The sequence below is a fragment of the Lepisma saccharinum genome, chromosome 18, assembly GCF_977018435.1.
Source record: "Lepisma saccharinum chromosome 18, izLepSacc3.1, whole genome shotgun sequence".
Taxonomy (NCBI): domain Eukaryota; kingdom Metazoa; phylum Arthropoda; class Insecta; order Zygentoma; family Lepismatidae; genus Lepisma; species Lepisma saccharinum.
Window position 1 is genome coordinate 39738132 of NC_139246.1, and position 137203 is coordinate 39875334.

Genomic DNA, 137203 nt, shown 5'->3' on the forward strand with positions numbered 1-137203 from the left:
CGTCCTGGCATCCTAATCAGTAGTATAAAAGTATATACTACTGGGACGAGAAATGATGAGCCCCGCTCAGGCAGATTTGCTTACACTTAAAACTAGCTCAAGATGTGCATATGAGCTTATTGCTCAAGTGTGGTACTCTGTCTAATCCAAGATTTTTGTGAAAATGCCCTCTGGAATTTCCCGTGAAATGATGAGCCCCCTCAGATTGATTTGCCTACACTTACAAAAGCTACATCTGTGAGATTGTTGTCCATAAGCTTGTTAAAAATAAGCCCCTCTTGATATTGTTTTGACTACACCTAAAACTAAGCCAAAAATGCTCATAAGAGCCACCCACACCCACCCACACCCACCCACACCCACACATATTTACTTCCGGTCCACTTCCGGTTTAAGTTCAGAGAATTAATATGTTACCTGGAATATGCTCAATATTTTAATTGGACACCAGGCCCAACTTGCATATCTAGTACTAAGACAATGTAATATGCAGAGGCTTTCTAGAATTGCTCTGTGACTCTCTCATTTCTTACATCATAAACATATGATTTTTCACCTATAAGAATAACACTACATATGGTGTCATCAGGGAGTGTATCGTGGAATTCACAGATAATTTTAATGTTTGTCCTGTCATTAACCACAACTTGTTTCCTTTTTTAAGTGTTGATGACAAACATGGGTCTCTGTGCTTTGAATTCATCTGGTGTGTAATACATGTCAGTATTGCCAGTAGTGACCCTTTTGTATGCTGTAAATGCTTCATAAATTTGAGGAAATCATCCTTGGACATGTCTAAATTATAATTTTCTCTAGGAAATACCTCATTTCTGCCATTTTTAAGATATATGTTCTTGATGTTGCAGCTATCAAATTTACTTGACTTTTTTTCCTGATTATTGTGTCTTCCAGTCTGAAACAGTACCACCACAAAATCTGGCATGTCATATTGTATACTGGAGAATGAATTTGTAGCATCAAACTCATAATAGGTACCAGTGGCAGGCTTCTGTACACATTGATATGTATAAAATTGTAAAGGCACCTGTGGATTTTTTAGGATATCTGCTTTGTATTTAAGAGCATAACTGGCTTCATATTCAACTACTGGAATTCTTAGCTCCATAGTCTGAATAATGCATTTGTCCTCATCAGGTAGGGTATTAGGCAGAGCTTCCCCTGTAGAGTTTAATGTACTGTACCTCATCAAAGCATTATTATCATTGGCAGCTCTTCTAAATGTGATTCTTAAACCACCCTTCCACATAATATCTTTGTAATCTGAAAAGAATCCTGGCAACAGGCGCATAGGAAACAATACAGTGTGGCTTTTGGATAATATTTTATCACCAGCCTCAAATCCACCTATTTTGTAGTAAGAAGCCTCGGTTTTGGATAATTTTAGTGTGGCCAAAGCTGTAGAGGTAATGCCAGGGTAATCTACTCTGTTTATAACAACACCATGTTTTCTGATCTCAATTTCAGAGAACAGATGCAGCACAATATTATCTTCCAATATTATATTTGAATTTGCCGGATAATCTGTACCATCGAGCTTTACAACATCAAATTTGATGTATAGATCTGCTCTGTGGGGGTGTATAAAGCCATCTCCTACATCAAGATCAACCTCAATCTCTGTGTTGGGTTGATTTAAATTTGCAAAAGTCCTCCTGTTTGGGGGGAATGATTGTAGCTCATAACTCTCAATATTTTCCATTTTTTTGTATGTATTTTTATTTAAATATTAATTTCTATGATAGCAGTTGTAGTGGCTCCAGCAATATCAACTAATTCTTCTTTTTCATTAGTGACCATCAACTCAATGTAATCTATTCTATTATGACACACAGGAAAATATAATGTTGGTGATGGAGTATAGATGATTGGCTCCATAAATTCAGAGTTAGGTTTGAATGTTGCAATGATGCCAGTTTGTTTTTGAGTGCCTATGCCATTTGATTTGGTGATCATACCCTCGGCCACATTACAGTGAATATTCAGAGTCTCTATGGCTAAGAATTTAGGTATATTAATAGCAGTGTGTTTAATGGCTGGTTCAAGTTTTGTGTTGTTCTCAAAGCCTAACAGCTCTCCTATAGTACCCAGATCTACTGTGTCTGTAGCAGACACAATTTCTACTCGGTGAGTGACAGAATTTTGAGTTAAAACTATACCTCCGGGTAACTGAGCATTTAAAGTAGATAGATTATATTGCCCTGGAGTGATAACAATTTTTTGATCACCAACTGCAATTGTGTTGTTGTGGTGTGTAATATTAGGGATCAAGTACATGCCATAAAATGCTCTGAGAGCTATTGTTTTGGGATACACTATATCATCATGTAATCTAAGTTTCAATATTGAATTTTGGCTGGTGAGATGGAATACCCCCATGATGTTTCAGATACCACAGGGCTTTTTGAAAATTTTCAATTGATGGTTTATTTATTTGAGACAGATATCTAAGAACAGATAAACACAGATGTCCACAATTAACATCTTTGAAATTTTGAACACGGGCATTATTGTAATAAAAATTAGTTGATTTTAGATATTTTACTAAATTTTCAGGTGGAATACCTCCAAATGAATCAAACACAAATGCCTCATCTTTTAAATATTTAAGTAACAGATCCAGTGAGTACCCTGATTTTTGTACTTATCCAAATTAAATATGCCACACTCTTTGTTGAGTGGTTGTTCTGGCAAAGAATCAGACATGTACACACCTCTAAAATTTTTGATGCCCAGTGGCTTGATTAAAGCTTCAATATCTTGGTTTGTAAGCGGCTCTTGTTTCTTAAACTTATTCATGGCTCTCTTAACACCTTTGCCTTGTTTTTCCATAGCTAGATTATGGCGCTTCATTTCATCTAATTCTGCCTTATTCTTCTTGGCATCTATTACTGATTTTGCTATAGCAGCTGATCCCCCAGCCAAGCTCCCAACAGCACCAAGTGCTGCTAAGATGGCCGGGATAGTAAATATGAAGCCACCCACATGTGATTTTTTCCTGGATTGCTGTAATTTTTTTAATTGGGGGGTGCTAAGTAACAATTTCATACCATGGCCCTTGGCAAGACAAGAGCTTTTTTTCTTGCGCTGCTTTTTGGTTAAAAGGCTATCAATAGTTTTAAGAGATTTAAGACCTGCATAAGGTATCTGATACATAACACCCTTGGCCTTCATGCTAGGTTTATTATATATATATTCACAACCCCCACCCCAGTTTTTGTTTGGTGTTCATAGCTATGGTGGTCCCCAATGCTGCTATTCTTTCACTTAAAGAAGCATCTTTGCTTACAAATCTACCAAATGCAGCCTCTTCTAATTTCTTGTCTGCAACTTGTCTCTTGTCAAGATCAGAATGTATGTTGTATACTATGTCATGGTCTCTACAAGCAGCATCTAGGGGATTAACACCAGGATCATCTCTGTTTAATCTATGGTCCAATTTTGTGCCTGGACCACAATACTGATAGCCTGGAATGTGTAGTTCAAATGGCAGCTTGTTTATGATGTCATTAACCAACCCCCGACCCTCAGAGATATTCCAAAATTTAGGTGGTAGAGTATTAATAATTTTTATAAGATATCCAATCCCCTTAGTGTCATTCACTATAAAATTAGACAATTTGGTGCTTATCATGTCCATAATTCCAACCTTTTCATTGTAAAAATTGTGGTTGCCAGCATTTTCTTCCCCAGCTATGACCAGCAACCTATCTACAAGTTTCCTGACATCATCAACCCACACAAATTCTTTAGGCAGGGTGTTGTATTGTTTGATTCCACTACCTGTCTTGATCTGTGACCATATGGGTTTGATTAAGTTGTTGTATTTTACTCCACTGCTAGACTTGACTCTTTTTTGTGTGGGATCATTGTTCTGGTATAGAGCATCTGATTTTATTAATATTTCTTTGTAATGCTCATAATCTTGATCTGTATAGCTGCCAGGTCTCTTCCTAGTCATCAGTTCCCACAATCCAGGTGTTCCAGGGTACTTAACAAAACCACCTCTTTCTCCAAGATGAGATTCTGAATATACAATCAGATCATCTCCCATAAATGTTACTCTGAAATTGCCAATTCTATGTATGATGCTACCATCACGCTCTGTGTCAGCATATAAGCCAAAGACCTCATCTTTGTTGTCTTTAGGTGTGCTTAAATATTTTTGAGCAAGAAGACCCAATTCAATAGGATCCTGAGTAGCTTCAATTCTTCGAGGAGCAACAGGACTAGGTGTATGAATACTAGAAAGTGGGGTGATTGGATAATCTAATATGTTCCTTGCAGCTACAGGTACAAGCTCTGTGATCAAATTTTGATTTTGCTCTGTAACAGTTTTGATATTTTCACCTAATTCACTAATAGCATCAATAATAGGCTGTTCTGTTTGCTTGTGTTGCTCATAGATTCCTCGGTTCTCTGATTTCCATCCCTTAAATCTTTTTACAAGATAATCTCTTAATTTAAGATCATCAATGATTGGCCTTTTCATGGTTATTTATATATGTTTCAATGTCTAGAAAATTGTTGATTTTATTTCTGTATTTGCCACTATTGGGTTTTCTTGTCATATCAATTGTGACAAACCCATAACTGTTTTGATTCCAGCACCTACTGCAAAACTTGGAAAAATCATTGTAGCTCAAGTCCCCACCTACATATTCATAATGTATGTGTTTGAGGTTGGTATGATCTTGATGAAACACACATATAAAATTGCTATTGTCTCGGATCAGCTTCTTCGGAATTTTAGAAAAAGTCTGTGCCAGGCAGAAGCAATCTATGTTTTTGTGTCGGCCCTGTGTAAAGAAATTTCTAACCTTGTTTTGATTATCCAGTATAATGTCATCAAACACAACAACAGAGTTATCAAGACATTCATGTAGTGGCTTAACATCTGGTTCAAAAGTGGCTATATCCAGTCCATCATATAGCTTCATCAGCTGCTGATATTTTAATTGTTCTAAGCTCTTAGAGAAAACATACAAGTGCCTGTTTTTCCAGTCTAACCAGTTGAGTGCCAATAAAAAATTATTAATCATTAGTGTAGTTTTACCACAAGCCGATGGGCCAACAATAAGACATCTAATATTATCAGGCAGCAGCTTTCCATTTCTCTTAATCTGCTGTTCAGGCTCTTGCAGTCTTTTTATAACATCCCAGGTGTTCATAGTATCACTTTGTCTGCCTCGATCCAGCTGTGTTCTGGGAGTCCTAGCCATTCATTTGACAAGTATCTTGTTGCCTTTTCTGCGGATGATTTTCTCTATCAGATATGTGTCAGGCTGCTTAGTTTTGCTGAGTTCTTCTTCATAAAACCTGCCTTTGAGAATTTCTCGTTGGTGGTCTTTTATTATATATGTGTATCGGGTCCCAGGTTTAACTTGAACCACTGTAAATAATTCAGTGCTCCAGTTTCTGGTAAAGCCTCTTTTGAATATGTGCTTATATTTGCTGATTCTTACTTGATCACCTACCTTGAATTTGGCTTTTCTTGTTGTTGGCTGGTATCTAGGATAATAAACAGTACTGACCAATTTTTGCTCATCAGATGAAGTTACCTCAGAGGGCTTCATGTTGATTGTGGAATGGACCGAGTTGTTATATTTATGTAGAAGTTCTGGAAGAATATTAAGCCATTTATAATTACCTTGAAGTGTAAATTGTTTATGCATATGATTTTTTAGGGTTTTGTTGAATCTCTCTACAATAGAGGCCTTGAGATCACTGTAACTCGAATAATGTTGTATTGACTGGCTTTTAATAAATTGTTGGAACACAGAATTATAGAATTCTTTGCCATTATCTGTTTGCAAATAGCGCGGTGATCTTCCACTCTGATTGATGATTGTCCTGAAGGCTTCTGTAACACATTTTCCAGTCTTGGATTTGAGTGGCACAGCCCAGGCAAATTTTGAAAATGTATCTATGACAGTGAGTAGATACTTGTAGCCCTTGTTGATCTTGTCTAAGTTTTTCAGCTGTCCACTTGCCATCTCAACCAAGTCGCACAAGTCTTATAATTATGTCTGGCTTGTCTGTGTAATTCATCAACAATAATTTGTCTAGACATAGTATGTAAACAAGAATATTGCAACTATAGGGTGTTCAGCAGCTGATACTACAGGATTTTCTAAATACAGTTTGTCTCCTACTTGTATATTAAATTCCAGAGAGCCATCATCTTCAGCACAAGATGTTTCTAATGTATTGGGGTCTGTAAAATCCTCTAACTCTACACTGGTGATTTTTGCTTTGTTATCAGCATTTGTTATTGATAAGGTAGGGTAGTGGTGTGCCTGTGGTTGAAGCCAATATTTGATCTTGATTGGTCTAAGTGTGCCCCCAACAAAAAACTGGTAATAAAATTGTGCAGGGGACAGCATATATATTTTGCCGCCTGGTGTAAATGGTGAATCATATTCTTTGTTGGGGATACTGTACAATTCAAGAATTACTGTATGTTTAGGATTCTCGATTAGGCCAGTTATTTATTTCTCTGCTGTAAGCAATCTACTTGTTACAGATTCAAGATGCTCATTGATAGTCCTAACAACATCATCATGGCCTGGCTTGATCTTTATGTCCACAACAAGTTTCATGTATTGTTGCACAATTTCTTGAAGCTGGGTGGCAAAAACAGACAATGCATTTGCTTGGTTGGATTCCATGTTTCCTAGCTGTTGCTTGATATTAGCTAAAATTTGCTGTAAATTTTCAACAACTGCCAATTTTGAATTTTGAGCAGTAAGATCATGGACTTGTCTTCTGATATCCTCAAACAGGGCATGCAGTTCATTAATATGTTGATTAGTTGGTAGAGTGGCCACTGTCTGAGTAAGTTGTTTGATCTCTGTCTGGATATTCTTGATATCTTCTGATTTCAATATGCGATTCACTACTCTGTTTATATTTTTAAGTTCCTGTGATGTAGGCAGATTTGATACAGTATTCTGCAAAGATTCAAGTGCCAATTTCACATCATTTAATTCAGAAGCATCAACCACACCACGCATAGCATCTTGAAGCAGGGTTATTTCTGCCTGAGTTGGCGTTGATTGTTGTAAAATTTCAAGCTTTGTTTGGATATCATCGATCAAGTGATGAAAATGAGATAGCTCAGATTCAGTGTTGAGGATTTCAAGTTTTGTGATCTGTTGCTGGACACTGACAAGGGTGTCTACAATACCAGGCAAGCGGGATTCTAGAGATTCTTGTACATTCGTCAAATCACTTTGCACTTCTGCTATTGTACCCTCAAGATGGGTTATGGTACTTTGAATTTTTCCAAAATCTTAATATGTTTCAAGTTGCAGCTTAATGTTGGCAACACTCCGAGTTATTGCACTCAAAGCATCAGAAGATGGCAAGTTGTTCATAAAATTTTCAAGTGTCTCAATTTTTTCTTTAACCTCGGCTATGGCATTGTTTAGAGGGCCCAGATTAGGAATCTCCAGTGATTGAATCTGTTCTTTTAGAGTAGAAATCACTAGATCAAAATCTTCTTGTGATTTTATGCTTTTGACAATTGTTTGGAGCTGTGTCTGGACATTATTTATCTGCTCTTCCAATTGTTGTTTCAATTGCTCAGAGTTGGTGGCCTGGGTCTTAAATTTGGCTTGAAGAGCTGCTACAGCCTCCTCTAAATTTTGGAAGTTATCCAATGTAGCCAAGTCAGTATATTTTTGAAGCAGCAATTTGAGTTCTGAGTCAATTTTAAGAAGAGCGTCCATGCATTGTGATTGTAAATTTGTAATTTCTAGTTGAAGACTGGCATTGATTGTGGTTTGTAAAGCTTGTAAATCACTTCTTAATTTTTTGACTCTGACATCAAGCATCAGAATCTCATCACTGTGATCTTCATGCCTTGTATGGCCAAATATATCATTAGGCATTTTTGTTTTAGTGGTTATTTATTAGTGAATATCTAATTCTTAATTCTATAAAAAAAGGTATAAGCTTGTCATAGGATCCCGGGACCTCAATATATAAGCAGTCACCAGCAGAAGCAGTATATACAGTGCCAGAAATCATGTTTGAGTGCTTTATCCTGTAAATATTTTTGCCTATTGAAACCTTGACATTACCCTCGGGGGTTGTAATAAATTGTAATTGACCACCTACAGGTAATTGGTAATGATTTAAATTATTGTTAAATATGTACAATATTTTACCTGTTTCATCATCAACATCTGTAAGTATGTTGTTCAGATGAATAATTAACAAACCACTTAGTTTAGATATTACAGATTGTATATCAGAAGAGGGTGCTGGTGTTGGCAGGTCCATAATAGCCTGTTTTTTGAACCCAAATAAGTTCATAGGCATGTTTATTTATTTCAAATTATGCTCTGTAATTGGGCATTGATTACCACTTTTCAAATCACAATGACCCCATGGTAGAGTGTGTATGCCACATGATAAAATGCATCTCTTATCATCATGTGGGTCCAGAGCCACTTTTCTTACATTTGTAGTCAACAAGTGATCCACACCCTGAATTCTGGATTCTGATGTTCTTATTAAACTCTGGGTTTTGAGACAATTTTTGTAATCTTTAAATTCAAGCTCTTTGTCAACAGTTACTCTGCCAATGCCCTTGGCCTTTTTGGCAACAGCACCACTACATGTTTCAAAACTGTACATCTTGGCCCTTAACCCAGCAAATGCCACAATAACATCACCAAGTGTCTCATCTTTTAACTTGCCAGGCACCTTTTTGTTGTGGTGTTGAATCTTTGTATGTTCACTGGTATCAAAATATTCAAGCAATGCAGGCTGTGACATATCTTGATAAACATCTTCTGTCTGAATATCAAGAATAAAACTATCTGTGTCCATGTACATCAGTTTTACACGATCATCATAAAAAGGCATCAATACATCATAATAGAGCTTTAGCATGTGTAATTTGGCCAATTCCAATATCACAGTCCCCACGTAAATAGGCTTATCAAACTTAATATTTGTTTTTTTTCATGTTGAAAAGTGCCATATTCTCATCATAAATTCTTCTATAATTGAAACTAGGCTTTGTAATCAATTTTTTGCTCAGGCTGGGGTCAGTAATTAATTTAACATCAGTATGTTTTCTGACATTTTCTATGGTTTTGCCATACACTGAATTTACCATCAATTTAAACAAGGTCTTATCAAATTGGCTCATTGCAGATGTTCGAAGCTCTGTGTTTGTATCAATATATGGCTTCAACCATCTTGAGTGCCTGAACCTTAAGACTTTGCCAACTTTGGTCACTTGAACACCATGATTCATTAGGAACAGGAGGTTTTTGTAATATATGACATAATCCTGTTTTGGCTCCAGAGTCATCATCAATTTCTTTTGTTTAGAGCCAGGCGAGCATTCAACCTCAGGAATTGGGGGCAGATCAGAAAATGTGTTGTGTAAATGATCAGGAATTGTCAGATCAACTTCTAAGAACAGACCATAGTTACTGTCATCAAAATCCTGAAGATCTTCAATATTGAAATCTTCAACCCACTCAAGCCCTGCATATGGCAATTTATCCATCATAGCATAACCATACAAGCTGTTGGCATCCACATAAAGTATAAAATTTGATGGCAGGGCTGGATCATAATTGAGAATATACTTGTTATTTGATCTGGCATATCTCTGAGAACATTGCACCATGCCTCCTCTTATACATTGCTCCATAAACAGATACATGTCCTGATCCTGGATCAGATCCAATTGCATTTTAGTGTTTAAAAACATTGCAGACCATGCTAGGCCTGGTGCACTGTAAAAATACATTGGATCCAGCTTATAATTTTCCATGGAAGATTTTCTAAATGCCTGAAGTATATCAGCTAAGAGAGTGACATCAAGTTTCAAGTATGCCTTGTGATAATCACCAAGTGTCTGGCATTTTAAATTGTTCCACATCAACTGGGCATGGTGATAATCTTCATCAGTGATTCCAGATGCTCTGAGTTTGCTGTAGAACTCTTGTTGTGGTGGCAGAGAACACTCATCAAATTTAGAAAAATCTGTAACATAGTCATATGGATATACACCCTTTCGCCTAATTAATTTCAGGTCCTGATTTGGAAACAAAGCACATGTGATTTTGAATTGATCATCAGATAATTGACTGGTCAGTGTAGCCAGGCTAGCAGACAGAATTCTGTAGGAATCAAGAAATCTTAAGTGAATGGAAACACCATTAACACTGATTATTTTGCTAATAGCTATATATTTCTCATCATTTTCTGCTAAAATATTTAAATTCTGCTTGTCAAACCCCTCGTACCTGATCAAATGATGAAAATCATAATTGGATGCACCATGGCAAAATATCGGGACAAATTTTGGTCTCTGGATCTTAATATTACAGCTATTACACAGGGCCATTAAGAATTTACCATCTGTATGAGAATGGTGTTTCACCTTGTATATTTGTATCTGAAAATTCAGAATCACATACCGGGCATTTTTCTGCATTGTTGAAATTTTGAATCTGATCCTCTGTTAAAGGCAACATAGGTTTTGATTTTAATAAGATATTAGATGCTATGTCATGGCATTCATTTTTTATTCTATGTGCAAATTCTTTGATGGCATGTAGTCCCATGTATAAATATTCTTTACTAACAACACCATCCTGTACAATCACATAATAAAAACTAGAAGGTTCATGTAATTGGTATGGTGTAATTGAAGATTCATCAGGATCTGGGCTGCATAATGCAAGGGGTTTGAGGTTTGATTCAAAATCACAGACTATATATGCTGGGTGTTCCAACAAGGCTTCAAATTTTTTGAATCTGGCATTTTCACTTGGACTAGGCATCACCATATGAACAGGTTTATGATTGCCACAGTATTTTAAATGTTCAATTAACTTGTTTTTAGCAATTTCTGCATTCACTTTACAAACCCCATTTATTATTTTTTTACCATCAAATACAGTTAAACATCTTCTGCACAACTTGTATATTCTATGAGTTTTGTCTAGTTGTTTTCTGACTAAAGCTTCAAGACTGTGTATCAAAGTGTAATGGTGTGTGCCATCCCCTTCAATTAAGAGCAGATCGATCGGAACAGCAGAATCATCATCAAGTGTACTGATTCTGAGAGGTGCTATCAAGCAATTGCCACGGCCAGTAGAACAAATAAATACATTAATAGATAATTGTTTACCATTGATATCCCTGGCCTTTTTTCAAATTTATCAATATTCTGAATAGACATTGGATATTCTAAGCCCTCCATTGCTTCATCAAAATTGTGTTCTTATTGTTTATAATAACTTATTCTCTCAGGATTCCTTAAAACTGGAAACAAAGCAGCTAAAATACACCACAGAAAGCATTTCTCATCATTATTTTTTATGTTAACCACAGCTTGTTTGTTTTTAATATTGTCAGATAATGTCAAATATGTGGAACCTTGTAATGGGCTGAATTCAGAAATATTAACATAGAGCTTGTGTGGAGTTCCGCATAGGCTCCATCCTGACTCTTTTGCTGCAAATTCAGAGTGTTTAATATTCAATTGATCTATCAAACTGCTTATTATTTTGTCTGAATTTGTATTTGAATATATAGCTACAGTTTCTGTTATGTGGGGCTGTGTAAATTTTGTGCCATTTGTTTTCTTATATTGTGTAAACAATTTGAGGGACAGCTTATAAGAGCCATTTTGTGTATTTAGAATTGCCTGCACATCTGGATTTATACTCTTCAAAAAATTCTTAATGTCACATCTTGGCTCTGATATAAAACGGTGATCCCTAAGTTGGCCAGCAAAACTGCTATGGATGGGTTCATAGCGTGGCTGCTTTGCTGCTCTAGCATTAACAGGTGTTTCATGCTTCCTTTTCAGACCAGATGAAGATGGTTGTGGGGCAATGTTGATGACTGTGCAGAACAAGTATCTATATGTTTATATGTGAAGTATTCCATGCTATATTTTCTATGGCATTTTGGGCATATTTTTGTGGGAGTTCTGCATTTGCCTGGATCACAATTCTTTTGGTGCCTAGCCCAATTAGGGCTGGATATATTCTTATTGCATTGATTACAATATTTTTGATTTGGCATTTTTGTTTTTGGTTTATTATATAAAATTTCTTGGGATTCAAATCAAAATTCTAAGCTTAATAAAAAATATCAGTTGGGTTCAGCAGTGTGCTTTGTATATTTAGTGTGTGTGTGTGTGTGTGTGTATGTGTGTTAATATTTTTGGCTTTGGTATTTATATAAAATTTCTTGGGGTTCAAATCAAAACTCTATACTTAATACACCTATAACAGGTTGTATAAAGCTGATAGCCTACATGCACAAAGGTAGAATAAGTACAGAAGCACTGCCCTAGCACAAATGCATGTCTACACAGGCATGTCCTAGAAAAACAATAACCTAATACCATGTGTCATGTATAACAAATTGGGGCAGCTATAAAACCTTTGTTCAATATATTACAAATATGTTTGATATGAATAATAAAAAAATCTCTATATTAAATCAAATAAACCTATAATTCAATTTATACAAATCTGTTATATTTTTGTGTTTAAAAAATATGAGGAGCACTGCAACAACACATCTGTACTCTTCAACAACTCTCACAATACTGGCTGATATGTAATGCAAAATCTCTTTATATAGCCTAAGCACGGACCGCATTGAAAACATCTGAAACAATAAGCCAATCAGAATATAACACATCATCACATTATGTCATACCCAACCAATCAGAAAACAACACATGCCTAATAATTTATTGCATAATATTGGGTAATAATTTGTTGCAAAACATGATGCAATAGAAATAAACCAGAAATAGGCCACAAGTGGGCCACAAGTGGACCGGAAGTAAACCGGAAGTGGACCGGAAGTAAACAGGAAGTGGACCGGAAGTGGACCGGAAGTAAATATGTGTGGTGTGGTGGGTGTGGGTGGCTCTTATGAGCATTTTTGGCTTAGTTTTAGGTGTAGTCAAAACAATATCAAGAGGGGCTTATTTTTAACAAGCTTATGGACAACAATCTCACAGATGTAGCTTTTGTAAGTGTAGGCAAATCAATCTGAGGGGGCTCATCATTTCACGGGAAATTCCCGAGGGCATTTTCACAAAAATCTTGGATTAGACAGAGTACCACACTTGAGCAATAAGCTCATATGCACATCTTGAGCTAGTTTTAAGTGTAAGCAAATCTGCCTGAGCGGGGCTCATCATTTCTCGTCCCAGTAGTATATACTTTTATGCTACTCTAATCCCTTTCGGAATTTCTCTTTGTTCGTACTCAAATATGTTTTGACTTTCTAAAAAACATTATATTATTTTTTGTACCAGTCTCTCAAATATCCTTCCTATAACTGACGTCAAAGCTATAGGTCTATATGATTTATCTACTTGAGGGTCCCTGCCTGTTTTAAAAATTGGAATAATCAACTGTTTGGACCAATTTTCTGGTACTTTTCCATTTTTTAAGAACTTGTCAAAAATTGCGCACATCGCTCTTAACGCTATATCTGGTAGGTGATTAATCATTGAGAATATGTAATACCTTCCATCCCTGGAGCAGAATTCCTCTTTTCAAATTGGAGCTGTAAAATCCTTTCGCTGAACGTTGTCTTTATGTGTAACTGTATAATTAATTTTGGGCCTCCCCGATGGCGCAATGGTAGAGTTGTCGCCTTGTAAGCAAGGGGTCCCGGGTTCGTTTCCCGGTGGAGGCACATAGTGGTTCGGATCCCACTTTAAACTGTATATCCAATCCCAATTGGCCTTACTGTGCATAAAGTTGACTTAAAACAACAAATCAATCCAATCCAATATAATTATTTTGGTGCTTCAATTACTTTACCTAATTCTGAAGGTATAAAGTTTTGAATGAATTCAGTCTTCCATTGTAAAGTTAGTAGTATAAGTTGATTGTTTCACCGAACAACCTTGTCCAAGTTTATTTGATATCATATCTTCTGGTAGATTTAGCTAATTTCTAGGTGTAGCAAAATGCCCAACCCTACTACGAATTCTAAAATCTTTGTACTAGGGTTTAACATAGTACAGGGCAAAGGGGGAGCTAACTCATCCGGAAGAGCGAAAGTCTTTTACGCCTATATTTTTACAGTTGTGTGTGTGTGTGTGCCTTGAAGTATTTTATGCTCTATTTTGCGCATGCGTGTGTGTGTGTTTCAAAGTTTTTCATGATCCTCTGAGATAGAGGAAGTTTATTTGTTTCTACAGACAAGTTTTGTTTGATACCACAGAGGCTCATGGAATTCACACACAATCTTGATATTAGTTCTATCATTGACTACCACTTGTTTTCTCTTTGATGTGTTAATAACAAACACTGGTCTGTGTACCTTGAATTCATTAGGAGTGTAGTATACATCTATGCTTCCTTCAGTTACTCTCTTGTAAGCAGTGAAAGCCTCATATAATTTAAGAAAGTCATCTTGTGCTATGTCCAGATTATAATTTTCACGAGGGAAAATCTTATTACGGCCATCTTTAAGAAAAATATTTTTAATCTTGCAATCATCAAATTTGCTAGACTCTTTCTCTTGACTGTTCTTTCTCCCAGTCTGGAACAACACAATTACAAAATCTGACATACCATACTGTATACTACTGAATTGATTAGTGGCGTCAAATTCATAATGTCCACCAGAGGCTGGTTTTTGAACACACTGGTAAGTGTAAAATCCAATAGGAACTTTTGGATTTTTTTAGAATATCTGCTTTGTATTTAAGAGCATAATTATATTCATATTCTACAACTGGTATTCTTAGCTCCATCGTCTTGATGATACACGTGGCTGTTTCAGGAGGGGTGTTGGGTAATGTTGTACCATCAGGATTTAAAGTACTATAACGCATTAGTGCATTATTGTTATTAGCTGGCCTGCGAAAAGTAATTCTCAAACCACCTTTCCATATGATGTCCTTGTAGTCTGAGAAGACACCTGGCAGCAGACGGATGGGAAATAGTCCTGTGTGGTTTTTTGTCAGAATTTTGGTTCCTGATTCAAATCCCCCTGCCTGGTAATATGTTGCATCTACTTTGGAATATTCAAGTGTTCCTATGGCAGCAGAAGTAATGCCAGGATAGTCTATTCTATCTAGCACAGTACCATGTTTTCTAATTTCTACTTGAGAGAACAAGTGTGGTACAAAATTATCTATTAGTTTTATGTTTTCACCAGGGGGAAATGTTTCATTATTTTCATGTTTTACTATTTCAAATTTAATATACATGTCAGCCCTATGAGGATGTACAAAACTGTCACCCACGTACACATCAAATTCAATTTCATTATTGAGTTTACTGAGATTAGCAAATGTACGACGATTGGGAGGAAAAGATTGTAATTCATAATTTTCAATATGCTCCATGTTAATGGTTATTTTATATATTAATTTCTATGATTGCTGTTGTAGAAGCACCTGCAAAATCTACTACTTCACCTTTTTCATTGTTACCACCAACTCTATGTGGTCTATACGATTGTGAGATACTGGAAAATAGATAGGTGAAGAGGGTAAGTAGATGATAGGCTCCCTGAACTCAGAAATTTGTTTGAAAATTGCTATTATTCCAGTTTGTTTGTGACTATCCATGCTGCCATCAGAATTGGTAACCATTCCTTCTGCCACATTACAATGGATGTTCAAAGTCTCTATGGCCAAGAATTTAGGAATATTGCCTCCTATGTGTTTAATGGCGGGCTCAAGTTTTGTATTATTCTCAAAACCTAGTAGTTTACCAAGTGCACTTAGATCAACTGTTTCAGTTGCAGAAACTAATTCCACCCTGTGTGACACAGAATTTTGTGATAGTAACACACCTCTAGCAGATGAGATTGTAATATTGACAGATTATACTGACCAGGAATAATAATGTTTTTTTCATTTCCCACTGCAACCCTATTATAGGTAGCCACAATTTACATCCTCAAAACCCTGGATACGCTCGTCACTATAATAAAGATTCGAAGTATTAAGATAACTAATTAAGCCTGATGGTGGTATTCCACCAAAACAATCAAAAACAAAAGCTATGTTATCTTGTTTGTAATAACAAATCCAGTGGGCGCCTTGATTTTTGAAACGATCTAAATTTACTACACCACACTCTATTTTATATGGTTCTTAAAGGATAAGGAATCTGACATGAAAACACCTCTGAAGTATTTAGCTTTCAGTAACTTAATCATATTTTCAATATCATAGTTGGATAATGGTCCTATTTTTTTATATATTTTCTCAAAGCATTAATAGCCTTGCCTTTCTTCTCCATTGCCATATTATGACGTTTTGGCTCATCTAGTTCAGTTTGTTCTTCTTTGCGTCAATTACCGTTTTTGCTATAGCTGCTCTACCTCCTGCTAGACTCCGCACAGCATCCAGAGCTGCTAAAATAGCTGGGATACTGAATATGAAACCACCAGTTCTTTTTCCTAGAACTCTACAATCTTTTCAACTGAGGTGTACTAAGTGTTAATTTCATTCCATCACCTCTACTCAAACAAGATTATTTCTTCTCCTGTTGTTGCTTAGTGAGGAGATTGTCTGAAGATCTTAGAGATTTTAGATCTGAATAAGGTACTTGGTATACAATACCTTTAGGTTACATCATAATGGGTATTTATATATATATTTAGAATTATAGTCCCCACTCTGATTTTTGTTTTGTATTCATGACAATGGTTGTAGCTAATCCTGCTATTTTTTTTACCTAATGAAGCATCTTTGCTGATTAGTCTTCCAAATGCTACTTATTCCAATTTTTGATCACCCTTATGACGAACACTAAGGTCATTGTGAGTATTGTAGGCAATGTCATGGTCTTTACAAGGTGTATCAAAAGGATTAATTCCTTTGTCTCCTTTCTCCAGTCTTTGTTCTAGTTTAGTCCCTGGACCACAGTATTGGTAAACAGGTAAGTGCATTTCGAAAAGAACTTTGTTAATAATGTCATTAATTAAACTCTGACCATTCCAGAATTTGGGAGGTAGAGTATTAGTAATTTTAATTAGGTATCCTATGCCTTTACTGTCATTTACAATAAAATTGGCTAATTTAGTACTAATCATATCCAAAATGCCTATTTTTTCATTATAGAAATTATTATTGCCAGCATTTTCTTCTCCTGCTATGACCAACAATCTATCTATGAGTTTTCTCACATCATCCACCCACACAAACTCTTTGGGTTGAGTATTGTACTGTTTAATGCCACTACCAGTTTTAAGTTGGTTCCATATAGGTTTAATCAATTTTTTGTATTTGTCTCCACTGATAGATTTAACTCTATTCTGACTAGCATCATTGATTTGGTATAGAGCATCAGACAGTATTAACATTTCTGAGTAACTCTGGTAGTCTTCATCTGTATAATCTCTAGGATATTTCTTGGTGATGAGTTCCCACAGTCCCACAGTGCCAGGATATCTGGACCAACTATTTGCCCCATCCAAATTGACTTTTACGTCATCCCCTTGAAATGTAACTCTACATTTTCCAATTTTCCAGACTACACCCTCATTAGGCTCCATGGTTAGATATAATCCAAACACTTCATCTTTGTCAAATTTCCCAGTACTCAGGAAATCTCTTGCCAAGTGACCTAACTCATTTTTTTCTGAATCTCCTATGGTCTTAGTAGGTGGTTGTTGGAGTACTAGAGGAGTATGAATACTACATAATGGTGTAAGAGGAAAATCTGCATAATTTCTAGCAGCAAGAGGCACTAGCTCATTTATGAGATTCTTATTTTGTTCTGTGACACCCTTAATTTCTTTACCAAGACCACTGATAGCATCAATAATTGGTTGATCTTGACGTTTGTATTGTTCATAGTATCCCCTATTCTCAGATTTCCAGCCTTTAAATCTTTTAGCCAGACTGTCACGTAAATTAAAATTGTCTTCAAGTTTACGTTTTGTCATTTTTGATCATAGGTTATTTATAACGTCACAACGTATTTTATAATGACTCAACATTTATAAAATTGTTAATTTTGTTTCTATATTTCCCATTGTTTGGGTTTTGAGTCATATCAATTGTGGCAAATCCAAAATCATCTTTGTTCCAGCAGGAAGAACGGAATTTTGAAAATTGACTGTAGTTTAAATCTCCTCCCGCATAGTCATTATATACATGTTTAAGATTAGTGTGGTACTGACGAAACAGAAAAACTAGATTTGTATTATCACGAAGTAACTGTTTGGGAATCTTAGAATAAATCTGAGCCAGATAGAAACAGTTTATTCCCCTGTGACGACCGTGAGTAAAAAAAATTACGTACTTCATTTTGATTTTCTAAAATTACATAATCAAAAACAACAACTGAGTTTTCAAGACAATGGTCAAGTGGTTTTATTTAAATTTAGCTATGTCCAGTCCTTCATACAGTTTCATAAGCTGCTGGTATTTGGGTTGTTCCAAACTTTTTGAGAAAACATACAAGTGCCTGTTCTTCCAGTCTAACCAAGTGAGGGCAAGCAAAAAATTATCTACAAGTAGTGTAGTTTTCCACAACCAGATGGACCTACAATGAGACACCTAATATTGTCAGGTAGCAACTCACTATTTTTCTTTCTAGTTTCTAGTAAATCAGGCAAACGTCTTACCACATTCCATGTTGTTGTCATAGAATTATTTGGTCTGTGTTAATACAACTTTTTTCTGGAAGATCCAGCCATTTCACTAATAACCTTTTGTTTTTTCTACGTTTTACTTTCTCAATAAGATATGTATCTGGGTATTCAGTTTTGCTAAGTTATTCTTCATAAAATCTTCCTTTCAATATTTCATTCCAATTGTCTTTTATTTCATATGTATACCTGTTCCGTGGTAAGACTTCAGTGGTCTGTGTAGTTCATTAACTATATCTTGCCTAGACATTGTGTCTGGTAAGAGAATATTACATAAAACGGATTATCCTCAGGGTACAATTGTTTAACTTCAAATAATAATTGGTCACCAGTTTCAACATCAAAATCAGACAATTGTTTATCTTCATGTATTTTATATTTATTGGTAGTATTATCCCAAGATGCTATTGGTATTTGAAGTGCCCTGAATACTCCATCTTTTCTTTGTATAGTGAAAAGTGGCACCTCAAATTGTTTTCCCTTTTTCAAATATCCAAACGTCAGAAATTGAATAGTACCATTGAGGAAAAATTCATGAGTGTGAGTAAGGATATAATTTGTAAATATTACCAGCCTTAACATATGTCAAGTGCCCTCTAGTATTTGCAATACTTTGAAGTCTGACAATCTCAACAGAGAATAACTGACTAGATTCTACTTCATCCAATCTACTCAACAATGGTTCCAAGTGTTCTCCTATAGTACGAACAATCTCATCATAGCTAGGATTAATTTTCACATCAACATACAGTTGTTTAAATTGTTAATTTAAATCATGAAGCTGTGTGTTTAAACTTGATAAGGCTGATTCTTGATTTGTTTCTATAGTCCAAATTTGAAGCTTAATATTTGAAGTAATTTGCTGTAAACTCTCCACAAGCCTCAATTTGGAGCTTTGGCTAGAAAGATCATGTACTTGGTTTCTGATTTCCATAAATAATGAGTGAAGTTCACTGACAATTTGGTTGGTGAGCAAAGTGGCAATAATTTCTTGAATTTGTGCAATTTCCACCTGAAAGTTTTTAATATCTTCAGATTTGAGTTTTCTATTTACTGATCTTTTCACAGCTCTTACTTCCTGAGAAGTAGCTAAGCTAGCTACAATATTCTGAAGTATTGTCAAAGCTTTTTTCACAGCATCTAATTCAGTGGCATTAGTTACAGTACTTAAGGCATTTTGGAGTTGTGTTATGTCATTTTGTGTAGGTGTTGATTGTTGAAGTGTTTCTAATTTGTTTTGTATGTCATCTATCAAATGATGAAAATGAGATAATTCAGATTCAGTGTTCAGATTTTCCAACTTAGTAATTTGTTGTTGGACTATACTCAGAGTTTCAGTAATGCCAGGTAATTTTGATTCCAGTATTTCTTTAGCTCATTTTTCATTGTTGCCAAAGTATCCTCAATGTGGGCTATGGTACTTTAAATTTTCCCAAAATCCTCTTAAGTCTCAAGCGGGAGTTTGATGTTAGTAACATTACGAGCAATGGCATTAAGTTCACTGGAGGAGGGTAGATTATTTACAAAAATTTTCCAATATTTGAAGTTTGGCTTGGACTTCAGTTATGGCAGTATGCAGCTCATCTGTTTGTAGTTCAATTTTTATATTTTCCAATTGAGGAATCTCAAATGATTGAAACTGCTCACGCAAATCAGCAATTATACTATCATAATCTTCTTGAGTTTTAATACTTTGGATTAGAGCTTGTAGCTCTGTACGAATACTGTTTGTTTGATTATTTAATTGTTGTTTCAGTTGTTCTACATTAGTAGTCTGAGCTTGTCTGAATTTCTCAACCTCATTTTTTAATTTGCATACACTTTCTTCTAAGTTTGAAGATTGTCTCTTGAAGCTAAATTAGTGTATTTTTGCAGTAAGGATTTGAGTTCAGCATCAATTTTGAGAATAGGATCCAGACACTGAGACTGGAGGCTAGTTATCTCAGATTGGAGACTAGAGTTGAGAGTTTCTTGTAATGTTCGTAGATCAGTACGTAATTTTTTGACTCTAATATCAAGTACAAGAATTTCATCAATGTGATCATTGTGTTTTGCATGATCAAAAATATCATTAGGCATTTTGGTAATGGTTATTTATTATAGGATAAGTAATTTTCAACTCCAGAAACAGAGGTATAAATTAATCAAATCTCCCAGAAACTCTATACACAAAGAATAATTTGCAGATATATCATGTGTGGTGACAGTATTCATTTTATAATATTTAATACGATAGATATTACTCCCAGAAAATATTCTTATCTCAACCTTGTTCTCAGGATTTATGATGCATTGCAGTTTCCCACCAATGGGGAGTTTGTAATAATTTAGATTTTTATTAGAAATATAAAATATTTTTACGAGTATCATCATTATATTCTGTTAGGATACTGTTCAAGTGAATAATTAGTAGTCCATTTAGTTAAGACAAGAAATTAGTAAAATTTGGTGAGACTATCTGAACAGGCAATTCCATAGCTTGTTTTCTAAATCCAAATAGATTCATAGTTATTTTTATTGGCAAATATTACTTTGGTTGTCATCTCCTAGGCAATAGTGACCCCATGGTAATGTATGTATTTCACATGAGAGAATCTGTCTCTTGTCAGCATCTGAATCCAGGGCAATTTTTATTATTTTATTTGTAGTTAATATATGATCAATACTTTGAATTCTTTTTTCTTCCCTTAGTTTGGGAGACTAAGTTTTGAGAGAGTTGTCATAATCATCAAAGGAGAGTTTATTCTCTACAATGGTTCTACTTCTTAGCTATTTTTTAATAATATCTTTTTCTGATCTAATTGCATATATCTTTGTTCGCAATCCAATAAATTCCTTAATAATATCATTACTTTATTCTTCTTTTAGTTTGCCAGGCACCTTTTTGTTGTGAGAAGGAATGTCAAAATTAGGAGGGTATGAAGATGTGTCAAAATAATCAACCAACTTAGAATGTTTTATATCTTCATACAGATTAGGTGCTGTCTTGATATGATATATAAAACTATCTGTGTACATATAGAGAACAGAAGAGTCATCTTTATAAAAAGGCTTTATTGTATCATAGTGAAGTTGCAACATGTGGAGTTCGACATATCGAGAACTGCAGCTCCCACATAGAAAGGTTTATTAAATTTGAGCCATGGCTTTTCCATTTGAAAAACTGACAAATCGGCATGATATATTGTTCTCCATTTAAATTTTGGATCTGCCACTAATTTATTACACTATTTTTTAATCAGAGACTAGTCTTACATCTACATGCTTCCTAATATTCTCCATGGTCTTACCATAGACAACATTATTCATTAATTTATAGATATCCTTATCTAAACCTGAAGTAGCAAGTGTTCTCTGTTGTGTGTTAGTTTCAATATAAGGCCTCAACCACTCTGAATGCTTGAATCTGAGGACTCTTCGAATTTGCACTATATGAACCATTTTCTCTATTAAAAATTTGAGATTCTTATAGTGTAAGACATATCTTTCTTTAGGGTCAAAAGTCATCAGAAGCTTTTTTCTTTTGATTTAGGTGGACACTTGAACTCAGGGACTGGTGGCAAATCAGAAAACAGATTATGCAACTCATGAGGGAAATCAAAATCCACCTCAGCAAAGAAACCATGCTCAGTGTCATCAAAATTTTCTGTCTATTGATGAAGGGTCTATCCACTGAAAATCACCATAGGGAAGTTTCTGCATCAATGAATAACCATATAAATTATTCACATCAACATAGAATATATAGCTAGAGGGTAACGGTAAAAAAGGTAAAGTGCTCCCCTGTGCATAGCACCACGCCATGAAGGCGTATAGGGGGTGTGGGGGTAACGCCCCACACTTTCTTGATCCGGTCGTGAGTGGGGGTGATGTGATCAGCATCACGCCCCTGACCGCCTTTACCCCCCAGGGTTTCCCCCATATAGCTAGAGGGTACATTTGGATATATTCTTTTGTCATATGTATATTGTTGGCTCTTGCATATCTTTGTGTGCATTGTACTATGCCCCACGTATAGCTTTTTCTATAAAAAGAAACATGTCCTCATCTGAAATTAGCTCCAACTCAATTATTGTTTTTTGCAACATAGCTGGCTAAGATAACCCTGGCAGACTGTAAAAATGTGCAGGGTCCAATTCATAAATATTCATAGACAATTTTCTAAAAGAATGAATTATGTCAGCAAGAATTGTCAAATCTCATTTGAGATAAGCGTCATGGTAAACTCCCAGTGTCTTACACCCTAATTTCTTCCACATGAATTGTGCATGATGGTAATCTTTATCTGTAATATTTTTTTCTCGGAGTTGGCTGTAGAACTCTTTGAGAGGAGGAAGAGTTTCATTATAAAACTTAGTATGGTCAGTTACATATTCATACGGATAGACCAATTTTTGTGTAATATGTTCTATGCCCAAGCCAGGAAAACTATTAGTGGTAATTTAGAACTGTTCATCAGATAATTTGTTGGTAAGAGCATCCAGGCCAGCAGAGAGAAATCTCATCCACCAGGAATTTTTACTGTTTTACTAAGACTAATGTATCTTCCTTGATTTTCTGCTAGAACATCTATATGCTCTTTATCATAATTTAGATGCCTAATTAAATAGTGGAAAGCATAGCCACTGCCATTATGAAAGAATATGGGACAAATTAGTCTCTCTGTATTTTGAGATTACAGCTATTACACAAAATCCCCATTTTTTCCCCTGTGAAATGGTCATGATGATGAATTTTCTTATTTTCATTTGTAAAATATGACTTACACTGTTGGCAAATCTCAGTATCATCATATAATTGTTTTTAGCAGCAGATAATAGTACTCTTGGTTTTGACACAGATAATATTTTACCAATTTTCCTTACTTCTTCTTTTATTTTTTTTGAAAACTCGTTTGACAGCATTAGGCCCTCTGTATACATAAGGCTCATTAGATTTTATTGAATTTTCCCACACAACTATGTAACCATAACTACAGTAATCATGGAGTTGATAAGGTGTAGTGGAAGATATTTCAGGATCAGGATCTGAATAGTTGAATGGTTTCAGTAATGCCTCAAAATCTGCTATTTTTATAGCTGCATGCACCAACAAGGCCTTGTATTGTTTGAATTTCTCAACTTCTTTTGGTTTGGGCATAATAATACGTACAGGCTTGTTCTCACCACAGTATTCTTTGTGTTCTTTATGTTTCTGGATAGCGATTTCTTGATTATTATATTTGACATAGCTCTGTTGTTTACGATTATCAAATGTAGTCAAACACCTACGACAAATTTTGATTTGCCCAGGATATGTATTTATTTGACTTCTAACCAAACGAGAAAGATTGCGATTAAGACAGTGATGGAAATTCTTGTCATCTGAAATAAGTAACAAATCAATCTCAGTAGCATTATCATTATTGATGGTATTTATTCTGAGAGGATACAAAATTATTTTCTGTATAGGCATAGACATTAATTGCTAAGAGTCATTTTGCTTGTTTTTCAAATTTTCTTATATCAGATATAGCAACAGGATATTGGATACCTGACATAATATGTTTATACTCTGTCTCATACTGTATATAATGATGAACTAGCTCGGGTTTGTTTTTCCAATGAATTGGGCAAACGTTTGCCAAGACACGCCACAGAAAACACTTGTTATCTTTATTTTTTATATTGACCACTGCTTTTTTGTTCTGAATATCTACTGGAAGAAGAACATAAGTAGAAGCAGAGAGAGGTGGAAATTGACTTATTTTAAGTTTTAGTTTGCGAGGAGTCCACATAATTTTCAACTAGATATTTTAGCCTCAAATTCACAATATCATGTTTTGTAAGTAATGTGTCCATAAGCTGGGTATTTTTTTTCTTCAAAATTATCTATATCACTCAAATATAGAGGCTGAGTCTTTGAACAATGGTGATATATACGATGTGTTTCATCAGGTTTCTCATATACAGAGGATAGAGTAGTATTAAACTTGATAGATTTATTTTTAAGTTCATTTCTCTGGAGTTTTATTATTGAAGATTTTATGTTCTTCAAGAAATTGGTAATAGCACAGTGTGGCTCTGATTGTAAAGGGTAATCATTGAGACGACCACCAAAAGCTGCTACACTAGGTATAGTCAAAAATCTACTTTGTTTTGATTCAGGACCATCAGTTAGAGCTATATCTGATTTTCTTCTTCTTGGCTGGTTGATGGTTGAAATTCACAAATCTTCTTATGTCTGCTCATATTAGGTATGCTAATAAGATTTCCACAATAAGGACAGGGTAGAGTTGGTAATTTATGATCTTTTGGTTGACCAGTACCAAGTGTTTTGACAAATTTGTTTTGGATATGAATTTACCACAAATGTGGCACTCAGTTTTACAAGCACGATTAACCATTGTTTTTATTTGGTATTTATATATAATTTTTTTCTGGATATATCACAACTCTAGAGGGTGTCAATATTTCAATCTCAGTTGGAGATAATATATTTAGCACAAATATGTTTAAAAAATTGAATAGAAAATAGTCTATGCTTAACTATATCAAGAATAGTAAATTATTTTGTGTATTGTATTTATATAGATTTTGCTGGAGACACAAGATTATGCTTAAGTGTATAAAAAATTGTAAAATATTTTGGGTATTGTATTTATATAGATTTTGCTGGAGACACAAGATTATGCTTAAGTCTATCAAAATAGTAAAATATTTTGGGTATTTATATAGATTTTGCTGGAGACACAAGATTATGCTTAATGTATCAAAAATTGTAAAATATTTTGGGTACTGTATTTATATAGATTTTGCTGGAGACACAAGATTATGATTAAGTGTATCAAAATAGTAAAATATTTTGAGTATTGTATTTATATAGATTTTGCTGGAGACACAAGATTATGCTTAAGTGTATCAAAAATTGTAAAATATTTTGGGTACTAGTAGAAATTACATAAACAGCACAATTATAACTGAACAATTATATCACAATTGCTCATGCAAAAAACTTACTACAACAACTCTCAGTAACAACTACGTTTTAACAACTGATGAAAAAACATTTCTCAAACAAGAGTAGTCACCTGCTTGGAGCATATCCACAAATACAGTCTCAACCAATCAACAGAGTGTCACATGACCCTGAGGGTAGAATTTCCAAGCTGGATATTCAAGATTGTTAGTCACCTTAGTACAAGGATTTTTTTTAGTATTAGGCATTTTGCTACACCTAGAATTTATTTATTTTATTTACTTATTTATTTACTCAGAGTTTCAGATACAGTCTTATTTGGCCATTTTACACTGAAACATCATAAAGTAGAAACAAAAAATAACAAAAGATAAAAACAATAACAAGATGGGATAGATTTACATGTTCTTACATGTTCTTGTATATTACTGACTTACATGTCAGTAATATACAAAAATTTCGTTCTGGAAGGAAAATATCTACATTCAGGGGAAGTTTGTTGTAGATTTCTGGGAGCCTGTAAAACAAGGAGCGTTGTAGAAGGGATAGCCTAGTGGTTGGGTTGTGGAAGAGTTGCAGGTTGCGCGTTAGCTTTTGGGGTACCCTAAGTGTGAATTCACTGATTAGGAGATCTGTTATGAGTTTGCCATTTATTATCTTGTTTAAAAATTTCATGTCAGCTAGATCACGACGAAAGGATGGAGTGTGAATATTCAGAGCAGCCATGGTGTCTGATTTGGATACATGTCGAAAGGAAGGTATTCTATGGCAAACAATTGCAAGAAAGAAACTGAGAACAGAATCTATTCTGGTGAGATTGGTTTTTGAGGCCATCGCCCAAATTGGGGAACAGTATTCGAGGATGGGCGAGATGAAAGATTTAAAGAATAAAGCAAGAGATGATGGGTTTTGAATTTCGCTAAATCTGTATAGAAGACTGAGAAGGCGCATGGCTTTTTTAGTGGTAGCAATAATATGATAATTAAAAGTGAGTTTTTCATCCATGATAATACCTAGGTCCTTTTGGGTGGAAACGTTTTGGATTGGATTGTTTTCAATAGTATAAGTAGACACCAGTTTGTTCTTTTTTAGGGAATAAGTAAGGAAGGAGCATTTCTGAGGGTTTAGTTCTAAATTCCACTGACGACACCACTTAACAAGTTCTGTGAGAGCATTTTGAAGAATCATCATGTCATGATGCGATGAGATCTCCTTACAGAGTTTACAATCATCCGCAAACAAAAGTCGATTGATAGGGAGGGAGGACAGTTTTTCAGGGAGGTCATCCATGTACAGAAGGAATAGGAGCGGCCCTAAGACACTCCCCTGGGGAACTACAGACAAAACGGGAACAAAGTTAGAAGAGGTACCTGAAAGAACAACACGTTGTTCACGCTCATGGAGGTAGTCCTGGAGTAAAGAGAGAAATTTGCCATGGATGTTAAATCTGGATGATAATTCATGAAGAAGAAATTTATGATTAATTTTGTCAAAGGCTTTCGAAATGTCCAAATATATAGTGTCAAGTTGGGAGTTATTATCAATAGCTCTGGCAGCATGCGAAAGTAAGACGGAAGGATTTGTTAGGCAAGAGCTGCTTGGAAGGAAACCATGTTATAAAAAAGGTAAAGTGTTCCCCTGTGCATAGCACCACGCCATGAAGGCGTATAGGGGGTGTGGGGGTAACGCCCCACACTTTCTTGATCCGGTCGTGAGTGGGGGTGATGTTATGCTGTGTTGATATATGGTGACGTGAACTGAAGTAACCTGTTTTTGATGATTTTTTCACAAATAATTGATAGTGGCGATAGAAGTGAGATTGGTCTATAGGATTTTACACATTTTTTATCTCTAGTTTTGTGAATGGGCACAATGTTGGCCAGTTTGATGTTTTTCGGAAACACACCCTTAGAGAAACATTTGTTGAGTAAGGCAGACAGAGGAAGAGCCAAGGAGTCGGCAGTTTTACGAAGGAATATTGTGGGGATTTCATCTGGACCTAGGGACCGGTGGAGGGGCAATGAAGCGAGAAGGTATTTTACTTCCTCGGGGGATGTTTTGATTGAAGATAGTGTGTGTTAGGACAGACAGCATTTAATTTAGCTAAATCCACCAGAAGATATGAAAATAAAGCTTAATTTTGGTCAAAATAGGATATGGTATCAAACAAAACTTGTCTGCAGAAACAAATGAACTTCCCCTACCTCAGAGGCTCGGTATCGAATAACCTTGGACAAGGTTGTTCGGTGAAACAATCAACTTATACTACTAAAGTTGGAGTGCGAGGAGTTTTAAGCGACCGAAATTTTTTCCATACATATCCTAGTTTCATACCTGGATGTAAATTTTCATAAAAATTTATTCATAATTTTCTCTTTGCTTTTATACACATCCTCTTTGACTTGGCGATAGGGCATATGAATGCTATCAATTGTTAAAATTCTTTCGTTTTCTTCATGACAAGAAGCCAGGTAAAAATAACAGGGGACACTTGTCCTCAGATCCATATCAGCTTCCCATGTAAAATCTGCACAATACGTTTCTGAACTTAATGTTAAGTCTATAGAAATGCAATTATTCCCATTTCATGGCATATGGGTAGGAGATCCATCATTTACTATAATTAACTGTTCCACCTCCATCCATTCAACAACAGTTCGAACCAGCTTATCTGCTGCCTGTAGACCCAACAATCAAAATCTCAAGTAATGATTAATGGAGTCTTGAATGTAAATCGAGCTTAAGTAATTGGTTGTTGTCTTCTTCACTTTCAAAACATTATGTGTATGTGTTCTTTCACCATCAATATCAACGTACTCATGTTTGTATTGTTGAGTACTATCCAAATTCACGTTATATCTCTTAAAGCGTTCTTCTAGTATTAGTATCAACATATTCATGTTTCTATTGTTCAGAACCATCCAAATGCACATTATGTCTCTTTATGTGTTCATCCACCATTAGTATCAACACATTCATGTTCATATTGTTGAGTACCATCCAAATGCACATTATATCTCTTTATGTGTTCCTCCACCATGAGTAACAACATTTTCATGTTTATATTGTTGAGTACCATCCAAATGCTCTTTCTATCTCTTTATGTGTTCTTCCATCATGGGTATCAACATATTCATGGTTTTGTTATTGGATAATATTCAAATGCACTTTATATCTATTTATGTGTTCCTCCACCATGAGTATCAACATATTCATGCTTATATTGTTGATTGATTGATAGATTTAGTTTATTTTACTTCGCGTTTTGTGCCTCTTGGCTAATTTGCGAAGATGATGATGAGTGATGAAATGATGAAATTGATGAATGGACATTCACAAACAACCAAGCCCGACCGGGATTCGAACCCTTGGCGTCGCAGCGCGATGTGCTAACCACTCGGCCACAGGGTCGGGCTTATATTGTTGAGTACCAATCAAATGCTCTTTCTATCTCTTTATGTGTTCTTCCACCATGGCTATCAACATATTCATGCTTATATTGTTGAGTACCATCCAAATGCTCTTTCTATCTCTTTATGTGTTATCCCACCATAAGTATCATCTTATTCATGTTTATATTGTTCAGTACCATTTAAATGATCCCAATATCTCGCCCTAGAACCCGTTTGGTATTTATTATGTACCGCTTTTCACATTTTCAATCAAATGATCTCTGACAATTTAGTGGGTCTAGCTTCTTGTGTTGAGTAAGGCATGATTCGAGGGATGATGGTGTTTATATATCGTTTGACATGGCATCGTTTGGTATTTATCGGGGCGAAAATATACCTTCTTTCGGTTCTCTAGCAACCTTCGTTTCCATGGTCAACAACAACCGTCACAAACATGACAGTGTAACAGGGACGGCGACAGGGGTGGGCACGGGTGGGCAAGCGCCCACCCAAAAATTCGTGTGCCCACCCGATTGCCCACCCAATCAAATTCAATAAGTACATATACTTGGGGATATGTGAATGACTCAATAAATAAGTGTATTCTGGTGTTCATAAAATGTATATTTTACTTGTGAATATTATCTATGCCAGAAATATTCACATATTTTCAACCCATAAAAAGCCAATTTTGCCATTAGAAAGTGAAAGAGCTATTGAAAAAAAACTGTGATCAAATTAATACTTCTATGATTAAAAGCAGCTAGTAGGCTTAGGAGGCTCAACATTATGCAGGGTATGATCAAGATTAGATCAGAATTTCGGTGAACTTGAGGACTGCAGCTCCAGGTCTTCACTGGGAAAGACTTCTTTGAAAAGTACCACATAATTTAAAAAATTAGGTACTTCGGATGTACTAAGGAATACAATAACAAACCACACCATGTAACTTGGCGAGAAGTTATAACTAAAACTGTGTAGAGGGGATTGGAGTGAGGTCTTGGTGCTGTAAGCTCCGGGCCTCCACATACGTACATAAATCGCGGCCTGAGTATGATTAACATAATCTCCAAATAAATAAATAAAAAACATCATCTTAGCGTTACTTCCTCCAGCAACACAATAAATGATTTAGATTTTTTAATTATTATTATTAGAATAATTTAATCAAGAAGATTAGATGGGAAGGTCATGTGACACGAATGGCAGAGGAAAGAATAGTTTACAGGATTCTTGTTGGGAAACCTGATGGTAAGATACCAGTAGGAAGGCCAACACGAAGATGGAGGGATAACGTTGAGATGGACCTAAAGGAAATTAGCTCTGCATTGAAATTACAGAAGTGTCCCTTTCTTTATTTCATTACAATTTTTATATAACTGTCATCTTCAAATACCAAAATGGTATGTGAAATATCAACTTTATATTCGTTCTATTAATATGAAGGAATCACAATAATCACTACAATACCGAACTGAATAAATTTTGATAAACCAGTTATGTATGGAAAAAGCTGCATAATTATTCAATTGCTATTGAGTGGCTTATCATATTTAGAAATCCTCGTTCGACACACAAATTTTGCCACATGAATCACCTGAAAATATCGACAGAATCTGTAGAGACAGCTGAAGTATGAGTTTGTTTTTTTAGCCCACTTTTATGCTCAGATATGCTAATCGGGACTAAACCTACAGTTTAACGTGTAGACCGAACCAGTGTGCATTTTGCTTCAACCAGAGGGGGGGGAGTCGAAAACAGGACCTCTTCATTATAATGCGACAACGTTATGCCATTGGAGAAAAAGTATACAGAAAGAACTCGCAACAAACGTGTCATTTTACCACCACAGAAGATGCGTCTATTTTAAGAGCGTGTATTGCCTGAGACAAATATTTGAGACTTTTGAAAAACAACGCCATTGTTCACGGAATTAGCTGCCTTGATCTACTAATGAACACTGTGCAATGTGTCTCATTAGTAGAAACTACCACCTAAACTTTCAAAGTGGTTATGTACTAATGAAACTCCATTTTTGGAAGAGTAAGTTGTGGATGATTTGTCTTATTTTAAGTCATCTTTCAGCTAATTTTGATAATGACGACGATAAGGTTCAATGGTGATTAGATGGAATTGACGAAGGGGCAAAAACAAACACACGCCGACACTCAAAATACAAACCCCCATAAATTATTACTTCGACTGTGGTTCCAGGCACCAAGGACTCGTTGCCCTGCAAGAATAAAGTTTGCAGGGTATGCTGTACAGGACAGAGGTTGACATTCTAATGTGTTCGAAATGGTCATGCCATACAACCCAAGTCATTTATGAAAAGTAGGTGGATTATTCCTGGTACGGTGATCAACTTCGATGAATTCCTTGTGCCTAAATCATTTTGTAACCTCAAAAAATATGTTCATGTAACCATACATGTATTGCTTCTCCCGCATGAGTAACATGGCTTAGTTCAGAAAACGTCACTTCATTTCTCGTGAAATTCTAGCGTGATTTTATATATCACATCATCCCCCTTTCCTTTGAAATCCCCCCTTTGAATTCAATATGGCGGTCAACAATATGCCGGACTTGCGCTTGACACACACGGTTAGGGATCTCCCTGTGCCTAACCTATTTCTTTCATGACCAATTATACCCAGGATAACTCCCTTACATTTTGTAGGGGGGTGTTAAGGGAAATTTGACTCGTCATAGTTCATGTAATGAGGGTTTTATCAGTCACATAGTTACACATATTATTTTGTATCTTCTGATCCCATTGCAGTCCCAGAATCATATTTTGATATGTTTTAGAGTATCGCATGAGGGACCAAATATATTTTTTTCATGATTTTTGGTGATGACATGTTTTGAGATATTCAAGGTCAAAGGCGAAGATCACGTGACAAAATTATATTTTATCCAAAGGTAGGCTTGTTATATATCACTGGAAAGCATGTTCAATTTCCTGTACAATAAGCTTTATTTGAGCTTCCTAGGCGAAATAGGGGCGGAGTTACAGCACATTTAGTACAGCTAAGCGGGCTCAAAAAGAGCAATTTATGCGAACTTTGACCTTGAATAATTTAACAATTACAAGACAAACGAAACTAAAAATTCCCATAGTTACTAAGTTCCATGCATAGTTTCAACTCCCCAAATTTCATGAAAATCGGAGATGGTCAGGTTGAGGGCTGTGTTGATTTCGCATGGAATGACTCATATACGTGTTATGTGCACATATATGTGGTCTTACATTTATACTAGTAGTCCAATTAAGCCGGTTCTGGAACCGAAAATGAGGCTCGGTGAGGCTCGCCTTAATGGATTTCTCTCGTAAGGCATGAGCCTCATTTTCTCGCAGTGTTGCCAGCTGCTTACTCGAAAAAATCACCAAGGTTTTTTTTGGGTCTAACGTAGCCTAAAGCAAGGAGCTGGCAACCTTGCTTGAGGTTTGCCTTAATGGTTTGTTTTTGTAAGGCATGAGCTTTATTTTCTCGCAGTGTTGCCAATATTTTACTCGAAAAAATCACCAAGGTTTCTTTTTTGGGTCTAACCTAGCCTAACGCAAGAAGCTGGCAACCTTGCTTGAGGCTTGTTTTACAGTGCATAAAGCAAGGAGCTGGCAATCTTGCTTGAGGCTTGCCTTACAGTGCATAAAGCAAAGTTGCCAACCTACTGGTACTTTTGCCATAGCCTTTTACAAAAAAGAGAGAGGAGAGAGAGAGAGGAGAGAGAGAGAGGAGAGAGAGAGAGGAGAGAGAGAGAGGAGAGAGAGAGAGAGGGAAGAGTTAAACAACCGACAGCTGCCAACACCCAACCTAACCTAACCTAACCTAACCTAACCTAACCTAACCTAACCTAACCTAACCTAACCTAACCTAACCTAACTAGGTCTAACCTAGCCTAAAGCAAGGAGCTGGCAATTTTACTTAAGACTTGGTTTACAGTGCATAAAGCAAGGTTGCCAACCTACTGGTATTTTTGCCATAATCTTTTACAAAAAAGAGAGAGGAGAGAGAGAGGGAAGAGTTAAACAACCGACAGCTGCCAACATTTACCTACAGCTTTTTTTTTCTTGGTCTAACCTAAAGTGCATAAAGCAATTTTTGCCAACCTACATATAATAAACAAGGAGAGCCGGCACTGCCGTAAAAGAGAGAAAAATGGGTGGATGGCAATATAGTATGTGCGTGCGTGTGTGCGTATAATATGTTGCATTATTAACTAGAGTGTGTTGGCAATTTACTTACAGCTAAAAAAAAATAGAGATGCCAACTTTGCTGTAAGATGAAGAGAGAGAGAGATTTATGGCTGGCAACAGTAATGAGCGATGTCCTCTTATTGCAAATTTTTTCCAAGTCCCAAAAAAAAAGAGAGAGGCTAATGTTTATATATCGTGATTTTTGTAAACCTCTCTCGGGGGAACGATGTGCCACACACGCGCGCGCGCTTATGTATTGTAACACAAACAAACAAACAAAATAATAATTGTTGTTTTTTAGAATACCTGGCCCCTAACCCCGCCAGGGTGCGTGGTGCCCAACCCAAAAAGGTTCTAACGGCTGCGGTTATCTACAACCGCACCTCTGTAGGGTTTCACGTGTTTTTTTTTCCCCCAAACTTCCATGAAACCCTACAGAGGACCTCCGTAATGCATGCAACGTGTACTAACGACTCTAGTGTTATTTTGATGTTGTAATATTTTTGGATATAGAGTTTTATTGTGAGATATAGATAAAAATAATTATGTTTATTATAATATTTTCTTGATGAAGATGGAGAATATGTGTGTGTGTGTTACAAATAAAGTTGCATGCTTATTTTTTTAGTGTGTTTGTATGTGTTTTTGATGTTTCGACAGCATCTGAAACGATAAAAAAAGAAATTTTATTGTTAATTTTCACGTGTAAAAAACAACAACAAATTTTTTTGTGCAAATTTTCTGATTGTCTCGTGCTATAGTGCAAAAAAGATATTGTAACTGATAACTAATGAAATTGACATTTGTAACTGATCTGAACTAGTGAAATTCGTATTGTGCTATTGTAACTGATTGTGCTAGTACAAAAAATTTCTTATTTGTGCAAGAAAAGATGTTAAAAAACTTGTTAAAACTGCTCTGTGACCCTCTCGTTCTTCACGTCGTAGGCGAAGGACTTCTCTGCAATCAGGATGACACTGCATAGGGTATCCTCGGGCAAGGCATCGTGGAACTCGCAGACGACCTTGATGTTGGTTCGATCGTTGACCACAACCTTCTTTCTCTTAGATGTGTTGATGACGGTCATGGGTCTCCGTGCTTTGAACTCGCTGGGCGTGTAGTACATGTCCACGCTTCCCTCGGTCACGCGTTTGTAAGCTGAGAACGCTTCGTAAAGTTTGAGGTAATCGTTTTTGGTCACGTCGAGGTTGTAATTCTCGCGCGGGAACACTTCGTTCCTACCGTTCTTCAGATAAACGTTCTTGATCTTGCAGTCGTCGAACTTGCTGGAATCTTTTTCCTGATTCTTGTCCCTCCCGGTCTGAAAAAGCACTACGACGAAATCTGGCATGTCGAACTGTATGTTGTTGAACTGCGTCGTCACGTCGAATTCCATGTGACTTCCCGACGCCATCTTCTGCACGCACTGGTAACCGTGAAAGTGAATCGGCACCTGCGGACTTTTCAAGATCTCCGCTTTGTACTTGAGGGCGTAGTTCGTTTCGTATTCCACCACCGGCATTCTCAATTCCATGCTCCGGATGACGCACTTGGCTGCTTCGGGTAAAGTGTTGGCTATCGGCGTGGTGCCGTCCGGACCCAAAGTAGCGTATCGCATCAGTACGTCGTTGTCGTTGGCCGCTCTTCGAAACGTAACCCTCAGTCCTCCCTTCCACATGATCTCCTTGTAGTCCGAGAAGAAACCAGGCAGCAGACGCATGGGAAAGAGCACCGTGTGACTTCTCGTCGATATTTTGGTCCCGGCTTCGAATCCCCCGGCCTGGTAGTACGCTGCGTCCGTTTTGGATAATTTCAACGTTCCCACTGCCGTCGACGTGATGCCTGGATAATCTATTCTGTCGATGACGGTGTTGTGTTTCCTCACCTCCACCTGCAAGAACAGGTGAGGCACGAAGTTGTCCACGAGTATCAAGTTTGCTGCTGCGGGAAACGCATCTCCGCTTTCCTTCTTCACCACGTCGAATTGAAGGTAGAGGTCCGCTCTGTGAGGATGAATGAACCCGTCGCCTACGTCCACGTCGTATTCGATCTCCCTGTTCGCTTCGTTCAGATTGGCGAACGTGCGACGGTTGGGAGGGAAAGATTGCAATTCGTAACTTTCGATTTGCTCCATTTTACATGTATGGTTATTTATTATACGTTGATCTCCACGATGGCCGTCGTAGTGGCACCTGCGAAATCCACCACGTCCCCTTTCTCGTTCGTCACCACCAACTCTATGTCGTCTATGCGGTTGCGACATACTGGAAAATAGATCGGTGAAGAGGGTGTGTAGATGATCGGTTCCATGAACTCGGAACTTGGTTTGAAAGTGGCTATGATTCCCGTCTGCTTGTGACTTCCTAACAATCCGTCCGAAGATTTCGTGATCATGCCTTCCGCCACGTTGCAGTGTACGTTCAGAGTCTCTATGGCTAGAAATTTAGGAATGTTTGTTGCCGTGTGCTTGATGCCAGCTTCGAGTTTTGTGTTGTTCTCGAAACCTAAAAGTTCTCCTATGGTGCCCAGGTCCACGGTCTCCGTCGCCGACAGGATTTCCACTCTGTGCGTGACCGAATTTTGAGAAAGGTACGTGCCTTTGGGTAACTGAGCTTGCAAAGTGGAAAAATTGTATTGTCCTGGCGTGACGACGATGTGTTCGCTTCCGACGCTAATTTTGTTGTTGTGCTGCGTAACATTAGGTATGAGGTACATGCTGTAGAATGCACGCAGAGCCACGGATTTAGGATAGACGACGTCGTCGTGCAGCGTGAGTTTCAAGATTGAAGATTCGCTCGTGAGATGGAACACGCCCATCCTAGTGATGCTGTTTGAGGTTCCACAATGCTTTCTGGAAATCCTCGATCGTAGGGTTATTTATTTTAGAGAGAAACGCGAGCACGGAGAGGCAGAGATGACCGCAGTTCACGTCTCCGAAATTTTGAATGCGTTCGTCGTTGTAGTATATAGAGGTTTTGTTCGTTTTCAGATAATAAACTAAATTTGTAGGTGGAACACCTCCGAAAGAATCGAAAACGAATGCTTTATCATCGTTTTTGTGGTAACATATCCAATGCGTGCCTGGATTTTCTTGACCGTCCAAGTTGACTACTCCGCATTCTCTTCTTTTGACGCTTGAAGGTAACGAGTCGGACATGAAAACTCCTCTGAAGTGTTTGATTTGTAACGGTTCGATCAGAGATTCAATGTCTCGGTTGGTGAGTGCTTCTGTTTCTTTTTTTTTAAACTTTTTCATCACGCCCTTCCCCTTCTTCTCCATGGCCAGGTTGTGACGTTTCTGTTCTTCCAATTCCGCCTTGTTCTTCTTCGAGTCGATGACGGTTTTCGCGATGGCGGCACTTCCGCCGGCCAAACTTCCAACGGCCCCCAATGCTGCCAGGATGGCCGGGATGCTGAATATGAAACCTCCGATCTTTTGCTGTTTCCGCGAACGCTGCAATCTTTTCAATTGAGGTGTGCTGAGCAGCAATTTCATTCCGTGTCCTTTCGACAGGCAAGAACGTTTCTTCTCGCGTTGTTTCTTGGTGAGTAACCCATCGAGGGCACCTAGATTTTTCAGATTGGAGTATGGTATCTGGTACACGACACCCTTGGGCTTCATGTTGATGCTCTATGTGTTATTTTCACGGTATGTTATTTATATATATATTCTGAGATTTTTTTGTGTAGTTTTTTTACGGCATGTTATTTATATATTTTCAAGGCCTCGCAGTCGTTACGCAAATTCTATTACGTGCTTCGTTTTCTTGCCAAGAAGTTCCTTTGTCCCCTTGTACACGATTCGAGTTTTGTTCTCGATTAAAATAGATAGGTTCTCGTCGGATAACATGTTAGCGTATCGATCTGGTAAAAATAGACTGTATTGTGCGTTGAGCAACAGGCGTACCTTGGGACCATACTGGGTAGAAACGATTGAACCGGAAGTTATCGTGTAAGGTTTGTCGACTTCCAATTCCTGAATTTTTACATACTCGACTGACAAATTTAGCATTTGTTTAATGCTTGGAGATCACTTATTTTTTCAGTCGTCATATCAAAAAATTTCAAAGTGTTAGAGAGAAATTTAATTGTTTTTTCACGATGTATGTTATTTATATATCAAGTTTTTTTGACATGTATATATATTATTATTTTTTTAACAGAGGAAGAAAGTCCGTGCTTCGGAAAACGCGATGATGTGCGTAATAATATCTTCCGTCTCCTGCATAGACTTGTACCAATCATCAGTATATCGTCTTCTTCCCTGCCTTGCCTCGTGCAATTCATCGAACCTATCGTTTAATTTCTCCCCTGCGGCCAAAAGCAGAATGTTGAGATCACCGCACCTCAGGCCACTGATCTCCCGAAGACGGTCCTTGAGAACTATTTCACACGGAATTCGAAATGCCGGCGTCGTTCTTGCTATGATCACAAGTTTATTAACATCTCCGTTAACTACCTTTTTGAATATTTTAGATAGTAGTTCGTGCGGCAAATCAGTTATGCGAGACATGTTGTTATTATTATTATTTTTTACTCTATGTTATTAGTAGTAGATAAAAAATATGCCTTTGACGACAACTTTGATTTCTTGACCAAACGACCACAAAAAGTTGAAAAACTCACTTTCTCTTCCTGTTTCGCGCCTTATTTAGTGCGCTGACGATATTTCACGGGCGCAAAAAGGCAGTGATGAGTGAAAGATGAGCTCTCATCCCCTCATCCTTCTCATCTTTCTCATTCTCTTTTTATTCTCTCATCTTCCTCTCATCCTCCTCTCATCCTCCCATCTTTCTCTTATACTCTCATTTCTTTATTTTCTTATTTTCTTATTTTTTGAAAGATGAGTGCATCTTATCGTAATTTTCCAAGTCTGGGACCAAATGTTTATATATCGTGACCTACGTAAACCTTTTTTCTCATTCTCTCATTCTCTCATTCTCTTATTTTTTGAAGGATGAGTGCACTTTATCGTAATTTTCCAAGTTTGGGACCAAATGTTTATATATCGTGATCTTCGTAAACCTCTCTTCTCATCCTCTTATTCTCTTATTTTCTCATTCTCTCATTCTCTCATTCTCTCTACCTTTAGAATATTGTCGTCAACATTAGAGATGAAGTTGGAGTGCTAGAATCAACGGGGCCAAATGTTTATATATCGTGATCTTCGTAAACCTCTCTCTTGGGGGAACGATGTGGCATATACACACGCGCGCGCTCTCATCCTCTCATCTTCTCATCTTCTCATCTTCTTATTTTTTGAAAGATGAGTGCACCTTATCGTAATTTTCCAAGTCCGGGACCCAAATGTTTATATATATCGTGACCTTCGTAAACCTCTCTCTCGGGGGAAGAATGTGGCATATACACACGCACGCACGCACGCGCGCGCATATGTATTGTAACACAAACAAACAAACAAAATAATAATTGTTGTTTTTAGGATGCCTGGCCCCTATAACCTCGCCAGGGGTGCGTGGTAACGGCGAAATCATCACGAGTTTAGATTTGTACTGCGAATGTTGTCAAAAATTTAATCAATGTTGTTTATTCTCGATGCTAGAATCTTACATAGATTATTCTCTAAAACGAAAATCGATAATCCTATGCCAAGCCCCCAAGCTATTCAGGCAATTTCTAATGTTCGCGTGGATAGCGATGCTCGGTAGAATTTTTCCTGTCCCTGTGGAGAAATTGTGTTTCGTCGCTCAATGTAACATTTTCATCACGGACCAAACTATCCACAGCAACCCCTCCCCGAACCCATTCACCTTACATCCTCTTTCGCCCGAAGAGATTATATTTTTTTTTCAGCTTTCCCACGGTTCTGAATAAAGAATCTATTACATCCCCGATAACAATAGAATCAGAAGCGGATGCGGCGGAAGCAAACACAGCAGCATCTTCCGCTTTTTGAGTTTTGTGCTGGGAATCGTTTGTTTCACACACCACACCCTGACGGGGCGTGGAATAGAGGCCGAGGGGAAATAATCGACAATACATGCATGGGTGGAACTATCAACGTCCCGTTTATTGTTATTTGTCCCCTACAGGATATTGTGCACATCACAAAAATATTTTGTTGAAAAAATATGGCATGAATGAATTAGTTAACAAGGGTTTTATTTGCTAGGATATTGACCATAGCCCTCATTGTGTTTTCACCAAAGAGAGTCGCGTGGAGTAGGGAGGAGAGAAGGAGAAAAAAAAGAGGAGTTCCTATATAACGTACTAGTTTCTTCTTTTGTACATCATTATCATAGTGAACGTCAATCGTGGCAGTTCAGTATTTTTTAATTTGTTTATCTGACAGTATACATATATATCATCGTGGAAGTTTTTAGTGAGCTACAAGTTTTTATTTTGAAGTTTTTCTATCTCTCTTGAAGGGTGAACGTCAATCGTGACAGTTCAGTATTCTTAATTGTTTGTCTGGCAGTATACATATATATCATCGTGGAAGTTTTAGTGAGCTACAAGTTTTTATTTTGAAGTCTCTCTCCACCTCTCTTGAAAGGTAAGTTTTTATTTTCATGATATATTAATATTTTTGTTTTGCGTCTGACACACACATATTCAGAGGAGCCATAAAAAATTGACACACACTTACATGTCCCATATTTTTAACCTCCTACAACAGTGCACACACACATACATACATACATACTGTTCGCCTCTAATATATATGTGGAAGGAAAAAAATGTCGAGCATTTTTTCAATTTTTTTTCTTCTGTTTCAGTGCGCTTTCCACTAGCACTACCACAACCCCCCCAAAAAAATTTCTCTGTATATATATAAATAACAGAGAGAAAAAATGGAACCGCAACCAGGTCCCTCCGGTTTTTGCGGGAAAGTGGCATGTCGCAACTGTGGAAAGTTGATTTCTAAACCTAATATTGCTAGGCATTTGAAAAAATGTCGTCTACCGAAACATGATGACGCCCCCCCGGCAAAGAAACCTCGCATTGATGAGCATGAAGGCGGTGCTTTGAATAAAAGTGCACGCATCATAACATATAAATCTGGAAGCGATGAAAAGTGTGACTCGAGCATCTTCCTCAACAATGTGAAATCCCTGGTAGTCGATAAATTACGTGATTGCCTCGTCAATGTTGCAATTAAAATTCATCTCGTCTTGACCCTGCTGTATGAGAAAGTTGTCTCGTCCGAGTCAAGTACTTTTAGCTTTTACGTAGGGTGTGAAGCCTTACACGATGACAATAACGAGGATCTTGACGAGATAGTGACACGGCTATTTGATCACCTGACACAAAAACAAGAAGAGTTTGAAGGTAGAGGAAGTGGATGGAGTCTTTGCGGTCGCAGCCACATGTTAGAACTTCGAGTCTGCAATTTCAAACCATTACGCAGCGCTCAAAAAAAACAAAAAACAAAAAAAAAGCAAAATGCAGTGTTGAACATACAAAGTAATGATCAGAAGAGTTTCCTATGGTCTGTCATCGCCGCATTACACCCAGCTAATAATGTTCACCCCGAACGCCTGTCCAATTACAGAGGATACGAGGGAAGATACGAGAATATGATGAGAGGAATTTCCTATCCTGTGCCCCTGAATAAGATCAATCAATTTTTAAAAAACTATAGAGAGGGAAAAAAAGAATATATCGATATTTCTGTTTTTGGGGTTGACGATTCCGGCAATATTCGTGTCTTAAGACCTGCTAGAAGCCAGAATAATGTAATTCGACTCTTGCTTGTAGATGGCCGTTACAGTTTAATTCGGAATTTCTCACGATTAGTAGGAAGACAGATCACCAAGGATCACGATAAGATCGAAATTTGCGATCGATGCTTCAGAATTTTTCGCGGGGGTAAGAAGATGAAAGAACAGCACAAGTGTTTTGGCTCTGTGAATGCAGAACCCGAAGATGTCATGCCGGAACCCGGAACCAAGATGAAATTTCAGAAACACCAGGCTCTTCTCCACCATCCCGTCGTCCTTTATGCTGACTTTGAAAGCTTCCAAGTTCCCATGACGTCTTGCAACCCTGATCCCTCTACCTCAAGCACGACCCAAATTTTTCAACACGAGCCTTGCAGTTTCTCCATCTACGGAGAAAAATTGAATGATGTCATCTTGTATTGCGGACCCGATGCGGCAAAACATTTTGTTGAGAAGATAGCGGAATGCGCGAGAGAACTTGCACCCGGCCTGAAAGGCTCTTACGTTTCTCCACCTGCTCTCACAACAGAACAACAACAGAGACATGACGCGGCGACAAGATGCGAGGAGTGTAACCAGGCTTTCACCCCCGAAAATTACAAGGTCGTCCACCATAACCACCAGAATGGATTATTTCTAAGCACCATCTGTAATTCGTGCAATCTTAAAATTAAGGAGTCGCATTTTGTTGCCGTGTTTCTGCACTACACGGAGAAGTACGACACACATCTCTTCGTCAAAGAGCTCCACAACATAACTTCTCGAATCAGCATCATTCCGAGAACGAGCGAGAAGTATATTACAGTGAGAGTGTGGATCCCTCTCGAAGAAGGAGGAAGCGTGGAAGTGCGAATCCTGGACTCGTACAATTTCCTGTCCTCCAGCCTCGCAAGCCTTGCAGCTCAACTTGGCGACGAAGATATTGTGGCCACCAAACAAAAATGTTTTTCGGGGAGAGATGAGAATTTGAATCTGTTGCGCCGCAAGGGCGTCTACCCCTACGAGTACGTCAACGATTTCGAGAAATTTGACGAGACGGAACTTCCACCCCGGGAGGTATTTTATTCTTGTCTCACGGAGGACGTCTGTTCCGAAGAGGACTACGAACACGCTCGTAGTGTATGGACGGCATTCAATTGCCAAACTTTTCGCGATTATCACGATCTCTATCTCAAATTGGACGTGACTCTCCTCATGGACATTTTCGAATCGTTTCGTAAGAGATGCATCGCGATATACAAGTTGGATCCTGCGTATTTCTTCACCACGCCGGGATTGACTTGGGAATCGATGATGAAATACACCAACGTGGAACTGGGACTTATTGCAGAGAAGGAACAGTATGCTTTCATGGAGAGTGCGATACGCGGTGGCATCGTCCAATGTCCCCGACGCCATGCTCAGGCAAACAATCCTCATACGCCTGGTTACGATGCATCGAAGCCTAACACCTACATCGTCTACTGGGATGTCAACAACCTGTACGGCCACTCCATGTCCCAGTGTCTTCCCATCAGCGACTACGCGTGGATGACCGAAGAGGAACTCTCCTGCGAAGATTTTCTCAACTGGAGGGAAGATAATGAATGGGGTTGTTTCTTGGAAGTGGATCTCGATTATCCCGAAACGCTTCACGAGAAACATCACGGATTGGCCCTGGCCCCCACCAAGGAGAAGCCACCTGGAGGATCGGAGCCAAAACTCATACTAAGCATGGAGAACAAGCGGAATTACGTTCTGCACTACCGACTCCTCCAATTTTACATAAGTCACGGCTTGCAGTTGAAGAAAGTTCATAGAGGATTGAAGTTCCGACAGAGCAAGTGGCTCGAACCCTACATAGCCGAGAACACGCGCCGCAGAGCGCAATCGACATCGCCTGCAGACAAGGATCTGTACAAACTGTTCAATAACGCCATCTACGGCAAGACGATGGAGAACGTGCGTAATTACATCGACGCAACGTTGGTCACGGACGAAAAGAAATTTGAGAAGATCGTCGCGTCACCCTACTTCAAAAACTTCACTATTTTCGACGAGAATCTAGTATTCGTTGAGAGGAACAAGAAGCAAGTGATGCTCAACAAGCCGATTGCCATAGGTGCCACCGTCCTTGAACTATCAAAATTGCACATGTACCAATCGTACTACGATCAGTTTCAACCTTTTTATGGAGATAACATCCAAATATGTTACATTGATACGGATAGCTTCATTTTTCTAATCCAAACACCAAGCCTCGAACATGATCTGACTAAGATGAAGCATCTGTTTGATTTTAGCAACTTACCATCAGGCCATCACTTGCATTCGACAGAAAACAAAATGACGATTGGAAAGTTCAAAGATGAAGCGGCTGGTAATTACAGCAGGGAATTTGCGGGGCTTCGTGCCAAAATGTACTGTGTAAAGATTACAGAAGAAAAAGAGATCAAGAAGGCGAAGGGGGTGGGAAAAATAAGTACCAGCAAATTTAGCATGCAAGACTACAAAGAATGCCTTTTTCATGGTAAAAGGCAACTCAGCACCGATCATCGCATTGCAAGTAAATTGCATGATTTGTACACGACGCGCGTAACCAAAGTAGCATTGGATGCAACGGACAACAAGTTACGTGTTCTCGATTGTCAAATCCACACGCGAGAGTGGGGGCACTACAATAAAAGCGATAAATGTGACGTGTGTTAACCGTAACCTCATAGCCATGAAGTCCGCTGTGTCTTTGCTATTCTTCTTCAAAAACAGACGGAGGAAAAGAATGAAAGGGGAGCCCTCGGGCGATGAAAAATAAGAGTTGAATTTAATGAGCCTCGGTTTGGAGCGGGCTTAACAACATAATAACAGGTTGCAACTTTTCATCGCCCGAGGGCTCCCTCTTTTATTCTTTTCCCCCGTCTGTTTTTGAAGAATAGCAAAAAAGCACAATGTGTTAAATAACTAACAAGGACAATGAATCTCTTTGGTTTTCGCAAACAAAGCAACATGGACACTGCATCACCAAATTCCAATAACCTCTTACCTTCCGTGTTATCTAAACTCAATGGTCTACTAATTGTACATCTTAATAGTATATGGACGGAAATAAATAACGATGTGGGCAAGATGTTTTATGTTTTTAATAACAATTTACATTTCTATGAAATTCCGATCGACGGGAAACTTCAAATCACCGTGAATCCGGAGAACACAGGCGAAATCAAAATTTCTACCGGCAAGAACATTTTTCGAATGAAGCACGACAAGATACTTTCTAACATGTCGTACGATGTGTCTGCAGGAGATTATCTTTACGTGGAACTCCTCGGAGACTACGACAAACTTATTCCTCTCTTCGTAGAATTACGAATCGTCTATCCTATTATAAATAACCGTTAACCAAAAATGCCTAACGATATTTTCGGCAACACCAAGCGTGTAGACCATGCAGAAGAGATTCTCATGTTGGACGTTCGTGTTAAGAAGTTGAGGACTGATTTGATCGCTTTGCAGGAGACCTTAAACAAAAGTTTAGAGTCTGAGATCGCTACGCTCCAAACGCAATGTCTCGATCCCATTCTGAAAATCGATTCCGAACTGAAAACACTGATAAAAAATTATGTCGACGTACCTTCTTACGACAACATTCAAAATATACAGTTGAGCATGGATTCGCTTCAAAATGATTTGGCCAAATTACAGCAATTTCAATCGAAAAATGAAGATTTGGAAAAATTGAAACTCGAAATCGAAGAGCGAACTTCCGCAATAGAAAAGAATTTCTCTGAACTTCAAACCGTCGTGAATGATATTGATGTAGAACGCTTGCAGGTTGTTGTTTCCAAATTACAAGAAGAATTCACCGGCACGTTGGAAGAAATCAAATCCAAGTTGCAGACTTTGGAAGATACAATGACGAACCTACCATCGTCGGACGAACTGCAGGTCATCGGTAAAAGCGTCGCGAACATAAAAATTCAACTGGAGGCTTATCAAGATTTCGAACACATTCAAACCACCATCGCTACGCTTCAGGCGTCCTTGGAATTGATCAACGAAGAAATTAAAAATATTCACGCTGAAGCAAGTGTGTTGACGAGTATTCAGGACACGTTAAGCACGGTTCAGCAGAAGATCCAATATTTGGAAAACTTGAACGTCGAATCCAATCTTACTCATTTTCATCACGTACTGGACAACATACAGGGTGACTTGGAATCGTTACGAACGAGCGTGCCTTCGAGCGAAGATTTGGAAAAATTGAAAACGGCGGTGACGGCACTATCCGATTCGAGTGACATCAAAAGTTCGTTGAGCGATCTCGAGAGTAAAGTGGCCAATCTCCCCACCTCCAAAGAATTACACGCTTTGAAAAGGAACATATCACGTATGCTGAAACGATTGGAAACGGAAACGGCGAACGTGGAACAGATTCGAGACGAACTTGCTTCGCTGGTGTCGACGCTGCCCACTTCGCAGAGCGTCGCCGACCTTCACACGCAGTTTACAGAGATGCGAATCATCGTGAACGATCTTACCGAGAAGAGCTCGAAATTGAATCAAATTGAGAACCTTCAGAACATTGTGGTCAATATCAGAGATCAAGTTGGAGTGCTGGAATCCACGCAGGAATCGACGCTGGCTTCTTTCGGTGCCAAGTTGCAAGAACTCAACGAAAGCTACAAGCAGTTGAACGTGGAAGTGAAAATCAAACCGTCATTTTCTACCGTAACGGATACCATAGTCGAGCATTTGGTGCCCGTACAAAACACACTGGGTCAGCTTCACAGCAACCTCGTTAGCATCGATACTAAATTCGCTAAACTGCATTCTCTGCAAGCCATCGAAATCAACAGCGTTCCCAATCAACAGAGAATCTCCACCTTCGTCGAAGGTAACAAACTGTACATGCTACATCCTTATCATCCGTACTACAAGTTTCTCCTTGATGGCACGATTCAGATAAACGAATTTTCGTACTGGTCTCACGGCAGAAAAGCTAGCGTTCCCACCATGACTTTGATATCGAATCGTGGTGTCCAGAAAGCAGGAAACATTCCTCTGGCGCGTTGGAACGAAACGCGCAACATATATGAAATACACGAAGACGAAGACCTTACCGTTTTCGACGTGAGTGCCGGCGATAAGCTGATCATTCAAAACACGAGCGAAGTGCCACCCTCTTTGAATCCCATCACGCTTGTGCTTCTTTTGAAACGTAATCTCTAAAAATAATAAAAAATGTCTAGGCAAGCCATCGTCCAAGAATTGCATAAACCTGCACGCCGCAACTACGAACGTTTGGCTGTGGTAACCAAGGGAATCGACGACCTCTGGGAAAGCGACCTCGTCGAAATGAGTAGCGGCAAGTTAAAAAACGTGCATAAATTGAACAATGGCAACAAGTACCTCCTCACCGTCATAGACACATTTTCGAAATTCGCATGGGCTCTACCTTTGAAGGCGAAAACAGGAACGTGCGTCACGGAAGCATTCAAGACAATTTTTCGCGAAAGCGGCGGCAGACGACCTCGGTTTCTGCACACGGACAAAGGAAGGAATTTTACAATGCCGTATTCCAAAAGTTTATTCGGAAACACAACGTTCATCATTACTCGACCTTCAGTGACGTCAAGGCCAGCATCGTGGAAAGATTCAATCGCACTCTGAAATCGCGCATGTGGTCACGCTTCACGCTTCAGGGAAGCTACAAGTGGGTCATTATTCTTCCGGAACTTGTTAACGACTATAATCACACACGGCACGCAACGATAGGCATGAAGCCAGCTGACGTTACCAAGTCTGACGAGCAACGTTTAATTTCTAGCGTTTACTGTCCAAAGTACACGCCCACGACAAAAAAGCTAAATACAAAATTGGAGAACAGGTGAGGGTCAGTAAATTGAAGCGAACGTTCGACAGGGGTTTCACACGAAACTGGAGCACTGAACTTTTTACCGTGGTTCGAGTTCTACCCGGGAACCGTCACACGCATATAATAAAAGACAGTGGCGGTGAAATTTTATTGGGGCGCTTCTACGAGGAGGAACTCTCTAAAACTAAATACCCCGACACATACCTTATCGAAAAAGTTTTGCGCAAGAGAGGCAACAAATTTTTGGTGAAATGGCTGGGACTTCCGGAAACAAGTTGGATCGATTCAAACGAAGTGATTCTATGAGTACGTGGAATGTTGTGAAACGTTTACCTAATTCGGAAAGTGGAAGGAAGAAAAAAAACGGTGAATTGCTCCCCGACAGCATCCGCTGTCTGATCGTAGGACCTTCGGGGTGTGGAAAAACGACACTGCTCGTGGACAATTTTCTCCTTGCACCGAATTGGCTAGATTGGAAGAACAGGCACCTGTACGTGTTCTCGAAAAGTTTAGAGCAATCCAAATACCAGCAACTGATGAAACTGTACGATGGTCTGGACATTGCAACGTTCGCCTCGGAAATAAAACCACTCGACGATTGTCGTGAAAATTCAGTCGTTGTGTTCGACGATGCCATCCTGGAAAATCAAAATGAAATTCGCAACTTTTTCACGCAAGGTCGTCACAAAGGAATGGACTGCTTCTACCTAGCTCAAACGTTTTCCAAAATTCCAAAACAGTTAGTACGCGACAACGCTAATTTCATATGTTTGTTTCGTCAAGATCACACCAACCTCAAGCACGCGTACGATGACTACGTAGGCGGAGACATGAACTACAATCAATTTTCGGAAGGCTGCTGCTCTACTTGCTGGAACGGTGACGATTTCGGATTCGCTACGATTGACATGACGAGGAAACCCAACAACGGAAAATACAGAAACAAAATCAACAACTTTCTAAACGTTGCAACGTTGTGAGAAACGACGTGTATAAATAACGTCATGACGAAACGAAAAATCGAAGACGAAAATCTCAAGCTTCGCGATTACCTTGCGAAACGCTTCAAAGGTTGGAAATCCGAGAATCGTGGATTCTACGAAGAGAAGAAACGTCAGGATCAACCTGTGATCGATGCCATCAGCGGTCTAGGTAAAGAAATTAAAAGTGTCACGGAACAAAATAAAAATTTGATTAATGAACTCGTACCGCTCGCAGCTAAAAGTTACGCTGTACCCACACCTATTTCAAGCATTCCTTCGACGCCGTTCGAACTGAAGGATGCACCGGCACGACGTCGAGCTATAGGTAGCACGTCCTCGTCTTCGGATAAAATCGAGTTGGGGCCTTTGGCACGAGACTACCTGAGCACGGGGAAATTCGACAAGGATGAAGTGTTCGGATTGTATCCCAGCATGGAAACCAGCGAAGGCGGCGGTGTGGTGTGGAAGATTGGGAAATCGAAGGTGACCTTCGAAGGCAACGACATTAAAGTCAATTTAGGCGACAAGGATAGTTGGACCAGGTATCCGGGTACGGTGGGACTGTGGGAACTCGTCGCCAAAAAGCAGCCGAAAGATTACACCGACGAAGATTACCAGAGTTACAAGGAAATTCTGATCATGACGGATGCCTTGTACCAGAACAACGACGCCTCGCAGAATAGGGTGAAATCGAGCAGCGGCGAGAAGTACAGGAATCTCATCAAACCGATTTGGAACCAGGTGAAAACAGGCAGCGGCGTCAAACGCTACAACACGTTACCCAAAGAATTCGTTTGGGTGGACGACGTTAGGAAACTCGTGGACCGATTGTTGGTGATAGCCGGCGAAGAGAATGCAGGCAACCGTAATTTCTACAACGAGAAGGTTGGCATCGTGGACATGATCAGCACGAAACTTTCCAACTTCATCGTGAACGACGACAAGGGCATAGGTTACCTGATCAAAATCATCAACACGCTGCCTCCGAAATTTTGGAACGTGGCCGAAGGAAAGGGGCTTGTGAACGACATCATCAACAAGTTACCTTTCGAGATGCATCTACCTGGCTACCAGTACTGCGGACCGGGTACCAAACTCGAGAAAAGATTGGAGAGAGGAGACAAGGGTGTGAATCCGTTGGACGCGGCATGCAAAGATCACGACATTGCTTACAACACCACGCAGACGGATCTGGACGCACGTCACGAAGCAGACAGAAAGTTAGAGCACGCAGCTTTCGAAAGATTCGTGAGCAGAGACGCATCGCTGGGTGAACGGGTCGCCGCACTGGGTACCACCATTGCCATGAACACGAAACAAAAATTGGGGTGGGGTATATAAATAACATACAGTAAAAAATCAACATGTCTCGTATAACTGATTTGCCACCCGAGCTACTATCTAAAATATTCAAAAAGATAGTTAACGGAGATGTTAATAAACTTGTAATCATAACAAAAACGACGCCGGAATTTCGCATCCCTTGTGAAATGGTTCTCAAGGAACATCTTCGGGAGATCAGTGGCCTGAGGTGCGGTGATCTCAACATTCTGCTTTTGGCCGCAGGGGAGAAATTAAACGATAGGTTCGATGAATTGCACGAGGCAAGGCAGGGAAGAAGACGATATACTGATGATTGGTACAAGTCTATGCAGGAGACGGAAGATATTATTACGCACATCATCGCGTTTTCCGAAGCACGGACTTTCTTCCTCTGTTAAAAAAATAATAATATATATACATGTCAAAAAAACTTGATATATAAATAACATACATCGTGAAAAAACAATTAAATTTCTCTCTAACACTTTGAAATTTTTTGATATGACGACTGAAAAAATAAGTGATCTCCAAGCATTAAACAAATGCTAAATTTGTCAGTCGAGTATGTAAAAATTCAGGAATTGGAAGTCGACAAACCTTACACGATAACTTCCGGTTCAATCGTTTCTACCCAGTATGGTCCCAAGGTACGCCTGTTGCTCAACGCACAATACAGTCTATTTTTACCAGATCGATACGCTAACATGTTATCCGACGAGAACCTATCTATTTTAATCGAGAACAAAACTCGAATCGTGTACAAGGGGACAAAGGAACTTCTTGGCAAGAAAACGAAGCACGTAATAGAATTTGCGTAACGACTGCGAGGCCTTGAAAATATATAAATAACATGCCGTAAAAAAACTACACAAAAAAATCTCAGAATATATATATAAATAACATACCGTGAAAATAACACATAGAGCATCAACATGAAGCCCAAGGGTGTCGTGTACCAGATACCATACTCCAATCTGAAAAATCTAGGTGCCCTCGATGGGTTACTCACCAAGAAACAACGCGAGAAGAAACGTTCTTGCCTGTCGAAAGGACACGGAATGAAATTGCTGCTCAGCACACCTCAATTGAAAAGATTGCAGCGTTCGCGGAAACAGCAAAAGATCGGAGGTTTCATATTCAGCATCCCGGCCATCCTGGCAGCATTGGGGGCCGTTGGAAGTTTGGCTGGCGGAAGTGCCGCCATCGCGAAAACCGTCATCGACTCGAAGAAGAACAAGGCGGAATTGGAAGAACAGAAACGTCACAACCTGGCCATGGAGAAGAAGGGGAAGGGCGTGATGAAAAAGTTTAAAAAAAAGAAACAGAAGCACTCACCAACCGAGACATTGAATCTCTGATCGGGCCGTTACAAATCAAACACTTCAGAGGAGTTTTTATGTCCGACTCGTTACCTTCAAGCGTGAAAAGAAGAGAATGCGGAGTAGTCAACTTGGACGGTCAAGAAAATCCAGGCACGCATTGGATATGTTACCACAAAAATGATGATAAAGCATTCGTTTTCGATTCTTTCGGAGGTGTTCCACCTACAAATTTAATTCATTATCTGAAGACAAACAAAACCTCTATATACTACAACGACGAACGCATTCAAGATTTCGGAGACGTGAACTGCGGTCATCTCTGCCTCTCCGTGCTCGCCTTTCTCTCTAAAATAAATAACCCTACGATCGAGGATTTCCAGAAAACACTGTGGAAGCTAAAACAGCATCACTAGGATGGGCGTGTTCCATCTCACGAGCGAATCTTCAATCTTGAAACTCACGCTGCACGACGACATCGTCTATCCTAAATCCATAGCTCTGCATGCATTCTACAGCATGTACCTCATACCCAATGTTACGCAGCACAACAACAAAATTAGCGTAGGAAGCGAACACATCGTCGTCACACCAGGCCAATACAATCTTTCTACTTTGCAAGCTCAGTTACCCAAAGGCACGTATCTTTCTCAAAATTCGGTCACGCACAGAGTGGAAATCCTATCCGCGACGGAGACTGTGGACCTGGGCACCATTGGAGAACTTTTAGGTTTCGAGAACAACACCAAACTCGAGGCTGGCATTAAGCACACGGCAGTCAATATTCCTAAATTCTTGGCCATAGAGACTCTGAACGTACACTGTAACGTGGCGGAAGGCATGATCACGAAATCCTCGGACGGATTACTGGGAAGTCACAAGCAGACGGGAATCATAGCCACTTTCAAACCCAGTTCCGAGTTCATGGAACCGATCATCTACACGCCCTCTTCACCGATCTATTTTCCAGTATGTCGCAACCGCATAGACGACATAGAGTTGGTGGTGACGAACGAGAAAGGAGACGTGGTGGATTTCGCAGGTGCCACTACGACGGCCATCGTGGAGATCAACGTATAATAAATAACCATACATGTAAAATGGAGCAAATCGAAAGTTACGAATTGCAATCTTTCCCTCCCAACCGTCGCACGTTCGCCAATCTGAACGAAGCGAACAGGGAGATCGAATACGACGTGGACGTAGGCGATGGGTTCATTCATCCTCACAGAGCGGACCTCTACCTTCAATTCGACGTGGTGAAGAAGGAAAGCGGAGACGCGTTTCCCGCAGCAGCAAACTTGATACTCGTGGACAACTTCGTGCCTCACCTGTTCTCGCAGGTGGAGGTGAGGAAACACAACACCGTCATCGACAGAATAGATTATCCAGGCATCACGTCGACGGCAGTGGGAACGTTGAAATTATCCAAAACAGACGCAGCGTACTACCAGGCCGGGGGATTCGAAGCCGGGACCAAAATATCGACGAAAAGTCACACGGCGCTCTTTCCCATGCGTCTGCTGCCTGGTTTCTTCTCCGATTACAAGGAGATCATGTGGAAGGGAGGACTGCGCGTCACGTTTCGAAGAGCGGCCAACGACAACGACGCATTGATGCGATACGCTACTTTGGGTCCGGACGGCACCACGCCGCTGCCCAACACTTTACCCGAAGCGGCCAAGTGCGTCATCCGGAGCATGGAATTGAGAATGCCGGTGGTGGAATACGAAACAAACTACGCCCTCAAGTACAAAGCGGAGATCTTGAAAAGTCCCCAGGTGTTGATTCACTTTCACGGTTACCAGTGCGTGCAGAAGATGGCGTCGGGAAGTCACATGGAATTCGACGTGACGACGCAGTTCAACAACATACAGTTCGACATGCCAGATTTCGTCGTTATGCTTTTTCAAACCAGGCGCGATAACAACCAGGAGAAAGATTCCAGCAAGTTCGACGACTGCAAGATCAAGAACGTTTATCTGAAGAACGGACGCAACGAAGTGTTCCCGCGCGAGAATTACAACCTCGACATGACCAAAGATGATTATCTCAAACTTTACGAAGCTTTTTCGGCTTACAAACGCGTGACCGAGGGAAGCGTGGACATGTACTACACGCCCAGCGAGTTCAAAACACGGAGACCCATGACCGTCATCAACACATCTAAGAGAAAGAAGATTGTGGTCAGCGATCGAACCAACATCAAGGTCGTCTGCGAGTTCCACGATGCCTTGCCCGAGGATACCCTATGCAGTGTCATCCTGATTGCAGAGAAGTCCTTCGCCTACGACGTGAAGAACGAGAGGGTCACAGAGCAGTTTTAACAAGTTTTTATCATCTATTTTCTTGCACAATAAGAAATTTTTTGGACTAGCACAATCAGTTACAATGGCACAATACGAATTTCACTAGTTCAGATCAGTTACAATGTCACAATACGAATTTCACTAGTTCAGATCAGTTACAATGTCAATTTCATTAGTTATCACTTACAATATCTTTTTGCACTATAGCACGAGAGACAATCAGAAAATTTGCACAAAAAAATTTGTTGTTGTTTTTACACGTGAAAATTAACAATAAAATTTCTTTTTTATCGTTTCAGATGCTGTCGAAACATCAAAAACACATAAACACACACACTAGAAAAAAAAGCATGCAACTTTATTTGTAACACACACATACATTCTCCATCTTCATCAAGAAAATATTAATAATAAACATAATTATTTTTATCTATATCTCACAATAAAACTCTATATCCAAAAATATCACAACATCAAATAACACTAGAGTCGTTAGTACACGTTGCATGCATTACGGAGGTCCTCTGTAGGGTTTCATGGAAGTTTGGGGGGAAAAAAAAACACGTGAAACTCTATAGAGGTGCGGTAATCTATAACCGCAGCCGTTAGAAAACCTTTTACTTTTTTGGTTGGGCACCACGCACCCTGGCGAGGTTATAGGGGCCAGGCATCCTAAAAACAACAATTATTATTTTGTTTGTTTGTTTGTGTTACAATACATATGCGCGCGCGTGCGTGCGTGCGTGTGTATATGCCACATTCTTCCCCCGAGAGAGAGGTTTACGAAGGTCACGATATATATAAACATTTGGGTCCCGGACTTGGAAAATTACGATAAGGTGCACTCATCTTTCAAAAAATAAGAAGATGAGAAGATGAGAAGATGAGAGGATGAGAGCGCGCGCGTGTGTATATGCCACATCGTTCCCCCAAGAGAGAGGTTTACGAAGATCACGATATATAAACATTTGGCCCCGTTGATTCTAGCACTCCAACTTCATCTCTAATGTTGACGACAATATTCTAAAGGTAGAGAGAATGAGAGAATGAGAGAATGAGAAAATAAGAGAATAAGAGGATGAGAAGAGAGGTTTACGAAGATCACGATATATAAACATTTGGTCCCAAACTTGGAAAATTACGATAAAGTGCACTCATCCTTCAAAAAATAAGAGAATGAGAGAATGAGAGAATGAGAAAAAAGGTTTACGTAGGTCACGATATATAAACATTTGGTCCCAGACTTGGAAAATTACGATAAGATGCACTCATCTTTCAAAAAATAAGAAAATAAGAAAATAAAAAAATGAGAGGATAAGAGAAAGATGGGAGGATGAGAGGAGGATGAGAGGAAGATGAGAGAATAAAAAGAGAATGAGAAAGATGAGAAGGATGAGGGGATGAGAGCTCATCTTTCACTCATCACTGCCTTTTTGCGCCCGTGAAATATCGTCAGCGCACTAAATAAGGCGCGAAACAGGAAGAGAAAGTGAGTTTTTCAACTTTTTGTGGTCGTTTGGTCAAGAAATCAAAGTTGTCGTCAAAGGCATATTTTTTATCTACTGTTATTTATATACCCCACCCCAATTTTTGTTTCGTGTTCATGGCGATGGTGGTGCCTAGTGCGGCGACCCGTTCACATAACGATGCGTCTCTGCTCACGAACCTTTCGAAAGCTGCGTGCTCTAACTTTCTGTCTGCTTCGTGACGTGCATCCAGATCCGTCTGCGTGGTGTTGTAGGCGATGTCGTGATCTTTGCATGCGGCGTCCAACGGATTCACACCCTTGTCTCCTCTCTCCAATCTTTTCTCGAGTTTGGTACCCGGTACGCAGTACTGGTAGCCAGGTAAATGCATCTCGAAAGGTAACTTGTTGATGATGTCGTTCACGAGTCCCTTTCCTTCGGCCACGTTCCAGAATTTCGGAGGCAGCGTGTTGATGATTTTGATCAGGTAACCTATGCCCTTGTCGTCGTTCACGATGAAGTTGGAAAGTTTCGTGCTGATCATGTCCACGATGCCAACCTTCTCGTTGTAGAAATTACGGTTGCCTGCATTCTCTTCGCCGGCTATCACCAACAATCGGTCCACGAGTTTCCTAACATCGTCCACCCAAACGAATTCTTTGGGTAACGTGTTGTAGCGTTTGACGCCGCTGCCTGTTTTGACCTGGTTCCAAATCGGTTTGATGAGATTCCTGTACTTCTCGCCGCTGCTCGATTTCACCCTATTCTGCGAGGCGTCGTTGTTCTGGTACAAGGCATCCGTCATGATCAGAATTTCCTTGTAACTTTGGTAATCTTCGTCGGTGTAATCTTTCGGCTGCTTTTTGGCGACGAGTTCCCACAGTCCCACCGTACCGGGATACCTGTTCCAACTATCCTTGTCGCCTAAATTGACTTTAATGTCGTTGCCTTCGAAGGTCACCTTCGATTTCCCAATCTTCCACACCACACCGCCGCCTTCGTTGGTTTCCATGCTAGGATACAATCCGAACACTTCATCCTTGTCGAATTTCCCCGTGCTCAGGTAGTCTCGTGCCAAAGGTCACAACTCGATTTTATCCGAAGACGTGCTGCCTATGGCTCGACGTCGTGCCGGTGCATCCTTCAGTTCGAACGGCGTCGAAGGAATGCTCGAAATGGGCGTGGGTACGGCATAACTTTTAGCTGCGAGCGGTACGAGTTCATTAATCAAATTTTTATTTTGTTCCGTGACACTTTTAATTTCTTTACCTAGACTGCTGATGGCATCGATCACAGGTTGATCCTGACGTTTCTTCTCTTCGTAGAATCCGCGATTCTCGGATTTCCAACCTTTGAAGCGTTTCGCGAGGTAATCGCGAAGCTTGAGATTTTCGTCTTCGATTTTTCGTTTCGTCATGACGTTATTTATACACGTCGTTTCTCACAACGTTGCAACGTTTAGAAAGTCGTTGATTTTGTTTCTGTATTTTCCGTCGTTGGGTTTCCTCGTCATGTCGATCGTCGCCAATCCGAAATCGTCACCGTTCCAGCAAGTAGAGCAGCAGCGTTCCGAAAATTGATTGTAGTTCATGTCTCCGCCTACGTAGTCATCGTACGCGTGCTTGAGGTTGGTGTGATCTTGACGAAACAAACATATGAAATTAGCGTTGTCGCGTACTAACTGTTTTGGAATTTTGGAAAACGTTTGAGCTAGGTAAAAACAATCCATTCCTTTGTGACGACCTTGTGTGAAAAAGTTGCGAATTTCATTTTGATTTTCCAGGATGGCGTCGTCGAACACAACGACTGAATTTTCACGACAATCGTCGAGTGGTTTTATTTCCGAGGCAAACGTTGCAATGTCCAGACCATCGTACAGTTTAATCAGTTGCTGGTATTTGGATTGCTCCAAACTTTTCGAGAACACGTACAGGTGCCTGTTCTTCCAATCTAAACAATTCGGTGCGAGGAGAAAATTGTCCACGAGCAGTGTCGTTTTCCCACACCCCGATGGACCTACGATCAGACAGCGGATGCTGTCGGGAAGCAACTTGCCGTTCTTTTTTTTTCTCGTTTGACTTTCAGGATCCGGTAGACGCTTCACCACGTTCCACGTACTTACAAGATCACTTCGTTCGCGTCGATCCAACTCTTTTCCGGAAGTCCCAGCCATTTGACCAAAAGTTTGTCACCTTTCCTACGCAATACTTTCTCGATGAGGTACGTGTCGGGGTGTTTCGTTTTAGAGAGTTCCTCTTCGTAAAATCTTCCTTTCAAAATCTCGCCGCTACTATCTTTTATTATATACGTGTGTCGGTTTCCAGGTAAAACTCGAACCACCGTAAAGAGTTCCGTGCTCCAATTTTTTGTGAATCCCTTCTCGAAGGTGCGTTTGAATTTGCTGATCCTCACCTGGTCTCCAATTTTGTATTTAGCTTTTTTTGTCGTGGGTGTGTACTTTGGACAGTAAACTGTAGAAATTAAACGCTGCTCGTCAGACTTGGTAACGTCAACTGGCTTCATGACTATCGTTCTGTGCACCGTATCATTATAGGTGTCGACGAGTTCCGGCAGGATGTCGACCCATTTGTAATTTCCCCGAAGCGTGAATCGTTTCCACATGTGTGTTTTCAAGGTTCGATTGAATCTTTCCACGATGCTGGCTTTGATGTGACTGAAGCTCGAATAATGTCGAATCTTGTGTTTTTGAATAAATTTTTGGAATACGGCGTTGTAAAATTCCTTCCCCTTGTCTGTTTGCAGAAACCGTGGTCGTCTGCCACCGCTTTCGCGAAAAATTGTCTTGAATGCTTCCGTGACACACGATCCCGTTTTCGCCTTCAAAGGTAGAGCCCATGCGAATTTCGAAAATGTGTCTATGACGGTGAGAAGGTACTTGTTGCCCTTGTTCAATTTATGTACGTTTTTCAAATTGCCGCTACTCATCTCCACGAGGTCACTTTGCCAGAGGTCGTCGATGCCCTTGGTTACCACAGCCAAACGTTCGTAGTTACGGCGTGCAGGTTTATGCAATTCTTCGACGATGGCTTGCCTAGACATTTTTTTTAGAGATTACGTTTCAAGAGAAGCACAAGCGTGATGGGATTCAAAGAGGGTGGCACTTCGCTCGTGTTTTGAATGATCAGCTTATCGCCGGCACTCACGTCGAAAACGGTAAGATCTTCGTCTTCGTGTATTTCATATATGTTGCGCGTTTCGTTCCAACGTGCCAGAGGAATGTTTCCTGCTTTCTGGACACCACGATTCGATATCAAAGTCATGGTGGGAACGCTAGCTTTTCTGCCGTGAGACCAGTACGAAAATTCGTTTATCTGAATCGTGCCATCGAGGAGAAACTTGTAGTACGGATGATAAGGATGTAACATGTACAGTTTGTTACCTTCGACGAACGTGGAGATTCTCTGTTGATTGGGTACGCTGTTGATTTCGATGGCTTGCAGAGAATGCAGTTTAGCAAATTTAGTGTCGACGCCGAGCAGATTACTGTGAACTTGTCCGAGTTTATTTTCGATGGGCAGCAAATGCTCGACTATGGTATCCGTTACGACAGAAAACGACGGTTTGATTTTCACTTCCACGTTCAACTGCTTGTAGTTTTCGTTGAGTTCTTGCAACTTGGCGCCGAAAGAGGCCAGCGTCGATTCCTGCGTGGATTCCAGCACTCCAACTTGATCTCTGATGTTGACGACAATGCTCTGAAGGTTCTCGACTTGATTCAATTTCGAGCTCTTCTCGGTAAGATCGTTCACGATGCTTCGCATCTCTGTAAACTGCGTGTGAAGGTCGGCGACGCTCTGCGAAGTGGGCAGCGTCGACACCAACGAAGTAATTTCGTCTCGAATCTGTTCCACGTTCGCCGTTTCCGTTTCTAGTCGTTTCAGCATACGTGATATGTTTCTTTTCAAAGCGTGCAATTCTTTGGAGGTGGGGAGATTGGCCACCCTACTCTCGAGATCGCTCAATGAACTTTTGATGTCGCTCGAATCGGATAGTGCCGTCACCGGCGTTTTCAATTTTTCCAAATCTTCGCTCGAAGGCACGCTCGTCCGTAACGATTCCAAGTCACCCTGTATGTTGTCGAGTACGTGATGAAAATGAGCGAGATTCGTTTCGACGTTCAAATTTTCTAAATATTCGATCTTCTGCTGAACCGTGCTCAACGTGTCTTGAATGCTCGTCAACGCTCTCGCTTCAGCGTGAATATTTTTAATTTCTTCGTTGATCAATTCCAAGGACGCCTGAAGCGTAGCGATGGTGGTTTGAATGTGTTCGAAATCTTGATAGGCCTCCAATTGAATTTTTATGTTCGCGACGCTTTTACCGATGACCTGCAGTTCGTCCGACGATGGTAGGTTCGTCATTGTATCTTCCAAAGTCTGCAACTTGGATTTAATTTCTTCCAACGTGCTGGTGAATTCTTCTTGTAATTTGGAAACGACGACATGTAAGCGTTCTGCGTCTATATCGTTCACGACGGTTTGAAGTTCAGAGAAATTATTTTCTATTGCGGAAGTTCGTTCTTCGATTTCGAGTTTCAATTTTTCCAAATCTTCATTTTTCGATTGAAATTGCTGTAATTTGGCCAAATCATTTTGAAGCGAATCCACGCTCAACTGTATATTTTGAACGTTGTCGTAAGAAGGTACATCGACATAATTTTTTATCAGCGCCTTCAGTTCGGAATCGATTTTCAGAATGGGGCCGAGACATTGCGTTTGGAGCGTAGCGATCTCAGACTCTAAACTTTTGTTTAAGGTCTCCTGCAAAGCAATCAAATCGGTCCTCAACTTCTTAACTCGAATGTCCAACATGAGAATCTCTTCTGCGTGGTCTACACGCTTGGTGTTGCCGAAAATGTCGTTAGGCATTTTTGGTTAACGGTTATTTATAATAGGATAGACGATTCGTAATTCTACGAAGAGAGGAATAAGTTTGTCGTAATCTCCGAGGAGTTCAATGTAAAAATAATCTCCTGCAGACACATCGTACGTAATGTTAGAAAGCATCTTGTCGTGCTTGATTCGAAAAATGTTCTTGCCGGTAGAAATTTTGATTTCGCCTACGTTTTCCGGATTCACAGTGATTTGAAGTTTCCCGTCGATCGGAATTTCGTAGAAATGTAAATTGTTATTAAAAACATAAACATCTTGCCCACATCGTCATTCAGTTTCGTCCAAATGCTGTTGAGGTGAATGATCAACAGACCGTTGAGTTTAGGTAACACGGAAGGTAAGACTTCATGATCTGGTATGGTTTCCATAATGATCTGTTTTTTGAAACCGAACAAATTCATAGGCATGCTGGTTATTTAAGAATACGGTCAAAGTTTTTTTGTAATGACAGTCAAAATGTTTTTTTTTGTTGTGTTTTGTTTTTATGAATCTTCTGTTGAAGATGGACATATGTTGCAGGTTTTGCTTTCTGCTAAGCGATAGTGCCCCCACGGCAATGTGTGAATACCACACTCGAGGACGCACCTCTTATCGTCGTTGGGATCCAGCGCAATTTTTCTAACTTTGTTTGTGGTCAACACATGGTCGACGCTCTGGATGCGCTGTTCTTCTCTTAGAACCGACGACCTGGTCTTGAGGCAATCGACGAAGTCCTCGAATGTAAGATGCTCCCGAACCACCTGTCTGCCGACACCCTTGGCCTTCTTGGTAACGCTGCCCTCGGCTTTGATGGCATAGGCCTTGGCACGAGGACCTGCAAACTCGAGAATTACATCACCGTCCTTCTCGTCTTTGAGTTTGCCAGGCACCTTTTTGTTGCGGGGCAGGATACCGTACTTGTTTTGCTGGGCATAGCCCGAGGTGTCGAAAAGGTTAACCAAAGATGGAACTGTGGCTATATCCCCGTACGCGTCGGGTGAGCGAACGTGGTACACCAAGCTGTCCGTGTCCGTGTAGAGTAGGCTAATATTGTCGTTATAGTGCTGGCGTAGTATCCCATAATATGTTTGAAACATGTGCAGCTTGCTCAGGTCTAATACTGAGGCGCCAACATAAATTGGCTTGTTGAGCTTCACCTCGCTCTTCCTCATATGCACCAGAGCAAGCTGTTCGTTATAAATGGTCCTCGATTTGAATAACGGGTTTGCTACGAGCCTGCGACATTGTGTTTTGTTTGATATTAGCCTCACATCTACACGATTCCGCACATTCTCCATGGTTTTCCCGAACACCGCATTGTTCATAAGCTTGAAGAAATCCTTATCAAGCTCGGACGTGGCTACGGTGCGGTGTTTGGTGTTGACTTCAATATATGGACGCAACCACGGAGAATGCTCGAACTTGAGGATGTGGTGAACTGCGTGGACCGCGACCCCTCGCCGCATCAACCACCGGAGATTCTGGTAGTGCAGGACGTAATTCTTCTTGGGCTCGAAATCCATGATGAGCTTCTTCTGGTTGGAATCGGGTGGACACTTGAACTCGGGTGCAGGCGGAAGATCGCTGAACAAATCCTGCAGCTTCTCGGAGAACTCAAGGTCCACCTCGGCGAAGAACCCATGTTCCGAATCGTCGAAGCTTTCGATGTCGAAGTTGGAAGGGTCAGCCCACTCGAAGCCTCTAAAGGGGAGTGGCTGCATCATGGAGTGTCCATAGAGGTTATTAACGTCCGTGTACATAATGTAGCTGGACGGATGTGAGGGGTCGTAACCGGTGGACATGTGGTGATTGTTGGCGCGCGAGTGTCGCTGCGACACCTGGACCATTCCACCCCGCACGGCACGTTCCACAAACAGCACCATGTTCACGTCCGAAAGAAGCTCCAGCTCGATCTTCGTCACCAGAAACATGGCTGACCACGCCAGTCCGGGGAGACTGTAGAAGTAGGCAGGGTCCAGCTGGTAGATGGTCTTCGCAGTCGCACGGAACGTCTGGAACACGTCGGCGAGGAGCGTCACATCAAGTCTGAGGTAGGCGTCGTGGTAGTCCCCGAGAGTTCGACAGCCCAGCTCGCGCCACATGGACTGGGCGTGGTGATATTCCTCGTCGGTGATGTTCGAGCCTCGCAGCTTGCTGTAGAAGTTTGCTCGAGGAGGTAGCGACGTCTCTGCGAACTTGGAAGGGTCTGTGATGTATTCGTAGGGATAGACCCCCTTACGCTTGAAGAGGCCGGCGTCCAAGTTCGGAAAGTTTCCGGAGGTAATGAGCATTTGCTCGTCGCTAAGCTTCCCTGCGAGAGCATCGAGGCTGGCCGGGAGGAACCTCAGGGAGTCGAGGAAGCGAAGCTCGACGGTAGAGTGTGATCCTGGGATTCGCACCCACTTGCTCAAGCTAATGTAACGCTCCTCGTTCTGCGCCAGGACGTTGATTCGCATGTCGTCGTACCCAAGATGCTTGACGAGGTGGTGGAAGTCGTACCCCGAGCCATTATGAAAAAACACAGGGATAAATCGCGGGTCCCGAGCCATGAGGTTGCATCCGTTGCACCAAGGACCAACATACCTACCGTTAAAGTGATCATGGTGTTGGACTTTACGGTTGTTGGTGGTGTACTCCTTGACGCAGACAGGGCAAGCGATGGCCTCGTCGTGTCTACGTTGATCGTCGGGAGACAGTGGGAGCATAGACTTGGGGGCCAACAGTACCTTCCCTATCTCGCTGGCTTCCACAACCATCCTCTCGAGGAAGTGTTTGGCTGCGTCGGGACCGCGATACACGTAGGGCTCGGGGGCGATGTGCTGGTCACGTCGCACCACAACGTATGCGAAGCTGGATGCCTCGTGGAGTTGGTAAGGGGTGGTGGAGGAAACTTCGGGATCTGGATCGCAAGTGGACAGGGGTTTGAGGAAGGCCTCGAAATCCGCGATGATGATAGCGGGATGCTCCACCATGGCACCGTGCATGTGGAAACGCTCCACGGTGCCAGGTTTGGGCAAGACTGCCACACCAGGCTCGTTGTTACTACAGTAGAACTTGTGGCGAGCGAGCTTCTCGACAGCGATGTTGGAACCTTTGATGTGCTGATAATCCTGCTGTTTTTGATTGTCAAAAGTTGACAAGCACCTGCGACAAACTTCTATGTGGTGTTCGTGTTTGCTTGTTTGGCTCGACACCAACCGGGAGAGGGAACGGATGAGGGTGTAGTGGTGATGGGTCTCGTCCTTGATAAGTAGGAGATGGATTTCCTGCGCACCATCAACGTTTACGTCGCTCACCCTGATGGGGTACACCGCATTTTCGTCAGTGAGACCGTAAACGTTGATGGCCAACCGCGCACGAACCTCAAACTTTCGAATGTCCGAAAGCGCCACCGGGTAGTCGATCCCAGCCATAGCATCTTCCAGCTCTGACTCGTAGGGTAGGTAGTGGTTAACTCGGCGTGGTTGGTTTTTCCTGTTGACAGGGTGCAATGCTGCAAGCACCGACCATACGAAGCACTTGGCGTCACTGTTCTGAATGTTCAGGACGGCCTTCTTTGCCGCAATAGTAGGTGGTAAGGGGACGTAGCTGGAGGCGGAGAGAGGCACGAACTTACAAAGTTTGACGCACAGTTCGTGAGGCTCGCCACACAGCGAACCCCCCGAGCCTTTAGCTTGATGTTCTTCTTGTTTTGCCACCACCTCTTCGGCAAACTTGTTGTAGATGATCTTGAGGTTGTCAACATCCGCCAGATGCAGCGTCTTCGCCTTGCTGTTGTGGCAGAAGCTGTAAATTTCATCGGACGGCTTCTTGTACTGGCAACGTAGCGATGCGTAGAATTTGGTGGAGTGCGTTGCAAGCGCATCACCGAGGATGGAAATAATCTCTGCTCGCTTCTCCTCCAAAAAGCTACGCACGTCGCATGAGCCCTCCGAAGTGATGACAAAATCTTCTAACAAATGCTGGAAAACAGACTGGTTAGCTTTCGCCACAGGCTTGACACGTTTGGCGGATGGTGTATTGATGGAGGCTGCTTCTGCCTTCCTCTTGGTGGAGGTCGAAGGCTGGGCCCCAGATGTATTTTTGCTTAGACAAGTAAGCTTATGCTTCTTGGCATACGCAATTGTGAAGCGTTTATTGCATCCGGAACACAGTTCGGTGGCAGCCAAATGCTTGCCTGGCACGCAGGTGCGACAATGTCTTGCAAAATGTTTGCTTGATATGGTTATCTTGCACACAGGGCAACTTTTCATGGAGCGCATTTTTTTGGGGGTATGTTTATTTATATGTGATCTGTTGGTGGTAGAGTGTTTACAAAAAAACCCTGTAAAAAAAATTTAAAAAAATATATAAGAAAAATATGATTGTAGATAGAAAAAAGCGCAATAAATATTGTATGCATGTGTAATTCTATTTAGTTTATTTTTTGCTAGACACGAATCTTCTTCACATTTTATTGCTCATTAGTATATTTTTCTACCAATCTAGTAGCGGTATGAAACTATGAAAATGTACTTGTTTATATATATTCTATTGTTTCGGCTGATATAATAGCAAATATATATATATATAGCTATTTTGAAATTCTAAAACTTTCAGGTATACTTATTTTTACATGCAAACATACATCATAAAAAATTACAAAATCGTATTTTTTTTTTCCATACACATTTTTTTATTTTCAGAAAACAAAGTTATTTTCGATTTTTTTAAATCAAACAATAAACATTATTTGTGTTTATAGTATTTGTCGGGCAATAGCAGATAAAACAAGAATGGGTTTTCTACGACCCCCAGTTTACGAGTTACAAAACAACTTAGAAATCACATCTTGAAATTTAAATTTAAAATAACTCGAAAACAGTAAGCACTAATCATTATGTTTCCAATAGGTTGTAGAGTACATTCAATTTTTTATCAAATGTCATTAAAATTTTCGAAATAGGGTAAAAACTAAGCCAGCAAATCAAGTTTCTCAAAAAATAAAAAAATTGTCTATATTTTCGAAACTTGAGGGGGTGGAATCGATTTTATTTGCTAGTCGTATAGTTTTCGTCAAATCCTATCCAACAAACCTAAAATCATCATCCTAGGTCAATTAGGAACCAAGAAAATCAATGTCTTGGAAAACATCTTAAGACAAATATCTTAAGAAAATTTTCTTGACAGACCGGAAGTAACATCTTGACAGACCGGAAGTCGACTTTCTTAAAGAATAAGACAAATATCTTAAGATGTTTTTCCAAGACATTGATTTTCTTGGTTCCTATGGGGCCTAGAATCACGCAACTTTGGATTATGTATATACCGTTGTTTTTTCCTACATATTCACTAGGGCTCGAAAGTGCGGTAGTTGTGTTGTTGCCTTGTAATCAAGAGGTCCTAGGTTCGAACCCGATAAAAGTACATAGTGGTTCGGGTCCTATTTTAAAAAACTGTAGGCCTAGTCCCGATTAGTTTTACTGTGCATATGTGAATATAGGAAAGTACAATGCAAAGTCAGCAATGTGTGATGTGGTCAGCACCAAATATTTTAATTTTATATGTATATTTAAGTTTCATGCATAAACATGACAGTTTTCCTATATGCTTTTATGGTATGGTGCTATGCACGGAGGAGCACTTTATTTAAGCATATATAACTTCTCTTTCCATCTCTCAATCTATTCATATTTGACACAGTCATTGCAAGTCGGCCATTTTGTTTACGTAGCAATTAGGCTTAAAAAAACTTTGGCCGTGTCCGGATTGGCAAGCGCTCCGTCCAGTTCTCACTCCCGTTGCTCTCGCGTGCCGTCGAAGTCACGTCCAAGTCGTCCGAATCTGCATGTCCCCTTGTAGTACGGTTGTCACTTTTCCCGCCAGGTGTCAGCTCGAACTTCACCCACCGCGCTCTGGGGCGCAGGCGCATCGTACGGAAGCAGAAGGCAGACGCCAAACAAACATGACAATGATTTCCACCTATTTACTACTCATATTAAAAATGTAACACGCTATTTCATCATTTACAATTTTTCTGCATTCAATATTATCGATAAAATATTAAAGTATAACTGAGTTTTACATCCTCTAATCAGTAAATATTGTCTGTACAAAATAAAAATAAGAATATGGTTGCCAAGCGTAGTGTCACAGGGAGTTCAAGCGTGCATTTGTTGCTCCTCTCTGCTCCCCCCACCCTCCGACTCCACGTTTGCCGCGAATTCGGACAACGGAGGTTGGCTGAGTTCCCGGATGGAACGGTGCTCTAGGTGACATCTGCTGTCGATTCGGACGCGGCCTTTGACACGCTCATTGCAAGTCGGCCATTTTGTTTACGTAGCAATTACGTTAAAAAACTTTAAACCACATTATTGTTATTTTTTTGTGAATGCTTGTTGTGATAAAAAAACATAATTAAATATATTTTATTTAATTTTATGTTTAATATCTTTTCTGTGTATAAAACTAAATAATAATAAAATTCGAAACACTATGTACCTCCACTAAATATCAAACGCACAAAAAAAAAAAAAGCTAACACACGCAAAATTATACTGGTCTGCCAGACGCCAGAGCCTCGTTACTCTACAGTCCAGGGTGTACTACGCAGAAGTGAGGTTAACTGTTGGGCGTCTTACACCCCACATATTGCTATTTTGCATATGCGGGGGTGTATATAGTAATATGTAATAAATATATATATAAAAAAAGCAAGAAAAAAAAAGAGATACATGCAACACACTTAAAACTTGTATACTTTCTCTCTCTTCTTTTTGCGTGCAACACTACCTATTTATATAACACAAAGCCAACTCATCCAAGCTAACAAACAAATTTACTCACGTTAGTTAATTTCAATCACAATAATCACAATCACAATGTTCTTCTTGCAGCTCACAATATTCTCCTTGCAGCTCACAGAGTAGAATGATGCTTTATTAGTCAGAATAGAGGAAGCTCGCTTGTGTGATCTCCCGTTACATGTCCGCCTCCTGCCCCACTCCCCCTAGTTGTTATAAAATGGTGACGGAAGTGTGTACATGTTTCTTTTCTCCCCGTCTTTTTTTTTTTTGGTTTATGAATAGAAGCAGGAAACTTGGTTCTGGCAGCATTAGTGATGGGTAATGTAAAAGTCTGTGACGGTCTAATGTTAATGCCCTCAAGCTTCTAGTTTTATTAGTCGAGGAGTAATATGCAGGTTAACAACGTGGACTAGTAGAAATCTGCTCTGTCGGCATGAAAATCCATCATTATTGTTAGCATTTAAAAAAAAACAGGAAGTACATCCGCCACTGTGAATAGCCAGAAATGCTGCCCCTTCCAGTCATCCATCTCTCTTACAATAGCATGTGTGTGTGTGTGTGCGTGTGTGTGTGTGACACATCGTTCCCCCGAGAGAGGTTTACAAAGGTCACGATATACAAACATTGACCCCCGGGAGTTGGAAAATTGCGATATGGCGCATTCGCTCACCACCGTTGCCAGCCATAAATCTCTCTCTCTTTTCATCTTACAGCAACGTTGGCATCTCTATTTTTTTTTAGCTGTAAGTAAATTGCCAACACACTCTAGTTAATAATGCTACATATTATACGCACACACGCACGCACATACTATATTGCCATCCACCCATCTTTCTCTCTTTTACGGCAGTACATATTTGTTGCCGGCTCTCCTTGTTTAGTATATGTAGGTTGGCAAAAATTGCTTTATGCACTGTAAGGCAGGCCTCAAGCAAAATTGCCAGCTCCTTGCTTTAGGCTAGGTTAGACCAAAAAAGCTGTAGGTAGGCTGTCGGTTGTTTAACTCTCCCCTCTCTCTCTCCTCTCTCTTTTTTGTAAAAGATTATGGCAAAAATACCAGTAGGTTGGCAACCTTGCTTTATGCACTGTAAACCAAGTCTTAAGTAAAATTGCCAGCTCCTTGCTTTAGGCTAGGTTAGACCTAGTTAGGTTAGGTTAGGTTAGGTTAGGTTAGGTTAGGGTAGGTTAGGTTAGGTTAGGTTAGGTTAGGTTAGGGTGTTGGCAGCTGTCGGTTGTTTAACTCTTCCCTCTCTCTCTCTCCTCTCTCTCTCTCCTCTCTCTCTCTCCTCTCTCTCTCTCCTCTCTCTTTTTTGTAAAAGGCTATGGCAAAAATACCAGTAGGTTGGCAACTTTGCTTTATGCACTGTAAGGCAAGCCTCAAGCAAGATTGCCAGCTCCTTGCTTTATGCACTGTAAAACAAGTCTCAAGCAAGGTTGCCAGCTTCTTGCGTTAGGCTAGGTTAGACCCAAAAAAATCACCAAGGTTTTTTTTTTGGGTAAAATATTGGCAACACTGCGAGAAAATAAAGCTCATGCCTTACAAAAACAAACCATTAAGGCAAACCTCAAGCAAGATTGCCAGCTCCTTGCTTTAGGCTACGTTAGACCCAAAAAAAAACCTTGGTGATTTTTTCGAGTAAGCAGCTGGCAACACTGCGAGAAAATGAGGCTCATGCCTTACGAGAGAAATCCATTAAGGCGAGCCTCACCGAGCCTCACTTTCGGTTCCAGAACCGGCTTAATTGGACTACTTATACTGCCCACCCTAATCTATCAATATGGAACTTCTGCCCACCCGGTCGAAAATTTCTGGCGCCGCCCCTGCAGTGTAACCATCTCCACACATTTCATTAAAACAGCCATGATGTAGCTATTTTCGTACAAAGTTGTATGCAACTGTTTTTTATGCATTCACTGCACTGAATCTTCTTATGTAGATGTCACTCTCTTCTGATGCACGTTTTCTAATGTGGAATTGATTCATCTGCGTTATTGTTATTCTAGGGATTAAGTATATAAATCGAATTTCGCCCCTGGAAACGGACGTTGTGAGGAACGTCAAAGAATTGTATTTTTACCCTTAAAAAATGGGGTGTGAGTGACTGATTTAAAATTTTCTCGATGTTTCCAGACAATTTCATGCGGCTTCTTAATGGAACATTTTTTGCCTCCGGGGCTTCCTTCATGGAGAACATAGGTGTCAATGAGTCAGTGGGATTGAGTCTTTATGTATGTTGGACTCGCGCATTTCGACGTGGCTTTTGGGTAAGTATTGCGCGCTTGCAGACGTGACCACTCTCATGTTAGAGATGAGATGAGGTTCCTCAATGCTCTTAATGTCTTTGAAAATATCAGCATAGTATTGGAGGAAGCGAAACAAGTGAGTACGTTCGCTTATCTGAAAAGTTTAGAACGATACGTTATGTGTATATGTGCTCTAGTTTTGTACAAATATTAAAAATATTTTTTTTATTTTCTTAATAATAAACGGGAAAGTAGGCTACTGTCCGTTTTAAAATAGTTAGTTAGATGTTTTATCCGAACCTATTCAATATCGACACCAAGTTGGAAAAAACAGTATTTACTACATTTCTACATTTTTTAAAAAATAATTAAGAAATAAATGCTTTCCGTTACCTTGCCTGTGCAATATATTCTAACACTCATATTTTGAAATACGAAAATTCAAGTATCACTCACTTACCATAGTTTCCTGGGTGAAAATAATCTTTGTGTAAGTTCCCTAGCAACGTCCGATTCCATGGTCAACAATAAACATGGAAAACACGACAGTGTTACATCTCTAAACATTTAATTAAAACAGCAACAATGCAGCCATTTTTGTACTGATTAGTAAGTGGCATGGATTGAATCTTCTTATGTAGATGTCACTCTTCTCTGATGCACGTTTTCTATTTTCAAATTGAATCAATTTGCGTTGTTCTTAATTTCGAGGATAGTGCCTGGAAATAGAGATGGCTAGGGATGTGAAAAAGGAACATTTCACCATTAAAAAGTAGTAAGTGAGAGATTATTTAAATTTCTCGGTCTTTTGGGAGAATTTAGCAGGGGGATCTTAATATATTATTTTCCTCCTTATCTACCGGAGCCTTTTTCATGTAACGTAACCTCCTTGCCGCCCGAGCCGATTTTCAGCAAAATGCAGAGTTTTATAAAAATAACTGTAGATCGGACGCTAAGAAAAAAATGGTGATTTCGCCCCCACCCCGACAAAAAGTACAAAACATAGTAATAATATACATGGAAATAATCACGGGAGTGTTAGGAACAAGAAAATAATTTCACTATTATCATAAGATCAATAGAACACGACTTGTACCCCCAAAAGGACATGACTGCGCGCCACTGACTTAAGTCTCGAATTTCAACAAAATGCATAGTTACCTTCAAACAACTGCAGATCGGACGCTAATTGCCGTAGACAGGCAAATGATATATCGTTTTACTCTGAATGAACCACACATTCGGACTATATAAAATTTATGCACATTCGGCATATATATGGAGGGAGGGGGATGAACCTGAAAATTCAATATTTTTTTTTTTAAAAATAGGGGATTTCGCCTTCCCCCAAACAAAAAGTACAAGACATTGTAGCAATACACATGGATATAATCGCTAGAGTTTTAGCCCCTCCCTTGTGGCGACACGGGGAAAATTTCTTGTGACCTTGGGTACCGAGAAGCAAACGTTTCACCTGTCTAGTTTCCAGTGGTGGAAGAAAATAATTGCTAACAAATCCGGCTTTTGTTTGTCGGAATTGTGAGGAAGCCGCACAAGAAAAGCCGCCATTTTCCAGCCTTTTTGTCCGACACCAAGAATATCTTAACTTATATTCTACTTTATTCCTCATGTTCATGTTACATTGTGAATTTTTATATTAATGCATTTGCTTTATTAGAGGAAATAAACGACTTCACCAGGAAAAAATTGCAACACAGATGTTTTTGTACCAGATTGTGCGCAATGGTAAGAGAATAATATATTAAAAATCAGGCATCCAAATGTTTGGGGGAATTCCGCCATATTGAAAAATGGAGGCAAAAATTCACCTTAAAAATTTTAAATAAGCAATATAATATATAAAAGCAACGCATTCTACACAACAGGTGAAGATAATCAAAATGGAAGAGCAGGAAATTTGCTAAATTATGGTTTTTGATTGATAGAGCTACCATAAATTTTAATTGAATTAGAACGATTCAAATATTTTCTTCAATTTTTAGAATTAGCACACCATATAGCAATCCTTCCCTCATCAATAAGGATTCTGGGATGAACACATCAATATTATTTTCTTTATGAAAATGCATATTTTTCATGAAATTGTTAGCTTCATTCCTGATGTAAAAATAAATATTTTCTCTGTATAAGCCACTTGGATGGATATATCCGACCCTTATATCTTTCTGTCTCAATTCATTTCCTATTTTCATAGAGTTACATTTCCTTTCTGCACCTTTTGTACTAGTCATTATTACTAAATATGGCCCATTATGTGTATCATAATACATTTTACACTTATCTACATTATTTTCTCTTCGACCTTCTCCAAACTTGTTTACTTTATCTCTATTAACTAACCTGTCCATCCTTACCGCTTTTGCTGGAACTTGATCATCTTCAGGAGATCTGACTCTTTTAGCTTGTTTCCTAGTTGTTTCTATATAATGTTTTCTTCTATAACAATTTCATTGTCTTCTACAAAATTCGTTATAATTTCTACTTGATTATTAAGTTCCATATAACCTATGGCATCCGCCATGACCTTAACAAGAACTGCCTTACGCAAATCACATTAATGTGTATATTTCCTTTTTCCGTAGTTCAAACTTCAACTTAAATAAGTATATGGGTTTAACTCAATTCAAGTCAGAAAATTCTCTCTTTAAAAACAGTACTCACTGAATTAACAACTATTAATATTACCACAATATTACACAAATAGCTCAGTTTCCATCAACCACAGGCTATCCATCCCAATCATTTATATAGCTGTATTGGTCGAATCATTTTCTTCTTTAAGCTGCCTTGAATAACAGTCGAACATATTGCCTTTCTTCTTCTTCTTCTACTTCCTACTTCAGCTGGCCAGTGTGCTCCTCAATTCGGATTGGTAGTTCTATGGTATTAACGATGGATTTAGAGAAGATTTCTAATTCTGTCGGGAACTGAATTAGAGAAAGCTCTCACACGATCGTTAAGTAACGAAGCTAGAAGTCGATGGCGAAGTGAGGACGTGACTAACTACCGTGTGAGACAGGCCTTACAGGCCTTAAGTTACAGCAATTATTCTTATTATTACTATTATTTGAAGTAGGGTTATATTTAAGCTTACAGTCTATTTTACACTGATTATTTAACTATAAAAACAGCTTTTTATCAGTATACAGTAATGCAAATTGTATATTAAGGAAGTCTTACAGTACCGGACACCCTACGTTTATTGGCAATCATTTGAAAATGAGTAGGCCGAATATAAGTTGAAAACAAGAGTATGGTACTTCCAGACATTCTTTATTAACTTTGTACAGCAAGTGCAAGAGATTGTTGCGTGTCATCGTGTTTGGCTCTGTTTACGTACGAGGAAGTTAATGACGTCAGCGAGTATGTCGCCTGCTATTAGTTGAAATTCGTCCAGTTGCGATTCGCATGTACATTTATGAAAAACGCGCGAGGGGACCTGTAACCAATATAATTGTTCAATTGAATTCAGGCGTGGAAAATCATTGTCATAGGCACATCATATCTGGTGTGGGATCCCCTAAAGCACTCTGATAAGAAATCAAATAACAGCTTTGTTGCAAGTGTCACATTAAGTCAGTGTAGAACCAGTCTAAGCGGAACTATATTCTACGCGGACGTATATTGTTTGATTTGTGAAAAGTCCCTGTAAAGTTACTTTCCTCAGAGCAAAAGGAACTAAATCATAATAATTTTATATTGCAACACACACTTTTGTTTCTGGTTGTACCATGCCGTTCTCTATTGTTCTACCTCGTATGAGATTAATAAACATTGATAGATGAATAACGTTATAATCGCAGATTTAATTGCTAAAGAAGTAAACAAGACATAGTTTATAATGAAGTAGATGCGATCTCAGAATTACTGCAACACTTGTAATTCAAGTTATCACTCATTTCCATTCTTATTTCGTTACGAATGGTCAGCGTTTATGAGCAGTGCACAATTACAATCGAACATACTTCCGTTTTTGTAATAATTTTTCAGTTCATCTAATATTTCCGCGCGTTATTATAACTGATGTTATTGGTGTAAAATTGTTAGTGTGAAACGAAAGTTGCAGCCATTTTAAAAGCATGATTGTTAAGCACAATGGTATCGTGTTGATCTGATTCTTCATGCTCTTCCACATTAACGCTGGACTGTTCTGTTCTGTGTACATCGAGAGTTTTCGTACAATGTGGAACAGTTGAAGGAAGAATGATTTGTAAACTGGCTGCCATCTTTGTGGTTATAGCAGCAACGATTGACTATATTTCTGCGGAGATACGTTTAGCCACTAAGGTAAAGTTACTAACAGCAGCTTTATGTACCCAAAGTTCATATTTACATAATTGAGATTTATTTTCTTGTTATTTCAGATATTTACTGTGTACGTAAGACCTATATTGGATTACAGTACAACAACTTGGAATTTGGCAATGTACTAATATGAAAATCATGCTTGAAAATGTACAGAAAAGATTTATTTCATTTTTGTACTTTAAATTCAGACTTTTTAGATTTTATTATGGATATTATAATTTGTTAAATAAACTTAATATCTCGTGCCTCTTGGATAGAAGAAATGCTAATGATTACAATTTTATTTACAAATTAATCAATGGAAAACTTGATATTCACTACTTATTATTTAAAGTTAAGCACTCAGAAATAACAGATCTCCAATTTCTGCCATTTCTCGTTTTAGAAATAATACATATTTTAATCTTCTTGTATCACAATACCATCATCATAATCCGATGTAGAATAATGACCTTTTTAATTAAAATAACATGTGTAATTTGACTACTAACATGTGTTTTAGTATAAGTGTGTGTATTGTAATTAAAAATAATTATCTAAATTTAACGTAAATGTGATTTTTATGTACTACACTCGTTTATTTTTTATTGTGTATATTGTGTTAATGTCATTTATGTAGGGTGTCTCATAAGTAATAGCGCAAACTGACACAGGTGAAAGTACACGATAATAGAAGCAAAAAGGTCTCAGTAAACATGGTTCTGCAAACGAGCCGTTTTCGAGATAATTGCGAATGTGTGACTACAAGCCGCCACTGACTTCATTGTTTGTAAACGTCGTCCTCGTTGGTAAAATGCTAATAATGTGTGCGTATGTGTGGTTACAAGCCGCCATTGATTGCATTTTGTAAACACAAAGTGCTTTACTCCTTGCGCGGTACGAGGTTTGCTCTTTGTTTACAAAACAGAACATTTCCGAGAGGTGGCGTTGGAATCAAACAGGATGGATACAATCAGTACAGAGAATTGTACAGTGTCTCTCAAAAGTTTTAGGACAACGATATTTTAAACTAGGCAACCCAATTTACACAAGGCGTTGGTGGGTTGCGTAAAGTTAGGCTCAATTTCAGGGTTGCCACATGCACAATAGATATTTATAAAATACGCGAAAGAAATAAAAACAAGCAATATTGTATAAAATTATTAAAAATATCACTATTATATCGCAAGTGACAAAATACTTTCTGAAAGAAAAAAAATAGGTTTTCTAGTATTACATCGCTGATGAGTCTACAGAAAGGAAAAGAGGTGAGAGAAAACGAAAGGTGACAAAGGAGAGGAGAAAGAGAAAGCGAAAGGAGAAGAAGTAGTTGTATTTACGGTGGGATAAACCCACGAAAGTATGAACCCCCCTCAAGCAGGTTTGGCTATACTTAAAACAAGCTCAACATGCCTACATGAGCTTTTTGCTTAAGTGTGGAACTCTGCTTAATCCAAGATTTTTGTAAAAAATGCTCTTCGGAAAGTATGAACCCCCTCAGATTGATTTGTACATACTTGCAAAAGTTGCATCAGCCAGATTCTTGTCCATAAACTTGTCAAAAATTGACCACACCAGAAATTAAGCAAAAACCCATACATACACACACATATTTACTTCTGGTTTAAGTTTAATTGGATACCAGGTTCAATTTGCTTATCTAATATTAAAACAATGCAATATGCAGAGCCCTCTAGAATTGCTCCGTGTTTGCATGTTTCCCCACTCTGTGTCAGTGTGTGTAATTCCCGAGACGGTAGTATTGATTTTTGTTTTGCACGTTTCTCCCCAGCGCCAATACTTACAGAAATTCCCGAGTATTGTGTCAGCCAGTATTGTGAGCGTGGTTGAGGAGAGCAGATGTGTTTTTACAGTACTTCTCATACTTACTGGTTTAAATATTCATATTGAACAATATAAAATCTGATATTTGTTGTAATCCACTCATATTTAGAGTCAAGCTTATATTTGTTCTGTGTGAATGAATATTTATTCTTTTTTCCACTTGTGGGCTATTGGCTTTACAACCTGTCATAAGATAGGCATAGAGATTAGATTTGAATCCCAGGAAATTTTATATAAATACCAAAGCCAAAAATATTAAGTGTATATACACATACACACATATACATACATACAAATCACACAGCTGAACCCAATTGATATTTTTATCCAGTATAAAGTTTTGAATTGAATCCCAGGAAATTGTATATAATAAACAACAGCAAAAATGCCAAATCAAAAATATTGTAATCAATGCAATAAAAATATATCCAGCCCCAATTGGGCCAAGCACCAAAAAATTTGTAACCCGGACAAATACAGAACTCCCACAAAAATTTGCCCCAAATGCAATAGAAAATACAGCATGCAATACTTCACATATACACATAAAGATACTTGCTCTGCACAATCATCAACACAACCATCCACATCTGGTCTGAAAAGGAAGCATGAAGCACCTGTTAATGCTGGACCTGCAAAGCAGCCACGCTATGAACCTATCCATAGCAGTTTTAATGCCCAACTTTGGGATTATCGGTTTGTATCAGAGCCAAGATGTGGCATTAAGAATTTTTTGAACAGTAAAAAACCTGATATACAGGCAATTCTAAATGCACAAAATGGCTCTTATAAGCTGTCCCTCAAATTGTATACTCAATATAAGAAACCAAATGGCACAAAATTTACACAGCCCCACATAACAGAAACTGTACCGGTATATTCAAATGCAAATTCAGACACAATAATAAGCAGATTGATGGATCAACTGAACATGAAACACTCTGAATTTGCGGCAAAAGAGTCTGGATGGAGCCTATGTGGTTCATCACACAAGTTATATGTTAATATTTCTGAATTCAGCCCATTAAAAGGTTCTACATATCTGCCATTACCTGCCAATATCAAAAACAAAAGAGCCGTGGTCAATATTGAAAATACCGACCAGAAATGCTTTTTGTGGTGTATATTAGCTGCTTTGTATCCAGTTTCAAGGCATCCAGAGAGAATAAGTTATTATAAACAATATGAACACAATTTCGATGAGGCAATGGAGGGTTTGGAATATCCAATGTCTGTTCAGAATATTGATAAATTTGAAAAAAGGGCCAGGCACATCAATGGCAAACAATTATCTATTAATGTATTTATTTGTTCCACGGGCAATTGCCCGATAGCACCTCTCAGAATCAGTACACTTGATGATGAATCTGCTGTTCCGATTGATCTGCTCTTAATTGAAGGGGATGATACATACCATTACACTCTGATACATAATCTTGAAGCTTTAGTGAGAACACAACTAGACAAATATAAAAAAATATTTAAGTTGTGCAGAAGATGCTTAACTGTATTTGATGGTCAAAAAATGGTGAAGGGGGTTCGGGAAGAGAGTGCAGAAATTGCAAAAAACAAGTTAATTGAGCATCTGAAATACTGTGGGAACCATAAGCCTGTTCATATGGTGATGCCCAATCCAAGTGAAAATTGCAAATTCAAAAAGTTTGAAGCCTCGTTGGAACACCCAGCATATATTGTCTGTGATTTTGAATCGAACCTCAAACCTCTTGCATTCTGTAGCCCAGATCCAGAAGAATCTGCAATTACACCATACCAGCAACATGAACCTTCCAGCTTTTGTTGTGTGGTTATACGGGATGGTGTTGTTATTAAAGAATATTCATACGTGGGAGAAGATGCCATCAAAATATTTGCACATAGAATAGAAAATGAGTGCCGTGACATAGCATCTAACATCTTATTAAAATCAAAACCTATGTTGCCTTTAACAGAGAAACAGATTGAGGATTTCAACAATGCAGAAAAATACCCGGTATGTGATTCTGAATTTTCAGATACAAATATCAAGGTGAAACACCATTCTCATACAGATGGTCGATATAAACAGGCCCTGTGTAATAGCTGCAATATTCAGATCAAGAGACCAAGATTTGTCCCCATATTTTGCCATGGAGCATCCAATTATGATTTCCATCATCTGATCAGGTACGAGGGGTTTGACAAGCAGAATTTAAATATTTTAGCTGAAAATGATGAGAAATATATATCTATTAGCAAGATAATTAAAGTTAATGGTGTTCCTATTCACATAAGATTTCTTGATTCTTACAGATTTTTACCTGCTAGCCTGGCTACACTGGCAAATCAATTATCTGATGATCAATTCAAAATCACACGTGCCTCGTTTCCAAATCTGGACCTGAAATTAATTAGGCGGAAGGGTGTATATCCATATGACTATGTTACAGATTTTTCTAAATTTGATGAGTGTTCTCTGCCACCACAAGAAGAGTTTTACAGCAGAATCAGAGGATCTGGAATCACTGATGAAGATTATCACCATGCCCACTTGGTGTGGAACAATTTAAAATGCAAGACATTTGGTGATTATCACATGGCATATTTGAAATTTGATGTCACCCTCTCAGCTGATATAATGCAGGCATTCAGAAAATCTTCGATGCAAAATTATAGACTGGACCCAGTGTATTTTTACAGTGCCCCGGGCCTAGCATGGGCCGCAACGTTTTTGAACACTAAAATGCAATTGGATCTGATCCACGATCAAGATAAGTATCTGTTTATGGAGAAATGTATAAGAGGGGGGATGGTGCAATGTTCCCAGAGATATGCCAGAGCAAATAACAAGTATATTCCCGATTATGACCCAGCACGGCCATCAAATTATATACTCTATGTAGATGCCAACAGCCTCTATGGTCATGCCATGATGCAAAAACTGCCATATGCAAAGCTTGAGTGGGTTGAAAATTTCAATATTGAAGATCTTCAGGATTTTGATGACAGTGACTATGGCCTCTTCTTAGAGGCTGATCTGACAATTCCTGATGATTTGCACAATAAATTTTCTGATCTGCCCCCAATTCCCGAGGTTCAGTGCTCACCTGGCTCTAAACAGAAGAAGCTCATGATGACTCTGGAGCCGAAACAGGGTTATGTCATATATTACAAAAACCTCCAGTTCCTGATGAAACATGGTGTCCAAGTGACCAAAGTTGGCAAAGTTTTGAGGTTCAGGCACTCAGAATGGTTGAAACCATACATTGATACAAATACAGAGCTTCGAACATCTGCAAAGAGCCAATTTGATAAGGGCTTGTTTAAATTGATGGTCAATTCTGTATATGGCAAAACTATTGAAAATGTCAGAAAACATACCGATGTTAAAATAATTACTGACCCCAGCCTGAGCAAAAAATTGGTTGCAAAGCCCAACTTCAATTACAGAAGAATTTATGATGAGCACATGGCACTTTTCAACATGAAGAAAACAAAGATTAAGTTTGATAAACCTATTTATGTAGGGGCTGAGATATTGGAATTGGCCAAATTACATATGTTAATATTGTATTATGAGGTGTTGAAACCTTTTTATGGTGATCGTGTAAAACTGATGTACATGGATACGGATAGTTTTATTCTTGATATTCAAACAGAAGATGTTTATCAAGATATGTCACAGCCTGAATTGTTTCAATATTTTGATACCAGTGAACATACAAGAATTCAACCCCACAACAAAAAGGTGCCTGGCAAGTTAAAAGATGAGACACTTGGTGATGTTATTGTGGCATTTGCTGGGTTAAGTGCCAAGGTGTATAGTTTTAAAACATGTAGTGCTGTTGTCAAAAAGGCCAAGGGCATTGGCAAAGTGACTGTTGAAAAAGACCTCCAATTTGAAGATTATGAAAATTGCCTCAAATCCCAGAGTTCAATCAGAACATCAGAAAATAGAATTCAGAGTGAGGATCACTTGCTGACTAGCAATATTGTAAGAAAAGTGGCCCTGGACCCACATGATGATAAGAGATGCATTTTATCATGTGGCATACATACTTTACCTTGGGGGCATTGTGATTTGAAAAATGGCAAACAATGCACAAGCACAGAGCATGATTTGAAATAAATAAACATGCCTATGAACTTATTTGGGTTCAAAAAACAGGCTATTATGGAGCTGCCAACACCACAACCCTCTTCTGATATGCTGTCTAAACTGAGTGGCTTGTTAATTATTCATCTGAACAGCATACTTACAGATGTTGATGAAGAAACAGGTAAAACATTGTACATATTTAACAATAATTTAAATCATTACCAATTACCTGTAGGTGGTCAATTGCAATTTATTACAACCCCTGAGGGTGATGTCAAGATTTCAGTAGGGAGAAATATTTATAGAATCAAGCACTCAAACATGGTTTCTGGCACTGTATATACTGTTTCTGCTGGTGACTGCTTATATATTGAGGTCCCTGGATCTTATGACAAGCTTATACCCTTTTTTATAGAATTAAGAATCAGATACTCTATAATAAATAACCACTAAACAAAAATGCCTAATGATATATTTGGCCATACAAGACATGAAGATCACAGTGATGAGATTCTGATGCTTGATGTCAGAGTCAAGAAATTAAGAAGTGATTTACAAGCTTTACAGACCACACTCAATGCCAGTCTTCAATTAGAAATTACAAATTTACAATCACAATGCATGGACCCTCTTCTTAAAATTGATTCTGAACTCAAATTGTTGCTTCAGAAATATACTGATCTGGCAACATTAGATAATTTTCAAAGTTTAGAAGAAGCTGTAGCAGCTCTTCAAGCCAAATTTAAGACCCAGGCTAACAACTCTGAGCAATTGAAACAACAATTGGAAGAGCAGATAAATAATGTCCAGACACAGCTCCAAACAATTGTCAAAAGCATAAAATCACAAGAAGATTTTGATCTAGTGATTTCCACTCTAAAAGAACAGATTCAGTCACTCCAGATACCTAATCTGGACCCTCTAAACAATGCCATAGCCGAGGTTAAAGAAAAAATTGAGACACTTGAAAATTTTATGAACAATTTGCCATCTTCTGATGCTTTGAATGCAATAACTCGGAGTGTTGCAAATATTAAGCTGCAACTTGTAACATATGAAGATTTTGGAAAAATTCAAAGTACCATAACCCATCTTGAGGGTACAATAGCAGCAGTGCAAAATGATTTGGCAAATGTACTAGAATCCCGATTGCCTGGAATTGTAGACACACTTGTCAGTGTCCAGCAACAGATCACAAAGCTTGAAAACCTCAACACTGAATCTGAATTGTCTCATTTTCATCACTTGATTGATGATATCCAAACAAAACTTGAAATTTTACAACAATCCACACCCACTCAGGCAGATATAGCCCTGCTCCAAAATGCTATGCAAAATGTGGCTGATGCTTCTGAATTAAACAATGTGAAATTGGCACTTGAATCTTTGCAAAATACAGTATCAAATCTTCCCACATCACAGGAACTTAAAAATATTAAGAGGGCAGTGAATCGCATATTGAAATCAGAAGATATCAAGAATATCCAGACAGAGATCAAACATCTCACTCAGACAGTGGCCACTCTTCCAACCAATCAACATATTAATGAACTGCATGCCCTGTTTGAGGATATCAGAAGACAGGTCCATGATCTTACTGCTCAAAATTCAAAATTGGCAGTTATTGAAAATTTGCAACAAATTGTAGCTAATATCAAGCAACAGCTAGGGACCATGGAATCCAATCAAGCAAATGCTCTGTCTGTTTTTGCCACCCAGCTTCAAGAAATTGTGCAACAATACAAGAAACTTGTTGTGGACATAAAGATCAAGCCAGGCCATGATGATGTTGTTAGGACCATCAATGAGCACCTTGAATCTGTAACAAGCAGATTGCTCACAGCAGAAAAAGAAATAACAGGCATAATCGAGAATCCAAAACATACAGTAATTCTTGAATTGTACAGCATCCCCAACAAAGAATATGATTCACCATTTACACCAGGTGGCAAAATATATATGCTGTCCCCTGCACAATTTTATTACCAATTTTTTGTTGGGGGCACATTGAGACCAATCAAGATCAAATATTGGCATCATCCACAGGCACACCACTACCCCACCTTATCAATAACAAATGCTGACAACAAACCAAAAATCACCAGTGTAGAGTTAGAGGATTTTACAGATCCCAATACATTAGAAACAGCTTATGTTGAAGATGATGGCTCTCTGGAATTTAAAATACAAATAGGGGACAAATTATATTTAGAAAATCCTGTAGTATCAGCTGCTGAACACCCCATAGTTGCAATATTCTTGTTTACATATTATGTCTAGACAAATTATTGTTGATGAACTACACAGACAAGCCAGACATAATTATAAGAGACTCCCAGTAGTCACAAAGGGCATAGATGATTTATGGCAGAGCGACTTGATTGAGTTGTCAAGTGGACAGTTGAAAAACTTGGACAAAATCAACAGGGGCTACAAGTATCTACTCACTGTAATAGACACATTTTCAAAATTTGCCTGGGCTGTGCCACTCAAATCCAAGACTGGAAAATGTGTTACAGAAGCCTTCAGGACAATCATCAATCAGAGTGGAAGATCACCGCGCTATTTGCAAACAGATAATGGCAAAGAATTTTATAATTCTGTGTTCCAACAATTTATTAAAAGCCAGTCAATAAAACATTACTCGAGTTACAGTGATCTCAAAGCCTCAATTGTAGAGAGATTCAACAGAACCCTAAAAAATCTTATGTATAAACAATTTACCCTCCAAGGTAATTATAAATGGATTAATATTCTTCCAGAACTTCTACATAAATATAACAACTCGGTCCATTCCACAATCAACATGAAACCCTCTGAAGTAACTTCATCTGATGAGCAAAAATTGATCAGGACTGTTTATTATCCTAGATACCAGCCAACAACAAGAAAGGCCAAATACAGGGTGGGCGATCAAGTAAGAATCAGAAAATATAAGCACTTATTCAAAAGAGGCTTTACAAGAAACTGGAGCACTGAATTATTTACAGTGGTTCAAGTTAAACCCGGGACCCTTAACACATATATAATAAAAGATCACCGAGGAGAAATTCTCAAAGGCAGGTTCTATGAACAAGAACTCAGCAAAACTAAACAGCCTGACACATATCTCATAGAAAAAATCATCCGCAGAAAAGGCAACAAGTTACTTGTCAAATGGCTGGGTCATCCGGAAAACAGCTGGATCGATGCAGACAAAGTGATAATATGAGCACCTGGGATGTTATAAAAAGGCTGCCAGAACCTGAACAACAGAATAAGAGAAATGGCAAGTTGCTGCCTGAAAATATTAGATGTCTTATTGTTGGGCCATCTGCTTGTGGTAAAACTACACTAATGGTTGATAATTTTTTATTGGCACCCAACTGGTTAGACTGGAAAAACAGGCACTTGTATGTTTTCTCTAAGAGCTTGGAACAATGAAAATATCAGCAGCTGATGAAGCTATATGATGGATTGGATATTGCCACTTTTGAATCAGATGTTAAGCCACTTCATGAATGTCTCGATAATTCTGTTGTTGTGTTTGATGACATTATACTGGATAATCAAAACAAGGTTAGAAATTTCTTTACACAGGGCCGGCACAAAAACATTGATTGCTTCTACCTGGCACAGACTTTTTCAAAAATACCGAAGCAGCTGATCCGAGACAACAGCAATTTTATATGCGTGTTTCATCAAGATCATACCAACCTCAAACACATACATGATGAATATGTAGGTGGGGACCTGAGCTACAATGATTTTTCCAAGTTTTGCAGCAGGTGCTGGAGCCAGGACAGTTATGGGTTTGTCACAATTGATATGACAAGAACACCCAATAGTGGCAAATACAGAAATAAAATCAACGATTTTCTAGACGTTGAGACATAAATAAATAAACATGAAAAGGCCAATAATTGATGATCTTAAATTAAGAGATTATCTTGTAAAAAGATTTAAGGGATGGAAATCAGAGAACCGTGGAATTTATGAAAAACACAAACAAACAGAACAGCCTGTCATTGATGCTATTAATAATTTAGGTAAGAATATCAAAACTGTTACAGAGCAGAATCAAAATTTGATCACAGAGCTTGTACCTGTAGCTGCAAGGAACATATTAGATTATCCATTCACCCCACTTTCCAGTATTCATACACCTAGTCCTGTTGCTCCTAGAAGAATTGAAGCTACTCAGGATCCTATTGAATTGGGTCTTCTTGCTCAAAAATATTTAACCACACCTAAAGACAACAAAGATGAGGTGTTTGGCTTATATGCTGACACAGAGCTTGATGGTAGCATCATACATAGAATTGGCAATTTCAGAGTAACTTTTATGGGGGATGATCTGATTGTTTATTCAGAATCTCGTCTCGGAGAAAAAGGTGCTTTTGTTAAGTACCCCGGAACACCTGGGTTGTGGGAACTGATGACTAGGAAAAAGCCTGGCAGCTATACAGATCAAGATTATGAACATTACAAAGAAATATTAATAAAATCAGATGCCCTATACCAGAACAATGATCCCACACAAAAAAGAGTCAAGTCTAGCAGTGGGGCAAAATACAACAATTTAATCAAGCCCATATGGTCACAGATCAAGACTGGCAGTGGAATCAAACAATACAACACCCTGCCTAAAGAATTTGTGTGGGTTGATGATGTCAGGAAACTTGTAGATAGGTTATTGGTGATAGCTGGGGAGGAAAATGCTGGGAACCACAATTTTTACAATGAAAAGGTTGGAATTATGGACATGATAAGCACAAAATTGTCTAATTTTATAGTGAATGACCCTAAGGGGATTGGATATCTCATAAAAATTATTAATACTCTACCACCTAAATTTTGGAATATTTCTGAGGGTCGGGGGCTTGTTAATGACATTATAAACAAGCTGCCATTTGAACTACACATTCCAGGCTATCAGTATTGTGGTCCAGGCACAAAATTGGATCATAGATTAAACAGAGGTGATCCTGGTGTAAATCCCCTAGATGCTGCTTGTAGAGACCATGACATAGCATACAACACACATTCTGATCTTGACAAGAGACATGTTGCAGACAAGAAATTAGAAGAGGCTGCATTTGGTAGATTTGTAAGCAAAGATGCTTCTTTGAGTGAAAAAATAGCAGCATTGGGAACCACCATAGCTATGAACACCAAACAAAAACTGGGGTGGGGGCTGTGAATATGTATATAATAAACCTACAATGAAGGCCAAGGGTGTTATGTATCAAATACCTTATGCAGGTCTCAAATCTCTTAAAACTATTGACAGTCTTTTAACCAAAAAGCAGTGCAAGAAAAAAAAATTCTTGTATTGCCAAGGGACATGGTATGAAATTGTTGCTTAGTACCCCCCAATTAAAAAAATTACAGCAATCCAGGAAAAAATCACATGTGGGGGGATTCATATTTACCATCCCGGCCATCTTAGCTGCTCTCGGGGCTGTTGGGAGCTTGGCTGGGGGATCAGCTGCCATAGCAAAAACAGTAATAGATGCCAAGAAAAATAGGGCAGAATTAGATGAGCAGAGGCGCCATAACCTGGCCATGGAGAAAAAAGGCAAAGGTGTTAAGAGAGCCATGAATAAGTTTAAAAAAAACAAGAGCCGCTTACAAACCAAGATATTGAAGCTTTAATCAAGCCACTGGGCATCAAACATTTTAGGGGTGTGTACATGTCTGATTCTTTGCCGGAACAACCACTCAACAAAGAGTGTGGCATTGTTAATTTGGATAAGTACAAAAATCAGGGCACTCACTGGATCTGTTATCTTAAATATTTAAACAATGAGGCATTTGTGTTTGATTCATTTGGAGGTGTTCCACCTGAAAATTTAATAAAATATCTAAAATCACCTAATCTTTATTACAATAATGCCCGTGTTCAAAACTTCAAAGATGTTAATTGTGGACATTTGTGTTTATCTGTTCTCAGATATATGTCTCAAATAAATAAACCATCAATTGAAAATTTTCAAAAGGCCTTGTGGTATCTGAAACATCATGGGGGTATTCCATCTCACCAGCCAAAATTCAATATTGAAACTCAAATTGCATGATGACATAGTGTATCCCAAAACAATAGCTCTCAGAGCATTTTATGGCATGTACCTGATACCTAATATTACACACCACAACAACACAATTGCAGTTGGGGATCAAAAAATTGTCATCACTCCAGGGCAGTATAATCTGTCCACTCTAAATGCTCAATTACCCAGAGGTGTAGTGTTAACTCAAAATTCTGTCACTCACAGAGTAGAGATTGTATCTGCTACGGAGACAGTGGATCTGGGTACTATAGGAGAACTGCTAGGATTTGAGAACAACACAAAACTTGAAGCGGCCATCAAACACACTGCTATGAATATACCTAAATTCTTAGCCATAGAGACTCTGAATATTCACTGTAATGTGGTCGAGGGTATGATCACCAAATCAAATGGCATAGGCACTCACAAACAAACCGGCATCATTGCAACATTCAAACCTAATTCTGAATTTATGGAGCCCATCATCTACAATCCATCCCCAACATTATATTTTCCTGTGTGCCATAATAGAATAGATTACATTGAATTGATGGTCACTAATGAAAAAGAAGAACTAGTTGATTTTGCTGGAGCCACAACAACTGCAATCATAGAGATTAACATTTAAATAAAAATACATACAATGGAAAATATTGAGAGTTATGAGCTACAATCATTCCCTCCAAACAGGAGGACATTTGCAAATTTAAATCAACCCAACACAGAAATTGAGGTTGATCTTGATGTAGGGGACGGATTTATACACCCCCACAGAGCAGATCTATACATCAAATTTGATGTTGTAAAGCTCGATGGAACAGATTATCCGGCAAATTCAAATATAAGATTGGTGGATAATTTTGTGCCGCATCTATTCTCTGAAATTGAGATCAGAAAGCATGGTGTTGTTATAAACAGAGTGGATTATCCCGGCATTACCTCCACAGCTTTGGCCACACTAAAATTATCCAAAACAGAGGCTTCATACTACAAAATAGGTGGATTTGAAGCTGGTGATAAGATATTATCTAAGAACCACACAGTGCTGTTCCCGATGCGCCTGTTGCCAGGATTCTTCTCCGATTACAAAGAAATTATGTGGAAGGGTGGGTTAAGAATTACATTTAGAAGAGCTGCAAATGATAATAATGCATTGATGAGGTACAGCACATTAAACTCTACAGGGGAAGCTCTGCCTAATACCCTACCTGATGAGGGCAAATGCATTATTCAGACTATGGAGTTAAGAATCCCTGTTGTTGAATATGAGGCCAGCTATGCTCTTAAATACAAAGCTGATATCCTAAAAAATCCACACATTCCTCTGCAATTTTATACATATCAATCTGTACAGAAGCCCGCATCTGGTTCTTATTATGAGTTTGATGCTACAAATTCATTCTCTAGTATACAATATGACATGCCTGATTTTGTGGTGGTACTGTTTCAGACTGGAAGACACAATAATCAGGAAAAAAATTCAAGCAAATTTGATAACTGCAACATCAAGAACATATATCTTAAAAATGGCAGAAATGAGGTTTTTCCTAGAGAAAATTACAATTTAGACATTTCCAAGGATGATTTCCTCAAATTATATGAGGCATTTTCGGCTTTCAAGAGGGTCACTACAGGCAATACTGATATGTATTACACACCAGATGAATTCAAAGCACGGAGACCCATGTTTGTAATCAACACTTCAAAAAGGAAACAAGTTGTGGTGAATGACAGGACAAACATTAAAATTATCTGTGAATTCCACGAGGCATTACCCGATGACACCATTTGTAGTGTTATTCTCATAGGTGAAAAATCATATGTTTATGATGTAAGAAATGAGAGAGTCACGGAGCAATTCTAGAAGGTCTCTGCATATTGCATTGTCTTAGTACTAGATATGCAAGATGAGCCTGGTGTCCAATTGAACTTAAACCGGAAGTGAACCGGAAGTAAACCGGAAGTGGACCGGAAGTAGACCGGAAGTAAACCGGAAGTGGACTGGAAGTGGACCGGAAGTAGACCGGAAGTGGACCGGAAGTAGACCGGAAGTAAATATGTGTGGGTGGGTGTAGGTGTGTATGGGTGTGTATGGGTGTGGGTGGCCTAGTTTTAAGTGTGGCCATCATTTTTAACAAATTTATGGACAACAAACTCACAGAAGTACCTTTTGTAAGTATAGCCAAATCAATCTGAGGGGGGTCATACTTTCTCATGGATTCCCGAGGGCATTTTTTACAAAAATCTTGGATTAGACAAGATTCCACACTTGAGCAAAAAGCTCATATGGGCATGTTGAGCCTGTTTTAAGTATAGCAAAACTGCTTGAGGGGGGTTCATACTTTCCTGAGTTTATCCCACCGTAAATACAACTACTAGAAGAGGAAAAGTAGAGGAGAGAAGAAAGAGAGGATAGACGAGGAGAGGAGATGTAGTGAGGAGAATGGAAAAATATTCTAGGAGAGATGAGGAAAATGGAGCAAAGAAGAGAGAAGAGGAGACGAGAAGAGGGGAGTGGAGAGTAAAGTAAAGGAGAGAAAAAGAGAAGAACGAAAAGAAGAGGAGAAGAGTGCAGTGGAGTCGGAAATCTAAGACAGTAGAGGAGATACGATGAGTGGAGATGAGTGGGATGGAGATAAGATGCGAGAAAAGTAGGGAAGGCTATATGAGATAAAAGCAGAGCGAGCACAAGGAGGGGAGAGGAGAAAGAGAAGAGAAGAACAGAAGGGACTGAAGAGAAGAGGTAGTTGCAGAAAATATCGTCTCAGCGTCAAGAATTTATGCATTGGTCAAATTATCGACATGAAACATTCAATAACATTTTGAAATGTATTGTAGAGTGTATTAGATCGGTTCAAAATGCCTTTTGGCTTAGTTCAGAGCAAGGTAAAATCTTCCATGTAAGATCTTTGATTTTATCTGCGATTATACCACTAAAAACATGAATGTAATTTTAATATTTATAAGAATTATCTAATTCTTCTCCAGTTCTCGGTTCGTTGAAATGCAGATTTTGTAATTTAATATTCCCCTCCCCCATCGTTAAATCCAAACTGAATCATTCCGTTTCACATGGCGTGGACAATGAACACAATGGGATAGGTCTAAAACTTACGAAAATTTTCTGCCACCGGAAGGGTTTGAACCTATGACCATCAGATATAAAATAATATATTTATAAATTAAAGTGGAGAGCATGGTAACATTATTTGTAATAGCAGTGTAAAGTGGCTACATTATTCTGCATATAGAATTTTTTTAAAAAATAAAGAAATAAATGAAAAGACACACATTCAAAGGGATATTTACATGTATAAGATCGTGAAATATGATACTCTAACGATAATTGTGTACTGATTCAAAGACATTGACAAATATTAATGAAATAACTATTTATATTTGTGGCAATTCAGGACATACTAATTTTACCCCTTTTCCCACTCGAGTTCAATGCAAGGATATCTCCCCAAATATCGAATGAAAAGCTTTCATCATGTGCAATTCTCCATTAAATGTTCTCGCCGATTCGTACTACTTTCGTTTTTTTTTGTTTTTTTTTGTTACAAACAAGTATTCTCTGCACACTGCATGTAAGAGGAGAGTTGCATCTACATTTCACACTGGTCAGCTCCTCCTAGCTATTCTTAAGAACGAAAGATTGTAGGGTAGTGGTTACCGTTGTAGATTGTCAACCTGATAGTCGTAGGTTCAAACCCCTCCGGTGGCAGGAAATTTTCGAAAGTTTTAGACATATCCCATTGTGTTCATTGTCCACGCAGTGTGAAACGGAATGATTCTGTTTGGAATTAACGATGGGGGAGGAGAAACGTTAAATAACAAAACCTCCATTTCAACAAAGTGAGAAGTGGAGAAAAATTGGATAATTGTTATAAATATGAAAATTACATTCATGTTTTTAGTGGTATAATCGCAGGTAGAATCATTCATCAATTCATTTTAAATTATTATTGAATGTTTCATATCGATATTTTGATCAATGCATCAATTCTTGACGCTGAGACGATTTTTTCTACAAATACCTCATCTGTCATCTCGTCTCATTTCTCTTCTCTCCTTCTCTCCCCTTCTTCTCCTCTGCTTATATGTCATATCGCCTTCCTTCCTGTTCTCGCCTCTTGTCTCCATCCCATTCTTCTCCACTCCTCTTCTCTCCTTTCCTGTCTTAGATTTCCGACCCCACTCCACTCTTCTCCTCTTCTTTTCGTTCTCTCATGTTCTCTCTTTTACTCTACTCTCAACTCCCCTCTTCTCGTCCCATCCTCTCCTCTCAAACCTCCTTTTGAGAGACACTGTACATGCTTGTGACCAATTCCGAAATGATCCGGGAGTTTTCGAGAGAATTCGAAACTCAATGCGGAATCGCGTACAGTATTGCATCCAGATGGAAGAACGACACTTTGAACACCTCCTTTTACAGGTACGAGTGTACAGTAATTGTAACGTAGAACATATGTACTAGTAAAATAGTGCTGTATTCCTTGTTAAAGTAAGTAGAATGTTCAATAAAAGCAATGAGATCTCCTGATTTATCATACTGTATTATTGGTATTTTATCAACTAGGACTACGTTTTCAAACACTGAAGTCAGTGACGGCATGTACCCACACTTTCGTACACATTATTAGCATTTTACCAACTTAGACGACGTTTACAAACAATAAAGTCAGTGCGGCTTGTAATCACACATTCGCAATTATCTCGAATACGACTCGTTTGCAGACCCATGTTTACTGAGACTTTTTTGCTTCCATTATCGTGTACTTTCACCTGTGTCAGTTTGCGCTATTACTTTTGAGACACCTTATATATTGTAATAAAGTGCTGAATAAGGCTTGTATGTTGTTTTCCAGCAGTATGATCTAATAAATAAATAAATCTATAATATAATGAATAGATGTAAAGGAATATCCGACCTTCTTACTTGTAAAAGTAGCAAATGAGGTATGTTTGGAATTTAGCAGAGAGAAGACTAAATTGATTATAATAGTCTGAAAACAAGTATGAGATAATAACCAAAAGTGAAATATTTATAAAAACCTATTTTTTTCAGTTTCCAAATTTAAGTAGCTACTTAGGTATATATTATTGGCAGATGAAAATGATATTAACAAGAAACTTAATGAGAGTTAATTCAGGTAATCCATATTACTTAATTATTCATAAAATATGTTACGCTCTACACACACACACTCAGTTATGAATCTTTATTTTATATATAACATTATTGTAAACAAATCATTCGCAATTACTATTTATAAGTAATAACTACAAACGTGATGTGACTTACAGAAACTGTTGTATTCAGAGAGAAGGAGTAGGCTAATTCCGTGAAAAAAAAACAAAAACATTCTCACATATTGTGCTCCTAGGTATGTCTGAAGTGGTAAAACTGCACTGTATATACTATATAATAATAATAACTTTATTTTTGGTTCGAGGATCAGCCACCTAATACTTGGCATGAGCTACATAGGAAAATATAAATATACGTACATAATATAATAATACATGAATACAGATAGAATGATTAAAACTAAAGAATTTCACATATACCTATAATAGTCATAAAATAATGCAAATGTCAAAGAAAAATATATTAAAAATTACAAATGTAAGATAGTAATATTAGAGTACAACTTAAGGACAAAATATAAATAAGGTTAACATAGGGCTGCCTTTAAGTAACAAAAATAATGTAAATATAGTAAGAAAATACTAATAGTTACAGTTATTACCTAAGTTTTATGTCGTTTGTTGAGTGCCAGTTAACTTCTAGTATGTACACTGTTCCGTTGCTGTTCCTGCAGCATTTCTTTGAGTTTAATTTTGAAACTCTTTATAATTATTATAGATTTATCATTGGTTGGTAGTGCATTCGAGGCAGATATAGAAAAAGATGAGCTAGTATATGTATATTACTAACTTACCACACGAGTGGCTGTGGAGGCGCCCTTTGAAAAACACTATCATCATTTACAAAATATTTTTCTCTTCAGAATGATGAGCATCTGCTGGAAGTGTATCACCAGACATTCCAATCAGTAGCACATGAATGCAGCAAGAGATATCCGATCGAGGAAGGTGAGTTTTAGACCGAGATCAAAACTTGAATTTCGATACGAGAGCGAGACAGGTGTTTAAAAATCGAAACGAGATTAGGAAACTAAAATGTAATGCGCATTAGTAAATTCATCTAAATCTAAATCAAAATGATATACAGGGTGTCATTTTAATGGCGCCCATGGACCACAGAAACGTATAGAGGACATCAAAACAAACGACTTTTCTCAGTAACATTTTTATCGTTGGTGTGTAGTTTCGGCGCTACAGTCGTTGAAAAAAGTCCGTTTTGCCGCCTGAAAACTGGCAGCCCAGCACAACATTTGATCGCATCTGTGACGTCATTTCTTGCGGTAATACGGAACACGGCAGTATTGCAAGGAACAAGAGACAAAATTCGATATTATCACTTATTTTTGAATACTTTGTTTTTTCATCATTTTTCGTATCATTGCTTCACTTCCCGTTGGGTTATTGAATGTGATGCCTTGCTTTGTCTTACGGTACATAATGTGGCTGGTTGAAACTATGTCAGTTTTCACAGAATATGTGTGTTCCTGGCAACCCTGGCAGGCACCGCTTTACGACAGAAAATGACGTCTCAGATGCGATCAAATGTTGTGTTGGATTGCCAACATTCAGGCGGCAAAACGGGCTTTTTTGAACGACTGTAGCGCCGACATGACGCACTAAGGAGAAAAATGTTACTGAGAAAAGTAGTTTGTTTTTGATGTCCTCTATACGTTTCTGTGGTCCGTGGACGCCATTAAAATGACACCCTGTGTAATCGAGATAAATCGCGGCTTCCTCTCGAATTTCAAGGCCTCGTAAAAATTGAGACGAAAACAAGATTGACCTCTGTAAAATCGAGACTATATCGAGACTCACTGTCTTGTTTGAAACTTCGAATGAATGTTGAAAAAATAATGTAAACCAACTGTACTATGGAACATCTACTTGTCTGTTATAGGTGTTTCACCTACATCACAAACAGTTGCATTGTGGCTTCGAGCAGCCATGATTGTGGCCAGTTCTTGTAAACTTACGGGATTCAAGCGGGCGGGCGAGAGATTCTAACACAGATATTCGTGATTTAAAACAAACGTCCAGTTGGTGCAAATTGAACGAACGCTATGTGTTACACAGTTCCTTGCAAACTACAAATGAAATTGGCCGCAAACATGGCGGCTGTGCGCATCCTGACGTTACATGAAACCCACCTATAGACAGGAGGGATTAATAGATTCTGGTCCCTTAGGCTATAATTTGCTTTAGGTCCTGCCCTACTGAACCAGACAGATTTGCTCTAGACACACTTACCGTACACACACCGAAGGAAAAGTAACCGACACTACATTACGGTAGCCACACTTCTGGAAATAGAGTTAGGATGTAAGAAATAGTGTTGGACGATATATCGTTCAGACGATATATCGCGATATTGAAATATTGTTGACGATATATATCGTATCGGTGATATATCGTCACGATATTTAACGATATATATCGTGTTGACGATATACCGTCACGATGTTTTGGCAATATACAGAGTGTCTCATAAGTAATAGCGCAAACTGACACAGGTGAAAGTACACATAATAGAAGCAGAAAGGTCTCAGTACACATGGGTCTGCAAACTAGCCGTTTTCGAGATAATTGCGAATGTGTAGTTACAAGCCGCCACTGACTTCATTGTTTGTAAACGTCGTCCTAGTTGATAAAATGCTAATAATGTGTGCGTATGTGTGGTTAAAAGCCGTCATTGATTGCATTTTGTAAACACAAAGTGCTTTAATCCTTGCGCGGTACGAGGTTTGCTCTTTATTTACAAAACAGAACATTTCCGAGAGATCGCGTTGTAATGAAACAGGATGGATACAATCAGAACAGAGAATTGTACGTGCTTGTGACCAATTCCGAAATGATTCGGAGGCGTTCGAAAGAATTCGAAACTCAATGCGGATTCGCGTACGGTATTGCATCCAGATGGAAGAACGACACTTTGAACACCTCCTTTAAAAGGTATGAGTGTACAGTAATTGTAACTTAGAACATACGTACTAGTAAAATAGTGCTGTATTCCTTGTTAAAGTAAGTAGAATGTTCAATAAAAGCAATGAGATCTCCTGATTTTTCATACTGTATTATTGGTATTTTACCAACTAGGACGACGTTTACAAACAATGAAGTCAGTGGCGGCTTGTAATCACACATTCGCGATTATCTCGAAAACGGCTCGTTTGCAAACCCATGTTTACTGAGACTTTTTTGCCTCTATTATCGTGTACTTTCACCTGTGTCAGTTTGCACTATCACTTTTGAGACACCCTGTATATCGTGTCGGTGATATATCGTCACGATATTTAGCGATATATATCGTCGCGATATTTGACGATATATATCGAGGAGGCGATATATCGCTGATATCAAATTTTCGATATCGTCCATCCTAGTAAAAAGCTATTTAAATATTATAATTTATAAACTAACTCCCTTCTACCTTCTTCCATGAAAGAAGCAAGTAAAAGAACTTGACATGTTGTTCTATTTTGTTATAATCACATTATTAAGAATTTTAATAGTGGATGGTCATTTCTGCCCCTTCAGCGTCTCACTTTTATACAGCCCCACCCCCTCCCCTGGACTTGCGGCCACTAAGCTACAATGCCGAATCCCCTCTGGTCATACATAGATCATGTATTTCGTTTATTGTAGACACAAAGCAAATTATAAACCTGTGCTCTGTGGTTACATATACTGGGTGAGTCTTTTAAAAGAGGCCTCGTGGAAAATGTGTTCCTTGCATGTAGGCAACCCTGGTACACCGAAGAGAAGAACGAGGTAGAGAACAGTCCAGGATATCGGTGCCAAGCAGTTTCGACAACATGACATAGAGGGGGATTGAAAAGAAAGTGTTCAGTAGTGAACTTGATGCAGGCAGCGTGCAGGTCCGATGAGTGTAGTTGAGCGGCGAGGAAAGTTGTGAGTGTGGTTCGGTGGGTCAGCATGGTGTTAACGGTGGAGCAGCGTATCTTTGTTGTGGAGACGTATGCACGCCTCGGTTCTTGGAAACAGTGTGCAGATTTGCTTACGACGGAGTTCGCGTTGAATGGAGTTCCAGCGAAGGCCCCAACCAAATCAGTAATGCATAAACTGATTGCAAAATGGCGGGAAACCGGATCGTGCTGAATAGGCCAAAAGTGCGTCCAAAGACTGTCCGCACTGAGGCAAAGATGGTCGACGCAGCGCAGCTAATGATACCCAGTCCACGAAAATCATCTCGGCGTTTGGCACAACAGTTGCAGGTGTCCCAGTCAACCGCTAGGCGGATCCTGAAGCAAGACTTGAACTTGCACGCATTCAAAGTTACCGTGATGCATCAGGTGCGGGATGTGGACAAGGCAGCTCGCGTGCAGTTTTGTGAATGGTTTCTGTCTAATATTGCTCCAGAGGTGCTTCATTTCTGATGAAGAATGGTTTCATCTGTCAGGCTACATAAACTCCCAGAACACGCGACACTGGTCAGGTGACAATCCACACGTATTCATGGAGGTTCCACTGCCCGCCCAGAAACTCGGTGTCTGTGTGCCGTGTCGTCACGCATCATCCCCGTGTTCTTCCATGAGACGGTGAACTCGGCTCTTTACATCAGTAACATATTCAACGTGTTTGTTGAACAACTGACTGAGGATGAGCGAAGGAACGCTTCGTCATCATCCGTGGCACGAACCAATCTTGGCCACCTCGTTCTCCAGATTTATCACCCTGTGATTTCTTCTTGTGGGGAGCTCTAAAGGGACAGGTGTATAGCAACAACCCAGAACTCCAGAACAACATTATCACAGCTATCCAGGCTATCCCGCAGGATGTCCTCGCCCGTGCTTTTTAGAACATGTGGTATCGTCCGCACACGTGCCTCGAGGTCAACGGAGGACATTTCCAGCACCTCCTCTAGGTAGGTTGTTGTCACACTGTACTGTATTTACAGAAGAGATGTTTCATTCATTTACGTTTATGTCAAGTTGTCTAAACTGCTTGGCACCCATATCCTGGACTGTTCTCTACCCCACTCTTATCTTCGGTGTACCAGGGTTGCCTACATGCAAGGAGCACATTTTCCACGGGGCCTCTTTTAACAGACTCACCCAGTATATTAAGGAAAACATTGTTCTCCGAGGGATCGTAGCGTTGAAACGGGGCGTTAAACAGAAATCTTTATTAAGAACGGTTGTTTTCTTTAACGGCCTCTACACTGTGAAACCTTGTGTGATGAAGCGCTATGTATGCTGCCTGTACGCACTTCATGCTGGAGTCGAGACTGTGGCAAATCTTGTTCCATTACCGCTCTTAACCAGGAACAAAACGTAAAACCATCCAGTTGTGTTTATTTTTGGTAATACTTTAAGAATGTGCTTATTTTGTGTGCCAAATAATATTTAGAGAATATTATTCCAATTTGTAATAATGTTAAAGTGAAACTTTTCCTATTAAAATACAAGAAACATTGATGAAATTTCATTTACATACTTGTTTGAAGATAAGAAATATACTGCTAACTGCACCCAAAAAAATAGACAACTTACAAGGGGAAGTCAAAAATTAAGGTTCCCAACTCATGCACTTTGTGTACACTATATTTTAACGAAAATTTTTACCTGTGCAACGAAGATAAATCCTTATACTATTTTGCGACGTAATCACGTGCCATTTGACCAAGAACATTATTTTAACAAGCAACACTTAAACCCACTAAATTATTGCTACAAATTCTACTCCCCTGCTCAGGCTCCAAGAGTCAGTTTGGCGCTTTGCAGCCAGAACACGCTCCTCTCTCTCCAGGCAAGTCACATGACTACTACATTGCTGCCATCTGTCGGATACATGGCTAAATTCTACGTGATAGCATAGGGTTATAACGTCAAAATAGACACCTCGAACGTACATACTTTTTATTGTATTTTTCTTGCCACTAAGCCTCACAGGAGAAAACCCACAACCACAACGTATTATTTACAAGCTTATAGATATATTTTATGAATATACATATAATCGTGTTATCAATGTTTACTGTAATCTTTGTTCATCTATTTCAGGATTTGCCCGCCAGTTCAAAAAAGATTTCGACGATATTACTACTAAGAGAGGAGCGTCCAAGGTAAATAGTCCTTATTCATTGCCGAAGCAGAGTAATTAGCTGGTACAGTAGGATGCATAAGTATTACCAAGCAAATTGACCAGCACTAAGTTCATGCACTTTGTTTTATCCAATGAGAGATTCAAGTATTGAAACAAAATACCAAGCAAGATGCTTACAGCCTCTGCACTAACATAATTAAAAATCGATTTTTTAAAGATAAGATGCAAGAGAAAAGTTAATTAAGATAGTCAAGAACAATTTTCAATGCAATACTTGTGCATCCCACTGTACACTGCCTCGAAACTCACGAAAGTTTGAAGTTTGAATCTGAGCATAGACTTTGGCGTTCTCTTTTTATACCCCTTAACCACTGAATCGATATTCAGCTTCATCTTGATTAGCCAAAAGTGTCACAAAAGTTACATACAAGGCAAGTAGTCCGCATCAAAATGTACAGTTGTTGTTTTTAGTCTATACGAGGGTCATACAATAAGTTCGTGCCCTGTCCTACTTCCGGTAGTGATAATGGGAAATTTCTTTCATCACTTCTCGACATAGTCTCTTCCGAGTGCCAGACACTTACACTATCGTTTTTCTAATGCTGCAATTCCAGTAGAATAAAATGTTCTGTCTTGCTCCTGTAACCACCCCTTCACAGCGTCCATGATATCTGAATCATTATGAAATTTCTTACCACGCATCTCTTGCTTTAGTTTAGGAAACAGGTAGTAGTCCCTCGGGGCCAGATCTGTAGAATAAGGTAGATGTCGCAAGCTTATGAAGCCACAGGATTGGATAGCCGCTGTTGTTACATCTGTCGTGTTTATGAGCAACTGTCAACATTCGAGACACCCAACGACAACTTTCTCTTTTTAATCTCAAGTGGTCAGTTAAAATGGTATGAATGTTACCTTGTGATATGCCAACAATGTCAGCAAGTGTCCTAGTGGTGAATTTCTTCTCAGTGTTGATTAATTGTTGCACACGATTGATAGTTCCCTGGGTAATGAATGCTCTTCCATCTTCACATGACTCAAGACCGCAGCTGAATTCCCTATTCCACTTCTTTAAGTGGAATACGAAGGTGCTTTATCCCCCAGTGTCTGCACCATTTCATTGTGAACTTCTTGAGGTGAGAGAAGGCTCGTTTTTTTTCAATAAAGCCTCATCTTCTCTTACCTTTACACCTCTAATACAAAAAGTTTATTAGATACATGCTTGCAACTAGCAACACATACAACATATGGTTACATGAGTAATACTAAAGAATTTAGTTCATCAGACACAGAAGCGGGTCAGGGCACGGACTTATTGTACGCTCCTCGTATATTTATCACAGTTTCACTGAGAGCTTAGATTTGATATGTAGGTAAATGTACTAATTTTAGGCTTTGATCTGTGTACTTTATTACTTTCAGAGTATTCTCGAAGATTTTTCAGGCAGATTTTTCTATCAATGGCTGTTTATGTATTTTAATATATTTTGTATTGTACCTTTACATTTTATGTATTACTTGATTATCATCTTTTATTTTAAATTTGTAGCATATATATCCTTACACATACGTACGTACTGCTGTACTAAAGCTCGTTAGCTGTTTTCAGCAGGATGATTCAAGCATAAATAAATAAATAGATAAAAAATCTGTTTTCTGTGTTACGCTATTAGTTCTTTTCAATGAATGCTTATACTTAAAAGTTACATGAAAGCTTCTTCTAAGTTACACGTATTTACCAACCAATATGCTGTTTTCTTTTAATGTAACTATATGTAACTCAGGACGTTTAAGTATAACTGAATCTCTACCCGGACTATAACAAATGCTCAATTTAGCATAAGATCTGTTAATACATATTTTTGTGAATCTCGTTGTATTAAGATTGCTTCTTAAGCTTTTTCAAAATCGGAGTAGGTATATTGTATCATATCAGATTGACTGATGTAAGTAGCTTTATTTAATGAATTAATTGTTTAACAACGAAAAGGATGTTAGGTCATACAAAATTGTTTCAACCTCTTTATAATCTGACGTCTCATTATTTCTCTTTTCATTACAAATGTTCTTCGTTCTCATTGTTTACAACAAAATAACATGACATATTCCATTTCCAGTTCTTTTATAATACACACATGTTTTTGACACGTGCCACACATACGACCACAGGTATTACTAATATTAAGGTCACAATGAGGCAGATTTATGCTTAAATGCATGTTCTTTTCCTGTTTCAAACAAAAAACTTAATTCAGTGTATTGGGATCACTTGGAGGAAGCTTGACAAAGTATTTAGGCTAATTGCATGCTTTAGGGGGTCTTTTCAAAATACGCAAGAATTTTCTTTAGGATTCGTTATTATATTGTTTTTGGAAATATTTAGTGCGTATTGAAGCACATAATTAGCCTTCATGAGCTAATTTTCTACATTTTTCTAATTACGTAACATTACCCTTGGACCACTTGGAGAACTGGTAAACCTATAAAATACTGAACGTCAAGTGTCTCTGCTGCTCAGACATTTTTCATCTATTTTTTTTTTCAGTTCAACAATAATACCTATGACTACCAATTACTTTCTTAAGCTACTTCAAATTATGAAAGTTTATGTGTTTTAATTTGCATACATGTTTCACTACATCTAAAAAATGATGTTCATTTACATTTGCTCTTGTTTCCAGTGCTTCGGGCAGTGCATATTAAATCAACACTACTTGGTAAGTACATGCTACAGTTACGCAAGTGTAATACACGCCATTACCACATGAATATAATAATAGACTGCCAAGTACATCATTCGATTATTCGTTACTAAGGTGGTTATAATTAAAGTGACGGTGTTCAGAGTGGTACAGCACGGGCTGTAATGAGAGTAGCAGTCTGAAACTTTGTAGATATGATAATGAAGCAATGCGCTCGCGAATTATGCAAAAAAAAAAAAAAAAAAAAAAAGTTCCAATTCTCGCCACCAGGGTAAAAAATGGCGCTGTAAGCAGTCAAAACGTGGAATTTTCCGTAACTCTGACGTCAAAGTCGGTGACATTGCCTAACCATTGTGTGAGCTCCCTGGTTGTTGTTGGTGACGCTTGTTGCTTTTTTTTCCTTTAGTGATGTGAATGTTCGCCGAACATTAAAAGTTTGATTTTTCCCGTGTAAAAAGCAATGGCTATTGCGAAGAAAGACCGTGCACTGCTAGTGAAGTTGTTTTACCAGAATGGGAGCAATAGTAACGCTGCACTGCGGAAATATCGCCAACAGAAAGGGCTGAGAAGAGGGCCCATGTCAATTAGTGGGCTGAAGAAGATGATGAAGAAATTCGAGGAAACAGGTGAATTGGGTGTTGCACCAGGGAGAGGAAGGCGGCCCATCCCCGTGGAAGTTGTGGACGAAGTTGCTGTAGCTGTAGCTGACCGTGCAGCACATGCCTCAACTTCTGCAACCAGTGATAGAGCTGTGGCACGTGAATTGTCACTCCCCTGGTCAACAGTTCGCAAGGTATTGCGGTGCATTTTACACTGGTATCCCTACAAGATTCAAATTGTGCACCAATTGAAACCCCAAGATATTCCACAACGCCGTGAGTTTGCCCATCGGTTTTTGGCACGCATGGAAGTGGATGACACGTGGCCGGGGAATATTCTGTGGACTGACGAGGCGCATTTTACTCTGGTCGGTACAGTGAATACTCAGAACTGTCGCATATGGGGTTCCACTCGTCCACATGTTGTGCAGGAACAACCATTGCACTCAGTTTACGTGACTGCATGGTGTGGGTTCACTAGCTCCTTCATTCTTGGTCCGTTTTTCTTTGAGGAGATGACACCTCGAGGGCCTGTTAGGTGTACAGTGACATCTGCACGTTATAGGGACCTCCTTGTGCAACACGTGATTCCAGCTTTGCAAGAACGGAACTGTGAACACACCACCATTTTCATACAAGATGGGGCAACACCACATGTCGCTCGCCACGTGAAAGATTTGCTGCGAGAAACCTTCACTAATGACCGCATCATCTCTAGGCAGTTTCCAGATGATTGGCCTTCCAGATCCCCCGACCTTAATCCATGTGACTTCTGGCTGTGGGGATATTTAAAAGATCGTGTCTATCAGGGACATGTCCGGTCTCTGCCTGATCTGAAGGCTAGCATACAACGACATGTCGCTCAGATTTCACCAGACATGCTGCGAGCAACCGTCGACCATGCCGTGTTACGAATGCAGCATGTTGCTGAATTGGGAGGCCATATTGAACAGTTCTTGTAACCATAGTTCCTAATAAACATGCCAGAGCCATTGTTCTCATGTGTTTGATCTTTCCTGCCTTTTTCCTGTAACTATACCACGTTTTGACTGCTTACAGCGCCATTTTTTACCCTGGTGGCGAGAATTGGAACTATATATATATATATTTTTTTTTTGCATAATTCGCGAGCGCATTGCATCATTAGCATATCTACGAAGTTTCAGACTGCTACTCTCATTACAGCCCGTGCTGTACCACTCTGAACACCGTCACTTTAATTATAACCACCTGGTAGTAGCAAAATATCACTTAGAAAAATTTGGTATTTAAGTGATATCACTGCAAAATTTGATGTAAATCTATTAACAATTGTTATTGTTATTCATGCTACGGCGATTTTCAAGTAGTGGTAGACACCATTGACAAATTAATTAATTAGTCGAAACAAAATATCAACTAATTAGTAAAAAAATTAGTCAACTTCTTTTTCGACAGAAATTAGAAGTAATCGATCGACTAATATTAGTCCAATTAGTCGTTCGACCAATATTAGTCGAAATAGTTGTTTTGGATTAGTCAAGTGATTAACATTAATCGAAGTAGTCATTCCATGTATATTGGTCAAAACTTTAATTGACTCCTTTACCGACTAATGTAAGTCCAACTATATTTTTTGTTATTATTTTGAGATAGCTTAATTCAGTCTACGTCATGCTCAGGTAGGTTAAATGCATATACAGTTCTAAGTAAGATATAAACTAAAGTGCAATATATGGGCCACACAAACAAGAAATTCCTCTTTTACAAGGTGACAACCAATCAGGGCATTCTCTTCATGCAAACGGAAATCTCTCTATCCTGGGAATCTCTAAAGCAAGGCCGTGCATAAAGAGGGAGAGCGAGTCGGCGAAGCGAAGCAGTACTCGCTGCTGCTGCAATGATATGCAATGCTGCCATCGTTTTTCCCCTCCACGCAATCCCGTTCCTCTCGAGTCAATACTTGCGCAGACACTTGCTTTCGTTCTCTCGCTCCAGAGATTACAGGACAAGCGTATACGATGGTGTCTTCTCACGAAAAAGGATATTCAAGGTTCAAGTCTTCCTTTAACCAGTGTGTCCCTTCATTTGAAGGCCTTAGACCCTTTCAAGTGCCCAAATGAAAAAGTGCAGATAAGGCACAACCAAATAGACTGTGGATGGGAAGAAGAAAATGACAAGATTGTCCCAGTCATGCCCACACTACCTTGCCCTTTGATCAGGTTGCGAAAAGAGAAAATGTTCTTTTGCAGGAATAATGTCGAAAAGTGGGTACGTTTGCCGAAGAATATTCGAACCAAAAACTGCTTATTTACTTATTTTTACTTTTAATGACCCGGTTGCTTTTTTAATTTGGACGTAAACTCAAACTGGCAGTTGGTTAAGCAGAGATTAGAGAAACTTACTTGCTTAATCCGTCCTCTTCTACCTTGTGGTGTAGAGATTTACCAGAAGGATTGCCATCTATCCCTGCCTTGTATTAGATCTTGCACGTCTTTCCAGTCACTGCCCCTTACTTCCACAGCTCTCTTTACATCGTCTTCCCACACATTTCTAGATCTTCCTCTTGGTCTTGACCCCTGCATTTTCAGTTAGTACACTTCTTTGGCTCATGCATTCCAGCCATTCTCTTCACATGACCAAACCATTCTAGAGATACTAGAAAACCGGTCCTAATTTGACTACTTCGACCGATATTAGTTGAAGGACAAATTCGACAACTTTTACTGATATTATTATTATTATTATTAATAATAATAATAATAAAATCGTATTTATTAGAGCGGGTGTGTTTTCTTACAACAGACCCTTGTCTGGGAGATTAATTATACAATACAATGGAATAAAGGGTTTGAAGAAACAAAGAAGGATTGCAAATCAATACAAATAAGAACAATTACATATGTACGCGGATTTGTATAATGAAAAATTATTGAACATAAGTATCTAATGTTTCTTGCTTTTGTCTTTAGTACATACGGTATATATAATTCAGTAATTATACGACTAATTTGACTACTTCGAGACTGCCTAATATTCGTCGAACGACTAATTGGATCAATTTTTTCATCCGGTTAAATCTCATTAGTCCATGGTTTCAGTAATCAGCCAATCGACTTACATTAGTCGACCAGCAAATAGCGAAAAGTGTACGAGTGGACGACAGGTATAATGTAATTCTAAAACTATGCTTCAGATGGCAGAAACAATCACAATGCCTTTTGTGCCACCTCTAGGTGAAATCATTAACTTCAAGGATGATAGTGTCCTAAGCTTCATGTTGACACTACTTCATGTTGGATAAAATGTGTATTTTTTTACTACTTGGTTGTTTAGCATTACTTTGCACTTTCTGCGTTAATGAGCATAACCTATTTCTATCATGATTTGATTAGGAATGGATAGCGAAACTAGCACTCAATGGCGTGCGGTGACATTTGGACATTTGAGATTAGGCAAGCAACTGAATATAATTCCATTTCACAGTTACAATTACGATATTATAATACATAAGGGGCATTCCATGTGAAAGTATCCCTGAACCTCAATTCTTAAAATTAGAAGCAATTCTGTAACTTTATCCTGTCTTCTGAGTGAGCAATTTAAAATTGCATTTTGCATAGAAATTCTAGTAATTCAAGTATTATACATAATTATAATAACTATACATAATTAAGTAGGTATTTTACATATTGTTCGTTTATTTTAACTTTTTTTATTTAACTTTATTTTTTATTGTGTTCCACTCGTGACACTAAAAACAAATAATTTCTTCTTTAACTGTTACATTTCTCGCCACAACTCCACTAGAATATTAAAAGGACAATTACCTTCTCTCTTTGTCTTAAATAATTTATTTTTCATCATTTAGGCCTTGAGCCAGGCACGTTGTCGGTACCACTCGGGGGGACAGGTTCTAATATGATTTTTTGTAAGGGTATGCCTAGAGATGGAAAATATGTTATAGCATGTCATAACTCGTTGCCTTTTGTGTGTTATCACTCCACTCCCCATATACCTTGATGTAAATGGAAAGTTTTGATCATTTTTAATATTTCGACTTTTACTATTTGAAATGACAATTACAGTAATTACGATCAAAATTAATAATGATGATGATAATAATTAAGATTATAATAATTACACTAATTAAAATATGTGAATATTTTAAAAATTTAATTGACAAATTGGATAGGATTTAACACCATTACTTGATTCAATTGGCTATTTGCCCATCATTAATGTCAACATATCTGAATTAACAACTGAAGTGCGCAGCTGTGAGTATGACAGTAGCAGTCCAAGGACAGTGTAAGAGTTCAATGAGGAACGAGGAGAAGTGGTACAATTCCTCTAAAGTGCGATTTACCTGAATCAATGGCGTGGTGAGTCATACGAAGGATGGAAGCTGAACATATAGCGTGTATATTCGATTGCAAACAACGGGAAATGTGCAACGAAGGCAAGGTCAAGGCCTTCCGCGAGCAACAACAGCAAGAGACAACGGGTACCTCTTGTGAACAACCAATTGGAGCAGACGACAGAATGCAACTAAACTACAACATGCTATCATTCCCACAGCAATAAGGTCAAATCAAACTGTCTGCAATCTCCTTCTTATAGATGGCCTCTAAGCATATATACTCATGGTGTGTGTTCCATCACTGTACAGCTTTCAGTTCGTAGAAACTTGGCTGAAGAACATCACAATTGGGGCCACAACGAAGGGGGTTGAGCGGTGTTCGATGAGACGCGGTTCAGCCTCCAGCTTTACAGTGGAACACGCTATAACCCTGCTTTTGTACAAGAAACATTCTAAAATGGAAACGGTGGACTGATGGTGTGGGCTGTAATGAAAATTGTGGGACGTACGGACCTCCACGTCGTCCAAAATGACAGTTTGACCGCCCTTAGATATGGGGACGAAAACTTCAGATCTCTTGTCATGCCGTGCACAGATACAATAGATGATCGTTTCCTTTTCATCGGCGATGGCGATATTGCTCGTCCTCACCGAGTTCTGTTAGTGCACAACTTGCCCGAGGGCGAGGAATATTGAGTATGGAGTGGCTAGCGTGATCAATGGACTTAAATCCCATAGAGAATGTCTGGGATGCACTTGGCAGACGCATTCTAGGTAGGATGGCACCTCCCTTAACTCTTCCAGAGCTGATATTGCCAAAAGTGAACAGTGGGGAGGAATTTCCCCAGCTCTCTTCGATAAACACAGCGAGTCCATGCCACACAGATGTGCAGCGGTGTTGGCCGTTCGAGATCACACACCATACTAGGGGCGAGTTACTGCTGTGACCCTGTCCGTTTCTGAGCTGTCCTCTTGATGCACACATTGTTCTATAGTGACGAACATCATGTGCCCATTGGTTCAAGCTACTGTAGGGCCTTTCTGTTACCTGTACTAATCCATATTCTACTGCATCTGTTCTCTGAATGTTCTCTCAGTTGCATAAACGTTGGCTGTACATGGTTCTCATCTAGTTATTTCTGTTCCTCCCTTGATCCAAGAAGAAGGCAGTGGATAGTAGTGGGAGGGCAATTATCACACAAGGCACTATTTGGTCAAATTATTGTGACAGCACAGAATCGGAATATTCAAATGGGATTTCTCTTAGAACCATTATCATGGGCTTCAGAGACATACTTGCAGAAAAATGTTATCCCCTGAGGAAATATCTGGAAATTCAGCCACGGCGATTGATGGTATGACTCTTATTCAGAGAGAAAAAAAAGAAGAGGAGTCAAACTTTGGTGAGGTCTATCTGCCTTGTCCATTGCCTTGCGGAACGAAATGAGAGTCCAAGAATCGATTTCTGTTTGATACATATAATGAGACGTCTCTAAAGACCACCGAAAGAACAATCACTTGGAAGAACTCTGGCATCAGTCACAGAGCCTGTGCCGGATCTACAAGCCGCAAAATTCCGCAGTGGGAGGGGGCCCGGAGACAATTCAGCCTTTAGGGGGCCCTCAGCCATTGATATAATAGAGGGTTCGTATATGCGTATGTAAAAAATAAACTCAGTTTACTCAGGGGTACAGAAACGAGTACAATATATACAGGTAAAGGCAAAGTTAAAGTTCCCTCTGCACATAGCAACGTGCCTTGAAGGCACATTTAGGGTATATGGGCCCCACATATTTTCGACGTCGGCCATCTTGGAGGTGATGTGATCACCACCACGCTGCAGCCGCCCTAACCCCGCCCCCCCCGTACCATTTGAATTGAGGCCGGGAACACAGCTTTATGCAGGGACGAAGTCGGAAAAATCAAGACCTTAAATCACGCACCCTGGGTTCCCCTCGTGGCAGTCAGACTAGAATCAAATGAGGCTAGAATTTCACGAGAAATGCAGTGGTGAAGGGTTCTTCAACCTATCTTTAATCAGGAAAAGGTTACGCCTGCATGATTGTAACAAATGTATCATTTTCCAGGTGTGAGAAAACAGTGTCATATACATATATCACATCACCCCGTCCCATTTTTTTTTAAAAAAGAGTTGAATTCAATTGGCGGCCACCAATATGGCGGACGTCTGCTTGGAACACACCAATGTGGTTCCCCCTAAGCCTAACCTGTTTCTATCATGTCCAATTGTACCCAGCCTATCTCCTTTATTTTTTTCAAGGGGTCTTAAGGGACTTTTGAATCACACTCAAGACCCTTACATGTGACTTTGTCAACATGAGATGAAGAATTACACCCCTCCTCCGACACACACAGTTAGGTAGAGGGGGCCTTTGGTAATATTTTCCGGGAGGGGGGGGGCAAGATTTGTAGAGCCGACACTGCACAGAGCATCGCATCTTCCCAGATTGTCAGAACGTGAAGGAAATTCCTAAGTAACTTAATGAATAAAACAATTCTAATTGTTAACGAATGTAGGAAACCATAGCATTTTGTAAAACGTTTGAATACAACACTTCGCGAACTGTGGAGATAAATGATGCAAAATCACATCTGAAGCGAGCCCCAAAGTGCTCAATCTCAACTGTGAACATTAAAAAGAGATGGTAATTTGTTTGAGATTCCTTGAAACAATCATGGTTAAATTGTTTCTGAAATATAGTACCAAAATACCCTTGATGGTCCTTGACATTAGAAAAATAGCTTCAATTCTATTGAAAATATTTGTCAAGATGTGATAATTCTCCATACGCATTTGTAAGAAAAGGAAAAGTAAGTGCATTGAAAATCCTTCCTGCCAACATACACAGGAAATATTTTTACAGCCTCGGAGATCAATGGTATCTCAATGAAAAAGTAATGGTCAAATTGTACTTCTCGTGCTTACTGTATGCTCCTAAATCTTCCGTACATTATGTGAATGACATGGCATGTCCTCTATTATGTGCAAAAAGGGTGAGATAGACATTTATCAACTTGCACCTTGAAGGAACTGTCTCAAGAAACATGCTTAACGTGCGATTATCAAGCCGCTATAAGCAAGATAAGTCTTCTGAATGACCATGTATACCTAGTCCAAGTGGGAGAAGGTGGACATTGAAAAAAACACGATGGAGCAGAGCAGCTGGTACATGGCATTGGATGGAATGGCAATCAGCACCTCAAACTGTGTTAGATCTACTAGCTTGCAACTCCATTAGAAACTGCCTCCCCGATGGCGCAGTGGGAGCGTCGTCGCCTTGTAATCAAGGGGTTCCCGTTTCCATACCCAGTGGAGCCACGTAGTGGTTCGGATTCCACTTTAAACTGTAGGTCCAGTCCCAATTAGTCTTACTGTGCATAAAGTGGAATTGAAACACCAAATCAATAAACCAACCAAATCCATTAGAAACTACAAACTGCGTCTTCTGTCTAAATAACATCAGGTGCACTGACAAGTGAAGACTACCCACATGTGAAAATCAATGAGTTGTAACACCCATTCAGAAGATGATGATGATGAATTTAAATAATAAAATTTTGTTTGTTAAATTATAACATACATTCGTATTTAAGATTCAGCCACTATAATTATTGAAAATTGTAAGTAAATGCATTTACTGTAATCTATGTCCGTATATAAGCAATATAATAAAGTTTTATTATTATTATAAGGATTATATTAATATTATTACACATAATAATTATAGTTATTATTAAATAATATTGAACTTAATAAGTCTGTTGAAATTAAATTTATTTATTCAAATATTGTGATGAATTTATATGCTACGAGGGCCACTATTTATATTTTGAGCCATGGCAACACTGATTGAAGTTAGGCGTGATTTGACGTTTGCACGGAATAGTCTGGCATTATTGACCATAACGTACTTCAAATGTTTTGTCAATAGCTTGATTTGTGTTGTTTATGTTGCCTTGGAGATTGCGCGACAACAATAAAATGGAATTAACTCGTGATTATTTTCGTGCGATGATTTTTTACGATTTTCGACGTGGATTATCAACACAAGAGTGCATCGATCAACTTACTTCCACATTTGGCGATGAAGCCCCATCCTTTGACACTGTGAAACGCTGGTATAACGAATTTAATCGTGGCCGCCATTCGCTCAGCGACGAGATTCGCGAAGGTCGTCCAAAATCAGTTGTTGTTCAAGAAAACATTGATGCTGTGCAAAACCTAATACTGCAAGATCGTCATGTGACATACTGTGAGATTGAGGCAACCATAGGCATTAGTTCCACTAGCATATATAAAATATTACATGATCATTCAGCTGTGAGAAAGGTATGTTCTTGTTGGATCCCACACAATTTGACAAAAACTCAAAAAGACGCTCGCGTCAATTGGTGCAAACAAATGCTCAATAAATACAATCGTGGTGCTTCAAAAGACGTATATAAGATTGTAACAGGTGACGAATCATGGATATATGCATATGAGCCGGAACGTAAACAGCAGTCGACTGTATGGGTGTTTCAAGATGAACCCAATCCAACAAAAGTTGTTCGCGCTCGAAGCACATCGAAACAAATGGTCGCCTGTTTTTTCGGGAAAACTGGTCTTGTGGCAACTGTGCCTTTTGAGGAACGTAGAACGGTCAACTCTGAATGGTACACAACAATTTGTTTGCCAGAGGTCTTCGGTCAAATACGGAAAATAAACAAACGCCGTCGGATCATTCTTCATCAAGACAATGCCAGCTGTCACACATCTCGTCTTACAACAGACTTTACGAACAGTCAAAAAATCGAATTGATGGGTCATCCGCCGTACAGTCCTGATTTGGCACCCAATGACTTCTTCTTGTTCCCGAATGTCAAGAATAAATTGCGTGGACAACGATTTTCGTCGGCGGAAGACGCCGTTAATGCGTTCAAAAACCATATTATGGAGGTGTCTCAAGAAGATTGGAAAAACTGGTTTGACAAATGGTTCGAACGAATGCAAAGGTGTATTGACCATAAAGGTGAATACTTCGAAAAACAATAAAGCAGTTTTCAATGCCAAATTCCTGTTTTTTCATTGTTAGGCTCAAAATATAAATAGTGACCCTCGTATTTATAAAAAATATGAAAAAACATAATTTTTCGGCTATGGTTACTAATTCAATAATATTAGATAAAAAGCAAAGAGTTATGAGATTCTATCACACATTTTCCAGTTCAGAAAAAAATCAAATGAGAACCCATCCCCCAGAGTGGTAACGACCGCCTAAATTTGAGGTCCTGGCTCATGGACTAATTTGACAATTCACAGAAATCAAAAGAAATTTCTTATTAAGTGAAGAGGCAGTGTTTTGTCTGTCCCACCCGTGACACAAAATTGTTCACTTACACATTGGGAAAATATAGGTTAGTTACGTTTAATCAACAGTGTAAAGTTTCATATTTCATTGCACTGAAACAGAAACGGCGTTGCTGTCACGAGCGGAATACACCAACTATTTTTTTATGTTAAATTAACTATTCTGAAAGTTTAGGAACATTTTTCTTACAGTTTCTGTGCAAGGAATTATGAAGTAAATACTATTGATTAAACATAACTACTCTTAAAATACTTTCCTGGATTTAGAGCTACAAGCAACAATTTTGTGTTACTGGTGTGGCAGATAAAATACTGCCTCATTACTTAATAAGAAATTTATTTTAATTTCTGTGAATTGTCAAATGATGAAAAAAAAATACTAAGACAAAGAGTTTGGTTTGGTTTGAATTGGTGTTTTAAGTCCACTTTATGCACAGTAAGGCTAATCAGGACTGGACCTACGATTTAAAGTGGAATCCGAACCACTGTGCCATGTGCCTCTACCGGGTTAAGACAAAGAGAGAAGGTGATTGCCCTTTGAATATTCTAGTGGAGTTGTGGGGAGAAATGTAACAGTTAATGGAGAAATTGATTGTTTTTGGTGTCACGGCTGGGACACAATAAAAAAAAGTAAATATAAAAGTTAAAATAAACGAACAATATTTAAAATAACTTCTAACTTAATTAGCTGTATGTAATACTTTAATGTTTGTCCAAATGACAATTTTGGATCTTTGACTCACAAGATTGAATGAAAATATAGCATTTCATTTCATTTCAAAAATTGACATGGAGTGTCCCATATACAACAAAATCTTCTGACACTTCTATGTTACAAGGTGAAATGCAATGGATTGAAACGCTTTTTAGATACTTTTTTCGGCCATTCCGTGCACTAGTAAAATAAATTAACAATAGGATAGAGTTTCCAACTCTTGCAGACACTCAAAGTCGGGAAGAGTCAAGCGATCTCCTCATTGCGATTGCGGTTGCCCAGAGCCCTGATTCAGCTTACCAAGGGAAACGTATACAAATATCATAAGTCCACGAGGGGCAGGCCTGGCAAGTGCGAACAGAGAATCGCTTCTCTCTCTTCGGCGGAGAACCAACGAGAAGGAAGCATGAAAATGGAGTGGAAACGTGGCTTCACAAGTTCAGAACATTTCATCCTCTCATAGAGCATGAAGGAAGCAACAAATACTTCGGTGCACGCTACTGGCAAAGATACGTCTGTAAAGGGGAGGGGTAGGTTTTCATTTCTGTTGTTTGTTTTTAAGTCCACTTTAAGCACAGTAAGGCTAATCGGAACTTGACCTACAGATTAAACCACTCTGTGCCTCCACCAGATATCGAACCCGGGACCACTTGCATACAAGACAACAAAGTTACCACTAGGCCATCAGAGAGGCGGTTATGTTTTCTGTTCTTAGTAATCATTACTTCTCTCTCTTTTCGGGAATTCTAGGTCAAAGGGGGTGGGATTATGACCCGCACCAACTATCACTTGCCATTACACTCTAACACAAAGAGTGTGGACACGTTTTAAAATTCGACCTCAAATGGATTTGATGTCTGAAAAACTCAAACCCAAACAATTAGTGAAAATCAGCACATTACATAAAGTCACATGAAAATCATGCGCTCACGAAATGCACTTCTCAAGACAACGATGATTTAATTTTTATCCATTACTGTATCTTCTGTCTTCCGTAGATGATGATTAAGATGAGAAACCAACAAAAACTGCCCGAAGGAACCAGAGGTGCAACGGCAGAGCTAGAGGAAATAATAGACAAATGCTTTCCTCAGTCTATCAGAGGTAATGATACTCTAATATTTATTTGCTGTAATTTATTTTCAAACAACCCGCGATCCGCTAAAGCTCGTAATGAAATAAAATAATAAATGAGAAATGCAAATTGAATTGGCAAGTGAAAGCCACCTGCTAGAAAGTTCCTAACAACTTTTTAATAGTCTGGAGGGAGTAATGGTTGTGTATATATAATGCCCTTTTTGTGTATCTTGTTACTTTTGTACTTGATACAGAGTCTGATGAAGAACTTTCTAGAAGGTTGAAACGTTACGTTTAGTTTATGTTTTATAATAAAATAAATTACTGCCTTGGTCAGCATATTTAGTTTTTCATAAGGGTCTTCCAATGTTTTCCAAAAAACTACATGTCATACATAGACTATTAGTCAATAACTGTACAAAGTTTAAAAATGGGACGCCAATGGGATCCGGAGTTATGTTAGATTATAAGGTAGGTTTGGGTAGGGTAGTAATGCATTATAACATATTTTGATAAACAAATTCCTACAATTCAAAAGTAAAAGTCTAACAGAAATGGAGTATAATATTGTTTTAATTAACGAACATGAACCTGATGTTTACATTCGCAGTTATTAGAAATACAGGGTGATTCAAAAGTCCGGTGCCATAGCCAACTCCGTTATTAGTGCATATAGCGAATTATGAAAAGAGAGGAAAGTTGTTGGAAATAGGCGAGTTTCAATCTAAAGTGCTTGAATTTTCAACGTATCGTGCACTGTTCAGGCTGAACACTGGTACGAGCCTCATTGGTAGCTGACAATGCCACATGATTGTCCCGGAATACTGCATGCCATCGCAATATCGCAGAGTACTGGATAAATTAAGAATTGATGGCGATAATTACAAAGTAAACATGTAAAAACCGTGAACATGCGACGCATCTTCACCACACTACTAGAAAAGGGTAACACAAATCAGCCTAAAATATGTACTTCACACTGTGACACTCCGCGTGTCACACATTCACGTCAAATCGCACAGTTTGCACCACTGCAAATTCGGAAATACAAAAGATGTGGATCTACAAAGTCATATATTTTCCTACCCCAGGTGGCCCTTCCAGTATGACAAATTTTAAATGCATCAAAAAATGTTAGGTTGAGGACCTTGTTGATTTGACATGAAATGACCCAATAGTTAATTACCCATTGTTGTATTAAAGTTGTATTATAAAAGAAGAGTATAGTAAATTACTGCATCTTGAACAATAGAAACCACATAATTATTTGTGAAGCTACCACTGCCTCTGTGAACGTGCCTGGAACACTGCGTCCCGCAAGTCTCTTATAGAATATGAAAATGGCCTGCTATGGGATAAACCCAGCACAACACGGGTATCTTCCAAATTCTTCATGCCTTACCAATCTGTCGTCTATGCAATCCTATCCAATCAGTTGGATGTTGTGTACTTTGATCTGTCCAAAGTTTTTCATTAAGTGGATCACTGCATAAATTAGCTAACAGATTTAACATAACTGGAAACACGTTAAAAATAGTGAAAAACTATCTAAGAAATAGACAATAACGTGTTATACGTCCTGGAACTCAATCTAACTGGCGTCCTGTTATATCTGGTGTGCCGCAAGGAAGCGTTCTTAGCCCTCTGTTATTTGTATTATATCAGGATGATCTCACAGATCTCTTTAATTCCCCCATTTCAAGCATAATTCTATTGTTTGCCGATGATTGCAAGATTTTGAGAGAAATAAAACAGCTATCAGACATGCAACTTCTCCAAAATGACATAAACAGATTCTCTGAATGATGTAAGCGATGGAAATTGTCCATAAACCCTTCGAAATGCTCTTACATAACAATTTCATTGAATCAAAACATTCTTGAAGGTAATTATACACTCACCGACGTCCACTCTAACAAAAGAAGCACAGCACCCAGATCTAGGTATCCTCTTAGATTCAAAACTAAGTTTCGAAAATCACATATCAACCATAAAGAAAGGCAATGCGTATGCTAGGATTACTTTACAGATTCACCGAAATACATAACCCGAAAGCACTTTCCATTTACTTCAACCCATTTGTGTCCCCCCTTCTAGAATACTGTTCACCAATCTGGAACATAACTGCCCCTTCTCATGCCTCCAAGATCGACAATGTTCTCAGCTTTTTCCTCTCCATCGTGTGATATAGAGCCCTGAGACACTTACCTAAGGGAGATCTACTTGTAATCTTAAACATAAATAATACAGAATCACGAATGACACGTTGCAGATATGAAATTACTATATAAGATCATAAATGAAAACCTTTGATGTAGCATCCCACTCCACGAACTCTCTCTCAGGGTCCCCAGACATAAAACACGTAGCAAGGAAACTTTCCACACTGCAACTCTCAGACTCTCACTCATACAACGTTCATTATTCCATAGGCTACCGAATCAGTTTAACATCATCTCAAACCAAGTAGATATATTCAGTTCATTTTCGTCTTTTATCACCAACTTAGAAACAAATGTGCATAAGTAATGCATTGTGAAAATAATCTGTTTACCTTGTTACTGTCTTGGCTTGTTTATATTTATATTTTGTTTATTTTATTTTATCTTGCTTTGTGTGTGTTTTCTTTAACACTAGTGTACTGTTTTGCTGTTGTTTCTTTCCGGTTTAAAATGGCTTCTGCTGTACTGGAAATTTCAATAAATAAATAAATAAACGTTGAAGAAGACTGCTTTAGAAGTATGTATTTGTTCAGCAATTTCTGCGACTGGAGTAAAGTACTGTGCTTCTCTCTGTACTTTTCTGATTCTAGTAATTATGCGAAGAATAAACATGATATGCACACTTCCTACTATAGTGGGATTCATGAGTATTGCCATGCAAATTGTCCATGACTTTTTTCATTAATTTTTCTCTTACATCCTATGTTGTCGTTGTCTTGTAATCAAGGGGTCTCGGGTTCGATACTCGGTGGAGGCACATGGCAAAGTGGTTCGGATCCCACTTTAAACCGTAGGTCCAGTCCCGATTAGCCTTACTGTGCATAAAGTGGACATAAAACACCAACTCAAACCAGACATACTATGTGTTTTTAAGGGATGGGTTTTTATGTATGCTTGTGCAGAAGTTGTCAACAGCTTGCTTTGAGTTTTCTTTTAATTGTTGAAGCTCTTATTGGGTCAAATAAAGTGCACGAACATGGTGATGGACAATTTGCACGCAAATACACATGGATCCCACTGTACGTGTGATCTGTACGCAAGGGATGTTGACTATAACCGGGTGCTTTAGATTCGTTCTCAAACTACTGTTTTCCTACATTGGATTGTTGTGGAAATCTAGCAGCCAGTCACGCTTATCCTCGTAATCAAGCAAACTAATTTTTTGCTGCCGCAGTAGTAGGTAGCATCGTAGCCTTGACATCAAGGGGTCCCGGGTTTGATACCCGGTAGAGGCACATAGTGGTTCGGATCCCATTTTAAACTGTAGGTCCAGTCCCGATTAGCCTTACTGTGCATACAGTGGACTTAAGACACCAACTTAATCAATCAATGAGTTTTTGCATTAGACATGTTAATGTAAAAATAACTGTAATAAATTCCTACATAGATATACAGGGTGATTCAAAAGTGTGGAACCACCTATACAAATTCTGCAGATATTACAGGATATGAATGGAAACATATGTAGTATCTAGAAGATCAAGTACTCTATCCCCGATGCTTGTTACGTATCCCGTCCGCAATCTTGGATTCCACTTTCATTTTTCAAAAGGGAATAGGGGCTCGTGGCATATCAAATTCGTGTGAAATGTTCTGCAAAATCGAATGGTGAAATCCATATTAAGATATCTTTAATCGTTTTCAGGCTATTGCATGTAATATGTTACATTACGTACGAATAGGTACTTGACAGAACGTGCTAAATATGATGTCATTCTCCAGCTACATACTTCTGCTAAAGTCGATCTCAATCCATGTGAACCTGGTTGAGCATGTAGGGTGTAATGACGACACACAAGAATCATGCTTTTCTGTAAATGTTGTACATCGGAGTTGTACCGAAGTTGCATAAACTTGAACTTTTACATTAACCCCATTATATTACATTACCTAAAGAAGACGTTTAACGGAGTTAATAGGTAGTTGCTGCTCTAGATGCACGGAAACAGGTGCCGCGTAATGAGGGGTCGCGCCATCTTGCTGGAAGAAGTCCGTAAAATCAGCATTTTCATTTAGGACAGGTTTGAGGCTGTACTCTTGCATTATGAGGACATAACGTCCACCAACAAAGTACCATATACAAAGACTTGACCGAATGCCCGTGTATGCCTTATTCCGCACCGCACCACGATTTGCGATGCACCTTGCATTCCATCCAATTTAATCTAATGTGAATTCATATCGATGCAATACAGGGCATTGTGGCAGTTTATATCTCAATTCCAAAGAAGCTGGCTTGAGCAGCAAACAGAATCATTGATGCAAAGGTTGATCCACTTTCAAGTTTCTGCAGGTCCCACTCGAAAAACTGAAGACGGTGATCAATATCGTACTCACTCATATGATTTGTAGTATTTGCAGTTTACACGGATGTCATTTGCGTTGTATCAGTACACGAACAATAGATGGATGTGGCTATTTTCTTGTGCTCAACGTCATGTGTTCTTCTTTGGTGTTTTCACAAGCGCTCGCAAAACCATGATTGGTGTTTCCTCATTGTTTGCTGTTTCGGGATAACCACGTCTTGCTTTATCATACACACACTTCTGTTTGCATCAATTTCTCTATCACTTTCACCACTGCGCTATGAGTGATTTCAGAGTGTCTTCGGTTGGTGTTAGTTGCAACATCCCTTACACTCAGTCCGATACCGATGCCAAGGTATCGGTATCGGCCGATACCAGTGGTATCGGTATCGGAAAGTATCGGTTAGAATTCATTTACCGATTACGGCCGATATTTTCCCGACATTTTCGTCTTTCACAGGCTCCGCAAAATTGCCTCTCGTCACTTTCGCTGAGTCTAATTATCCTGAAGAATTTGTAAATTTATTTTTATTTTTTACCAGTTTTGTGTGAAATAAACTGAATGTTGTAATAACATAACATGTGATTTAATAATTTGATGTAATTCTTGATTATTTTAATGCAAAGGTTTGGTAAATTGATCCATGTAATTGGAGTGGAATACGTACACACAAATACAGGGTGGCGCAAAAGGAACGCATGTTTTTGGTATAAGTGTAACGTCGTTGATTCTCAAGATACAAACGTTTTCTTGACACCAAAACCATCGTTCTGAAATGCAGTTTGGATTGGTATGCAGTGATGGTTTAAGTATGGAAAGATGACGTCAATGTTGCTGCATACATCCAGAGCCTCTCCTCAAGGTTCCGCATTGCCCTTGCAAACATTTCGTCTGGCAAGTTGTAATTCCTTCACGAATGGCAACTTTCAGCTCGTCGACTGAACGAGATACTCGACTTGAGGTTGTGAGACGACTCTTTTCAATGCAAAATTAAACAATAAACCAACACAGAATCGCTTACCGTGACACAGCTGTCACTCTAATTGAACCATTACCTGAATTATAAAACGGTCAGGATAAGTGCCTACAGTCGGAGCTACTAAGAATAAACCTAGGAGGTGATTCAGAATATACACATATATTAAAACACAGATAAATAAACAGTACATCATGCCCTCTCTCACTCTATCATTCATTCATACACACATTCCATGGCATATTGGGACAATATTACAATTACAAATGTTAAATTAATTAATACTTTGACGATACTCATATGATTCCTTGACTACATTGCCTTTTACATTTTATTGTTTAGGGTTTTAAGTGTAATGCGATTAATTGTTCTTTGTGAGAACCCTTTTATCGTTTCTGGAGGTACAAATATATTTCAATTAACTATTGTTTGGCTGTTAACATATACTTTGTTCTATAACGTTAATTTTGTCCGCCGGAATAAGGATGTCTAGTTATGCCATAGCACTGAGTTAAGTTATGCAATGATTTACGCAGATTCGCGGTGTTTTGGTGTCATCTCTCTCTCTCACACACATGGTTGGATCTTACCTTCGCTGCATTCCCTCTGACCTGGGTAGGCTGAAAGTGGTCCTACAGTTTTAGAATGTGTCCACACTCCGGTGTTGTACTTCGCGGTTATCCTGGTCGGCGAACGTGGATCACTCGGCAGTTCCATACGGCATCTTCGGATACTGGCTTCACACGTTCACTTCGTTGGCGCGTCCATGACGGTACTCGTACACTGTCGACTCCATACGAAAACTAGCGCAGTTGTAAGTCAGTCCTTTGCTGTCACTCGTACGTAGAGATACATGGCTTAGGCGTTGGGACGATCATACGTAATGAGCCATTCACATGGACACACATGGATATTAACTGGCATTAACTTTGGTATTGACTGCTATGCACTTCCGTATTAACTTTGCTATCAATTGTTATTAACTTCTATTAACTTAGGGCGTTGTTCCGAACGATTGACACAGGTAGACGTGTCTGGTGTTATTCTCACATAACCACGCGTATGTACACGGATGCGTTGACGGCGAGGGGAAACGACCTGGGTCTACTTTGCTCTACTCCATGGCTTTAAATAATCACTCGTGTTAAAAAGACAAGTTCAGACCACGGGTCTGATCGCGATTCGGAGCTAGGTCGTGCGTAGCTCACACTCCGGTGTCGATTCTTGGCAAAACTGTGCTCTGACTATCCCCAAACAACTCTTTTATTCTAGATTTGAACGTGGTGACGCACTAGCCTCTGTGTTTAGGTGTATATTTATTGTTTTTGGTGCTTTAACCGTTGTCCTCCTATCCTGGTCTGTGCTAATGCCGTTTCTTGACCTCTGCTAGCAGTTCCTCGTGCAGAGATTAGGCTAACTCCTCCGCTATTGTGTCTCGCACGTCCAGCGAGGCCTCTCTCAACGCGGATGCCCTTTTGCATTGTAGCCAGCGTTGGATCTTTCATAATTTATTACTCCCGTAGTTCGGTTCTGATTATGCTGAAATTCTGGGATCTGTACTTTCATGATGTGGTCTTCCGCTGGTTAAAATATCATGTAATTTGGTCCAGTAGTTTAGAAGTTCCTCTTTTCCTGTTATTCTCCATATGAATGCATGTAAAGTCAGGATTCGGGCGAAAAACAGTGGTTGAGCAAGCACGCTTTGGCTAAAGCATTTGCTAGACATCTATTTGCGACGGATTTTAATATTACCTATTGTAATTAATTCTTAATAACGGGCAATTAGATCAATTACCTTTTACTCAAGATTTGACCGTTATAAGGTAACCCCACAGAAAGAAGTCGCAGACAGACAAATATGGCGAGCGTAGGGGCCAAAAGACATCGCCGAAACGTGAGATTACGTGGTGGGGACGGCAACAATGACGTCATCTTTCCGACATCATCTTCCATACTTAAACCATCACTGCATACCAATCCAAACTGCATTTCAGAACGATGGTTTTGGTGTTAATAAAACGTTTCCATCTTCAAAATCAACGACGCTACACTTATTCCAAAAACATACATTCTTTTTGCGCCACCCTATATTAACCAATATTTTGAATACCTTCCAATTAATTATATTTGCAAGTATCGGTGGGAATCAGTGGGAGTATCAGCATCGGTATCGGTTCAAAGTGCTATCGGCTCAGCCGTAGTAGATACCTAATATGCTTCCATTCATGTACAGTAATATCTGTAGAAATTACATGGGTGGTTCCACACTTTTGAATCACCAATAGAAACGAATCTTACCAATTCTATTTGAAGTAATTCCTGAATGTTAGTACCAAATAGTAACTTGATTAGTTTAATCGAGTGGGCTGCCATCTGATAGTGTTTGCCTAAATCGAGACTTTGCATAACCAACATTCTCGCGTTTAATATCCATAACAATTCAAACGAATGCTAACTTTTGTAGTTCGAAGATGCTATGGTACGCATATACCTGTCAGGATGTTCACACAAAGCAAACTTCACGAAGAGTAAGCTTTGCAACATTGTAATGAAATTCAGCATCTTCACGAAAATTTTGGATTGTATCTGATTGGAAAATAGAAGTTATAACTAGGGACTTGAAGTTTTCGTTTTATTTTCCACTAAATTTCCATGTTATTTTTTACTGCAATTCGGTGTTATTTTTCGCGGTTTAGGGCAAAACTCGATGTTATTAATTTAAAATCGGTGTTTTTTTACATGCATATTTACTATGCTAAATATGCTAAATATTTTCATATTTTTTAGTTGCGGACAATTGAGACAAATTTTAGTTTTAAAGACAAAAAAATATATTTAAGGCTTACCATTGAGAGAAATGACCAACTTTCTTCTATTTGGAAAAATATTTAATCTAATCACAAAGTAAATATGCAATGTTTATTGAATGATATCACCCAAATCATTGAACAAAGTCATATACAACACATTTCTTCCCTAACAATGCCAAGAAATCTGCGACCTCAACCCTAAAGCCCTCCCCTGCAACGCAACTATGAAACTTCCCATCTGGGTGGGACAACCCCAGCGAATTCTATTTCAGGCCTGCCCTAAACTCCAATTAATGAAGCGGGACAATGTATTTTGAATCGAACTTTCACCAGCAAGACTAGAAACGATAGATCAAATAGTACTTCAGGTAGTTCTTTATTAACAGAATAATTATTATCCCCAGTTTATATTGCATATTTCGCCGAGTTTTTCGATTTAAAGTGCAACATTCCGTATTAATCTGAAAAAAATGGCAAAATTCGCGTTATTTCGCGATTCCGAAACATCGAAAACTTTCCTTCTTAACTTACCCAAATACATTTTAAACACTTTATTTTGCTTTCCTCAACTTTTCGGTGTTATCGTTAAAACTAAAACTTCCCGTCCCTAATTATAACAAAGGCAAAGAATTAGAAATCTATAAAAAGTGCAGTGTGATGTTTCTGTGTTTCCCGTGGTTCCAACGCCGAAAATGAAAATGTAACTTTTTCTTTACAGGGACGGAGAGTAGCCGATGTGACGTCACACATCAGCTCCTCATCTGCTTAATAACAGGGTCACAACAGGTCAGTCGTAAATCAGTTTCAGAATATTAGGTGGAAGTTTAGAAATGTTGTTAAAGAAATACAGTGTTAGTCAAAAATTGAGCAGATTTCAAATTTTATTTCACACAAACAATACACAACAGAAACATAATCAGCACATCACTGGATAGATTAAGGTTCCAAGATTTGTTGTATGACAATTGGTTTCGTTCGTGCACTAACAATGACGTTTTATGTGCTACAATTTGCGAAGTGCTAATCCATTGTGCAAGTGCAATGTGAATTCCGCTGTAGTTTCAGCAAACAGCCATCTCGTGATAAGCAAATTAAGTGGCATACGAAATTCGTCGAAGATGGTTCCATATGCAAAGCAAAAAGCACTAGAGTGCGCATTAAATCTCCTTCATATGGCCTTGAACGGCTGAACAGCACCAGCGAATCACAGACGTGCGGCGTTTGCCGTACTCTCCTTGACAAGGAGTTTCGCTCAACCACGCTGTCTCTTTTCCGTGTGAGATTTCGACATGGCACCGCTGCAGTGCGCTGCTATTGGCTACCGCCATATGCAGGAGATTTGACGCGCACTCTAGTCTTCCATTGCACGTTGGATGAAAGATTCGAACGTATCCGAGAACCCTAGAAAATCTCGGTATTCCTCAAGAAACAGTCTTCCTTCTACTCTTCAAGATCTGAAACAGTAGGCTTGCCTGCGTTGTGCATATGCAGCCGTACAAGTTGCAGGTAATGCAGGCATTGCACCCTGGTAACCGTGACAGAAGGTTCGAATTTTGCGTAGCACTTGCATAATGGATTCACACTTCGCAAATTGTAGCACACAAACGTCATTGTTAGTGCACGAACGAAACCAATTGTCCTACAAGAAAACTTTGAACCTTAATCTATCTAGTGATGTGTGGATAGTTTCTGTCGTGTAGTGTTTGACTTTGAAACAATATTTTGAAATATTCTCTTTATTTTTGACAAACCCTATATATAAATAAGGCAACTAACTAGGCTCTACCAAATGTGTAACCCGCCTCTCTCTTACAGGCTTACCAGAGCCACGGCCTGAAGGCAGACGATGAGGACAAACTTCAAAAACTCTTCCGTCTCGGTGCAGCGGCGCATGTTCTGTCCAATATTTTAATTGGTGCGGGCAAATCTTGAAGAAATGTCACAGTTATTGAGGATACGTTGTAATTACGCCATTCTGTGACTCGAGAGATATTGCAAATTATCTTAGCAGTAGACAGAAACTACAATAATGTTTAACAATATTGTAAAGTGTTCACCTTATTTTTAAGAATAAAAAATATTGTAACAAAGTATTGGCCTTTTTCCTGTATTTACCTGTATTATATGTGATACTGGCCACATACAGAGTGTCCCAGTAAAAAGTAGCCCGATCAACAGTTACATGCCGAGGATCATGAAAAGAAATTAAATGTGTGTACTGATGAGCTTGAGTTCACTGTTCACGTTACAATGGACTATTCTATTTCACTGGTGCAATATAGCCATCATTTGCCCTTAGATAAATGTCTTTTAGCCGAGTTACTTCTAACTGGGACACCCCGTATTTATTATAAGAAGTAATTAGTAATGAAATGTATTATGTATTTGACAGACAGCAAGTTATGATTAAATCAAGTGGTGGGAGCGAGGGAGCAGAGGAACACCCTAATAATTTAAAATCTTTCTCTTTTTAACGATGAGGGGAAGAGGTTCATTAAATACTGGAGTTGCATACCCTACTCAAATGAAATTTGCATCCTTGAAAGTGTGTTCGGCGTGATTGTATGTCAGTTTAATAGGAATATCACGAGATTTCAGGATAATTTTGACTTCTATCGAACATTTCTAGTGAATTATGAATTGTGGATTGATATACTGTACAATTAAGACTCACATATTACTTAAGATAATTTCACATTGTTATTTGTACTAAAAATTATGTGCTTCTCTGACAGAAGAACTGAAGAGTTGTATGTTATTAATATAATTCCCGGAATTTACATTCTATGAAATGAAAGAGGACAGGACAGGACAGGAGTAATCCTGGCGGATTTGCATTTTTGTTGAAGTTTCGGTAACATTTTTTGCCCTGCCTTCGACTTTTATTATTTGTGGCATTCTTTCCCTGTCTTGGTTTGCTTTGTTTTGTTATGTTTTCCCCTTTCGCACAACTGTCGTGCTAATAGGGAATTGTATTACATTGTAGGAATTATCTTATACTAGAATTAGGCTAAGTAGTTAGACCTGATCATTTCTATTCTATTACATGTATTGTATTACTTCTGCCCTTGTCCTAAGTAGCTTACTCAATTTAGTGTTGTATATTACCTCTGATATAGCGTCGATCACCCATCCGAATATTGTCCAGCGAAGACGATGCGTGACTTGTTTTCCATTAAAATGGTTGCAGTATGTATTGTCTTATGTGACTTGCTGCTTTGTGTGTTTGTTATTTTTTAGTTAAGTGCAATTGGCACATTTATGATTTCATATAATTTCTTTTATTTTAAAATCGTCGAAAGAACACATTTTTGCTTAAATTTTTCACATTTCTTTGTTAAGTAAATTTAATGGTAATATTTTAATAAGGGTATAATGTGATTATTATTTGATTTATTTTCATTTGTGCATTATCTATGGTGTATTTTAATTTAACTTGATTATTATTTCGTAGGCTAGGCATGGAATGGCCGAGGATGGAAGATGAAGATAACAGTTAGGGTCTATATATTAGAATGAATTAGTATATTTTCTTTGTAACAATCAGACACTTACAAGGCTAAAGAAGCTAGAATTAATATCCTGTTAAGTAAAGCTAGTATTCATGCACCAGTTAGGGTTAATTATAATGAGGAAATCCATGTCAAATTTCAATATTAGTTTTCACTATTTGCTTTTTATGAGGATAATTAGGGAGAAGTGTTAATAAAAAATGTTTAGATTTGCACATCTTTGGGGGCTCAAGATGCATATTTTAGCTTAGTGTAAGGTGTAAAATGAAGAATACCCACACCTACCACATATACTTGCCAACATCACTTAACAAGAATTTTAATCATAGTAATAAGGTTTTACTGTAATGAATTTGATAAACTTATTTGATTTGCCCAAAGAGGCCTATGCTTTACATAGCATAAAGAATGTGCTGATGATGCACGCATTGTACAGTGGGATTCATGAGTATTACCGTGCAAATTGTCCATGACTATTTTCATTAATTTTTCTCTTATATCCTATGTGTTTTTAAGCAATGGATTTTTATGTATGCTGGTGCAGAAGTTGTCAACAGCTTGTTTTGAGTTTTCTATTAATTCTTACAGCTCTTATTGGGTCAAATAAAGTGCACGAACATGGTGATGGACAATTTGCACGATAATACTCATGGATCCCACTGTACATACCGTAGTACAGAGTATTAGTCCAAAGTGGGTGACGTTGTAGGTAATATGCACATGTAAGGAGTTGTGTGCCCGTGCCTTAACTAATGTTTACCTTGTTTAAGTAGGTTTGTTGAAATAACTTTTAACAGGTGTTGATAATTGCTTGAGCCCAGTAATTGAATTTAAAGAAAGCTAAACGACTATGGAAAGGAGATGAAGAAAGTGGTGCATGCATAAAATAAAATAAAGTTTTCATATCTTAATATATTAAGCTGTAATTAATTTGATTTTCAATTTTTAACTTCGACTCTAAGAAGTAATCATTCTATAAAAGATGATATAACATCACTATGTAACATGAATGTCCAAATCGTTAACAAATTATGTATTAATTATTATACTTATGTTCAGTATGTTAAACTTAATGAAACCTTTCTTGTAACTTTGATTATTAATATTAACGATGTACAAATAACCAAAATACATTAAATGTAAAATCTCAGAGACATAGTGGTCAAGCGCATGAAGACAAAGAACTTAAAGTGGTCAAGAGACTTGAAGATGTGACATGGGAAGATAGTGCATGAAGATAAATTAAGACTTACAACTATGCATTATTATAATGCCTATGATCTTTCGCAGACAATAATGTGAGCCACTTATCCCAGCACAGACTACCACTACCAATAAGAGGGAGACGATGCACCAATAGAATCTCAGACCCATTGTTCCGGTCCGAAAACTTCAGTCGTGCAGATCGGATGACAGAAGATGCCAGGGTGGGCTACTCCAACATGACTCTACTATGCGGGCGGCCAAGCCTTTAACACCAACCTCATGTCTAAGTCATCCGATGTCGGAGAGTTAGGAGTTTGGAAGAGGATGAACTCCGCAGACCTGCCAGACGTCTCTGAAGACGGAAGATGATACCAGGTACATACCCATGAAACAGTGGGGGCACAACTTACTTGCCCAGAGCCAATCCAGGCAGATGGAGAAGCAGAGAACAACAACAGGAAAGCGAGAAAGAGAGAGACAGGCAGACTTGCCAAAGCAAAGCAGATGTGACCCGAACACTTAAGTCTACGGGTGCTAGAGTTACATTCTGACCTAAGCTAATGACGTGAGGCAAGAAGCAGAAGAATCGAAATGATGTGCCGCCTCGGTAGACTGAAAAATTTGCTTCACTACCATTCAGCAAATTTTATTCGAGAGCAGGGGGATGTATGACCGATTTACCATTACCATTTCGGTCATGCTTCAAACTTCCCCAATATTATTTTTTGCTCTCTGAGAAATGACAGCGTCTCTAACGAACCAGCATTCTTCCCACGGACCCAGCCATCCATTTAATCACCGCGCCTATGTCAAGATAAGGAAACCAGTGTGATCCCGCAATAAACTCCGATCTCCCTCCAGTATTCATTTGGGCCCGTCACCATAAAAATTTGTACTCTGCAGATTGTGGAAGATTGAAAATGCAGATGGCGAGCAGGGTAGGACCATTAACCACCGAGTTCCAGAAGTTTAATTTATAAATATCCAAATAACTCCTGCTAGAACAAAACTCTCATCTTTATCATGAACTTAGAGAACAAGGAGTCCTTTGCTTTTTTGAAGTCGAACCTCGCCGAGGCGCTGAGAATCCTACATACAGATTTGTAAAAAACGCGAGCCAAAATCGTCAATTCCGACCTTCAGATTGCTCGGCTACGATTCTGACATCTACGGACAGCATGAGGAATACCAAGATGTTGAACTTTAACAGCGCTCCAAGATCCATACGAAATATGTAAGCACGTTAAGCAACCCACGAAAGTGATAAACCAAACTGAATGTCAAAAGTTATATGCTCGGAGCAACTTACAGCGGGTCTAAATTAATTCGAACCAGATACTTTTCCATTCTCCAAATCAGCCCACGAACAAGGGGTTGTTGTGTTTTTGTGCAACGCTACCATCTCTCCCTGGTGTAAACATGAAACCACGTGTGGGTGAAGTTAAAGCCCACTGACCAATAGGAAGGGAGGACAATTCTCCCTGGAGCGACAAGATGCAGAAACTCGGAGGGTAAAGACGGTGCTCAAACACAGTTATCCTGTGGCATTTCAAATCACTAGTCGGGAAAAGTTTTCTTTCTCGCAAGAGAAAAACAGTCCATCTGGAGTCCTCGAAAAGATTACATGAAAACAGTCTTCATTCCTCGTACTTAAACAGTTTATTTGATAAGTGCACCGTAGTTAATATGCGGTACTACACAATGAACTAGTGTTTTCTATTTATGTGTACGAGCCGTCGCAAGAGCGGTTTGCGATCTTCGATTGTCGTCACCCCGTGCTGACTGGAACTGTCAGCGCGCTGCGCTGCGCATCTGTTTTTGTAATGTGGGTAATGTATATTATGTGTGGCGAGACGTAGTAAGTATTCGCCATAATGCATTAAATTTCTTGTCTTATATAGAACTGGTGTCTTGATTTCTTTCATTTGCAACATCAAATTACATATACTTGGCTTGTGATCAAAGACCAACGAATATGAAATGTAAACGTTCTTACCCGTTTGCCGAATTCTGGGCCTTAAAAATCTAAAACACTGAATCCCTCATTTTTGTGTATTCTGCTACTTATGTTTCAGTTATTTTTTTCAGTTTTATTAAATAACCGACATCTATGCCTGGTATAAACTTGACTTGAACCCGGTTTGAAGCAAGCCCCATTATGTTCATTAGATGCCTACTAAAATACTTTGATATTTGATTTATGGACTAACACATGCATGATTATTTCATGTTTTCTTTATTTTCAACGTCGCACCCCCTTAATTTCGTTCTGCACCCCCTCAGTACCCCTAGATGATTAATCTTGGCTACCATCAGGTTTCCCAACAAGAATCCTGTAAACTCTTCTTTCTTCTCCAAATTGTGCCACATGGGCTGCCCACTTAAGTCTTCTTGATTTAATTATTCTAATGCAAATGTGTAGTTCTAAATACAGTGAATTCTTTTTAATTCGAACTCCAAGCGGACACGAAAAAATTTCCAATTGTGAAAAAAAATCGAATTAACAGAAACACGTATCATTAAATATGACTTCAAGGGAAATAACCTTCTGTTCGAATTACCGAGTACTTTGAATTATCCTGGGTCTCTTTGTTGGCGTAGTGGCTACGTCATTGCCTAGTAATCAAGGGGTCCCGTGTTCGATACCCGGTGCAGGCACATGGCACAGTAGTTAGGACTTTAAACTGTAGGTCCAGTCCCGATTAGCCTTACTGTGCACAAAGTGGACTTTAAACACAATATCCATAAATCAATAACCTTCGAATTAAAACAGTCCACTGTACGACCATTATCACCACCCTCGGTTCCTTCGAGAAAACCAAACTCCCGTGAGGAAACGAGGCTGATGTGACCGCGCAGTGGACCATGCTATAGATAGTCCTATGCGTCTCGAGAATGTTCATTGCAAAATACAGATGTTACAATTAAAACCAGCATGTTTCAAAGAAACCAGATGAAATTATATATTAACATGAGTTTTATTGCACGTATTGAAACCAAATTGAAAAATAGAATAAGGTTAACAAAATCTTTTGGAACCATTCTATCGTTCCATTAATTCATTTAAGTTAAATTAAAAACACATACCAAATACCAATTAGACTTAACGAACTCTACCTTACATGAATAACGCTAGTGTACGTGCAGTGTATCAGATTGGCGTGCTACCCAGAACTCGAGTGCCTCAGCCTTCCTGGTAGCTCTTGAACACTCGAGCTCGTCTTGTGCAGCACCAATCAGATCACGCCTGACGTCATCTCTACTTCTTATATTTAACCCTAGAGTTCGTTAGTGTACACAACATCTTGAAAGACCCGTTTACATAACAAAGTGGTCTTAACCTCCGCCACTCGGGGGTAATTTACAAAAATTACACCTTAGTTATGATACCATTCTAATTTAAGTATGTTCTGGGTAGCCAGCGCCGTTATTCCAATAAATCTGATGTTGTGTGTCGCGACATAAAGCTAGGCGTACAGATCCCATCTGAAATATACAAAATCGAGAACAGTATCTTCGTAACTTGCATGAACACCCTGTATAACATTTATAAATCAAACATATGTATATTATTTTGATTACTTTTCACATATACAAATGTATGTGTCGACACATCATTAATGGATTTGCAACATTGTTTTTGGATTTGTAGATTACGTAATCTTTAACCTTCGTTCAGTAACACATTTCCGGAAAGGAATCCAAAGTCTGACCTTGAGTCAGTTAGGCAGGTACAACTTGAAATAAAGACATGCCTATACATCAGACTTCTACAAGTAACAGATGGTTACACAGATAAGACGCAACACCAGGAGTTCTGACACGTGTTTTGGGTAGCACGTCGATAAAGAAAAAAAAATCTGGGAAGTTCTAATCGTGAAGTCGAGCCAGATACCTTTTCAATTGACTAACATGAGCTCGACGAATTTTCCTGGAGTCATTTACATTTTCTAATAAAACACTATTACCCCCTAGAAATTTTATTATCTGATAAGGTCCAGCATATTTCATACTCAATGATTTCGTTATATTTTGTGCTAGACTAGAGATGTTATACGTCTCTACTAAAACTAAGTCACCTACTGAAAATCTTATGTCTGCAAATTTTTTTTATACATTTTGTCTCGCTTATGCCACATTTTAACCATATTTTCAATGGCAAGTTCCCAATTATTTATTAAATCTTGTTTTCAAGATGTTCATCCGACAAGATAAATTGCCACTTAACTTCTAGAGGAGAGTACAACTTCCTACCCAAAAATAAATCTTCCGGAGACATCTTTAAGGTTTCATGATAGACTGAATTGATACTAAAGACAATTTCTTGTAAAACACTTGACCATTTGTCTTGTCTGTTGTGTATATAAGTTCGCATGGAACTTTTAATAGTAGATATATATCTTTCACTCAAGTTTGCCGCCGCATGGTATGGCGAAATTGTAATATGACGAATTCCCATGGAGTATAAATACGAGGTGAAATATTAACTTTTAAAATAAGTTGCATTATCAGTTACACATTCATAAGGTACTCCTAGTAACATAAATGTTTTATGTAGTAATTTGACACACATTTTAGAACTAATCTTAGCCATTGCGTGACATACACAAAACCTAGTAGCGGCGTCTACCATTATTAATATAAACTTATTTCCACCAGACATTGGTAACGGACCTATTACGTCCATAAATATACGTTGCAAGGGTAATTTTATGATTTCTGACATCAAAGCATTAGACGCAGGTACATTTCTTTTCTTTGCCTTTTGGCAAACATCACAACTACTTACAAATCGTTGAATGTGATTTTTCATACCTTCCCACGTAAATCTAGACTGTATTTTCTTGAGTGTTTTTACCCAATAACAATGGGATCCACCAATTACATTCGAGTGAAAATAATCGATTATCGAATTTTGTAAATGTTCTGGCACACATATTTTAAACGTTTGATTTATTGCACGAGTTTTCTTGTACAAAATATTATTAACTAACTTATAATCTGGAACCAATTCTTTATTATTTATTTTATATATGATTCGGGACAATACTTTATCTTTTTTCTGTTCCAAATCAAATGATAAAGAGAATAATGGATGAAAATACATTCCCAAATTAACATGTTGCAATTCTTCAAGTTCCAAATTTTCAGTATCAAATTCTTGACTGTTGTAAATGCGTGATAGAAAATAAGCAATAACATTAGCTGTGGTGGAAATGTGAGAGATTTCAAACTGATATTCGGAAAGCCTTTCTAAATATCTAGCATACAATGGATATTTCTTAGCTCTTCTTATCATCCATGTAACACTGAGAGAATCCATCTGAACCGTAAATGGTCTTAATTTTAAATAGGAACCAAATTTCTCGATAGCTAACATTAAACCCATTAATTCTATTTCATATATAGTTTTTGATTTATGTTTCTCTTTCAACCGTTTGGAATGAAAATAAACAGGTTTTAGTTGACCCTGTTCATTTTCCTGCAACAACGTGCATCCGAATCCCTTTAAGCTTCCATCCACTTGTACTGTGAAGGGTTTAGTTAGGTCGGGTAGTTTCAGAACTAAAAAATCTTCAAAACATTGCTTTAGTTTGTCGAAGGCAGACTGTTGAGACTGTCCCCACTGAAATTTAACTCCTTTAACCTTTAAATCATACAAAGGTGCCATTATTTCATGAAAATTTGGAATAAATCGGCTGAAGTAAGAGAGAAACCCACAAAGTCTATTTAAACCTCTCATATTTTTAGGAGGTGGAAGTTTATGTATAGCAGTTATTCTATCTGGGTCCATGCATAATTTTCCTGATTTAACAATGAATCCCAAATATTGAATTTCTAATTTCATGAACTGACTTTTAGTAGGGGAGATGGTGACCCCACATTGCTTAAATCTGTCGAATACAATTCGAAGGTGTCTCAAATGTGTCTCTTTATCTGGGCTAAACACAATTACATCATCTGCATAGAATTCCAAAATTTTACCTTTCAAGTCACCCAAAATTTTATACATAATTCGGGCTAAGCTACTAGGGCCAATTTTAAGACCAAATGGGATCCTAGTGTACTGGTAAAATCCCGAGGAGGTCCCGAAGGCAGTCAGTGCTTTCGAATCCTCGGTTAATTTAATGTGATGAAAGGCCTTTTTTATGTCTAGCACACTATAAACATTTCCTTGGCTAATTGACATCAAACTTTCCTCTAACACCGTGTTAGGAAATGCATCAAATAGTATATGTTTATTGACTTCAGAGTAGTTACAAACAAGCCTACTTTTATTGTTTTTACCTTTCACTATGAAACAAGGTGAACAATAGTTACTTTGGCACTCTTCTATAATTCCATTTTCTAATAAATCTTGAACAATTTATTCAATTTCTAACCTTTTCTCACGAGTTACTGGATATGGATGTATTCTAACGGAAGTTGTATCTTTTAACTTTATATGATATTCATAATCCCTTATACATCCTATATCATTATCAGTAAGTACGTCAGAAAATTCCTTTTTCAGCTTACCTAGTTCTTGCTCATAATAACCTATATTTGCAGTCTGCATTCCCAGATGTGTCCCTTGATGTCTCCTAGGCCTGCCAAAGTGTTCTCGGGTTCCTGGTCTGCTTCTTTTCCGGACTCCAACTTGTTCCCGGCGGTCGTCGTATCCACTGGCTTGACTAATCGTCTGCCCATTTGAATATTGAGGAGTAGAAACACTTTCCTGACATATTGTACATCCTTTAAGTAAACTATCACCATTCCACTTAATTGGCACAATCTTATTGCTGCTTTTTAACTGCACTACACCATCACTTAACTTTATATTTATTCCAGTTCGAATTTGAAATTTTAGGCCAAGAACTAATTCTGCAGGTAAGTTTTTAGCAATGTACATATCAACTGGCTACGACATTTCATTAATTTGAACTCCAACTGTCACTCTCTTATTAAGATGTAAACTGGAAGAATTAGCCACGGTAACTTTGATATCTACGTCATGCTCGTGAAAATTTCTTTTATCTTTAATTAATTGCCAAATACTGTCTTTAATAATGTTCTCAGAGCAACCTGTATCAATACAAGCCAACACTGGTACCTTTTCCACAGAACAGTCAATGAAAACAGCTTGCATCTCCTGTTTATTTATAGTTTTCGAAAGATCTCTCTTCATTATAAGCCTGTCTTTTAAGGGGATAATTTGATTCTTTATGATTAAAGTTTGTACAAAATCGGCATTGCATAGGAACTTTGTCTTTAGGCAAGGAGAAGGAAACAAGTTTTTCCTGTCTTTTTTCCGCATAAAATTCACTTGCAATGACATGATGTTTTTGCATTTTTTTTAGACTCGATTTGAATGTTTCAAGAGAGTCAGGAACTTCACTCATTATAAGAAATTTCTCGGAATATCTAGGCAACAGTCTTTCGACCAACAAGGCACAAAATTCCGCATCTGTCCACGCAACTTGCAAAACTCGGGCTCTCCTTACTCTAGTTTCTAAAAATTCTACTGGGTCTTCCCAATTATCCTGCCTGCGTAATACATAGTTCGTAAAGAGCTTCTCACGTCCCAAAGACGTCACATGAGTATCTAGTACTTTCCTTACAACTTCTCGCCACATGCTATTCTTCGATATACAAGTCAACCATAAACTATACAATCTTTGTCCCACTTTATTTAACACTGACAACATGATTTCTCTCAAAGGAAACAAACCCTTTTCTACAATCTTCTCAATTGCTAGCAAAAATTGAAATATATTATCCGAAGATTCGGATACCACGGGCGGAACAGCAGCAATAGCTTGAACTAACGTATTCTGTGCAATATGACTAGTTAACTTGCTTAACACACCATCAGGAAAAATAACACTATTGTTACTTTCATTAATAGTAAGCCTAGCTTCTCCGTCTGAATCAGAGAACTGTATTAAATTGTGACGAGGGCGTCTATTTACCCAGGAAGTCCTGATAGGAACCCTATAACTAGGTTGTACTTCTACATTTCTTTGGTCGAGTACATTAATAGGATTATTCTCATTACCTTCAGATCGCTGGTCTCTGTTACGAGTTGAAGAAAAAGGCTCACGATATTGCGTGAGATCCGAGTCTCCCACCTGATCTAAGGTTAATAAAGAATTCACACCATCCATTTTCTTTATATTGCAAATAGTGTATCTGTAATTAGAAACATACGTTAATACTAAATTCTAATTTTCATATCTCCCCCCTCTGTTCCATAACCAATTACATTTCCTTTTCTTTTGCGATGAACAGATTGAATACTGGCATTTTTCAATGTACCGAGCCGAGCAAACCGACAGCTGGTATGTAAGGTCAAATGAACATGCCTCTGAAAACACACGATCAACCATGCTCTCTCTTATCACCACCCTCGGTTCCTTCGAGAAAACCAAACTCCCGTGAGGAAACGAGGTCCACTGTGACCGCGCAGTGGACCATGCTATAGATCAGGGGTTTCCAACTGGCGGCCCGCGGGCCGCATGCGGCCCCCGTTGCCTTTTTCTGCGGCCCGCGAAGCCAGTTTACAAAATACATTAATTATTAAAATACGTTCTTTTTTTACTGAAGGAACGGATGCTCTGTGAAGAAATACAATATCACAGGTAGAATTGATTTTGCAGTCAATAATGATAATCAGAAGAATCTAAAGTGACGTAACTTTCTCTTCACACCACGCATTCTACCTCTTCGCTATGCGGAATGAACTCGGCCGCTTCCGCGAAGGCTTCACTCTTTGTGGTCAGAAACAAACTGCAAAGATCTGTTTTACTACGCACGAAGAGATTTCCAGTGTTCCAACTCGGATTGTACTGGGACTGATTGTTAAAGTTTGTGCAAATATCGAAATGAGCAATATCTCCAAAAAACGTAAGATTGAAAATTAAAATAGCTTCTCTCCAACTTGAATTGCGTGATTTGCAAGTTCCTTCAAACTAGGCAAGAAAAGGGGCCAGAGTTTTTCAAATACCTTTGAAAAGAACGCTTTCCAAAGCTTCGTAGTTTTGGACAAAGAATGACATCGATGTTCGGCAGCACATACACGTGTGAAAGTGTTTTTTCTTCAATGAAGTTCATCAAGAACCGCTACAGAAGCCGACTGGCAGATTATTCACTGCTTCACCTTCTGAGACTTTCAAATACAGAAATTCAAATACAACTTTAATAAAAAAAGCAGATCGGGCTCAATTTTCACATTGAACACTTATTATGAAGGATTCTTATTTGTATGGTGTGTCTTTAATTTCTTTCAATTCGTCAATAAGTATTGGGTTTTTGTGAAATAAATTGTAATTATACAATTTTGATTTGTAATTCCATTGTTTTATTGTCTCATTTTAGAAATTTAGGTCATGCGAAAGTACTACATTTTCAGTTCAGTACTTACAATTTTTGTAATTTTTAACCCCCCCCCCAAAAAAAAAAAATGCGGCCCGCCTATCAACTGCTGGATATAATTTTGGCCCTCGGACCTTTTGAAGTTGGAAACCACTGCTATAGATAGTCCTATGCGTCTCGAGAATGTTCATTGCAAAATACAGATGTTACAATTAAAACCAGCATGTTTCAAAGAAACCAGATGAAATTATATATTAACATGAGTTTTATTGCACGTATTGAAACCAAATTGAAAAATAGAATAAGGTTAACAAAATCTTTTGGAACCATTCTATCGTTCCATTAATTCATTTAAGTTAAATTAAAGACACATACCAAATACCATTTAGACTTAACGAACTCTACCTTACATGAATAACGCTAGTGTACGTGTAGTGTATCAGATCGGCGTGCTACCCAGAACTCGAGTGCCTCAGCCTTCCTGGTAGCTCTTGAACACTCGAGCTCGTCTTGTGCAGCACCAATCAGATCACGCCTGATCTCTACTTCTTATATTTAACTCTAGAGTTCGTTAGTGTACACAACATCCTGAAAGACCCGTTTACATAACAAAGTGGTCTTACCATGGTGATACACTTTCATTTTGAGCAAAATGTCTGCTGTAACTTTATACAAAGCATCTGAGCAGGATTTCTACACGCGAAAGCAGGTGCGGCGCCAAGGGGTGCGAAGGGGTGCTTGCGTACCCCTTAATTTACTTCCGCGGTCCCTTTTTTAAAAACATTTTCAACCGAAAGCATTATCAACTTTGTAGTGTCATATTATGTTATGAATTATTAAAGCCACATAGTCATATTTAGCGTAGAATTTTACGTATTGAAGTAAGACCGCTATTATTGTCTACAACAATCGAGCTATTGATCTTTATCTGAAGCCGCATTTACTTTCTTGTTCTTAGGCAATCTTTACAAGGATCAGCTCTGTTATCTATCTTTCGACATCGCTATTGTTAAGGATTCTTTCTTATATTGTAAGATGCAATATGTGTCATTGGACTACCTTGAACAAGCTTTGTTTGTTTCAAATTACAAAACACGTGGTTATTATGGGGAAACCAAGCAACAATAAAGCAAGTCAGTAGTAGTCTTCAGTTTCATTGGTATATTTTCAGAGAAGCCTAATTAATAAAAGTTGATATAGCGAGTAAAGCATGGAGGTAGGAAAGGAAGAGGAGTAAGCTCTGTGAGCTGTTCCTGAAGCTGGGTCACGTGACAGAACCGGAGAAGTCAGACCAAAACATTCGAAGAAAGCATGTAATTTTGTGTACTTTTGAATAAGATTTAGGACGCAATTCTGCCTGCTCAACACATGGCTGTACTAACAGAAGCGACAGGAAACCTGAAGGAATAATATTCCATAAGCAAATAACGCTAGTTATAGTTTGTTTTGTAGTATTTAAGTGTAAAGTGAACCTCGAGTTTTCGTTGTAGTTCGAGCCTACTTCTATGCTCCTTCCAGCCGCGTGCGCTTGCAACAGCCGATGCGATGTTCTTCTGTCTGTTGAAGTCATTGGTTGAATTAGATGCGGCCATCTTACGCAGACACACTTAAGCTCCGCCCACTGGCTTCAAAACGAAAGCAAGGAGTGATACGAGACTGCAGGCACCTGGACTAAAGCATGCGTGAATGTTTCCTTTATATTCAGCATCTCCTTGCGCCGCATAAGTGCTAAATAAAATTCTTCCTTTTGGACGCTATAAAATTACTAGTTCGAGAAACATACAACCAACTCGACACGCACAGCACGCATTTCCTAAAAACTCTTCAAACGCAATTATGGAGAATCAAATTGTGTAACACGCAACTAATATGAACAGCCAACTTGAAATTTCACAATTAACGCCAATTAGAACGTTTCTTACTGAATAGAATCATTGCACAAGGAAATCGTTTCACGACATTTCACTGCGCGTGACACTATCGAAAAGACTTCATACCATATGCAGCGTGAAAGGAATTTTCACCCTGCTACGTGTTGCTTGTGTTTCCTTGTTCGATACAGAGCTGTGAATAATTTTGAATGCTGACTTCCCTAATGAATATTAACGCCCAAAATGTGATGAAGACCAAAACGTTAAAACATTATTGTTTCGTCAAATTTCGTCATAAGTTTAATGTTTGAGAAAATATATTGTTCATCCAATTGAACATTTAACACGGAGGTTATTTTATAGTTGGTTTTCATTTGGTATTTTATTACCTTAATTCGTTGCAGGACTAAGGTGGAATAGTGACGATGTATCGACTTTACAGTATTTACCAGACTTTAGTAGTAATATATGTAATATATACAGGGTGTCTCTAATGTCCCGTATAATCATACAATTCTGAAACCATACGACATAGAGCAGGGCGGTTTTTTGCAAAGTATTCTACAGCTCAAAATGTTTTTTCGTTGTTGCCATTTGCGTTCTAGGCCCATTTTTTCTTGCCGGAGGACTGATTACAGGGAATTTTTACTGCGATATGCTTGAACAGTACCTACTCCCCCAGGTGGAGGAGTTGCAGCCATCCAATATTTTCCAACAAGACGGAGTACCCCCACATTGTTCTCATGACGTTCGGGATATTCTGGATAGACATACTCTGTTAAATAGATAGGTCGTGACGGACTAGTGGCCTGGTCCCCTCAATCTCCTGATATCACCCCCTTGGATTCTTTCCCTTGTAGTACTTAAATGATTATGTGTACCCAGCCCCTGTTCCAGATCTTGTAACACTTCGCAGAAGGATCATTGCAGCTGTGCAAACACTGCAGCGTGTGTGGGTAGAAGTTTAATATCGCCTTGACATCCTGAAGGCAACTAGAGGGACAGACGTTGAAGTACACTGGCGTACAAAAAAAATAATAAGTAAACAAACTTTTTGAGCTGTAGAACATTTTGCAAAACACCGCACTGCTCTATGTCATGTGGTTTCAGAGTTATGTTTGATTGTAATTTAAGGGACTTTAGGGACACCCTGTATTGTTTACTGTGAATAATTGAGTTCCACATTTATGAGACAGAGTGCCCTACGTTACGCTTATAGTGATCTTGCAACCCTTTTCAAATGAGAAAGGTTATACTATCCGATCCTACACTACATACCTGTTAGGGATGGGACCGATTAATCGGTACTCTATCGGTATCCGCCGATATAGGCATATCGGTGTATCGGTTTATCGGTAAAATTACCGATTATTTTACCTATCCGATAAATCGATAAATATCTTATAATTGAGTGCAAAATTCTGCTATTTTGTTGTAATTTTTATGGATAATCTAGATGCCCTACTTTTAAAAAAAGTAATTGTCTAAATATTCAACTTCCTTTGCACTGCAGTCACCTCGAAACACATGCTTATTAAGGAGATCAATGAACATTTCAGGTTTTTCATGGAAAAATCGGATCGATATATATATATATATATATATATATATATATATATATATATATATATATCGGTAGAATATCGGTTATCGGTATCGGTAAATTTTATATCGGTACTTTATCGGTATCGGCCAAAATTTCATATCGGCCCATCCCTAAAATAAACTAAATGTTATTTTCTGTATGGCTCTTCTAAATCCACTTGAGATAGCTAACTAACTAACTAACTCTCTAGCCTTCTTAAACCCGAAGGTTCATGGCTGCAGCAACACAGGCCTTCCATCTGTCCCTATCTTGAGCAAGATCTATATACTCTTTTCCATCCCTACCGATTTCCCTTAGGTCCATCTCGACGTTGTCCCTCCATCTTCGTCTTGGCCTTCCTACTGGTCTCTTACCATCAGGTTTCCCAACAAGAATCCTGAAAACTCCTCTTTCCTCTCCCATTCGTGCCACATGGCCTGCCCACCTAAGTCTTCTTGATTTAATTATTCTAATAATGTCTGGACATGAATACAAATTATGTAGTTCTAAATTATGTAACCTTCTCCACTCACCTGTCTCCTCATCCCTTTTAGGTCCAAATATTTTCCTAAGGATCCTATTTTCAAATACTCTCAATTTATGTTCCTCTTTCAATGTAAGGGACCAAGTTTCACACCCATATAATACTACAGGCAAAATTACGGTTTTGTATATTTTAACTTTTAGATTCTTAGATATTAAACGAGAAGACAAAAGTTTATGAAGAGAGAAGTAACATGCATTTCCTGAATTAAGCCTACTTTTTATTTCCTCTTTAATATAATTTTCATTTGTTAATATTACTCCTAAGTATTTGAATTTGGAAACTGTTTCAAACGAGTTGTTATCAATAATTAGATTTTGATTATTACCTAACACTTGGTTTCGGCCTGTAAGCATATATTTAGTTTTCTCTTTGTTAACTTCCAAACCTATCTCTTTAGCAGTTTTGAAAAATATTTTAGCATTATTCTTAATTGTATTCACATCATCCCCCAGTAAGTCTACATCATCTG

The 137203-nt window shown here is 38.8% G+C and overlaps 1 protein-coding gene across 1 annotated transcript; it reads left to right on the plus strand.

Moving 5' to 3' along the window:
- Positions 1–72154: 72154 nt before the first annotated feature.
- On the plus strand, positions 72155–120743 carry LOC146002013 (uncharacterized). The gene is made up of 7 exons (XM_083139721.1): positions 72155–72372; positions 90342–90426; positions 95499–95560; positions 98220–98255; positions 110266–110371; positions 119378–119445; positions 120475–120743. The coding sequence occupies exons 1-7, from the start codon at positions 72289–72291 to the stop codon at positions 120589–120591; spliced, it is 558 nt and encodes a 185-aa protein (XP_082995847.1). The 5' UTR covers positions 72155–72288; the 3' UTR covers positions 120592–120743.
- Positions 120744–137203: the final 16460 nt, after the last annotated feature.

Bases quoted from the DNA above. Each gene is read 5' to 3' on its own strand.
- LOC146002013 (XM_083139721.1), top strand. From the start codon at position 72,289: ATGATTTGTAAACTGGCTGCCATCTTTGTGGTTATAGCAGCAACGATT. The intron at 95,561-98,219 runs GTAAATAGTCCT...TCTTGTTTCCAG, and splicing joins CTAAGAGAGGAGCGTCCAAG to TGCTTCGGGCAGTGCATATT. The intron at 110,372-119,377 runs GTAATGATACTC...TTTTCTTTACAG, and splicing joins CTTTCCTCAGTCTATCAGAG to GGACGGAGAGTAGCCGATGT.